We start from the raw sequence: 144,179 nt of genomic DNA, 5'->3' as shown, positions 1-144,179 counted from the left end.
TGGCTTTGGAAATAAGATTTGGATTAATAACACCAGGTTTTATTATCTATAAAGTCAGGTTCTAGTGCCAGTATTCCCTAATAGTTAAATATTTCTTTTTTTTCCTTTTGAGCTTCTTATCTGTCAGAGCTCTTTCTGTTCTAACCATTCCTCCCTTCCCAGGAAGGATTTCTTTTTTAATTACTAAAAAAGTTCCCTATTCCCCTTAAGTTCTTTTTTATTGCATCTTAGAGGATGCAACATCCAGTCCTATTATTCCTCTTTATACTGAACAAATTCCTAAACTGGCAGTGTGAGATCCCCATACAAATTGTATCAGAGGACAGTCAGCCTATTTTGCATTCTATGAATATCTGTAACTCTCAGCACAGTGTTCCTGAAGCAGGACTCTCTTTGCAGACTGGAGACTGATATTTTTCAATCTAAATAAGTGGTCATTTAATGCCCTCTATAAAATTCATTCTTGCTTCACAGAGATTATACTACTTGACCTTCTAGGCAGTGGGAGTATCTGGTTTTGTTTTTGTTTTTCGCCTGACCTCTTTAGTCATGTCATTCTTCTTCCATATCCTATGCTACAATTCTTTACTTCCATATTCATTACTCTTTGTCAATAGACAATGGAAGTTGAAAAGAAAAGGGGAAATAGGGACAAGGATAGGATGGAAGACAGAAAAGAACCAAGACAGGAAGAGAGAGCAAGAGAGGAAATGCAAAGAATGAAAAAGAAAAAGGAAAGAGAAAGCTGGAGACAGAGAGGGGAAGTATAGGAGCTGGAAAGACATAGATAGAAAGGGAAAGAGGAGAGAGACCCCAGAATGTGATTTCTAAGAAGCCCAAGTTTACATTCACAATGCTTTCTATCTCTTGTTTGTTCATAACTCTTCTATCTACAAATCTGTTTGGTAATATATTCCTTGTTCTTCTAATTTGTTTATGATATTTCCTTTCAAGTCTTGACATGCATCAATTTTAATGTAATGAATAAAAAATTAATTTTTTAATTTATTAAAGTTATATAATTAAATATATAAAATATATTTTGTACAATATAAAAGTAAACATAAATAATATAATTAATAAAATACAAATTAATTAAAATATAAATTTAATTTAATTTATTAAGTAAAATTAAACATAAAAAGGGAAAAAAATTTTAATGCACTCATTTCTGTCACTGTGATACTACCCAAAGGCTGGATCAGGTATGAGCCTTCACTGGTGTGGAACACCCTCTAGGTATGCCCAACTCACACTCTACATATATTATATATATATAATCTATATCTTATATATGTATTTTTAAACCCTTGTCTTCTCTCTCTGAGAATTGATACTAAGTATCAGTTCTAAGGCAGAAGAGCAGGAAAGATTGGGTAATTGAGGTTAGGTGACTTGCCCAGGGACACACAGCTAGGACAGAGTTGAGCCCAGTTCCTCCTGACTCCAGGTGTGGAGTTTTATCCATTGAGTCACCTAACTTCTATTTCTACATAAATTTGTAATGTTATCATATGTAAGATGTTATATTTTAGAAATATAAACAAAAAGCAAGCACAGTAACTAATTTATAATATAAACATATCATCTCTTTGGTGTCTCCTTTAAAAAAAAAAAAAAGCTTTATTCTTCCATTAATAGATCCCAAGGTGACCTGGTTTTGAATCTTAGCACCAACATTTATTAGATGTAAGACCTAGGGCAAGTCACACTACTACTTTCTGGATATCATGTTCATAATCTATAAAGTGAAAGGGTTGGAACATGTGAGCCCTAAAGTTTTCCCAATTCTAAATCCTATGAGTTTATGAAACCCATTTGCCATCTGGAAATACTAATTTTTTCCATAGGAATCACAAATGTTTATGTAGTGGCTTTGGTCTTTCAGAACCATTCTAGAGCTTTACCAGTTACAAACCAGAGTATAGCAATTGATCAACTGCTCTCTGAGGGAAACACAGGACAGCTGTTCAACAGCTGCATCATCTCCTCACACAGCAGGTAGAAATAGAACTGGAAAACAAGAAGATAAAGGGGTAAGGCCACCAGTTCTGAATCACAGAACTAGAGAGACAGCAAAAACTTTCTCCTAGCATCAGCATATAAAATTTCTTGCTCTTCCTTTTCTTTTTTCCTTCTAGATTTCAGTGGTAGATCGAGCCACTCAAACACACTCACTATCATTTGACACATAGTCCAGTAACCCAGTCTAACAGTTCATCTCTCTGGAGCAGACACTGTTTACAAACCAGACTCAAAGTCAAATTGAAGGAATAGAGTGAGCTGAATAGTATTTGTGAAATTGAAAAGCACGCTGATTGATTGCTGGGCTTTTCTCCGTTGTAAAAGCCCATCTTTTGAACATCAATATTCTTTTCCCAGTGATGTTCTATGTTATATGATTTTCAGTCATATTACACAATGATCTCAGAAGAATTACAGTTGTATATAACTCGAAAGGTCATGGAAAGATTCATGTTAGGCACATAAGAGCTTCAGCATTTTATCAACAATGACAAATATTACAAATATAAAAAAGATCATTGAGGACATGCACAACTAGAAAATGCCATTGATTAAGAGCAAGGGATAATTGCATAACCCAAGAGCCACACTGGTATCTAAGAAATATGAAAAGGACCTCTGAGCAGAAACTCAGTGGAGTATCTATGGAAGGGCACAGACAAGAAATCTATAATATAAGAAGAATGGATAGGCTATAATTTGCACCAGGGTGCAAAAAGATCTACTCTGAGGACATCACAGATTCCCTTCAGGATCCACTTTATGCTTTTGTAAGCATTTTTTGCTATTCTGTATTAATTTATATACTTTCTCATTGCATCCGCATTTTTTTAAATTATAGAAATACATTAAGATGTATTGTCCACCAAACTAAGCCAAGGTGCCCCAAATATTGCATATCTATCTCCTTTTAATTTAATAAACTTGAAACCTTATTGTTTCACACTTTTTCTTTTATCATATGCTTTGTCTTTCTATCTAACTCTCCTTGTCATTTGTACAATTGAGGCTGGTGCTTTTCTGTGTAACAGAATTTTTATCCCCCTAAAGTGATTTTATATTTTTCCTCTTCTTTTTTCCTTTGAGTATAAACTCGTATTAATTAACTTCATTTTGCCTATTCTTTGGCCTCATTTTTTTAAGTAAAATGGTTCCATCATGGTGTGGTGGAAAGACTAATAAATTTGAAATAAAAAGATTATTTGCTCAAATATAGGGTCTTGTATGAAATATGTACATAACTTTGGCAAGCCATTTTACCTAGCTGGGTTTCAGTTTCCCGTCTTTTTACAATTATTGCAATATCTCTCTAATTCGTGATCAGCTTTTGCAAAAGTTCCATGTAGTACTGAGAAATGATCTCTTTGTAATTCAGTTTTTCTTTTATGAATTTAAATAGTATGATATTTGAAGTATATTAGTTTAATATTGATATTTCTAGTGTAACACAATTTCCTCCTCTTCCTTCACTTCTTCTGTCCCTCTGTTTCTTACATACTTATGTATGGGTGTATATGTGTATGTGTAATGAGTTGTCTAATATTTTGAATTCACCTGATATATAGTAAACTTTCTTTTAGCCCCTCATTTTTAATTCTGTATTTTTCTTTACTATTTAGATGTTTCTTATAAGCAACAGATAATACAGTTTTACTTTCTTATTTAATCTGTCATTCTTTCATTTTACTGAATCCATTCACATTTGAAGCTACAAGAGTTAATTGTATATTTTCCTCCACTAGTTTTGAATATTACCTTTATACTAAATTAGAATTTTTACCCCTTCTCTGTCTTTTAACGTAGCACTTTGTCTTCAGTTATTTTTGTTTAATCAACTTTAAACAGTACTATTCTCACAGGCTTTCTTCCCTCAAGCATTATCCCTTCCATTTGTCACTCTTTCCCCTAGTTTTGGAATTTTACTTATTAGTTCCTTTTTTTATTCCTTCCCTTTTAGTAATCTTATTCTATTTTTCTCTCTCTGTAAAATATTTCATTGAAATCCTCCTTCCTTCTACTCCCTTTGTTTATTAGATTTTTTTAATTTAAAATTTTAAGTTTTAAATTTTTAATTGATTTATCTGTTTGGTTACTGTTAGTTTTTATTTTTAATTATCTGCATCCTTTTATAAAATATTTTTAATTTAATTTTCTTCATTTGTGTCTATTATAAACTTTTATTCTTTGATTTATGATCCTTATTCTTTTTTCTACTTCATGTAATTTAAATTCAGTCTTCTAAACAACTGTGCAATTTTCACTTACCAAGTGTCAGGAACAATTCTAGGTGCTAGGAATGCAAATAAAAGCAGAAAGGTAGTCCTTGCTCTCAAGGAGCTTACATTCTAATGGGGGAAGACAACCCCCAAAAGGTAGCAGAATGGCAGAGGGGCACTGAAGAAGAAAAATCTTGGAGGAAAGTCAGGAGTATAGCCTGGAAAAGGAAAGGAGATAGACAGCCTTCTTAAAATGGGGGTTCTGGGAGGAACCAGCCAATTAGAGGCCCAAGAGGCAGAATGTACTTCCAATGTGTGACATATAAAATTGAAGTGAACTTTGAGTGAAGAAATTCCTGATTTATTGAAGAGGAAGTCCAGGAGAAAAGTTAGGAGTGCATACTGGAAACATGAAGTCATGGGTGGCTTAGGCATCATATTTTTTTAATCCTCTACCTTCTTAGAATCAATATTCTGTGTTGGTTCAGAGGCAGAAGAGTGGTAAGAACTAGGCAATGGGGATTAAGGGACTTGCCCAAGGTCACACAGCTAGTAAGTATCTGAGTTCAGATTTGAACCTAGGATCTCCAGTCTGTGGGTCTGGCTCTCCATCCACTGAGCCACTTAGTTGTCCCCTGCTTAAGCATCTTCTTTAAAACATTTCCATATTTTGCAATTTCCTTGATGAACTTCCTTACCTACTCTTCTCATTTCCCTTTTGCTTCTTTCTTAGAAATATCCATTCCTTTGAGAGAGAAGATAAAATATGGTCTTATTGCAAAAATGTCCCTGCTTCTCTGATCATGGGTTCTGATTCTGTGCCCTGAACTACTCAGAATATTTTCTTTTTCATTTACCTTAGAATCTTCTCCTTGTGTCTATTCCCTCACACCAGTCTAGACCCACCTGTCCCCAGGAACTCTGCCTTTCTATACCTCTCCCTCCTCCATCAGGAAGTAGGAAGACTTGAAGCCAACTGCTTATTGCTACAGAATATCAGGGAAATTGCTGAGTGCACCCCAGAATACCAGAGAGCAGTGGTTTGGGTTATGTATGTTACCAGAGCTTAGGGGTGGGTGGCTCTTAAATTGTGCTGAGTGAGCAAGAGATCAGCCTTCTCAGCTGTTACTTCATTAGGTTGGTACCTCATTAATCTTCTTGGTGTCTTAGCCTTTGGAGACAGCTGCAATTACTTTGCCTATTCACATAATTCCTAAATTGGAGAGTTTGTGAGATTTTGTGAGGACCAGAGGAAAGGTCTACTCAGCTCGATTGTTGCTCATGTGACGAGTACTTTACATATAGACCACAGACAAATCTGGTTTCTATTGGCTTGAATGCTAGGTATGTAACATTTCACTCCACCTCCATGTTTGGGGGGCATCTAGGCTCTCTTTAAATGGCTCCAGTGCCCACACAAGTTGTTCTCCCCAAGTGTAAGGGTAGTCCCTCTTCCATTTAACCTCTAATGGTCAGATTTGGTTTTTTTTTACAAGCAAATATTTACTCAAAGATAACACCAAAGATGTACAAATACCCAGGAGACATAGTCCTTCTCCCCACCTTTGTACTCCTCAGTTTCTGGGGAGGGGCAAGATTAGGTTTGTAATTTAACATAATTCTCATAGAGCATAGTTCCAGTTCCAAGTCTAGAACCCCTCTTTGGGTTTGAGTCCCAGACATACTGATTTCTCAGGGCTTCTATGCCAGGCTAACTGGCTGCACCACCCTACCTGCAATCCTGGTTCCAAGTTTCCTTGGTTTGAACTCCAGGTTCCTGTGGAGATTGACTCCAATACCTGAAACTGAGGATTTCAAACAATACAGACCAGAAACAAACCCCTTCAGGCCCTTTTCTCTGAGCTGGGTTAAAAGAGGGAAATTAAGGGAAGAAAAGTTCCTCCCCTCTCACCAGTTCAATTCTTGGTACCCATGGTGTGAGTAAGCTGGGGTCTTCACTCTAGATAAAACAGGAAAGAATAACAGAGAGCATGTCCAAAAAGAGAGCAAGGGTCTCAGTATTGCCAGTTATATAGGGGCAGTCATTCAAAGGAAGCTACCCCTACTCATATGTTGGGAGATACAAAGCCCTACCATATTAGGCAATCTAGATAACTTCCAAAGGTCCTTCAAGGGCACCCCCATACTAGGCGAATTGGGCATTCTGGGAAAAGTTTTGGTTAAGCCTTGGTTTTCTTTTTTAACCCTCACAAAAATCCTGTGAAATAGATGTTTTTATCCCCACTTTACATATGTGGAAAGTAATACTGAGAGGTCAAATGACTTGTCTTGGATGTCATCACTAGTAAATAAGTGAGGAAGGATTTGAACTCAGATATTTCAGTCTCCATGATCAGGGTGCTATCCACTCCATTCACCCAATTACCCCTGAACAATTTTTATTCTTTGAACTCAAAAGTCTTTCATGTTGATTCATTTAGAGGAGGGGTATGTCTTCAGTCACCCACTAGCTTCCTGCTTCTGATTTTGAGCAAGTCTCATTTTCCATATCTAAACTGGGGATAATAATAGCACCTTCTCACAGAAATCAGTAATGTACAAGGATCACCTGTGAATAGCTTATTATCAGCATTTCAAGAATGCAAGACCATTCCAAGGGACTCATGACAAAAAATGGCTAGCTACCACCATAGAAGGAACTGATAGGATCTGAATGGGTATTGAAGCATAGCATTCTTCATGTTATTTCCTTCATGATTTTTTTCTGTAGTATAAGCAATATGCGTATTCTTTCACATATTGTAGAAATATGTATAAATTTTGCATATGTAGAAATGATATCATATAACTCTACCCTTAGGGAAGGTGATGGGTGGGAGGGAGAGAACATAGATTACAAAATGTCAGAAAACAATTATTAAAATTGTCTCTACATGAAAACCCAGTGGAATTGCTCATCAGCTCCCAGAGGAGGGAGAAAGGAGGGGAGGGAAAGAGCATGAATCATGTAACCATAGAAAATATTCTAAATTAATTAATCAATAAAAAAATACAAAAATTATACCTACATGTAGTCTGGAAAATATATAAAATTTTAATTTAAAAAATTTTAATAGAATCATTGTGAGGATAAAACAAAATAGGTTTAAGCCTCTATGCAAACTTTGTAGTGTCATAAATGTCAGCTATTAATTATTATTATTATTATATAACTGACTTAAATTTATTTGTTTGAATTATATTAAGGAGGAAAAAAGCATTGTCCATAGAGTCAAAGGACCCAAGTTTAAATCCTATATCTGACACTACTTGAGTGACCTAGGGTCAGTCATTTGACCATATTGAGTTAGAGTTTCCCCATGGACACCTTGACTCCCTTCCACATATATTGAAATAAGTGCCCTTATAGTTTCTATCCAGCTCTATCTATGATCTTGTGATTGATATAAGGAATCATCTCCTGAATGAGTTTCTCTCCTGGTATTTCTTTTCCTTTTATATTCTTCATCCTGTCCCAAATTTTCAATTTTTCTCTGACCTCCTTTTCCTTTAAAGTTTCCATTTGTAACTGACATGCACAATGCCCTTAGCTAAGAAATCACCTGGGAAGTTGAGTTGTGCATGTTCAAGCTCCCACAAGTTTTCGGTTATTCCTTTTGATCTTTTTTATTTCCTGCAGATCGCTGGGACTATATCATGGTTTTGATTCCATTTCTGCAACTTATCGACTTGCTTGAATTGAGATGACATTTGCAGTTTATTCTTTTCCCTTTTTTCATTCCCCATTTTTCTGGTGACCATGTTACTTTCTGCTCCTTCTCCCGCCATGAAATACACATAAATGAAGCTCATCTAATCTTCACTATAGTTCTGTGAAGCTATTAAGATGATTATTAATAATTCTCATTATTCCAGGTGAGAAAAGTGACTTCCAGAAAGTGACTTGTTAATAGTCAATGACAAAGCAGGGATGAGAAATCAGGTCTTCTGACTTAGAATTCAGTATTGCTTATTTAGCTACCAGGCAATACAGCTAGCTAATATTTTGATTCTATTTGATAAGAAAGATCTAAAGCTTGGCAGTGCCATGTAGTCCCTGGCAATAATATACATCTGTCCTGCTGAATGCCAAGTGTAAAAAAAATAACAAACTCTCTAATGTTCTTCCCTCTGTCCCCCTTTATGGAGTAGTGTCAACTCTTTATCCAGGACTGTATCATTGTGTTTTCTCAAATAGAAATCAGCTCTGAGCTCCCACCTTCCTTCACTTAGATCTCTTTCAATGAGCCCTAGACATATGATGGAAATGACTGTCCACAGGACTGACAGATGTGCTAAGAAAATTTTATGGATTGTTTACTCAAAGCTTAGGAACAATAAAAGTGATGGACAATATATAATAAAACATCTATTATTTAATAGAGCAACTGCACATCCTCACCCTCTTCTAGCCTACTGGTGGTCCCTAGCCATAGGATTGAAGATAGTCCAAGAGTTCTTGAAAATATAGTTTGAATTTGTCTCCATGGTGTGAGGTAAAAAAGTGGTAACAATACATTTGTTAAAGAGATTTTCTTAATCTCTCCCTCTGCCTCTTTAAGAGCAGAAGGCTTTCTAAGTAGAAGGGAACTGGTAGGTGTCTGTGAGAGAGAACTGAAGATTCTGCTACCTAGGAGATGAGTGAGATATATAAGGAAGGAATCAATTGGCAGTTGGGTATTTTGCCTCTGGATCCCTAGAGAGCAGGAGATTGGTCTTTCTGAGTTTTTACTACTGACAGTTGGGATAGAGAAATTGATTTAAGACGTTTATGGGTCATGAATGCTTAGTTATTAATATAGGTAGTGAATAAATTTCTAGGTAGGCAGTATAGGTAGTTAGGCCTGGTTTGCTCAGGCAGAAGAACTTGTCCTTGAAAACAGAGTAGGTTTTTTTTTTTTTTAGAAATTTAGGTAGGATTAAGAATTTCGGCATAGTTATAAGGTATTAAAGTAATAATCTCTCTTCATTTCTATTTTCTATCTGTACTTCCCAAATTAAACTAAATGTTTTATCAAACTTATCTCCTTACTTTTGTCAAACTCCTACCAAATTAACCCTTACACACTTTGTTTGACTCATAGTTAACAAGATGACTAATCTAGAAACTCTATTTTGCTAAGGCTACAGAATTCAGTCTTTACTTGTACAGGGTATAGAACAATGGATTTGACAGATAACTCATAAAGATCAAGTGGTTTTTGTTTTTGTTTTTTTATTTTTCCTACCAAATTCACCTTTCCTATTGGTGGCTAGACTCTCTGACCTGATTCTTCTAGTCCAATGATGGTGAACCTATAGAATACATGCCAAAGATAGCACATGGGGCATTGTTGGCATGCATGCTTCCACCCTACCCCCAGAGTTCATTACTAGAAAGACAGAGGGACTCAGGCAGAGCTGTTCCTTCTCCCTCTCCACTGTACCTAATGACATTTTTTCCATATCACCTACCCCTTTGCCCATTAGCCCATTGGGAGTGCACAATGGGTAAGGTGAGCAGCTCATAGGTGGCAGAGTTGGAGGGGAAAAGAGCACTCGGGCCACTCCCCTCCCCCTCTCTACACTCACTAAAGGCATTCTTCACTTTACCTACTCCTCTTTCCAGCAGACCAAAGCAAGCATTTTCTCCCTCCCCTGTGTGGGGTAAGGTATGGGTAAGGTGCGCCCAGCACTGGAGGGAGGGGAGTGAGGCATGGCACATGGTCTCTGGGGAGAAGGGCATGGCACATAGTTTCTAAAAGGTTCACTATCACTGTTCTAGTCCATTGTTGAGCATTGTTAAAGGGATTTAGCAAAAGCAAGGTAAAAGCAGGAAGTACTAAGGTAGAGGCAAAGAAAGAATTCTGGAATATTGAGGAAACTGACTTTGAATGGGCAGTTGATGGAATTACTCTCTGGAGTAGGAGACTGAGACCTTTTCTTCAAGCAAGTTTCACCTTCTTGGAAGTGGTTGAGATTGGTTTAAACTCCACAGGTGGACTGTGTGAGTTAAATCATTATTCCCATTCTTAGTGGATCATTATCTGTTCCTGTATGTTCCTGTTGCTGATGTGATTTCCACTAGGACTCCTGCCAGACTGAAGAGGACAACTGTCAGTGAGACTTATTTTGGCCCTTGTTCCTGTAACATTCAAGTCTTCCCAAATTTAAAAACTAACTAAAGGGGGGGGCAAATTTAATTAGTTGTAGTTAGCTAGATTTGTAGGTAGTGAAATTATTAAATAGTGGGGTTTAGCAATTTGGTTTTGGGTTTAAGATAAGATCATTCCAATTCCCTTCCCTTCCTTCCTTCTCCTAAAATAAATTGGTACTTTGTTAATTTTATGGGTTTTACCCATTATTTTAATATACCTATTTCAGCATGATGAGTATTCTAATGAAGCTAGACCTGAGAAGTCTTCCCTACCCACTTCAATCTTCACCACTTTTCTGATCCACAGATCTATCTCCTTTTTTCCTGTTGCCAGTTCTTCTCTCACTCCTGTTTCAGATCAAAAGTCCTACACCTCTGTGCAGTGGGAGGAGAGGTAGACAGAGTGAGATTGGAGCAATATTTCAATAATATTACATTTCTTTGAGGCAAGAAGATAGAACAGTAGATAGAGCGTCAGTCCTGGAGTCAGGAAGATCTGGGTTCAAATGTGGTCTCAGGTACTTTGTAGTTGTATGATCCTGAACAAGTCAGTTAACTTCAACTGCCTAGCCCTTGCCACTATTCTATCTTAGAACTGATAATAAGACAGAAGGAAAGGGTTTACATGAGCATACAATAAACTATATAAAATGGGTGGAGGAGGGAAATCTGCTATTTAATGGGGAAGGCAAATGATGATGGTGAAAGGAGCATTGGAATCTATGGTGGCTTTTGTTTGAAAAGTGATAGAATAAGACCCAAGACTTCACAGGACCTCCAATTTCCTTTAGGATTTAAAGATGGAAGGGGAAAAAATCTTAAGTCTTTGTGAGCTCTTCCAACATGAAATTAGACATGAGATACTCAGTTTAATTAACTGATAGAAAGAAAAAGATCAACAATTCAATTCAATAAACATTTATTAAGTCCCTACTGTTCACAGGACTCTGTTTCAGGTGCCTCCAGGATGGAGCAGTTGCATTTTAGCAAGTAATATTAACTCACATTTCTAGAGTACTTAAAGATTTATGAAGTTCTTTCCTTTCCACAATTCCATGTAGTGCAAAAATTCTTCTCTCCACTTCATTGATGAAGATGCTAAGGAGTCACTAAGGAAGGGATTGCCTTGCCTGCAGTCATACAACTTGATAAGTGTCAGAATTTGAACTTGGGTTTTATTTAATGCAAATCTTAATAATAATTAGAGCTGTCCAAAAGTGCAATATACTTACTTGGGATGTGTTGGAGTCTCCCTCTCTTCAGGTCTTCAAGTAAAAGTTGGATAGCTACAAGCTGGGGAGATTTTATAGAAGTTTCTTGTTCAATCATGAGCTGGACTAGCTGGCCTATGGGGTTCCTTTCAACTCTGAGATTTGAAGATTCTGAAATAATATATGGACACTGCTCTTATGAGCCTTGGAGTCTACTAGGTGAAAAGACAGCACATAGAAATATTACTACAATATGAAATCATAATAAGTGCATGTGAAGTCCTGGGAGTGGGAAATTTAGTGATAGGGGTAAAGGAAGAGGCCAAGAGAATCAGGGAAAGCTTCATGGAGGAGAAAGTATTTAAATAGGGCTTTAAAGTTCAACAGATGGAGCAGGAAGGAGAAATTTCAGGCATAGAAAACATTTTGAATAAAGACACAGAAAGTGGAGTATGGAGTATATTTGCAGATAAAGGAGTGGTCCATTTGGCTGGGACATCAAGTGCATGGAAGAGAATACATGAGATAAAGTTGGAACGAGGAATCAAACTGTTGAGGACTTTGCAATGCATTCCCCAGGAAAGTGCCAAGATTAGAATAGCCATGATCTTTGGGCCAAAGCTGTAAAGGATATAGGTGGCATACTGAATTTCAGATTCCTTCTTGCACCTACTTTTTCCCATCTGTGGAGCTAAAGAAAATGTAATTATTTCCACTGGTATAATGAATAGTAAGACATATGAATTTTAAAGTTCTTTGAGTAGGGAAATGGGAGAGTAGATAGAAGTCGGGAGAGAAGGAAAGGGGATTGGGTAAATGGATAGGAGAGGATGAAAGGAGATAGAACAGGGGGATGAGGGAGAACATAATGTTGAAATGCCAAGGAGATCCTTTTTCTTGGATAGATGGGTGGGGGTCGGGTGCTGAATGTTGTACCCTTTGTTAGACAGAGTTGCTACGTCAGCTTGTCTTTGTTTTAAGGCTGGTAGACCTATAGAGTGGTACAACCAGAAGTGATAGTCATGTAAAAACAAAAAGCTCTAATGACATTAACTAATTTTAAAAAACACAAAGGAGAGAGATGATATGGGATAATGTAAAAATTCCTGGAAGTCAGAAGATAAAGTTCAAAATCTAGTGCTGCCACTCATTATCTCCATGACCTTGGACAATTTATCTTACTTTTCTGAACCTCACCTCCCTCCTATGTAAAAAGGAGCAATTTGGACCAAGATGCTCTGTAAAAATCCCTTCCAGAACTATGACTAACTGAAATCTTGAATTAAGCATTGACATGGTATGGCCTATAAATAGCCATGGGTTCCAGGTCGAATCTCAACTTGAGAGAGTTCTTCACATCCTCAGATTGGGAAAGCAAACTGTCACCCAGTAGCTATGGCAACAACCATTTCCTAGTAAATGCAGCAAGATGTCAGAAGACTAGGCAAGGCCATGGAAGTGCTCCATAGATGGGAGAGTAGAACTGGCAGGATTTGTGTCTACTCACTAAAGCTTTAGATGTGCCTTCCACCATCCCACTTTTCCAAGTTCCTCTGAAGCTCTATTCTAGAGAAGCAGCTTTTAAAGTCGATTGCAGGCAATATTTATGAGGATTGGAGAACTGGGAAGGAGGCAGAAATAATAAGTTGGTGGTTGAATATGGAAACAGTTCAGAAAACAGCCTGAATAGTCACTTGTTTGCATCTTTCTTTTGTCAATATTGCTATATATTTGAATGACCTTGGCAAGTCACTTGACCTCTGTGGACCTAATTTTCCTCTTCAACAAAATGGATGGTTTAGACTCTTTGGTCTCAAAGATTTCATCCTGCTCTAAAAAACGATGATTTTAATAAATGCAATTATGTGATTGTTTATCCTTTCTCCTTCATTAAATTGCAAACTCTTTAAACTCAGATATCACATCTTTTATTCCATGTTGTGTGAGCGGCTAATATAATTAGATACTCCTGATGCCCCTTAGAGCTCACTAGACCTTACTTGAAACTTAGCTTTATTATACATCCTCCCTCAGGGCAGGTGCACAACCTGCCTGTTCCCACAGAAATGGAGGATAGAAATACATTGGCTGAAGAGTAACAATGAGTTAAGCTAGTTCTCTAGAGGTCTTATGGGCAGTCCTAGAGTTAGTGATGTGCTAGTAGGGGTTTAGCAACCTGCTCTCTGGAAAAACAAAACAAAATAAAACATGTATTTAATAAGTAATGTATAAATAATATATGTATATTTTCACATATATTTTAAATACACAAATATGCACATTTATATAGTTTGTATATATATATTTTATATATCATATATGACACTTTATGGTTTAATTAAATTAAATTAATTTAATTCAATTAAAATTTCATTCAAGTTTAAGTTTAATTCAGATCATTAACATTTTCTTCATCTTTTTCTTAAGCCTAGGCAGTCAACAAAAGAATACATAAGCCCTGATTTATAATGTTTGCTGATTTTGGAGGTGTAAATTTATCAACTGACTCTCACAAGTATGTAGTAGCTGACTGAAAATCCCAGGCTTCTCCCAGCAGAAATAAACAGAGGAATTAAGAGAAGAGTCCGATTCTTTTTTCCTTTGGTTGACTATGCTACTCGGTCACAAATATTATGAGATAGTTTTTCAATGGTCAAAATACTGCACCAAAGCCCAGTCATTGTTGCTAAGAGATATGCATAATAAAGGCAAGAATATGGCTAGGCAGTCAGAGAACAATAACCTTATCTTCTTAGCTAACCTTTTGTTTTGGGCTGGAATATATTTGCCCACTTAGTCTGAGAAGTGCTTTGGAAATTCTGAATCTAAATTAGATAATTATCTACATTTGAGGAATGATATCTCCACATAGACACAGGGGTAGATAAGAAAAGACAACCTCCATCCAGGGGCATTCTGCCTAGTTTTTATTAGCTGGGTATGATGACTATGACTAAAGAACTTTATTATTAATTATTATTAATTAATATTTTATATATTAACTAGTTAATATATTATTATAATAAATATTATTAATATACCCTTATCAGTGACAGGTTTGAGTCACTATACCCTCGCAGACTGTAGTTGAGATGGCTTACCAGTGATCCTGAGGGATAAATCTCAGTGGCTGGTAACAGAGAACAATGTCACATATAGAATACCTCTTACCAGTTACCAATGGAATGATATTCTATTAAGGTTATATGTCAAGAAGCCATGAAACCAGCAAGGGCTGTTGAAGCCATGTTACTATGAGAGACACCATAAAAGAGTAGGCCTGCTCAGAGCAGAATGATGGCATCTCCATTGGATATCAGAAGTCCTAAAGCATTTGAGATATGAATTGTTCCCCCAAGTATTTTCCTTGACCACAAATATTTCCTAATTGTGTTGGCCCTTCCTGTGTGATCTCTATGCCCACCCATTCTTCCCAGGGATTATTTTTGGAAAGTCTACTCCCAAATTTATGCTAGGTAGCTAGGTAGTTTGGGTGGATAGAGAGCCTGGCCTGGAGTCAGAAAGACTTGAGTTCAAATTGACCCTGGGCAAATTACTTAATTTCTGTTTGCCTCAGTTTCCTTATCTATAAAATGAGGATAATAATAGCATCTACCTCCCAGCCTTGTCTTGAGGATTAAATGAGAGTAGTGTTTATTTAGCACAATGACTTGTACATAGTCAGCATCATATATTGTGACCCCTGTTTCAAATATTTTTGAAAACACTATTAGTCTCTGTTGTTGTTTGTTGGTAAGGGCCAACTGGCTGTTGGTTGAAGTATGCTCAATGTAACTACTTTGGTCTACACAGAGTGAACTGCTTGGAGACAGATAATGAAACAAAACCTTCTATTTAATAAGTTTGAAAAGGTTTAAAAGAAAGGTAAAAAGTTTAGCAGAAAAGATCCCTAATACTAATGGGGTACTAACCTAAACCATATCCAACTTAAGTTTCCTCACAGCTTCCATCTGGGAAAACCCAGACCTGCTCTCTCTCTACCTTAAACCCAATTTCTAACTATCTAAACCTATTTCTAATTCCCTACTCTAGATATTCTACTATATATATGTAATAATGTCTCCAAGTTTCTTTATAGTTCGCCACTCCAATACTGGCCTAGTCAAGTTTGGGCCTAGTCAGCCAGAAATGGCTTCCCGGCCTAGATAGACCAAAAATCTGGTCTTCACTTCTGCAGGCACACAGCGTTAAAGGCAAAAGATCTTCTTTCTTCTTTCTGTTAGTTTCTCCTATAGTTACTGCCAAACTCACTTTCTCTCTTCCAAATTGTCAATTTGGTATAACCAGTGTTTCAGAGGGAAATTCCCAGAGAGCCAGAAAACCACCAGCCTCCAGAGCCCAGGGCAGCTCACACAGAGACACTGACAGTTGGAAATTCCAACCCTTATCAGTTCCTCAGAATTCCAGCAGGAACTCTGGCTCCAAGTTCCAAACTAGGCCTCAATCCCTGAGACAGTATTCCTTAGGCACTAACCTCTTTTAATTAATCCCAAATCTTATAATAGTCTCAATACCCCTTTGGGGGGTTTCTTGGCAAAGATACTGGAATTATTTATCATTTCCTTTTCCAGCTCATTTTACAAATGAGGAAACTGAGGCAAATAGAGTTAAGTGACTTACTCAGGTTCATATAGCTGGTAAGTATCTGAGGCCAGATTTGAACTCATGAAGATGAATCTTTCTGATTCTATGGCTCGACACTCTGTTCCCTCTACTACCTAATTGTCCAAAATTTTATATAAATGCTAGCGATGATGATGATGATGATGACGACGATGATAATGATGATGATGATGATGATGCCAGGAAGGGAGAGGGAATGTTCTATTGTGACTTTTCTGACTATGTTATTTCATGAAATGTCTTTGCTTTGAACTAATCATGTCCTCTGGCTGATCGGAGTACAAGAATTAAGTAAACTGTAGCGCCTTGTGGAATATGATTTGTTTTTAGTAAATGCAAACGGACAGAATGCTTTGAGCCTGGGTTAACTATTACAGAGTCCCATGTATAAGAATGGGGCACCTCAGGCATTAGACTGAATATACAGCTTGCACAGTCAAAGGTTAATGCTTTCATCAAATAAAGCTCATCATAAATTCTGATAAAGATTTCATAGAATGATGGGATTTTAGAAGAGTGCTTTGATCAGCTCTATAGATAAGGAATATTAGTTCCACATAAAGAAACTAAACTAAATACTGCTTCTGAACATCTCTGAAATGGCTGAAATGCGCAAGATGTGGCCACTGCTTTTCTTTTCCAGACCCACAGAAAATCTTCCAAATAGTTTTCTTTCCCAGTAGGGCTACAGCCAGTAACTGTAGGGAATAGAGAAGAGGGAGCTATTGCATAACAATTTCCTCTTTTCTTTGTCCTCTTGCCCTTCTGTGCCCACAGCAATAAGCAATTGGGTCTCAATGATGTTCTAGGCTCCCAGGTGGCTGCCAATAGTGATGAAGTTTAGCACAGTAGGTGCTCACTAAAAGCTAATGGACTGACTGATGATCCAAGCAGCACAAATAACTTCTTTAATAAAAAGCAGTCAGTCCTACTTCTTTTTTTTTCTATGTTAATAACAGCTTCCACTCTTCTGGCATTTTCCCAACCCCCTGGTCTCACAATAACCCAGTAAATTCCAGAATATGAATATCAGACTCATTTTACAAATGAAGATGGGAGTGCAGAGGTAAAGTGACTTGCATGGACTAGAAACTAGGAAACAGAAACCAGGGGAGACACTTAAATAGGAAAAACAAATAGGTGTATGAGGGAGGCTTGGATTCCAGAGAAGAAAAGTAAAAGTTTTTTGCAGGTCAGAGTCATATAATAACTGTGAGTGTGAAACCACCTATCCCCTTTTATGATTATAATAGTATTAGCCTTTAGGATTATTTTCATAACACAATCATTAGTTTTTAGCTAATATATAGTTTGCTTTGTAAAAATTATAAAGATTAGCTAAGAAAATTACAGTTTAGGGTGGTATCAAATCTTGTTTACAGGCTTTTTAACCTTAAGCCTATAACCCCAAAGATTCCACCAAGTCCACCATACCCCATTGGGTGCAAGCTCTGGATGGTCAGGAAAGAGGTGCAGGCCTGCCTTGGGTGCCAGATCAGGACAGTCAGGAAGAGGGTGGAGGCCTGCTTTGGGTGCAAAAATATCAGTCATTCAACTTTTGACTCCAAGTATTTCATAATTGTCAGCATAAAAACAACGAGCCCCCAACCCCTTATTGCTGAGGCCTTGAAAAGGTCAACCATAAAATTTGATCTACCACCCATAGTGATTTAGTGATTATTTTTGTTCTTTCCAGCTCATTCAGCACTTGCGTCATTGGTTAGGACCTGCCTACATGAAAGATATGTACATCTCTTCTATTTTAATTTTGACTGTATCACCGTCACTATGTCATAAGATTTCTTTCTATAAAAAAAGGCTATCTCCTAAGGCTCCCGGTCTCTGGTCTTGATCTTGACTAGGGTCCGGCTTTCTTGGGAGACTGGCCTCCTCTCAATAAACCTATTTATCTTGGAGTTCTGTCTTGGTATGGCAAATTTTCGCCATAAAACTTATTTTAGAGCCAGGTCTTCTAACTGAATCACAGAATCACAGGGACCCAATGAAGCCTTCATTTTAAGGATGAGGAAACAGGTCTATTGAGTGACTAATCGTGACTTGCCCAAGGACACGTTGCTAATGAGCGAAACAATCAGGTCCTCTGACCCTAAATCTAGCGTTTTTAGTTTTTCTACCATCTCTTCCTCTTTTCTACCACACTGCTCATCTCTCTGAACAGGTGAAAGCTCTGGGCCTCCTTCCCAGCGGCTGGTCATACCCATGCCTTGAGCAATGCGAGGTCAGGAAGCTCTGGCAAAGACAGGCTTCAGGAGGGGTATCCAAGTTCAGAAAACTGGAATGGGGCCTCCAGTTCCCCTTTGGCATCGTTTCTCTATCTTCCTATTTCCTCCAAAACAAGTCATCCCAGCTGGATCGTAAATAAGGGAACAATATAACTACATATTTATAGTCTCTGTGAATCACTGATGGGTGACTAATTTTTTCCCATTTTTGTCACCCTGAACAATTTTTTTTTCTTGAAACTTTCAGTAAAGTGATGACACAAGCCAATCATTTGGATGAAAACACAGTTTAAATTGCTTTTTTTTTTTTTTAATCTGTCTCAATAAAGGACAGAAGGTCTGCAGATCTGGGTATAAATGGAAAGAAGAGCCAAAATTTTTCTTTAAGAATTGTTTCAACTCCACTGAGATCCAAGGAGCACAAAGTACTTTAAACTTTTAAAACATGGAATTTTCCTTCTAGAAGAGATTGTCAGAAGGTACTCACCCTATCTTCCTAAACCCAGGCAAGATTTGCATGCAAAACTGTCCTCTATTTATGGCAATCTAGCCTAGGGTTCTAGGTCCCATTTGCTCCAAAGTCCCCTAAGGCAGGAAAAAGGGTAAATCCACTCATATTTTGAGTGTCTACCAACTTGCCTCTTTAAGACAAGTAAACTTGCTAACTGAGTAAGTGATCTGTTGAGGTCAAATACCCCAGGGCTTTAGTCATATCCTTATTTAAGATTAATTGCTCCCTTTTTAATTAAGCCACTGGTATGGTTTCTGTATTCCTTTCTTATCCTACCAAAAAACTCCATTACTCATGTATTTCTCAGTTTATCTATTATATTTTCCCCAAGGAATTTATTTCCATGGTGTTTAAAAAAACACTCTCATTCCTGCGTTTTTATAATTCACAAGTAGAGTATGAAGAGAGAGGGAAGGGGTAAAAGAGAGGTCAGGGAGTTAGAAGGCATAAAGAGGGGGAAGTAAAAGGGTCTGACAGGAAAGCATGCTCACTGATTTGCAGAGGCAGTGTGCTAGAGTGATCTGGGCACTGGACTTGGAATCAATGAAACTGAGTTTCAAATCTTACCTCAGACATTTACTGAACTGTAGGATCCTGGGCAAGATACTTCTCTGTGCCCCAGTTTCCTTACCTGTAAAACTTTTTAAGAAACCTCTTGTTAGCCTCTTGAGTCCCTTCCAGTTCAAAATCAATGACTCTATGAATAATGAAAAGGATGGTGGGTGGGCTACCTACTGTACTGGCATATATTTGGAGAGGATTGGAAAATATGTCAGTCCCTGGTTTGCCTTAGTTTCTCATCTGCACAGTGAGTTAGAAAAGGAAATGGCAAAATACTCCAGTATCTTTGCCAAGCAAACCTCAAAATGGGGTCATAAAGAGTCAGATGTGACTGAACAACAAAACATGAATGTCTTCTCCTATTAGACTGTAAACTCCTTGAGGGCAGGATATGATTTTTTTTTCTTTTCATTGAATCTCCTTCCTTTAATATGGTAACTGGCACATTGTAGGTGCTTAGTTAATAAATACTTCTTTGAACTGATTTTAGAGAGCAGAACCAGTAGAACTCTTTACACAGTAACAACAATAATGTCTAATGATCAACTGCGAATGACAACTATTATTGGTAATGCAAACATCCAAGACAATTCCAGGGGACTCAAAATGAAAACTGATGGGGTTTGAATGCAGATCGAAGCATACCATTCTTCACTTATTTCATCCATGAATTTTTCCCTAGTATAAATGATATGTGTCTTCTTTCACAACATGATGAACATGGAAATATATATTATATGATAACATGCATACCTCCTATCTTGGGAAGGGGTGTTGGATGGGAGGGAAAGAACATAGTTCACAAAAATGTCAGAAGGTGGTTATTAAAAATTGTATCAACATGTAATCTGGAAAATAATATTTTTTAAATGAATTGACTATACAAATGAGGAACTCAAGATTGAGAGAAGCCAAGTGTAGGTCACCCAGACTGTCTCTGAGGCGGGATTCAAACAGGAGTGTTCTCACTCCTTGGGTCTGGGTGTCTATCTTTGATACCATGCTGCCTCTTGAATGGAATAATACATTACTCTGACCTCTGAATTCATAGAAAAATTCAAATATGTCCACATAATTTCTGGTATCAAGGTAAGATTGTCCTGATCCTGCTTCTCTTTGAATTTAGAGCTAGAAGGGACTTTATAATCTAACCACATCATGTGGCAATTGGGAAAACTGAGACTGAGAAATGTAAGGCAATTTGCTGAAGATCATACAGGTAGAAGTATCAAAAGCAGAATTTGAACCTAGATCTTCAGGATCTAAACCTTGTGCTATCTCCACTATATTGGGCACTATACGGTAAAATCTGTATTAGATTGCCATCTCAAAGAGTGGGGGGAAAGAAAGAGGAAGGGGAGAATTTGGCTCAATTTTTCTAAAAGGTTAAAAATTGTTTTTCTGTGAGACAAAATTAAATATTATTTAAAAATGTAAAAGAAAAGTAAAAACAAAAACAAACAATGCCCCCCCCCCCCAAAAAATCTACTTACCAATGTTTAGGTCCTGGAGTTCTCCGCATTCAGGATTTCATCTAAACCACAAATGAAGATGGAAGACAATATCTTGAACTGACATTTCAGCTTTAGTATCATTATCCAATCATCCTGATTTGAATACCTAATTGTGCATAAAATGGTCAGACAAATTCCCTGACCCTGAAGCTCTCACCATGGGGAACAGACAACACCAATGATAGGATATGAGTCAATGGAGCAACTGAGTATTAGTGGAGAAAGAATAATTTAATTCCAGGGTGTATTTTTATCTCTCTTCACCATTTGGTAGCCACAACTCTCTAGAGCCATTTATGACATTAACCCCTATGAGTCACATCCATTTGCTCTATATAAGCAAGCCAGTTTTGTCATTTATTTCAGTAAACTCAAAAAATGTTTATTAAGTGCCTATTAGGTACAATGCTTCAGGGACACTTTGACAGATCTGTGGTCTCATCAAAGGGGATAGTCCCTGCTAGGGTACAGAAAGCAACACATCCACAGTCTCTTATCCTGTGGGACTTGTCAATGGCCTCCTCTAAATCTTCCCCAAGGGGGTCTACTTGCCCAAAATGCTTAATTCTCACTCTAGATTTCATGACATATAAACACTCATGGGACACTTGAGTGGCCTATAAATGAATCAATATATAAGCATTTATTAAGTACCTACTATGTACTAGCTACTATGCTAAGCAAGGGAAATACCGAAACAATTATGAAAAGGTCCTTGAATTCTATGTGCCAGGTACTAGGGATACAAGGACAAAAATGAATCAGTCCTCTCAAAGATCAGCTACCCCCTTATTCTGGCTATATAACTAGTCCATCTTCTTTTTCCCCATTATATATTTTCCTAATGATATCCTTTATGTTGCTTTTCCTTGGGTAATTCTTTGTGAGTAAAGTTAAAAAAAAAAAACTCTTCTGACAGATGTTAAATCATGGTGAAAGGGTGAGAGGCACTGATGGGCAACTCAAGATTTCATGTAACTTGAGGTTACATAGAACCTTCTCCCCTATGAAACCTTTTCTCCCTTCAGACCCCCTCACTCTTACAAAGATTATCTGACTGTGTTTATTTAACTAAAGATGATTTAATAACAGGTCCGAAAGGGAAGGTATCAGACTAGAGGGAATAGGGATTGCCCTATACCTTAGCACAGATTGGTTTTCAAGTCTCAGATGTTGAGCTGAGCACAGGTCACACAGGCTTTTGGAGGGTTTCTTTTATTCCTATTCTATACTATATCTATGCTAGCTTTCTTAAGTTCAAAGTCCTTAGCAGTAGACAGCAAGAGGAAAAAAAAATTCTGACCTTCCTAGCTGGTTTAGCCTGTCTCTTCGGGTCTAATGCTCCTAAAGACTGGTGTTATAGTTCAAGCAGCCCCCTTAAATCCATTTGTTCGATGGCACAATACACAGGAATCTGGGTAGAGCAAACAGTTGGGAAAATCCCAGGAATAAAAGTAGTTTCTATCCCAAGAGGTGAAGAAATCTTCTTCCAGTCCTGAGGTCCAGGAAAGAGTCCTCACGAGAGCATCTGTCACTCTCCCAAGTCTCTCCCCTTCCCCTTCCAACTGCCTTTGTTGTTAATCAATCTCTCCAACATTCCAAACCCTCTCTGTGCAATTTTCCCCACAGTAATGGTAGAATACCTAGGCCTCGCATGGGCCCCAGTACTGCCCTTTGCATGACCTTAACTTTAATTCTTGAGATGATATCCCTAGAAGACTTCAACTCCAATGTGTCATATAAGGTACAAATTCTCAAGTTAGAGAGGCTTTGAGATGGAGAGGTTCTAGCTACAGATTCCATCTATTGTCCAAGAATAGTAGTAGTAGTCTCTCGGTTTTTGTGCACAAAGACACTTGTGCATGAAGATTTAAATGGAAAAGTCGATGCACAGAGACAGTCCCACTCTCTCGGCATTGGAAGCCTGGGTCCAGTGGCACAAAAAGTCTTTACACCTGGAGACTTCCTCAGCTGCATTGGATGGCCATGTTGTCTTTTGTGCTCCAATACGCCCTAAGCACTCCACAGTGCTTTGCTGCGTCGCCCTCTCAACCGTTGAACCTTCTTATTGGTTTCTTCCGTCTGTTCGGCTGAAGCAGTCTTCACATGCTGGGTGAGCAAAGCCTTAGTTCACCAGGGGTTGACAACCCGATGGCTACCCTCACAAGGTTTAGCCGGCCTGTCGAAGCTGTTGCCCGGGGTATGGCTGCTGCCGCATGCTAACAGCTACTAGGAGCCACAAGTGAGAGCTGGGTGTCAGGTGGGGATCAGAGGCTGGAGAGCTGCCCTAGGAGGGCACGACAAGCCTTCCATACCAAAGATATTATTCCTCCCTGAGCACCCCATGCACCCAACTAAATACAAAGAGGCGTATTACTAGTAGTCTAGACATTTGGTGATGAAATATTTGGTCTTTGTAAGGCATAAAACAAATAAATGAAAAACTCAAAATTGTTTTCCATCTTAAGCAGGTCTTTTCTCCTTCTGAAGTGATAATGACAAAGAATGTAAAGAATATCTATTTTAAAATCATTATCATTTAGCAGTTAGCACTCTGAATGAACAAGAGAGCCTCATCCAGTTACCAATGAATGGACGTGCCATTAGAGGAAATGAATCATACTGATCTTGAAATTCTTGCTGTAAACGAACTTATTTTTCTCTTACTCTACAGCCAGTGTTCTTTCCACTGCCCTGCTTTGACCCTAGAATCAGTCTAAGGTCCCTTCCAGCACTTTATTAGTGACCTGGAGAAAGATGCACAATGAAGTCCCCACATTTTTTGTAAGACACTAAACTTTTCCAGATAGCAAAGAGCCAAGCCTGGGAGGCTAAATTATAGGAAGATTTTGCATATTTGTGTGAGTGGGAAGGAACATAAAAGATTATCTTTAAAATAGGCAAGTATTAGGACAGATTTAAAAAATTCTAGCTATTCATTCTTTTTCAAATGCTTCATTGTGACATGGAATGAGTATAGGTTCTTGAAAGCTATGATCACAGAGTCTAAATCCTGCTGGTATTACTAGACTGGAAAAACTGTAAGGATATAATCTGCATAGATAAGAGTTTCCATTTTCTCTCTTTATTCCTTCCTTCCTTCCTTCCTTCCTTCCTTCCTTCCTTCCTTCCTTCCTTCCTTCCTTCCTTCCTTCCTTCCTTCCTTCCTTCCTTCCTTCCTTCCTTCCTTTCCTCCCTCCCTCCCTCCCTCCTTCCTTCCTTCCTTCCTTCCTTCCTTCCTTCCTTCCTTCCTTCCTTCCTTCCTTCCTTCCTTCCTTCCTTCCTTCCTTCCTTCCTTCCTTCCTTCCTTCCTTCCTCAGATTCTTCATTTGTAAAACAAAAATAACAATAATACCTACCTTCCAAGGTTAAAGGCAAAGGCAATGCAAAGATAAAATGAGATATTTGCAAAATACTTTTTAAGCCTTAAAGCACCCTATATATGCTAGCTATTATAGTGTCTGTGTATATAGAGAAATAGTGATAAGCAAATATAAATATAGATTTGTATGTATATATATGTATATATTTTCTTAATTTCATTCAAAAATCCTTTAACCAGGAAGCATTTGTTAAGAAACTACTGTGTACCAAGTGTTGGGTGACAAATGTAAAGAATGAAAAAATCCCTATTCTCAAGGGATTTGCATTCTAACAGGCAAGCAAAGAGGAACATATGTACATGCAAAACAATAACAAAGTTAATAAATACATTATAAATAGTGCTGCAGAATTTTCAGTTTAGTCATGCAGGAAACCACAACTATCACTCAAAAGGAAGGAAGGATGGAGATTTATTACACACGGACAGGCAGACCCAGCCTGGATCATTCCTCCAAGGTTTGTGCCCTGAAGGAAGGAGGCTCTGGGTACTTTATATATCATGAATTGGGGAGGGTTTCCATGGGTTACATGATACATACACTATCAGTGGTTTCCATGGGTTATGAAAGCAAGCATGATGGGTAAGTATGGGCATCAGAACTGTAAGATTAAAATTAATATCCCATAACTCCAAGTATTATAATTTATAAGATTTATTAATAATCACTTGAAGCAAAAGAAATAAAAGACAAAAAGTAAAAGCCTGAAAAAAGAGTTTTCCCAGCCATGTTTGCATGACAAGAGAGAGGAGTGGGGTTGCACACAAACTTTATCTCCAAATATAAGGACATAACGTGAGAATGAAAGTGGGATGTTGGGAATTTCAGTCCTTTTCTAATTACACAGAACAGAGGCAAGGACAGACATTAAGGGGTCAGGCAGACTTGTATAGTCTGGATTTGTCAGGTTATAGCATGGGAAATAATAGTGCCCTATGAAGTGGAACCACTTTGCTTTGTTCTGGAGTTCCAACAGGTACAGGGGAAGGAGTGGGTAGCAGTAGCAAGCTTCTGGGTGGGTCAGCCTTGCAAAGCCAATCCTTAGGTATAAGGGGTCCCTAAAGTGGGAGATCTTGCTATAATAGAAGGAAATTAAATTTAAGGTTATTTGGATAGAGGGTCAGAGGAAGGGGACTAGCCATTGTTGGAATCAAAAAAAAAGTTGTTGTTTTTTTTCAAGTGGAATCTTTAAGGAAGAAGGGAATTCTAAGAGGTAGAAGTGAGACAACCAGTAAAAAGGCAATATGGAGCTGTGTTTAAGAATACAGGTTTATTGAGTCGGTTCCAGGCACTGTACTAGGTACTAGTAGTACAAATGCAAAACTAGAACAGTTTCTTCCCTCAAGCAACTTACATTCTACTGGGGGAAGACAGCAAGGTTGCAAGAAGTATAGACAAAATATGTTAAGGAAACTGAATTAATTGGAGGCCTGGAAGAGGAATCAAGAAAGGTCTCTTTTAGGAAGTGACATTGAGCTGTGCTTTGATGGAAGCTTGGGATTCTGAGAGGTAGAGAATAGAAGAGAAAGCATTCTAGGCATCAGGAACATCTTGTACAAAGACTTGGAGGCAGGAGATTTAATGTTTTGTACAGGGAACAGAAAGTAGAATGATTTATAATCCAGAGTGCATAAGGAAGAGTAAAAACACCCAGAAGTCTGGAAATATAGATGGAGACAAAGAAGTTTGTATTTTATTTATATAGTGAGCCCCTAAAACTTTTTGAGCAGGAAAGCAATACAGTGAAAAAAAAAGTTGATTCTGATTCTATTTTGCAATTGATTCTGTTCTGTATCTTACAACCAACAGGTTGTAAAATTGCCTGTCATACCTCTTCATCTTTGAGTGAACTTCAGAAGTTTGATTTTTCTCTCAGAGTTAAGTTTAAAAGTCCAGCTGAGGATCAACTAGGTAGCACGATGGATAGAATGTCAGGCCTGGAGTCAGGAGGGCCTGGTTTCAAATCAGACCTCAGACACTTCCTAGGTGTATGACCCTGGGTAAGTCACTTAACCCCAATTGCCTAACTCTTACTATACTTCTGTTTTAGAATACATACTTAGTAGTCTCTATACTAAGTAAAGATGCTTAAGTAAGCAGATTCAGTATAAGACAGAAGGTAAGAGTTAAAATAAAAATGTAAGTGCCCTATAAATCACTTGAATTAAGAAAATATATTCTCTCTACACATCTTACTGTCCACGAACAATTAAGGGAGATTTGTTATCGCACTAAAAAGCTGTGTGGGATGCAGAGGGGCACCAGGAAATTTGTTATCTCTGCAACACTAGAGGCTCCTCAAAAAAAAAAAAAAACCTGATCTGTTATTGCTGTGGCACTTAACTAACCATTGAGGTTTCTTTCCACGACAACAAAATAAAAGGAGGGCTTGTTACTAGTCCTGAATTCCAGACTTCCACTCAATCATATTGTTTTCCATCATCTATAATAGTTCAGATTTTGTAGCCAATCATTATTTTCCAACTGTGATGTGTCCTATTTTTTATTCTCTTATAATTCCCCAAATCATATGTAGGCTAGTAAACCCAACCTCATGGTTTTTTGAGGGGCTGACTAAGAGAGGAACTGAGAGACCCCTTTTGTTGGTAATTGCTAGCCTTATCAATAATTTGTGCCTGTTTAATGTCAGATTTGCACTTAAGTATAGATAGATAGATAGATAGATAGATAGATAGATAGATAGATAGATAGATAGATAGACAGATAGATAGACAGACAGATAGATAGATAGATAGATAGATAGATAGATAGATAGATAGATAGATAGATAGACAAATAGATAGATAGATAGATAGATAGACAGACAGACAGACAGACAGACAGACAGACAGACAGACAGATAGATAGATAGATAGATAGATAGATAGATAGATAGATAGATAGACAGATAGATAGATAGATGATAGATAGATGTATTCATTTCAAGGTTCCGTAATTTTGGAATGTTGAATATTGCCTCCACCCAGAGCATCATCCCTCTTTTACTTAGAAATTGTTCTTCAAGAATTGTTGTCACCTAAAAATCCATCATTAGGCGCCTCCTTGAAGCTTTTCCAGAGTCCATGCTTAGATGAAACAGGCTTGTGAATCACCTAGTCTCCTTGTGGCTGAAGCCGTTCTTGGCTGCCCTAGTTGTCTATATCTAGATTACAAGCATCAGGTGCTTGATCTTGAGGTGATAATCCTCTCCATTTGGACTGTTGTCAACTCACTGTCCTCTTGTTTCCTTGTCGGCTGCCTGCCCTATTTGACCTATGGCATTGATACCATGGTCTGCCATCTGTGTAATGAGCTCCTTGCTATCTGATTATTGAGAAGGACTATCATTGTCTGCTAGTGCCAACTTTAATATCTTGCCTCTGGCTTAGCTTTCTGCTTCTTCCTCCAGAATCTGGAATGCACCCTGACTGTTGAATTTCCTTTGACTTTACACTATTATATTTTATATTCTGCTTCTCCTATCCCTTCTGCCTGATCTACTGACCAGGCTCCCAGGCTCACTTCTCCCTTTGGCCAACCACAACCCAATGCATTCTGTATAATCACATTTAGGTCCCTTGGTCTCTGTCCACTTCCAGGGTCCTATTTGAATTCTTCATTTCAGGCTTTCCAGATCAGTATCATCTGAGTTCTTTGTCTGCCATGTATTCTTTTGTGTCTGAATCAGCCTCTCTATCTTCCCCCTTTCCCCTCTAATTCAACTCTTGCCAGATCCACTATCTTTAAATTCTACGTTGTCCAAAGGTTCTTTTTTAGCCCAATTTCTAGTCACTTCTTATAGCCTGCAAGATAAAGTCTAAAATCTTTATCTTGGATAATCAATACCCTTTTCACCTAATCCAAAGCACCTTTCTAATATTGGAGGAGGAGGCAGGGCAAGATGATGTTCTGGACCTGTGATTGCATTGATATAAGGTATTTCTGGTCTTAAAGAGTTGTCTCGGGGCACTGAGAGGTTAAATGGTATGTTTATGCTACTAATACATGTTTGAAATGGAACTTGAATCTAGGTGTTCTTGATTCCAAGACTATCTTCTACCAATATGTTATGTTGCCTCTCCTTTTCTGTCTTATTTCTCTACAAATTCTTTACTTGAAACTTTACTGTTAGCCAAACTGTCTTCTTGCCATACCTTGGCTATGTTTTGTCATACTTTTCTGCCTCTATGATTGCACTCATCATGAAACAACTTCCCTTCCTCATCTTATATGAATCTTATGTACAATGGAGACCTAGTTTGGGTTTTATTTCCTTTGCAAGTGTTCCTTTGAGTGCTCCTAGTCTGATATGCATCAGCCTAGGAACCAAGTCTCCATTTATTTACATCTCAGAGAGCAAAGATATAATGGTCTTGGCAGGGTTCAGAGTTGATATTAGTCTTTTCTTGCATATCTGTCTATATCTCAGTCTCTTTGTCTCTCAGTCTCTGTCTCTGTTTCTGTCTCTCCTTTTCACTACTACAATACCTTCAAATATCCTCTGATGTCCCCAACCTTAAAAAAAAATTCCTCTGATCTTACCATACCTCCAGCTATCTTTCAGTATTGTTTTTTTTTCTGTGTTCTCCACATCTTTAAAGCATACACTTTGTCCACATCTATGTTCTTCATCTACTAGGGTTACATGGGGTTCAACAAGTACAAATTTAGCTAACCAGTCCTATCCTACAAGAGGCAAGGACATTTTTTTTTAATGCAGGTTATATACTTTTATCTAAGTTCCAGGATCAATATAACAAGAAGTCTAATTCTATAAAAATAGTTAGACCTATTGGAATTGTTAAAGGGATTTTCTTAATCTCTTCCACTGTCTCCTTAAGAGGCAAGAGAGCAGGGTTTCTAAGTAGATCAGAACTTACAGGAGTCAGTGAGCCAGGGCTGAAGATTCCATTACCAGGGAGACCAGGAAAGTGAAAAGGAAGCAGAGCTGACAGTTAGGGACTTTTGGCCTCTGGATCTCAAGAAAGCAGGAGGTCTGTCTCTGAGGCAAGGGCACTGGCACTTGGCTACTGACAGTTGACTTATAGGAAACTGATTGAAGTAGTGAGTGGGTAGTGGCTGTGGATTATTTAGGAAGTTAAGTAGTTAGTGAATCATTTCTAGATAGAGTAGGTTAGATAGGCCTGGTGTTTGCCAAGCAAGAAGAAACTGTCCTCAGAAGACAGTTAAAGGTAGGCTATTAGAAATTTAGATAGTATTAGGAATTTAGGTATAGTTACAGGGTATAAGGATAATAATCTCTCTTTCCTATTTTCTATATGTACTTCTTTCTCAAATTAAACTAAGTATTTTTATTCAACTGCTCTCCTCACTTTTGTTGAACTCCTATTTCTAACCCTTACAGCATCTAGTTAACTGCTTGATATTAACTTATTAATCTGTTAATCATTATACTTTTTGATTTAAAAATTCCTTACTTTCCATCTTAGAATTAATGCTGTGTATCAGTTCTAAGGCAGAAGAATGGTAAGGGCTAGGCAATGGGGATCAAGTGACTTATCCAGGGTCACACAGCTAGGAAGTGTCTGGGGCCATATTTAAACCTAGGACCTCTTGCCTCTAGGCTTGGTTCTCCATCCACTGAGCCACCTAGCTTCCCCCAATCACTGTATTTATAAGATGGCATATAAAATATAAGTATGAAAGATATAAATACTTCCATACAAGTTGATACCTAAGCATTAAGTTTTAATTGTGATTCAAGGGACTGGGCCTGTGATTTCAATGGTATGGAAAACTCTTGAATAAGGAAACTTCTTCCCCCAGGGAAAGTTGGCACTTTAACTACAATTTGAAGTTTTAGAAAGTAAGCAAGGCCATTTTGAAGCCTGGAATTCAGAAGGTTCCTTGAGCTTGAGTTTATATATACCTTCATGATCTCCAATGGCCAGATATTCTACTTCAGAATCTCTGGGTCTTTGTCTCACCTGCCTGACATAGAATCATAGAATCAGAACTGAAGAGATCTTATGAGTCACAGAGTTTAATCCTCTTATTTTAGAAATGAGTAACCCAAGGTCTAGAAAGTGGAAGGAACTTGACCAAGGCCCCATCTCACTCCTTTAAACAAAATAATGGCTTTAGGTTCATGGAAAATTTTTGAGGTGTTGCAATGAAACCAGGAAATAATCCCAGAACTCAAGATTTCTAAACTTTCCCCTGCCATCTCCACTGTGCCAGCCCTCCTCCCTCATCTGATTTCTTTCTGAGGTCAAATGACCTCACTGCACCAGATATTGGTTTTATTTTAACAGATGCTGCCCAACAGCAACAACTCATTAACTCCTCATTAACTAAGGCTAAGTCCTAACTGCTGCCCGATACATGACTAGTCACTAGCAAGAAATCAGCTGCTGCCATCTCCCTGGATGCCTCATTCATATCAGTTCCATTATCAGGGACAGAGACAGCAAAGGACAAGAAATGTCAGGAGAGAGGATACTCTCTAATAGGTGGTGTCCTAAGGCTAATCTTCCTACAAGGTGACCCACAGCCAAGGGAACAAAAGCATTTCTCAAACAGCCCATCACTCATAACATTCAAGGGATGACTTGGAAGATGCCAGAGATTCTTTCCAAACCACAACTGCTTCTGAGCTAGGGCTGTGAAATTTGCCTGCTGGGGACCATAAACTCTTGCCATGGGGATGTAAAAACAAGGAAAAATGTTAAACCTCAGCATCAGCCTGGGGGAAAATATTAACTCCCTGCCCCCACACGATAAGGGTCTCAGAAAAGTAGCCAACCCAATTCACAGATAGCTAATTGGGTCTCTGTTCTGGAAACGTGAATCTGAAGCAAAAGGATGGACCTAAAGGCCAGATATTTAAAGAAAGTAATTCAAAATATTCACTGGAAAGTCAAATACTAAAGTTAAAACTTTAAATACTTTGGCTACATAATGAAAAGACTGGAAAAGACTCTGATGCTGGGAAAGTTTGAAGGCTAAAGCAAAAGGGAATGGCAGACAATAAAGATGGATAGATAGAAACAACAAACATGATCTTGGACAGACTTAGAGAGACAGTGGAGGATAGAGGGACCTCGTGTGTTTTGATCCAGGGGGTCATGAAGAATTGGACACAAGTGAATGACTGAACAACAACAAAGACCATAGAAATAGCTTTTTTAAAATGACTGGAAAAAATTGTATCCTGGAAAAAAAAACATAGCCTTATACAGTGTAGGAATCATGTTTAAAATTCTAAGTTCCCTTTGCTATCCTTCTTCTCTTCCAAATGATCAGATATGAAGGAGGAGTCCAAAGTCTACCCAGGCCATTGCATCTATATTTCCACAAATCAGTGACTGGGGCTCAAGACTCTCAGAATTGTATACTTAAAGTTCCCTAGTTTGTAATCAATGTATTATCTTGGTTCTCCTAGGCTAAAAATTTTGTATAGGCATTTTTGCTAAAAGGAAGTCTATGAAGGATTTACTATTTGTAGAAATTAGGATTGGTTTAGAGTACCAAAGCTCCCTCTAGGTTTTTTTTTTCCTAATTTTTAAACAGATCCGTTCAATGAATAGTTATTAGATATCCATACTATCAAAGACACTGTAGTAGTTGCTGCAATTCAAAAACAAAAGAAAATAGTCTTTGACCTTAAGGAATTTACATTCTAGCAGAGAGGAGGGTTTCAAAATGTACATGCATTTAAATACAAACTAATTTCAAGAGGGAGAGCATTTTTAAAGTGGGGTCTTCAGGAAAGATCTTATGAAGGAATTTAATGTGAATTATATACTTTCTGAAGGAAGCTAAGGATTCATTGAGGTAGAGGTGAAGATGGAATGCATTCCAGATATGGGGGATTATTTATGCAAAGGCAAAGAGGTGGGAGATGGAACAATGTTTATGAGAAACAGCTGGTAGTTTATTTGACTTTAATGGAAAGTATGTGAAGGGAAGTAATAAGTAATATAACTGGAAAGGTAGAAAGGAAACAGATTGTGGAGGGCTTTAAATGCCAGGCCAAGGATTTGGTTTTTTATCCTAGAGACTCTAGGGAACCACAGTCTATTTTTGAGTAGTGAGATGACATAGTCATATCTGTGTTTTAGGAATATTTTATCACTAGCTGGATGGAGAATGGACTAGAGTAGGTGAAAGCTGTAAGTAGGAAGACCAATGAGGAGGTTGCAATTGTCCAGGTCTGAAATGATGAGGGTTAGAGCTAGGGATATAGCTATGAAAGAAGAGAGAATGGGAAGGATGCAAGAGATTTTGTGAAGGTATGTTTGATGAGACTTAACTGATTGGGTGTGGAGGCTGAGAAAGACTTCAAAGTCATGGAAGGCTCCAACTTTGTGAAGCTGGATAACTGAAAAGATAGTAAGTAGTCTTATAAACAGAACTAGAGGAGTCTGGAGGAAGAATGGTTTTAGGGGAAATATAATGAGTTCCTTGGAAATCCTGAGCAGTAACCATCTATGAAATTGTTGCTGTTCAGTTGATTCTTCGTGAACCCATTTGAGGTTTTCTTGGCAGTTTGTCATTTCCTTTTCCAGCTCATTTTCCAGATAAGGAAACTGAGACTAACAAGATTAAGTGAATTTCCCAGGATGAAACAGCTAGTAAGTGTCTGAGGTCAGATTTGAACTCAGGTCTTCCTGATTCCAAGTTCAGCACAGTACTCATTGTGCTGCCTATGGTATTGTCAGGTGTATAGGTATAATAAACAGTTGGTAATGTCAAGCTGGAGATCAGGAGAGAGATTATTTCCCCTATAGAAGGCAAACTTCTTTAAGGGAGGGACTACCTATTTTTTATCTTTATATCTCCAGTGCCTGGAACATGATAGGCACTTTAAAAATTCTTATTGATTGCTTTATTAATTCATAGTACATGATTAAAACTATGAAAACTTAACTTACCTGAATAATATGTAATGAATGCAGGCACATTAATGCTTCCTGGTAGAGCTGTAAATTGATCTAGTCATTTTGGAAAGCAGTTTAGAACTCTGCTTCCATACTAAATTGTGCATAATCTTTGACTCAGAAATACTTCTAATAAACCTATACTCCAAAGAGTGGCAAAGTAATAAAATACTTATGTAGTGCTTTAAGGTCTCTGAAGTGCCTTATGAAAATTATCTCTCTTGATCCTCATAGCAACCCTGGGAGCTTAGTTCTATTATTACCCCATTTCACATAATAGTGAATTTAATAAAATCAGGTGACTTGCCTACGATCACATAGAGTCTGAGGCAAGATTTAGACTTGTCAATACTTCTTGACACCAAGGCCATGAATCCACCCATTCTTCCATCTGGCTGTAAAGTGGTGGCAATGAACTAGAAAATGAGAGGATACCCATCAAATTAGAGATGAATTTAATATGTTATGATATAAAAATGTAATAGAATACTTTTGTGCTATAAGAAATAATAAAGGGTTTCAGAGAAACCTAGAAAGACTTATATCAACTGATACAGAGTGATTTAAGCAGAAACAGGAGATTAGTTTGTATAATAACAATGTTATAATAATCAACAATTTTTTTCTGTAGTTAATCTCTTTATTATTTTTTAATTTTGTTTAATTAGATGATTTAGAATTTTTTCCATGGTTACAAGGCTCATGTTCTTTCCCTCACCTTCCCCTATCCCCTTCCCATATCTGATGTGTAATTCCATTGGGTTTAACATGTGTCATTGATCAAGACCTATTTCCATATTATTAATATTTGCACTAGGGTGATCTTTTAGATTCTACTTTCCAGTCATAGCCCCATCAACCCATGTGATCAAGCATGTGTTTCTTTCCCCACAGTTCTTCCTCTGGATGTGGATAGCATTCTTGCTCATATGTCCCTCCAAATAGTTCTGGATCACTGCATTGCCATTAATGGAGAAGTCCATTACATTTTATTTTACCACAGTGTATCAGTCCCTGGTTCTGCTCCTCTCACTCTGTATAAATTCCTGGAGGTTGTTCCAGTTCACATGGAATTCCTTTTGACCACAATAGCATTCCATCACCAGCATATACCACAATTTGTTCAGCCATTTCCCAATTGAAGGACATCCCCTCATTTTCCAAATATAGTGAACAATTTTGAAAGATGTAAGTGCTCTGATACAAATAATGACCAACCATAATTCCAGAGAATTGGTGATGAGGAATACTACTTCTTTTCCTGAAAGAGAGATGAGGGATGAAATATGCAGAATGAGACACCTATGATTACTACAAATGTGGAATTTTATGTAGTTAGGGCAGCTTTGATAGATGAGAGGTCATGGGTTCTAGCTGTGTGACCCTGGCTAAGTCACTTAACCTCCATTGCCTAGCCCTTACTGATCTTCTGCCTTAGAACCAATACAGAGTGCTGATTCTAGGATGAACGGTAAGAATTAAAATAGGAAAAGAAAAAGACACTTGTTTGGCTATGAATATTTGTTATGAGGGCTTTATTTTTCTTTCATTCTTTTTTTCCTAACCAGAAAGAGCTAGGACAAAGAGAAAATAAATACTTATTAACTGGAAAAAAATTTAATGCTGAATTCAAATGCAGCTTGTTGCACATGTAGCAGATTTTAGAATTGACATCTTTATAAATAACATATATTTGTATCAAGCTATATTCATATACTAAGAGATGACCATAAAAAGCTTAGTCTAACAGTTACTGGATCATTACCTTGTTAATTTTCTAGTTGAGTTTTAAAATGATCAAAAGTTAAGATTTGATATTTTCTTGTAATTTAAAAAATGCAAATCTCTTTCATTAATTATCTATTTCCTCAAAGTTAAGCTCAGTTCTCTCAAAATATCTCTTAGTCTCTTTCAAACATGACAGTCAAGGTGGTATTTTTATGGGTGATGATAAAATTAAGAGTATGACTGTCTTTGTGTATGGCTGAGGTGGGATGGAGTAGTAGTTGATGGGAAGTGAGTGGATTGAGGAACTGAATGGTTCGAGCATTTATAAGAAAATCAACATTATATTGAAATCTCCAAGTATGGGGGCAGGAATTGGGAAGGAGAGAAAAATTGAAAGGATGGTATCAAACTCATTAAGGGAAATGACACAGGGGTCTGTAGATAGCAGCTACCAGAATTTTGATGAACTAGTAGATCTGAATAACATAGACCTTAAAGGAAGAGAGTTTACCGAGTGATGGAGGTAGAGGGAGAACTTGGAAGTGGTGACGAAAAGCAAGAAGTATTTTAACTTCCCCATTTCAACCAGTGAGTTGAAGAGAATGAGTGAAAGAGCAGCCAATACTGGAAAGGTTGACCAGAAAGGTTGTGTCATCAGGAAGAAGTTAGGCTTAGGAAGGGAGAAAATGAAAGATTGGGATAGGAAAATATTTAAAGTTTAAGGGAAATGTGTTGCCTGTGGAACAGGCATTCCAGAGGGCGCAATGGAAGGGCTGGGTGGAGTTAAGTTGAAACTTTGTGGCAGAAGGGTTGAGAGTAATGAGAATGAGGAATTAGGTGGTTGGAATGTGGGTTGGGATTTGGATAATTTTCTATAAGAGTTCAAAATCAATGAAATGTATAAATATATTAAATTACAGTCGAATCTTGGTACCCAACAGTTTCAGAAATCGTCAATTTTGGTATTGCACTCATTTTGAGGAGACACAATTGTCACAGTATTTGACATTTGTTTGGCACTCAATGCACTTGCTAGAACTTGTTGGCATCCCACTCTCAGGAAGCATATGCCCTCTTGAGTCAACAAAATGATCATGTGCTAGTTCAGGAACAGAAAAAAGAGCTCAACACTGAGGAGATACAGGAACTTCAAAGGCAGCAGCAAAATGGAATTCTCTTCATATGAAGAGGTGGCAAAGGAGGATGTCCCCACTTCATTAATCCAGGAAATGTGTGCAAAATGGGTTGAAGTTGCAAAACTTTTTTGAAAAATATCACCCTGATAAAGCTTTAGCAAGCAGAATTGTAAATTTATTCTGATCAGAACATTTCCCATTTTAGAGGAATTTTGAAATACCAACAAAACCAAACATCTTTGGATAGGTTTCTTGTGAAACTCACACCTGGTGAATCTCAAGCAGTACTCAGTGGTGATAAAGGACAGAAAAGAAAGAGAGAAAGAACTCCAGAAGGGTAGCTGCCCTCAGATATTTTAGAAGGGAAACCACTGCCAGACAATAACATTTCTCCTCTCCCCCATTCCCTCAAGCTATGTACTTCTCTCAATACAGTAAAGTTAAAATTATCTTATTTAATCTTATTCTTGTTTTTTTAATTTTCTATGTATTATTAATATTTATTTAGTAAAATACAACTCCATCAATGCATATAATGCCTAAAAATATGAGTTTTCTGAGTGTCTGGAACATATTAATTCAATTTACATTATTCCTAATGCAAAAAAATTCACTTGGTGAACCTTTCTTGTAGTTGACCTACCTCCTGAAATAAACCTCTGTAATATGTTCTAAGCATCATGCTAGGAACTGATATAAAAGGAAAATTTGAAACACAATGCCATGATGACATCTAATGTCTCTCTCCAATCAAAATTCATGTTTCCATGATATTAGCTGTTAAAAATTACATATACTCACTTTTGCAAGTATACTTGCTTTGACTAGAAACCCAGGGGATAGCCAAGTAGAGTCACAGGATGACTTCTAAAATCCCTTCCAGTTCAAATTTCATAATCCAGGTAAACTTTTTGGAGAGGAAGGAGGCTGATTCGGTAGCCCATACATAATAGCAATAAGGATTTGAAAAGATGAAAAGAATTTTGCTAGGCAGTGGTGGGAGAGAGAAAGGGATTGAAAGTAGCTCTGGGGAACAGAGTATGCCAATTCTTTCTGGCTTTTTTTGTGAAGGAGTGGGAGAGAAAGAGCAGCCAGTTCTAGATGAGGTGCCAAGGGTTGTGGTATCTTCAGAAGAATGCAAGGTTTCAAAAGATAAAAGAAATATGAAAGGAAGAAAGCTAATATGAGAGGTGCATAGATTTAGAGTGGATGCTATCATAGTTACCTCATGTTTCTTTCTCATCTTGTATCATAAATATTTGAACAGTGGATACAGCAACTGTGCAGGAGTCAAAAAACATAAGTTCAAATCTGACCTCAAATACTTACTTAAAAGTGTGACTCTGGGCAAGTCACTTAATTCCTCAGTTTGCCTCAGTTTCCTCATCTAGAAAATGATCTGGAGAAGAAAATGGCAAACTACTCCAGTTTCTTTGCCAAGAAAATTTTAATCAGGGTCAGGAAGAGTTGGATACTATTGAACAATGACAACAACAACAATATCAGTATCTAGCAAAATACTGGAACTTGATAGGCCCTTGATTATTGCTTGAAGAGTGATTGATTTCAAAGAGAAAGAAATTCAGTCCCAGAGAGTAAAGTAACTTGCCTTAAGTTATACAACTAATAAATAGAGGAGGCATAATTGAGACTGAGGTCCTTTATATACAGTGGCCTTTTCACAAAAGAGGAGTATCAGTGGAATTGTAGAAACAGGGGCAGAAGGTAATTTTTGAAGTAAGTTTAAAATTTGTCATTGAGGGAAGGGAAGGGAAGTAGCATCCTGTGTGGTCATCATTTCAGAGGGGCTTGAAGACAACTGGACCCTGGGAAAAAGAGTAGGGGGTGAAGAATTGTCAGGCAAAATTGGGGGCCAGAACCCTGGTGGTTCTGACCTAGTTCCCATTGAGGGAAATGCTTGATCTAGCTGGGAAAGTAAGAGACAGTACTTAGAGAACACTCTGTAAGTGCAGAAACAAGTGCATACCAGTCCAGTGAAAACAGAGTTCTTGCTGTGAGGGAAAATTGTGGTACTTGACAGTTATTGCCAAGAGATTTGGAGTTTTATTAAGAATTCCAGGAAGCCAGAGGCTTTGCCTTAAAGTATGAACCAAAGGGAAGAAATCCACCAAAGCAAGCTCTGTTTGACATTTTGACAATGGGACTTGGACTTTCTATTACCTTACCTTAAGCTGGCCCTTTGTGATAAGGTAGCAGGGCTTAATAAAGCCAAATCACTGGAAGTCTGGATTTTGGAGAGGGAGAATGTGCTTCTTCCTCTTGTTTGGAGCTGAAAGTTTCTGGCTCACCTGTGTCTTTCTTCTGCCTGCACATTTGCTTTCCTCCCCACACTTAGGAAAAGAAGGATTGGTCCCAACAAAGGGCAATACTGTGATACCCAGTGTAGTAACATCACTTTATGCATCACTCAGGGCCATCATTATAGTATATCAAATTTGCCTATTAGTCATTCCTTTTCTATATAGCCATGTATATTCTTTTCTACTCTTCATGAATAAGAAGATTCAAGTACAGAACAATGGCACATACTCTCTTTTGTAAGGAGTAACTTTCTTTGTCCAGAAATCCAGGGAATAGCCAAGGAGAAGTCATATGACCTGAAATCTAGTTTCAGATTATAAGCTGAGTGGTCTCAGGTAAATTACTTCCCCTCTCTGGACTTCAGATTTCTTTTATGAAAAGAAGACAAGTACATTAAATGCTCTCTAAAGTCTCTACAGTTCTAAAGATCCATATTTCAATGTTATCTTTGCTCTTGAAAGTTACCTAATAACCATCATCCCAACTTTTGTGATATAGTATGCCATGTAATACTTGAAGAACTCCAATAATGACAAAAGCTCAAATTGACTTATGTGCTGCCTTCTTTAAGTCTGTTGAAAGGTAGAGTGTCAATATGTCAATTATCCATTGAAAGAGTGGAAAAACCTGCATTTTCCATCAAGTATCCAACTGGAACTACCAGCTCAGTAGCTACCTCAGATCTCTGACTCAAGTATAACTTCCTATAGGATGCAATATATACACAGGCCACCAGAGGGCAGAGATCCCGCAAATCCTCGGACAGCTCTTCCACCATTGATTGCTATGTGAGGTTCCTAATTCAGGCACTGAGGCAATTAAACCCATCATGGATGAGTTTCCAATTTAATTGGGGGATGATAGAGAATAATACTCAAAAATAAGAAAATGAACTCTTTTGCTTTGGGACATTCATCTCACTCCTGGAATCTCCTCTTTCAGTCAATACTTCCCGCCTCTACATTTGCAGGCCATTAGTACTCAATATACTGCAGTAAGATAGTTGGATGGATAGATAGATGGATAGATAGATAGATAGATAGATAGATAGATAGATAGATAGATAGATAGATAGATAGATAGATAGATAGATAGATAGATAGATGATAGATAGATGAACAGACAGACAGAGACAGACAGATGGATGGATGGATAGATGGATGGGTGGATAAATAGACAGATAGATAGATAGATAGATAGATAGATAGATAGATAGATAGATAGATAGATAGATAGATAGATACAATAGATAGATAGATAGATAGATAGATAGATAGATAGATAGATAGATAGATAGATAGATAGATGATAGATAGATGAACAGACAGACAGAGACAGACAGACAGATGGATGGATGGATAGATGGATGGATGGATAGATGGATGGGTGGATAAATAGACAGATAGATAGATAGATAGATAGATAGATAGATAGATAGATAGATAGATACAATAGATAGATAGATAGATAGATAGATAGATAGATAGATAGATAGATAGATAGATAGATAGATAGATAGATAGATAGAATGGATGGATAGATAGATATAGATAGATGATAGACAGACAGATGGATGGATGTATGGATGGATGGATGGATGGATAGATAGATAGACAGACAGACAGATGGATAGATGAATAGATAGATAGATAGTAGATAGATAGATAGATAGATTCTATGTGCACATATATATATATATATAAATAATTTGTAAATCTTGTGAAAATGAAAGGAAAAATATTAAGAGCTCCTCCCACATGGAACTATCTACCTCCAACCATTTTCTACCTAAGGAGACAGATGGTTAAATGGTGTAAAGGATAGGGGAGATCTGAGTTCAAATACTGCCTCAGGTATGTAATAGCTATTTGACCCTGGACAACACTTTTAAAAAATCAGTTTGCCTCAGTTTCCTTAAAATGTAAAATGGTGATAATAATAACATATACATCCCATGGTTGTTATGAGGTTCAAATGAGATGATATTTATAAAATGCTTGACACAATGCTTTGCTCATAATAGATTCTTAACAAATGCTTGTTCCTTTCTTCCTCTTCCTCTTCCCAAACTTTCAATTGTTTTGTCCTCTCAATTCTTGTGAATTACTGGGTTAAGTCACTGAAATATATTCCCTTTCTTCTTCAAAAGTCCCTCAACCCTAACTCAAGGAAGATAGGAGAGAGGTGTATGTGTCCAAGCTCCCAACTCTCACTGTTATTGTGTGTATGTGTGTGTGTGTGTGTGTGTGTGTGTGCATTGCACACTCTCATATGTGCTCATGGGTGCCAAAGGAAAAGCAGGCAAAGCACAGTGAGAGAAATGGTCTCCCCCAACCCCCAACCCCAACAGCTCAGAAGGTGTAAGAGCTACCAGTCTCGGTTGCTCAGTTCTCATCTCCACTCCAGGATCTGACTTGCCTCTGTGCTCTGCCAGTCATGATTTCTACTCAGTTAGCTGCTAGCCTCTGCCCATAGCTACAAAGGCAGGAGCTGCAACAGCTGTCCCAGCCACTGACTCACCTCATGGAAACACTTGTCAGTCTCAATCTGATGGCTAAAGCTGCTCTCTTGCATGGTCATAAGCCAGCTTTAATAGAAGCCTCCAGTTCTCCAAGTGGCAATGAGGAGGTCCAAATTTCAAGGCAAGGAAGCAAAAGCAGTCAGTTTCCAGCTTCTATATTCCAGTGTGGCTTTCTACTTAGTAAGAGCTGCTACTTACCAAGATTCTTGTTGAAGGCATAGAGGTTATGGTCCTGAATCATCATTATCCCAGAATCAGAGGTAAATAATAATTTGAAGGAAAGAAGAGAGGACGGTGAGAGAACAGCTTACACTGCATCAGATTAAGCATATTTTGAAGAATTATGGAAAAGGTACTTAGACTTCAGAAGCCAAATGAGAAATCTTTCCAAAAAAAGCACAAACCAGCTGTGTGAAAATTTCTAACTAGTATATCAATAAGCCAATCAATCAATAAACATTTATTAAGTGAAGACTATACAGGTCCTTATATTATGTGGGAAAAAATAAGGAAACAAATAAATGGATCAATCAATCAATCAATAAATGAATAAAGAACAGAAATGCATATATACATACATATATATTTATTGCTTGCAGTTGATATTTATTTTTCTGTTTGTCTTAAACATAGGTATACATATATACTGACACATGTCTTTTAAATATATAAAATATACATATATTTAGAATATTTATAAACTTTCTTATATAAGTATTTTCTCCTATTCTATTTCTTTCTAAATATTTTAGAAGATTCCATAAATATTCTATGTTCATAGAATAGAAACAAGTATTTCTAAAATAAATTTGTAGAATATTTATAAACATTTCTTACATATTTAGAATAAAAATATTCTAAATATTCTTTCTTTCTGAATTCTATTTATTTGTAAATATTTTAGACTAGTTTATAAATATTCTATTTCTAATATAAATACATAGAATATTCATGAACATAAATATTTAGAATGTATATAAAATAAATTCAGAATAATTCAATAAAAGGCACCTTGGGAGGAAGGGCACTAGCAGTTTGAGGTATCAGGGATGTCTATTAAAGGAGTCATCAGCGTGTATCCTTTGTTTCCTTTGAAGAAAATTAAGTATCTTATTGTTATTTTTATAAATCCTTACCTTCATTCTTAGAATCAATATAGCCCATTGGTTCCAAGGCAGAAGTCTGGTAAGGACTAGGCAATGGGGGCTGTCACTTATCCAAGGTCACACAGCTAGGTCACATAGGGGTCAGATTTGAACACAGATCCTCCCAACTCCAGGCTTGGATCTCAATCCACTGAGCCATCTAGCTTCCTCCTTAATTATTTTATTTTAAAAATAATATTGAACATCAACACAACCAAACTTGCTTAAAGACTGTACCTATATAATTTAATTCATCTTAATGCATGAAGGGATAGAGACTTGATTTGTTATTTCATTATTATTAAGAACTCCTAGATGAGGAAATTCCTTTCACCAGTGTAGATGAGCATTTTCTTTACAAGTTGTAGTCTTAGAGAGTTGTCTAGAGTCCCACAGTATGGGTCAGAATACATATCTTCCTGAATTTAGAGTCAGCTCTATCCACTATGCCATGGTGCCTGTCACATAACTGCCATGCCATGTAAAGTATTATAAAATCTTTTGCAGTCACTCACTTTATGCTCCAAGTAGGATTTTTTTTCTGATTAGGAAACAAACACATTTTATTGATTCTCTTTGTCTCTACATTGGAAGAAGATCTTCCTCTCCTACTCCTTTGTAACAAAGAAAAACAAATGAACAAAAGCACCAGCTTTGTCCTCTGAGTCTATTGGTCATGAGTTGGGAATGCCCTTCTGTGTCTACACTTTTTAGGATTTGTAACATAAGTGAATGCTGTATTTGGTTGAAGTTCTTTTCTGTAACCTTTTGAAGTGATAATGTGAATGGGGAGGCAGATTATTCATATGATTATTGTCATTGTTTTCCTAATGTTTTTTTCCATCCAAATATGAATTCAATTTTTTCATAGTAAAATATTTTCTAGGTGGGTAGCTTCAAGCTCCTTTGTAAGGATTTAATTAAAAATTAGTGTTAATTAGTGAAATTGATTTAAATTCTCTTTCTATTATATTTCTGGTTTAGGGTATCAGGATCATATTTGTCTCAAGATCAATTGATTAGAGTGTCTTCTGGTTCTATTTTTGAAGATATTTTTTGCAACAAAATGATTATCTAATTTCTTTGGCAGTTTACTTGTGGGTTCTTTCCTTTATTTTTCTGTGATTGAGTCAAGATTTCTTTTATTGTTTCTTTTGTTAACTTGGATATTTTTAATTTATGCAGACATTCCATCTATTTTTGAATTCTCAATTCTCCTGGCATAAAGCTAATTCATTTCTTCTCATTATAATTATCTTTATTTGCTTTTTTCTTTTAAGAAAACCCTTACCTTCCAATGGAGTTTGGATTGCCCTTGGGCAGTGATGGTAATGGCCCTGCCCCCATCCCACTTCCCAGACCAAGTGCTGTGCTGCCCTCCCAAGAGATCATGTGCCATGTTTCCCCCCCACATGCACCCAGTACCAGCAATGCCCTGCCCCACCTCTCACCCCACAGAGGGGAGGGAGGAAGCAAGCGTTACCAAATGGGCTGCTAGGCTGAGGGGCAGGAAAAGGAAGGAATGTCCTCAGCGAGTGTAGAGAAGAGGAGGGGAGCGGCCCTAGAATCTTGCTTCCCTCCAGCTCTGCCACCTGTGAGCTGCCCACCTTATCCCCTGTGCGTTCCCATTGGGTTGCTAGGCAGAGGGACCTGGGATGTGAAAAAATGTCAGCAGACAGTGGAGAGGGGGAAGGGAGCAGTTCCACTGGAGTCTCTCTGCCTTTCTAGGAAGGAAGGGGGAGTGACTGAGTGCCCACAGAGAGCGCTCTGTGTGCCATCTTTGGTCACAGGCTCCCCATCACTGGCTTAGGGTCACACAGCTGGGAAGTGTCACTTGCTTTCTATTTGTTGTGAATTTTTTTCTCTTTTTTGATTAGGATAGTTGATGGTTAATGAGTTTGAGCTTTTTTTATAAAAATAAGTTATTAGTTTTGTTTATCAGTTCTATAATCCTTTTACTTTCAAAGTATTCTATTTCTTTATGATTCTTTCATTTTCTATTAATTCTCATTCATTTTCCCTTTTCAGTGGTCAAACTTAGTGTACATTTACTCTTGCTTTTCTCTCCCCTATCACCCTCTCTGCTTTATGTTATTTCATAGAAGAATCCTCAAACTTTCTTTTACACAAGTGGGGGATTACCACACCTTACTAAAAGTAAATGTCAAGATATTGCTTTAATTTGGTGAGATCACTTTTCCATTAAATCAATCAATCATAAGCTTTAATCTAAGTTCAAAATAAAGTCTTTGATCAACTGGATTGACTTTGTCCAGGAAGAATGTTCAGAGTGGTTAAGGAAACTTGGTCATGTTCTATGGTTCATCAATAAAATGTCAAGCCAGTGTGAGCTCAAGAGATTTAGAATAAACACTGAGCCAGGAGAGTTTAAGCCAAATCCTAGAGAAGGAACTTTTAAGAATGGGTGTGGGAAGAGGAGAGCACATTTGTCTTGGCCTTGGTCTCCTCCCCATCCCTTTGGTCAAGAGAAGACCTCGTGAGCTTTGAATAATTGTGGATGCCCCATCTTTCCATTAGCAGCTCCTCAATAGCTGCTTTGTAAGCCAAAGACAGATTGCATGAGATAAGCTAGGCATATTCAAAATTCTACAAAGAACCTAACATAACTCTATACTGTACTTAAGAGGAATATCTTGAGGAATCCAGAAAGAAAAAAAAAGAACTTCAGGAAACTGTGAATTAGTCCTTTGCTTCAAGTCCTCTCTAAGCTGGAGCTGACTTTCTCCCATCCTCTGCATGTAGTGGCTCTAGAGCAGGTTAGACATGGGATTTTTGAACTTGAAGTGTGGAACTTGGAGTAAAGAGACCTGAGTTCAAATTCTCTCTCAAACACTTATTAGCTGTGTGACTCCAGAAAAGTTACTTAACCTTTTTAAGCCTCAGTTTCTTACTCTATAAAATGTGGATAATAATAGTATTCATCTCACAGGGTTTTTACAACGTGCTATGTAAATGCTAGCTATAAGTATTAGTGTTGATAATAATAAATACTCCTTTCTGACTGCTTTCTGAATTGCCTAGCTGACTAATTGATACCAACTGATAATCATGGGGAAGGGAAGCATATTAGTGCAGACTCATGAGCTACAATATTTGAAAGATACTCCTTTTAAAAATTTTTTCAATTATATGTAAAAACATTTTTAACACTTGCTTTTTAAAAATTTCAGTTCCAAATTCTGTTCCTCCCTTACTTCTCTCCTCTGTCATTGAGAAGGCAAGCAATTTGATTAGATTATATACACTCAGTGATTAAAAAAAAAACATTTTCATGTTAGTCATGTTGTGAAAGAAAATGTAAAAACAAAATCAAAAATCAAAATCAGAAAAGTTAAGAAACAAAAAAGGATGCTTCAAAAATAAAAAGATACCCCTACATATCCTTAAGATTGCCCCCAGAATCTTAAAGGAGAGATATAGCTAGCCAGCCTTCAGGGGATCTAATTCATCAGGTTGATTCTAAAGCTTTCCCTCAGTTAATTATTTCCTATTTATCCTGCACGTAGCTTGCTCTGTATGTTTGTTTGCATGCTGTCTCCCTTGTTATGTCATAAGCTCCTTGAGAACAGAACATGCTGTCGTTCCCTTTTTTTGTATTCCTACTAGTTAGCATGGCACCTGGCTCATAGAACATGGATAATAAATGTTTATTGATTGATTGATCATTGTTAGTGTAATAAATGAAAAGTAGAATTATTAAATGTAACATTAATAAAAGATTGTGGCTGCCCTTAAAAAATTCACTCTCAAATCAGGAGTCCATTAGTAGCTCTAAACAATGTAATTTTAATAAAAATGGAGATATATGAAAAAGGGAAATGAAGGAAGGGGACAGAAAATCTCACCTATCTAGAGAAATACCTAAGCCAAGATCCCAATCCAGCCACAAAATATGGAGTGTGGGGTAGGACAAATTTAGGGAGTGACTCCTATCATCACAGTTAGGAATGGAAGCATAACTCTAGAGTCTAGATATGAACTATGTAAGTATTATTCATACTTGTCAGATCTTAATTTCATTAGAGTATTCCATTACATTAATGTATTACAATTTATTTACCCATTAGGGGACATTTACATTGCTTCTAGTTGGGGGAAGTTTGCTTTTTCTCTCTCAATTATGCATAATAATATTATGAAAATCTTTGAATAAATAGCTCTTTTTCTGTTTTAGATATGACCTTAATTAGACAAGACTTTAGAAAGGCAAGATTAACTCTCAACTCAGTGAAAATTTTTGAAGGCAAGACTGGCCCTAGTAAAAATTGTGAAGCTGGAAAAGTTTTTCTCTCCTTCCTACCCTCTCTGTGTTGGAGCTCTTGACTCTTTTAAATTGTTCTTTCCAGTTTAACCTTCTGTCACTACTTATTCTCAGATCCTTCATTCATACCCCTCCTACAGGCATTTGAATTTTCAGAAATCAAAGCTTAAACTCAAAGGGGAGGATTTGACAATGGAATTTCAGGTTGTACTCAGCAAGGATGGAAGGAATGGAAAGGATCTGGGGTAAGTCATATCTGGCAATTCTGAAATTAATTTTTAGTAAGACTCCTATCTATAAGGCTTGACCTGCCCAAAGGAAAATCTCTTTCATTCTGGCCTCTGCCAAGAACTATTTGCTAAAGGTTTAAAGCTTCCTGCCAATGACTAAGAGTGTATAAATGTTGGGGGATGGGGTAAGAAGTTCAGGGAAGGGGGATTTGGCGGGGAGTACAGCCTAGCCAAATGTTTGCTCACTAAGGATCTGACTCAGGAAGTACAATGTGTGGTCCATCAGCTCACATCCTGTCATTAAGGATGCTGCTTTAAGTTTCAGGGATTCTTTCTCTAATCCCTAAAAAGACAAAGGGAAATAGTAATAGGGTTTACCTAAAAATCCAATCTTCTTCATTCTGGGAGACTTCTTGGTTTGAGGTAAATCTTCCAGTTTCAGAGTTAGCCATTAAGGAAACATGAGGGTCAATCTGACCTCCATAGATCAAATGAAAGATAACCCAGGCACAAAATAAAAATAGATCTACAAAGACTTTATTTGAAAGTGGCTTTGTCTAAGACAAATTATTTCTTCCTGTTGGAGCTGCCGCCTTCCAGTCCCACATGTCCCAGCTGCTAGTCAGTTTCTCCTTCTTTCTCTCTCTTCTGTAAGTCTCTTTCTCTCTGGGAGAGGACCATCCTCTCCAGCTTCCTGAGAATCTCTGAACCAGAGGATGTGGACATCTAGAGAGCACAAAGCAAGCAGTTGAGTTGGGAATTTGTTATTATTTAGTTGTTTTTTCAGTCGTGTGCAAGTCTTTGTGACCCCATGGGGTAAGGTGGATGGGGGTTTCCTGACAGAGACCTTGGAATAGTTTGGCATTTCCTTCTCCAGCTCCTTTTACAGATGAAGAAACTAAGGCAAATAGGCTTAAGTGACTTTCCCAGAGTCACACAGCTTGTGTCTGAGGACAAATTTGAACTGAGGGAGATGAGTCTATCCACTGCATCATCTGGCTGCCTAGATATAAATAGAATCATAGATTTAGACTAGAAGAACTCAAAGATTCCTTCTAAATCTATGGCACAGAATTAGATTAAGTAGAATTGTCTAATATCTAATATCTAAATCTATGCCATAGATTTAAAAAGAACCTTAGGGGTCTTCTAATCTAACCCTCTCATTTTACAGATGATTTTCCATAAGAAAGACCACACTGAGTGATCCAAGATCTATCCAATCCAAGTTTGAGTCTGTGATATTTCTACCATGAGAGGTGTGGAAAAGACTGATAGTTGTTTCCATGATGCTGTCCATTCTCAAAGAGATATACCCTGAACATCTTTATCTTCCCCATAGTTACCATAATGGATTTATCTCCCATGAAACTCAACCTTTCCTGAGCTGACATATTTTCAGTCTAAACTCCTCTTAGGGATAATGAGTTCCATTTACTACCAACTCTATTTCTTTATATTTATAGCCCCTTCAAACTTGATGTTGCTCCTCTACCCCATCATTTCTCCAGACTACATTTCTCTCTCTTTGTACTGACTGTCCCTTATGACTGGAATGCTTTCCATTCCTTGCCTCTACTCCTTAGAATCTCCAAATTCCTTTAATCCTCTGCCAACTTCTACATGAAGACTTTTCTGATCCCTTCAGCTATTATCTCCCCCCTATGAAACTGCATGTATGTGTGTGTCTGTACTAGTGCCAGAAAGATTAAGATATGCATATATACAAATGTGTGTGCATACATAGGTCTCTATATATGTATGTGCATCCCTATATTGATAGACTGTTAGAGATAGATGGATATTTAGATACAGATAGAGTCTTATCCAATAGAATGTAAAATCTTGTTTAGGGCAGACAGACACTATTTCAGTTTTTTCTTTGATCCTTAACAATGTCTGACATATAGAAAACTCTTACGAATGTTTGTGGATTGATTTGTAGCAAATCCAGCTCTGGGATATCCTCCTAATTTGCACTTAAAGATTGGGTCTCCTAGAAAACAAGCAATCAAGAATTAAAATATTCTATGAGTCCATCTTTGCTCCTAAAATGTAGCTCATGAGCCCCCACTGATGCATTTACCTTCAATAGACAGTCAGAGGACAAAATCTATAATCTAATTAATAAACATTTATTAAGCATCTATTATATGACAGTTACTGTGCTGTGTGCTGGGGATATTAAATACACAAAGCAAAGGCATTTATTGTGATGGCATGGTAGGAGCAATAGCTATAATATGTTCTCCCCTAAAACCTGGAATAAACTCTCCCCCATATATACACTTTAGTGAGAATGGACACACATAGAATAGAAAAAGAATACATGGAATAAATGCTCAAGACCAAGTCAATTCACACTTACAGTTTAGCAAGGTCTCAAGGTTTTTTTCTTTTTTGTGGTATCCTCATCCTGCTTGCCTTGGATGCAGAATGTATACAGGTAAGGTTGTTCTACTGCAAGATGCTATTCCCTGATGAGGGGGTGGGAAAAAGTTCTATATCATATCACACCTTTTTATTTATCAGTTAGTTTTATGGAAAGTTTGGGTTTTTTTCCATTTTTACTATAAAGAATGACTTTCTTGGAAGAGAGAGGCATAGTGTAAGAAGGAGGTGATGATAAAAGCCAAAAAGATTTTTACAAAAAAGTTCTGCTCTTAGCCCTACCTTTGACTCTTCTCACATGTGCTCTAGGGACCAAGCAATACTGGCCCACTTGTTGTTCCTCACATACCACACTCTATCTCATTTTATAGCCTGTCTCCCATGCTTGGAATTCACTACCTCCCTAAATCCAGCTCTGAAAATCTCTGGCTTTCTTCATCCCTCAACTCATTTCCCTTAGCTCCTTTCCAAATGTGGGTGCCTTCCCTTCAAAAGTTACCTCCCATTTATTGTTAATGTATCTTGTATTTGCCTAGGAAATTACCACAGAAGCCATTTAGTCAAATATTTTCAAACCCTTATCCTTTTATAGAAGAGGAAATGCAGAACCCAGAGAGAATAAATTTTTTATCTAAGATCATATAAATAGTGTATGGCAGAGGTGGGTTTTGAACCCAGATCCTTTGACTCTGGAGTTACTGCTTTTTTCCACCATTACAGACTTCCCAATTAGAATGTAAGCTCCATGAGGGGGCATGGACTTTTTTTTTTTTCTTTATATTCTCAGCACTTAGCATTGTACTTGTCACACAGTAAGCACTTGCTGAATGGTTGTTAATTCATCAATTAAGAAATTGAGATCCCTAGAATGCTACACATTTTTTTTTTGCTTTCTATAGTCCAAGAAAAATAATGGCTGAGGGAAGCAAGGCAGAATCAGAAGACTAAAGGAAAGGAAAGAATTAGAAAAGACATTTAAGAACCATTACCTAAAATGAGACAGTGTCTAAGATACTGGAAACATGTATTTTACTTCCTAGTCAGGGACCATATTCTGCCCTAATCAAGGTCAAAATTAAAGCGTCTAAGTCACTGAACCTAAGCCAAGATTTCACCCACTCTAAAATGCAAATCAAAATAACTCTAATGTACCATCTCACACTAAGCAGATTGGCCAATATGACAGTAAAGAAAATAATAAATGATGGAGGGGTTGTGGCAAAATTGGAACATTAATACACTGTTGGTGGAGTTGTGAATTGGTCCAACAATTTTGGAGGCCAATTTGGAGCTATGCCTAAAGTGCTTTAAATGAATGCCTACCCTTTGGCAAAGCCATAAACCACTGTTGTGTTTGTACCCCCAAAGAGATAATAAGGTGAAATACTTGTATAAAAGTATTTATAGTCACACTATGTGGTAGTAAAAAATTGGGGAATGGCTAAACAAATTGTGGTATCTGATGATGATGGAATACTATTGTGCTGAAAGGAACTGAAAGGATTCCATATGAACTGGAACAACCTCCAGGAATCGATGTAGAGCAAAAGGAGAACATTGTACATAGAGACTGATACACTGTGGCACAATCAAATGTTATGGACTTCTCTACTAGCAGCAATGAAATGACCCAGGATAATCCAGAAGAATTTATGAGAAAAGAAAGCTATCCATATCCAGACAAATAACTGTCAGAGTAGAAATGCAGAAGGAAAATATATGATTGATCACATGGTCCAATGGGAATATGATTGGAGATGCTGACTTTAAATGATCACTCTTTTGAAAATATTAATAATATAGAAATAGGTTTTGAACAATAATACATATAAAACCGAGGGTAATTGCTCATCAGCTCTGGGAGGGAGAAGGGAAGAGAAGAAGGAAAGAACAAAAATCATATAACCATGGGAAAATATTCTAAAAAAATTAACTAAAAATTTTCACCTACTCTAGCTAGAGATAGTAGACAATGATGTTCCAAAGAGTTCAATTCATCTCCTTTTCCCAACATGGGTATAAAGGGGGAAAAAAACGTCTGGCAGATTTAATTCTAAAGGAGACACATTCTTTCCTCTTAGCCAATAAATAGTTGAAAAAATTCAAATTTAAGCCAGAAGTTTGGTTTTGACATGTCGATAGGATTTTTAAGATTTTTGGGGCCAGGGTTTGGAAGTTTTACAAAAGAAAACAACTTATCCCACCCATCTCTCCCGTGACCCTTACTGTCCCTTGACTCCCAACTTATTTTTTGCTTTGAGATGAAACTTCACTTCCAGTTGAACTCTGAAGGACTTTTTTTGGGGAAAATGAACACTATTTTCCTCTTAGCCTTTCTCTAGCCCCTTTGCTTTTGAACAACTCAGTACATATTGCAAACATCTCTCTTCTCCTTGAAACATTATCAAAAGAAGCAGAAGGGCAGGGTAGTTTACTCAATTTAGGGATGAAGAAACTGAAGATCAAGAGAGCATTTTTGATTGCTAACTGTAACCCTGAGGTCACGCAGCCTGGTTGCAGAGCAAGTTCACAGTATATACAATGAAATTCAGACCTGTTATAGATAATTTCTTATTTATTCATAGGAAAATAAGCTATGTAGGTTTCCTTCTCTGTAAACTAAGTGGATTAGACTATTATACTAAGGTCCCATCCTGGGCTAATATTCTGTCATTCTGTGGTTACAGAGTTCATTCCTGGGGTACCACAGAGGGAAAAGAATAGATTGAACAATCTCTGGATATCCATTCTAGGTTGATTACTGAATTTATATCTATCTCTCATATAGAAGAGATTTAACTAACATCTTGATTCTCAAATGAGATTATGTATGTTGAAAGATTAACTATCTCCCCTACCCACCCTTCCGGCCATGAATCAGCAAATGGAGAACAAAAGATGAAGTAGATGAGGGCTGGAACCTGTTTCATTTTTGTCCCTGTATCTCCAGAACCTGGTACATTTCCTCCCACATATAAAAGCATAATAAATGCTTGTTGATGGATTGAAAGAAGAGGAGAAAGAATGGTATCAGGGGACATCTTTCTATGGCCATTTTTGAGCATAGATATAACCTGGCTACTTTCTATAACACATAGCAGAGAATCTCTTGCCCAGAAAAATCATAAAGCCTGAGCCTTTCCTTGTGTGTTGAAATGAGCAGCAAGAAAAGCCTATTGTGGAATAATAATGATAACTCGAATTTATCTATTACCATAAATCTTACAAGAGTTTTCCTCAAAGCCATCAAGGGAAGTGGGCTGTGTAAGCATTATAAAATCCTTGTTTTCACAAAATTGAAGTGGTGGAAGGAATCTCAGAGGATAGCCAGTTCAACCTATGTCTGAAAAAGAATCCCCTCTCTATCATACTTGGTAAATATTCATCTATCTGGGAAGAGCTCTGGTGAGGGGCGGGGGGGAGGGGGGGGAGCCAATTTCCTCCTGAGATAGCCCATTCCACTTTTGATTAGATCAAATTCTGAGGAACTCTTTTCTTATAACAGACCTAATAGTCAATTCTGCTAGTGTTGTGCTTTGGGACCAAAAAGAGAAAATGTACTACCTCTCATTAAGATCAACTCATCTTCTTATATAGAATAGAAATAGAAATAGAAAAAAATTCTGTTCCTCATAATTCCTTCTGTGAAGTGTTGTAGCCTATGTGCACCCACCATGATCCTCTTCTTTACCTTTTGGATGATTCTCATTTTCAGTTCTTCAGAAACTTTAGTGTTCCAGGAAGAACATTGGTATTAAAAGGTGTAACTTGTTTCAAGAAAAAGTCAACAAATAACTATGTTGAATTCTATATACTTTACATCTTTTGAAGCAACAAATATGAATCTGTACAGATTTTGAGAGGCAGTGAAGTAGAGAAGGGCATGACATGCTCTGTTCAAAGTGGTCACAAAGAGTTGGACATGATTGAATGACTGAACAACAACAATAAATTTGGTCATTTGTGCAATAGTAATGATGTAATCTACTCTGGATATTTTTATATTCTTATTTTTAACTTAAAATGTTTTGTTGATTCTTTTTGATTCTTTTCTCTTTGATTTTCTTTTTAAAATAATTTTTAGATATCATTTTGGATTTTTTAAAAATATCACTATGATTTCTCCTATAAAGTTCTACTTTCTCCTCTCTGGATCTCAAAGAACCATCTTATAACAAATAATATTGCCCATTTCTTCCAAATAGTCTCATCAAGGATAACTTTGATATGTATATATTTTCTAATGAAAAACTTTGTATACACAGGAAAATAATCATAATAGGCCAATTGTTATTGATGTTTTCTTGTTTGCCCTTTTTGGTGGTGATAAGGTCCAAGAATTTTTCAATGACTTGCTTGTTTATCCTCCTTAGGATATCTTGAGAACTTCAGTATTCTCACAAGTATGTTACTTCTAGTATAGACCTTTTCTGGGGGTAATAAGACCATGTAGTAGATGAGTCTGGAGTTCAAATCTAGCTTTGGGCATTTAAAAGCTGTGTAACCCTAGGATAGTCACTTAACATTTGTCTCAATTTCTTCACCTGTAAAATGAGAATGGTAGTTGCACTTACATCCCAGGGTTGTTGTGAGGTTAAAATGAGATAATAGTTGTAAAGCACTTAGCATAGTGCTTGATTCTTAGCCTGCTCTGTATACATTTGGTGTAGTTCTGCTACTTTTAACATTTTTTTCTCTTTAATTCAATTTTTATCTACACTAAAGCACATATGAATCTTGGATGTTACTGTCTATGTTTGGTGGTTTCATTTATTTTGATGGTGAAAAGAGTTTGTTACAAGACATCTTTGCAGATCTTTTTTCATTTTTTTTTTCTCTCTGTTGTCCCAGTTTCACTCTTCAATACTTTTTTTTAGTTGAGTCTAGAATCATTTAGTTGAGATAGAATCATCAGTTCTATCAGAAGAGGAAAACTGTTCCAGAAATGTTCCAGCCAGAGAAAATGTTAGGAGTCAAGAAGTTGAGTATTGGGAGCAATTAGGTCACACAGTGGATAGAGAGCCAGGCCTAGAGATGAGAGGTCCTCGCTTCAAATCTGGCCACAGATACGTCCTAACTGTATAACACTGGACAAGTCAGGACTAGTCACTTAATCCCCATTGCCTGGTCCTTGCCACTCTTCTGCTCTTCTGCCCTGTGACCAATACGTAGAATTGATTCTAAGATGGATGGTAAAAGTTTGATTCAAGCACTTCAGTCCATTTTGCAGCTTTCTTTTCAACATGTCTCGATTGCCAAAGAATTCCTTACCAAATGGTCTTCCTGTTGGTGATTAGCTTTTCTGTGATAGCTAGGTTTGTTATCAGAAAACATAGTGTGTTGCCAGAATTATGTCTATATTGAAGTCCTTATAGCATGAAATTACTTTCTAAAATTTGTTTGTGTTCTATCAGCCTAGCCTTTGAGAACCCAGGGTTATCTCTCTGTCATAAAGATGCATTGGAGTAAACTGACTGATCAGTTCAGTGTGGCATTTACCAAGGACTTATCTTGCTCAAAGCATAACGTACCAGGTGAAGAAGACTCTACTCAAATCCAATAACTAAAAGGAGAACCTCCTTAGTTTGTTGGTTAGTCAACAGTTCCAAAAACTTTCTTGCATATTCTTTGCTTTTGGCTGTGGCCATAGAAGGTGAAGAGGAAATCCCCTTAACAAATGCAATCAAGACTGGTATGTCCCCAGAGCTCCTCTGATGGCATCTCTTTACATGGAACAGCCTAAGAGTCTGCTCATGGGAGAGTTGTGATGGCATTTTTTTTATTATAAAGATATTTTATTTTACCAATTACATGTAATAAATTTCCACATAAGTTTTCTGAAGTTATATGTTCCAAATTGTCTCCCTTTCCCCCTTTCCTCTTCCTTCTGGAGTTAACAAGCAATTTGTTCTGGGTTATACATGTATCATCATGTAAAACATTTTTCCACATTGTTCATTTTTGTAAGTGAATAATTATATAAAACCAAAATCCCCAATCAAATAATCCAAAGAAACAAGTGAAAAATCACATGCTTTGAACTGCATTCCAAATCCCACAGTTTTTTTCTCTGGAGGTGGATAGCATTCTTTGTTATAAGTCCCTCAGAATTGTCCTGGATTGTTGTTTTGCTGAGAGTAACTAAGTCTGTTATGATGGTATTTGTAATGGAATTGCCTTGAAGACACTTTGGAGTATGCATAGATATTCTCTAATGGGTGACAACGTGACAGATGATAGCCTCTTAAGCTTCATATGCAGAAATGGAACTGGGGCCCCCTTCAGAAGGCCTCCATTAATCTAGAACATTCTCTTTCTCTGTGTTCCCTTTGGTTGTTCTCCCTTGATTTGACTCCTTCACTGACATCATCCTGCAAAAGACTATGCTATAAGAGGGGAGATGTTGGACCAAGTGCCCTCTGAGGGCAACATATGGCCCTGTGGAATGACCTGAAATTTTTGCCTCATTATTTATTCTTTTCTGTTTTAGGTAAAGGGATTAGAGACTCTGACCATGGGAATTTTGAAAGATCAGAAGTATAATACTCTAGGTGTTTCAGCATCCCAGAATCCTAACCAAGTGAGTCAAAATATAAGACATGAAAAACTTTGTTGAAACCATCTCAGAAGGTCCAGCCCTTCATCAAGATCGGCTGTACTCATATGACATCCAGCAAAAGGTTAGAATAGAAGTCACAGCTCATGTTTATCAATAACAAGCATTCTCCCTAGTCAGCTATAGCATTTTTCAGATTTACACCATAATCAACTTTTCAAGAAACACTTCATCCATCTCTGCTTCTGAGAGCTTGAAACCCATCCAGTCTTCATATTTTGGATTCCTACAAACAAAAGGGTTGGATTATATGGTTAGACATGCTTTTATTGCTCTGATCCTTAAAGTTCTGGGACAAATGAGTTATACTTAATTATAGCTCACTTACACATAGTAGTTTACATACTTTATCCCATTTGCTCCTCAAAATAACTCTTTGAAATAAATACTATTATTATTCTTTTCTGGATTCAGGCTTACTCATAGCATTTCTCTGGTAGTTTAGATCTGATATTAAGATGAAATGAAATACTTCTAGTCATTCAAAAACTAACAAGAAGACATTTTATTTAGCTCTCGAAGGTGAAGGATACTCCACAAAGATATGAATTGAGTATACTATGAGTTGGTTTAGCTGAGTGAACTTTCCCTCTCTCTAACCTACCCATGGTGGTCTTTCAGCCAAGAACAGAGAGTGGCTGGAGCTCCCATTGGATATTTGTATTCAAATGACCAGGAAATGATGTCAACAGCCTGAGACTTTAGTAATCTAAACTAATTAAGTCTTGAGGGTGGCTTTAATAGCTTTTAAGGAAAAACTATCCTGAATGGGATGGTGTTAGAATATTGTTCCCACCATATACATCCATTTCACAGATAGTGAAACCAAAGTTAATGAGCAATTAAATGACTTGCCTAGTGTCCCACAGAAAAGGAAGGTTTGGGTCAGGATTCAAACAACATAGGTCTTTCTAATTCTAAGCTGCCTCTCCTTATCTCTAAGTATGTAGGAAGAGTGCCTCGCATCCCAATGCCAGTTGATGTAACTAGAAAGGTGTTTTAAGTCCTGCTTTTTATCAGGTAAGAATGTCTCAATCAATCAAAAGTGTGCACCATGTACATATAAGGAGGGAAACGCTTGAGTCATTGGATGAAATCAGGTGACTAACAAAATTGGGACTTATCGAAATAATTAGGACCCTGGACCTTTGTATATGAAATGTATACTGGAGAAGTAGATTCCAGCAATTGCTTCAAGGGAATTCTTTGAGGTGCCAAATCTATAAATCTATAGGCAGAGTGTAACAAAGTGGGGGTGAGAGTGAGAGGGAATGTCCCTCTTCTCTCCCACTTTCCCACCTTCCCATTGACCCTGTCATAAGGGAAAATGGAATAGTAACAGACAACATATCCTGTGAGGAATGGAGAGAGAACAAACTGGATGTGCTGAGGAGGGGCAGCTTCAAGGAGTCTTATCCCTTTGGGTGAGCTTCTGAACTCTATAGTGATATCAATCCTAGAATCAAACTGAGAGCCATGCCCACATTGGGAGAACTTCAACGGAACTAGACACTGAGAAAGAAAGACTTCCAAAAATCAGAAAGGTCTTCCAGAAACTAAAATCTATGAATTATTCTTTTGTACTCTTTTGAGCTTTCTAAGGATGAATATACTTTCCACTGGACTCTATATACATGTGGCAGAGTGTTGCACAGATTTTTAGGAGAGATGTTTTGTACTTTTCTACTATATTATCTCAGTAAAACCTTTCTAAAATCTAATTAATTCCAGATGCCTAATGGATAGAAGAGAGAACACCTGATTGGGAATCACAAGCACTAGCACTGGAAATCAACTCTACTGGGCCAAGTAGGTGGTATAATGTAGAGGAAGCTAAGTCTAGAGTCAGGAGGATCTGGGTTCAAATTTGATATTAGATACTTTCTAGCTATGTGACTGGGCAAGTCACTTAATCCCAATTGCCTAGCTCCTATCTGCTTTAGAATTGTTACTTAGTACTGACTGTAAAACAGAAAGTAAGGGTTTTAAAAAAGAAATGGGACAATTTTGATTATATAAAATTGAAGTTTTAAAGTAACTAGATAGCTCAGTAGATATAGAGCCAAGTGTAGAGATAATAGGTCTTGACCCTTTCTAGCTATGTGACTCTGGGAAAGTCACTTAATCCCATTTGCCTAGCCCTTGTCTTTCTGTCTGAGGTGTTACTAAGATAGAAAGTAAGGAGTTTTAGTTAAAAAAAAAAAAAAAGAAATCCACCCCAAATTCTAAGAGATATCATTAGAATCCTGAGGGATGGAAAGAATAGTCAGATACCTTCTGGAGACCAGATCTATGAGGAAACAGAGAGTGAGCCCAGTCAGGGGCTTTAGTATATCACTATTAAGCCTTTTAATCATTAAAGGATTACCAGAGAAGAAAGTCAGTCAACCTGCACTTATTAAGCACCTAGTTTTGCCAGAAACTAGCCTTAACACTGGGAATGCAAAGACAAAAAGGGAACTGACCTATCAGTTTCTAGTCCAACCCATTTAAAACTCCATTTGCCAAAGGTTTCCCCCATCTCTCTTCCCTTCAAATATGTCATGATTATTTATAATAAGACCAACCTTTCTACTAGAGTTATTGCCTCCACATTCATGATTCATCTGGTTTCTGCAAACCCTATCAGCTTTTAAGGTTTCCAGACATGACTATCTAGCTCTCAACATTCATGCTTCTATGGTTGATAACCAGTTCTTAGTGTGGGAGCCATTAGGGCTATGAGTAAGAAGCTACTGATTTGGCTTATCATCAGTGAAGAGCTGCATAGGTCCAATCAATGGAATCCCCATTGCTCTGCCCAGCAGACCTGTGTAAATAGTGTTTGGCACAGGGAAAAAAAGATGGTTCTTTCCATTTTCCAGATAGAGAATCCCAGATGGTCTTGAAAGAGTTGGTTAGGGAAAATTTTAATATTATCAAACAAAAGTAACCCATATGGTTCTCTATAACATTTCCAATCACAATTCTTCTTGCCTGGCACCTAATAACCATGGACTACAAAAAGGAGACTTTGTATGATATAGTTTGGACAAGATGGCTATTGAGGTCTTTTCCAACTGTAAAATTCTTATTGACTGACTCCAGTCATGATCATAGATTTAAACTGGTAGAGATCCTAGAGAATACTGAGTCCAAATTCTAGTTTATAGGTGAGTAACTTATCAAGGGTTATACAGAAAGTAAGTGTCCAAGAAATAATTTTAACCTATGTTTCCTTGACTCAGCCTCTATCCACTATACCACCCTGCTTCACGTGGCACCAATCCTCATTAGGTGTTTATTTAAAATTTTTTTCCTAGTACCCAAGATGTTTATTACCACAGATCCTTACTTCCCAAAATCTTTTTTTAAAATGACTCTTCCTTCTCAGTATCTCTTTTTTCCTTCTATTCCTCCTTTCTTACTCTTGGCTACCATGACTAAGTTGCCAAAACAACTGAGTTCAGAATGGGGACAAAGAAAGAAGGAGCATTATTCTCAAGAAATAACATAAATATTGGATTAGTTGGAGTTGGAAAAAATTGTTCTAAACACTTTCTAGGCCCCCATCTTGAGATCTATGAGATCCCACTGAGTACTTTTCTTGTGCCCTTCATAATGCCTCCAATCTTAATGGGGCTTCTTTGTCTGTTTCTTGTGAAGATTTTTAAGCAAGAGTAATAATGTGATTAGAACTACATTAGAAATTGACCAGGCAGCAGTGCATAGGATGGATTGAAGAGGAAGAAACCATGGGTGAAGAAAGAACTCATATCCTGTGCCTAAAAGCCTGGCAGGGAAGGAATTTGTCCTCACATGAACAATTTAGATGACTAAAACATAATTTCTGTCTCCCTTATTGTAATCTCAAACTCTTATCAGTGCAAAGGAATAGAAAGGCCACCAGACTAGTCATCAGAATACATAGACAGACCTAGTTTCAACTAGATCACCCATCTCCATGGTACAAGTTGTTCCTCTAAATAAAATGCATTCCTTCCTCACCTCCACCTCTAAGAATCCTTAGCTTCCATCAAAGTTCAACTCAATTCCTATATCCTATATAGACCCTTTTAGTTTGTAGTGTCTCTTCATCTCTCAAAAAAAATCACATGTTTACTTTGTATATTCTTTGTGCATACTTATGGGTACGTGTTGTTTCCTTTGACAGAATGTAAGCTCCTTCAGGGAAGGTACTTTATTTTTGTCTTCATGACCTTAGTACCAAACAGAATGCCTGGTGCATCATAGGTACTTAATGTTGAAAAACAGAAAAATAGAAATAAATGCTGAAAAGGCTGCAGATTGATACATTTTTGGTGAATCTATGAATTGGTTTAGCTAGTCTGGAAATCAGCTAGGAAACATGCCCCCCCTCCCCAAATTACTAAACTGTTTATACCCCTTCACCCAATGATAATACTACTAATGTATGCATCAAAAAGATCAAAGAAAGTGACTTGCCCAAGGTCACATAGCTAGGAAGTGGCTGAGGCTGTTTCTTTTAAAACCCTTAATTAAGCACTTATTCATGAGTAATGCACTATATTGAGAGGGATATAAACATAAATAAATATTACTGGACCTAAAAAAATGTTAGTGAAAACATCGTGAAAGATCTGAAGCTCTGGGAAAGTGTAAGGTATATCTGATTATTTGTCAATATCCAGGGATCATTAAAACTCAGATCTAAGCTAGGCCTGGCATAGCTCTAAAAAGAGGGGGTGAGTCACAGAAGGACTATAAGTAAAGAACTCCTCACAAAGATAGAAAACAAACAGTGGAAGTTAGTTTCAATGATCATCCCTAAATCCCCCAAAGCTCCCCTACCTTTATAGTGTCAACCATCTCTCATGGTAAAGAATGATTCTAGACTCTCAGAATTGTTCTTAATCTTATTCCTTTAGAAAATGACAACCATTTGCTTCCTCTTTGCCCCTAGTTCTAATGATCCAGAAAATTCTTAGCCAAAATTTTATATTTTGAATCAGATTCTAAAATATTCTTCACTAAAGTTGACGATAGATTAGACACCATGGATCATTTTATTATTATTATAATTGCTATTTTCTTGATATTTACATGCAATTTAAAAATTTTTCATTTTATTATGAACATGACAAACAATTATTAACATTTTAAAGTAAAGAACTACATATGAAACTATGCCTCTCTACTACGTAAATGTTGTTTCATTGTTTTTTAAAGTATATTTCAAATATAATAGGATAGTTTCAGTATTGCCTCTCTTACCTGTCAGTATTAAGCATGATTCTGTTGAGTTAAAACAACACATATGACATAGATATAAAACACATAGGCAGACACAGACAGACAGACACACACACACACACACACACACACACACACACAGAATCATTGCTGTGACACCTCCCGATCACCAGAGGTCAGTGCACAATCAACTCAGAGGACAGTTGCCTCTTAGGCTGTCCAATCAATCGCGTCATTTCTGAGATTCCTTTGTAGTTTCTAGAGTAAGACTTTACAGGCAACACAAAGCATTATTAGAATTGGCATTGGAGCTATGAATTGCTCATGGCACTACATGTAAAAAGTGTAGAATATTTCAGACAGTGTTGAGTGGTGATTAAAAGCTGTTGAATATAGAAAGCATAAAGTTGTGCCCTGGTTGATGATATTTAAAAAAAAAATCCAAATTATCTCTTAAAATATTATATGTAAACATAAGTAATTTTTGCATATTTGCTATTACAGCATTATTTTCATAAATAGTTTATAACCTACATATACCATGTGTTAATATATAATCATTTAAATATATGATGGGAAATGTTGAATATAAAATATGTGCTTTTTAATCTTACCTCTAAATTATGCCTGTTTGGAGAAGAGTTGAATCCTAATCGCCTGGTCTGTGTTCTATAAACAATGGGGGATCAGCATTCATTTGGTATCATTTACCAGTATTATAGAGTGGAAAGACCATGGAAGTTTGAGCTAAGAAGCCTTATGGAAGTCTCAGCTCCATGCCTTCTGGGGAGTTAGTGTGGTGTCATGGAAAATATCCTGGTTCCAGATCTGACTCTGAAATTAGCTGTGTGGATTTGGACAAGTCATTGTCTCTTTTTGAGTTTTAGATTCTTTGTCTAAAAAATGAGGGTGGTGATTTCTAAACTCTTTCAAGTTTTATACTACATGATTCTAATGTGTTCATTGGTAGTCCTCCTTGCTCAACTTCTACTGTTCTCTCCCCAAGGCCAGCACCGAAAATATCCAGTTATCACAGGCATTCAGAAGATATTTCAAAATTTGAAAGTTTTTTATATACATTGTCCCAATTCAGCCCCAAAGAACTTCTGGAAAATAAATTCTACAGAGCTATCATTAGCCCCATTTCACAGATGAGGTAACAAGCTCAAAGAGATAATAGTCAGAGGCAATATTTGAACTCAGATTTACCTGACTGCAAGTCACTTCAGCTATGTTCATGCTGTTTCTAGGGGAAAAAAATATGTGTATATATATACACACACACATAGATAGATAGATAGATCGATAGATAGATAGATAGATAGATAGACAGATAGACAGATAGATGTATGAATATATTATAATAATACCATAGCATATAGCATATACATTATATCCATGGTTTTGTGCTAGTGTAATACATGACATAGGGAAACTAGGTGATGTGGTAAATAGAATGCTGGGTCTGCAGTCAAGAAAACTCATCTTCCTGAGTTCAAATCTAGCCTCAGACATTTGCTAACTATGTGACCTTGAGCAAGTCACTTAACTTTGTTTGCTTCCTGCCTCAAATGTACAATGATCTGGAGAAGGAGACAATAAACCACTCAAGTATCTTTACCAAAAAAAAACCCATATAGGATCACAAAAAGTTGGATATAACTAAAATGACTAAACAAAAACAATAACAAAGTTTAAGAGATAGGGTGTGAATGACAGCTCCTGCTGACTCCCATTCCAGTGGTCTTTCTACTATTATTCTGTCATTATACTATTACACCACTATTATACTATTTCTACCATATTACAGTGCCATTGTTGAAAATAATAAATCATCAAATAAAAAAAGATCCTATTTAGTTAATTTGTTTAGAGTTACTGTGATATATTATATAGAGTGCTGGCTCTGGAGTCAGAAAAAACCTTTAAGTCTCACTTCTGATATCTAAGAACTCTATGACCCTGAGAAAATTATTTCATCTCACAATGTGTCAGGCAAATTTCTCTGAGTATAAATTTCAGAATAGGTATCAATCTTCATTGATAAAAGATTTTTCCTCACTTGGAGTTCCCTATAACACTGAAATTTCAGGTCCAATCCCTACCCTTCCTTCCAATAGATTTAGAGATTTTTTTTAATATATATTTTATTTGATCATTTCCAAGCATTATTCGTTAAAGACATAGATCATTTTCTTTTCCTCCCCCCCACCCCCCATAGCCGACGTATAAGTCCACTGGGCATTAGATGTTTTCTTGATTTGAACCCATTGCTTTGTTGATAGTATTTGCATTAGAGTGTTCATTTAGAGTCTATCCTCTGTCATGTCCCCTCAACCTCTGTATTCAGGCAGTTGCTTTTTCTCGGTGTTTCCACTCCCATAGTTTATCCTTTGCTTATGAATGGTGTTTTTTTCTCCTGGATCCCTGCAAGTTGTTCAGGGACATTACACCACCACTAATGGAGAAGTCCATTACGTTTGATTATACCACAGTGTATTAGTCTCTGTGTACAATGTTCTCCTGGTTCTGCTCCTCTCGCTCTGCATCACTTCCTGGAGGTTGTTCCAGTCTCCATGGAACTTCTCCACTTTATTATTCCTTTTAGCACAATAGTATTCCATCACCAGCATATACCACAGTTTGTTCAGCCATTCCCCAATTGATGGGCATCCCCTCGTTTTCCAGTTTTTGGCCACCACAAAGAGCGCAGCTATGAATATTTTTGTACAAGTCTTTGTGTCCATTATCTCTTTGGGGTACAGACCCAGCAGTGCTATGGCTGGGTCAAAGGGTAGATATTCTTTTGTCACCCTTTGGGCATAGTTCCAAATTGCCCTCCAGAATGGTTGGATCAGTTCACAGCTCCACCAGCAATGAATTAATGTCCCTACTTTGCCACATCCCCTCCAGCATTCATTACTTTCCTTTGCTGTTATGTTAGCCAATCTGCTAGGTGTGAGGTGATACCTCAGAGTTGTTTTGATTTGCATCTCTCTGATTATAAGAGATGTAGAACACTTCTTCATGTGCTTGTTAATAGTTTTGATTTCTTTATTTGAGAACCGCCTATCCATGTCCCTTGCCCATTTATCAATTGGAGAATGGCTTGATTTTTTGTACAATTGATTTAGCTCATTATAAATATGAGTAATTAAACCTTTGTCAGAGGTTTCTATGAAGATTTTTTTTCCCAATTTGTTGTTTCCCTTCTGATTTTAGTTATATTGGTTTTGTTTGTACAAAAGCTTTTTAGTTTGATGTAGTCAAAATTATTTATTTTACATTTTGTGATTCTTTCTATATCTTGCTTGGTTTTAAAGCCTTTCCCCTCCCAAAGGTCTGACATGTATACTATTCTGTGTTTACCCAATTTACTTATGGTTTCCTTCTTTATGTTTAAGTCACTCACCCATTTTGAATTTATCTTGGTGTAGGGTGTGAGGTGTTGATCTATTCCTAGTCTCTCCCACACTGTCTTCCAATTTTCCCAGCAGTTTTTATCGAATAGTGGATTTTTGTCCCAAAAGCTGGGATCTTTGGGTTTATCGTATACTGTCTTGCTGAGGTCGCTTTCCCCCAGTCTATTCCACTGATCTTCCTTTCTGTTTCTTAGCCAATACCAAATTGTTTTGATGACTGCTGCTTTGTAATATAGTTTTAGGTCAGGGACTGCAAGGCCCCCATCATATGTGTTTTTTTTCATTATTTCCCTGGATATCCTTGATCTTTTGTTCTTCCAAATGAACTTTGTTATGGTTTTTTCTAAGATTTAGAGATTTTTACAAAAGCAACTTTGCTTTGTTTAAAACTATGATTTTTGGTGCAAGATAAGTACATCTATCCAGCTCTTTTGGATCATCCCTTTTTTTTTTCTGAAACTATCACAAATAAGAATAGCAAAATGATGATAGTTTCTGTACATATTAAGTGCTTTAAGGTTTGAACCTCACAACAACTATGTGAGGTAGGTATTATTATTATTATCATTCCCATTTTACAGATGAGAAAAAGAGACTGAGAGACCTGCCCAGAGTCACACAACTGGTTAGTTTCTAAGGATCAATGGAATGTAGTCTTTGAAAACAATCCTTTCTCTCTCTTCCTTCCACTAAGATGAATACTAGGAGTAAAACCACAGTTAATCAAAAGTCTAAAATACTCATCTCTCATAAATCATTACACAAAGCACAAAACACAGGGCTTCATCAGCAAAACTGGCATATAATGAGATGCTTAGAGCTGTGTCTACGTAATTGGCAGCAGGAAGCTTGGAGCTTCCAATTTTGGATTCTGGCCTCACTTGCTAACCTTAGGTCAGTCATTTCCTCTCCTGGGTCCCCAGTTTTGCCAACTGCCTAAATGGGAATGGAACGTGACCTACTTCACAAGCTCATGGTGAGAACCCATTTAAACTAGGAAATTGCCTGCATCCTTTTATAGCTGTCGGATAGAATGAGCTGGATCTCATCACGTCCCAAACCAAACTCATCATATTTCCCCAAACCCATTCCATCTTATTTTTCTGTTAGTGTTATCTGCCTTCATTATCCTAGTCAACTTGGTCAGAAATCCTTGGTTCTTCTCTTTCTTTCCTCACCCCCTTGACAAAATTTAGAAAGTTTTGTCAGTTCTGCTCAGTTATAACTTCTCCCTTCTGTTCTTATTGCCATTACCTTTATTTAGCCCCTTCTTACCATTTACATGGACTGTTCTAAATAACCTGTTATTCTGAGTAGACTGTCATCTTCCTTCCAGCAATCTCAATACCTCTTTTCCATTCTCCATGGATGCCAGATCAATTCTTCTAAAGAACTACTCTGATTGATCACTCCTATGCCAAACGTTTTTCAATTAAGACATCATCCTGTGATGTCATTGTTCCTCTTCAAAAACTAAGGACAAATGATGTGTGACTAGTAAGTATCTGAGATAGGATTGGAATTCAGGTATTTCTGAATCTATGTCCAGCTCTTTAACCTGATGAATTAATTATAGCTGTTACAGAACTTTTAACTTGGGATTGAAAGTCTTCCATTTAGACTAGATTTGACCCACCCTTTTCCATGTCTGTTTATAGGTCAAGCTCTTCCCACTACTTTGAATACGTTCCTCTCTTATCTTGACTTGGAATTCTACCTGTCCTTTAAAACCTTGATTAGGGTTGATGAAATGTCACCTCCTCTTTGAAGCCTTTGCTGAACCTCCTGCTTTAAGATCTCTCTCTTTTCTCTCTCCTATTCTTTCCCTTAACTCTCTTCCAACACACTTTAATCATAACTACCTCACTAACTTTATCCCATGGTATATTCCAGTGAGGTTTAAGTTCCTTAAGAACAAAGACAACGTCTACCATTTTAATATCTCTAATAGTGCCTACCACAGTGCTTAGTACATATTAGTAGGTACTGTAAACCTTAAAATTCCTTAGACTTATAAATGTTGGAAATTTCACCATTGGGAAATTTCATACTTGGAAAATTTCTTACTGATAGTCTATTGGAATGTGAACCCCATTGGCATGGGAGGTTCCTCCTCCTCCCTTCTTAAGATTACTTTAGGACAGAAACCTTTTGCTGAACAATGGAAAGGACTTTGACCTATGCTTAAGCATAGAACAGGAATTTCTTTGAGTCATGATTGATTTTAGAATTGATACAATGGAGATACTTGGAATCAATCTCCACCCTACTCAGTCCTAACAGGATTGAGGAAGGGCTGCAGCATAGATCAAAATTTAATTATTCCAATCTCTACCCTACTCAGGTTAACAGGATTTAGGAAGGGCTGTAGCAAAGGATCAAAGATTTAATTATTTGAGAATATGACCTTCAACAGACATGTGCAAAGCCAGAGACCTCTGGGCGGTCCTGGGTTAAGCTAGAGCCTCCATTGGCACAGGGAAATTGATGGACAGTGATTGGTAGATGTGAGAACTGAGGGGAGGGAACTTGGATGGTTTCCTTAAAGATAGAGGGGTCTGAAAACTCAGGGGGGTGGTTAAGGAGTTTGTCTGAGTGGTTGGAGTGTGCTCTGAGAAGCTTGCTCTGAAGGAAGCTGAAGGTGGGGGCCTTTGAGACTGTTTCTCCATTTTGGTCACGTGAGTAATAGGGACTGATCTCATTTCTTTGCCCCAGCTATCTAAGGGCTTGGGCCTTTTTGGCCCAACCTAAACAGAGGGGGTATTTAAGCCCTATTCCCTTCTCTCCCCTTTCTCTCTCTCTCTCTCTAATTCCTTTCTTCCTCCTGTTTGTAATTAAACTCTATAAAAGGCTGACGGCTGACTTGAGTTTTCATTTAGGAATTACATAGCTGAATTCCTTGGCGACCTTAAATTAATATATATCAGTCTTTTAAAGTGATTTCCTTGTCACAGTACTTAGTAAATTTTTGTTGAGTTGCAATTTGAATTTTCTTTTTTTCTTGGATTATTGTTATCTATATTATTTTCTTTATCAGACTAAGTTCCATAAAGGTAGAGGCCAGACTTCATCTGAACTTTGTATCTCACTTAACACCTACCATGGTGCTTTGCACACAGTGGGTGCTTAATGATTGTTAAATCAGCATCAAATAAAGTAAAACTTCAGCCACTCTTAATAAGCTGTTCTAGGGGTCATCAATGGGAAACCATCCTGACCATGGGCACACCCAATCTTAATAATGCACATTATAGGATGTTTGTAGTTTGCAAAGTGCCTCATGTAACACCTAATTGCATAAATACCTGGGTTTTCCCCTTCATTCTCTGTTTAGCACCAAAAAATCATGAATACAGGCAAAATGATGTAGCTCTTATAACCTGACAGGTCACAAGACTCTAGTTGAAATTTTAAAGGCTAGCATTTTTATAATGCTTTAAAGTTTGCAAAGCACTTTACATATAGTTCATTCATTCCATAATGTAATTGTGAGGTAAGTTGTATTAGTTTTTTCTATTTTATATGTAGCCCCCAAAGTCCATTAGTATGGAATTGTCTTCTTATTGGTGGAGATAAAGGCCTGCCTCGTGAGGGTTGGAGTAGAGTTCATGAGAGTCAAGGGCATCTTGGGCAGTCCCCACTTTGGGATTCTCCAAGAAAGAGTCTTCTTTGAGCACAGCTTCCAAAGAGAAGATGAAAGAAGCCAATCCCACTTCAGGTTGCTAAATAAAACGACTTCAGGAAGACATGAGAAGAGCAAACAGTCTCAATCATGTTCTTAAATGTAGTTTGCTATGCTAAAGTCTTCAAGGAATATTCCCCTTGGGACAGACTCAGGACCTTCTTTGGCAGAACTGAGTTACTCTAAATGTGAAAATTCCTTCACTCTGTATAGTCTAGAATATATTTTTCGTGTGTGTGTGTGTGTGTGTGTGTGTGTGTGTGTGTGTGTGTGTGTGTGTGTGTGTTCTCTGATTTAAGTTTTTCTATTACTTGGATAAATGGGTTTCTTTGCTATTCTCTATATGTGTTCTATGTGGAACTGAGGTAGGAAATGAGTAAAGCCTTGGATATAGAGTTTGGCATCTTTTATCCCCCAAATTATAAAGCTATTAAAAGTTAAATGGAATCCAACCTTATTCCCCAGATGCACAATATTTAAAGAAACATATAGATATACTTCTAACCTGATACTCCTTCTCTTTGAGGAGAATGTAGTGGTGACCTCTGGCCTTGTACAAACTCTTCCTTCCCCTTCTGCTGCAAATGAAAGTTTCTCTTGGAGAAGAATGATTGGGAAAAAGTGGGCTAGAGAGTATCTATTTTTGTGTCCCCCTCAGCCCCACAATAACAGGTTTCTCTCTACAATGGGCCTCTCTACATGCGGGGCTTCATCTATCACTACATATAGATGAGACAAGACTGAGAGATGTTAAATGACTTTCCCAGTACCATCCTTTAAAGAAAAGATGTTATAGATGATGTAGCATTTTCTCCCTGTCTGTCCCTAGCTCTTTGTCTATCTATGGGGACTTTGCCTCCTGGAAATCTATAAATTAAAGCAGGTAGTTTAAAAGCTATTGAAGGAGTCTCAGAACCTGAGCTGGCAGGGATACTAAAGAATTGTTGTAGTCCCATAGTGAAAAGATGAAAGATGGCACCAGACTGCATTCTCTGTGACAGCTAGCAGAGTTACCTAGTGGAAGAGTCCCATAACTGGTAAGAGCTGAGAGTTGAAAGGAACCATGTAATAGTGAGATGATTTATTACTTCTCCATAAGACTTTGAAAGTGGAGTGCTGGAAAGTACTGGTTAAGTGACACTGGTCTCTTTTACTGTTCCTGCTATAAGATATTTTATCTCCTAACAATGGACATTTTTGCTAGCTATCCTCCATTTTTAGAATTTTCTCTTTCCTCATCTTTCCCTCATGGATTCCCCGGCTATGGAGAAGACTAGTGCTTTTCTTTGAGATTATCTCCAATATCCTGCCTGGATTTATATCTTTATAAATAGTTAATTCCATATTGTCTCCCCCATTAGACTATGAGCTTCTTGAAGGTAGGGACTGTTTAAAATTTTATTTGTATCCTCAGTGCTTTAATTTAATAAATAAAGGCTTGTTGACCTTATGTGTCTTCTGCAAAAGTGGGTAGGAAGAAATTTAGGCTTCAGATCTAATATATTAGGCACATTGGGGTGTCACCATTCAGGAATCTTAAAACCAACCTTATTAATTTCATTTTTCATTACGATTTTTAATACAATGCCTTTTACTTTTGGTTTCCTAAATTACAATTTGTGTTAGGAATCTTTATATCCCTTAGATTAGACTAAATTGAATCTGGTCTAGGGCACTGGGACATCGCCATGGGTTCTGTCTGCATATGTGTAATAAGAACTGAATCCAAGAGCTTAGAATGAGTTCTATTCTTGAATTGCAATTCAAAGGAGCTGGAGCAGCCCAAGCTCAAAGCATCATCTGGTGGCTTATGCAGGTATTGTTACCTGAGTAACTTTTCCACTGCTCCTTAAAAATCCTATGAATTACTAGTTGCCCTTTTGTGTGTGGGTTCATGAGCTTTGCTTTCCATTTACATAAATATATTTCTTCCTCTTACTACCATTGAAAAGAAGGGGCTCCTGTGGGGAAGAATAATCACTTTCTAGATAAAACTACTCTGTCAAGTAGGTGGTTCAAGTATTATTAACTTCATTCTGCAGATGAAGAAACTGAAGTTTATAGAATTTAAATGATTTGCTCAAGGTCGGTCAGTCCATTAACATTTATGAAACACCCATTATGTGCCAGATGCTGGAGACTCAAAGAAAGGTAAAAGACAATCCTTACTTTCAAGGGTCTCACAGTGAAATTAAGGCAATAACATGAAAGCAGTTATATATAAATAAGATCTATACAAGATAAATTGGATATAATCAATAGAGGAAAGGAAACCAGCATTAAGTGGGAATCAGGAAAGACTTCCCATAGAATGGGGATTTTAGCTGAGACCTAAAAGGTCTCAAAGACTAGTAAAAGAAGACAGGAATCAAAAATGAGAAAGAAGATAATTCCAGATATGAGGGGCAAACAGGGAACATGCCTGGATCCTAGAGATGGAGTATCGTTTTACACCACTAGTAATTGTTAAAAGCACAGTCATATATAGATGTAAAGATGTCCCCTCCAGGCAGTGAATTGTAAAGGAAAAGCCAATGGGAATGTTTGCCCAGAGTGTACTGGAATACCCAGTGCACACTCTTTATATGTCTAATGTTCAGAGACAGCGTTTGAGCCCAGGAAGGTCTCCTGATTTCAAGGTTGAGTATTATTTCTATTTCTATCAGCTCATAATCAAATGGAGATAAATATAGCTCCTTTGTCACACTATTGTTCTGAAGATCCAGTGATACATAGGTAAAGTACTTTGCAAACATTGAAACACTAAATTCTATTATTAATTAATGATCTGTATTCATGTGCAAGACCCTATGTTTCTTTGCTCACTTCATCCTTCCTTCTCTCTGGGTAGTCTACATAAAATAGAACCTCAAAAGGCATTGCCAAAAGCTGGCAATTCAACTAACCCAGAGAGGACAGAGCCTGACTTTTAGAGCTTTTCATCATGCCTCACTCCACTAGACTGGACAACACCAAAGTGTGTCTTTTCTAGGGAAGCAGGGAAGGGAAGGGAAAGATGTGGAACAAACTAGCAATCTGATCAGAATCACAGAATTTCAAACTTAGAAATATCTTAGTGGCCACCTAGAAAAGCCTATACTTAAAAAAAGGATTACCATCACAGCCTACTAGACAAATGGTTATCATTTGGTCTTTGCTAGAACTCTGACCATCAGTTAAGAGAACTTAGATGAAATATATGCCCATTCCCCATTTGCCTTATTTTCCTCATCTGTCAAATGAGCTGGAGAAGGAAATGGAAAACCACTTCAGTATCTTTGCCAAGAAAAACCCAAATGGGATCATGAAACATCAAAGACACCTGACACAACATCCATTCCACTTTGACATGGTTTTAATTGTTGGGGAAAATCTTCACTGTCCTCTACTACACATGGTTTCTCTTATCATCTCATTGTCATCCTATGAGAGTCAACTCTCATATAATATCACAGCTTCTCTGATTCTGGACCCCACTCAGCCTTACTCTTAGACTCCTCCCTCTGCTCATGCAGCAAGTCTTGAATGTACAGTCGAATCCTCTAAGCTCTGCCATCATCTCATGTGAACACACACACATTGACTTGCTTATTCCTCCCAAACATGCAACTCCCTGCTACATACTCTTATTCTGCAGTCTTCACCTACTTAACTAGGCAGGCTTTTTCCTGGACTGTAACTGCTAACTTTCTATACTTCCACATTCCCACCCAAAGTTTGTTCTCCCAAACTGGCAATTTTCCCAATGTAGACAGGCAGTTGGTGGGGTGGGTAAAGCAGAATGTGGATAGGGAGATGAACCATGGGGCACTTGGAGGTTTCTATACTTTTGAATGAGCTGCGGGAGGGGTGGGGTTCAGGGGCTGCTTAAGGAGAAAAGTGTGCCTGGGTCATCATAGGGTTTCTAGGAAGCTAAAAGACTGGGGATTCCTGGATGGGAAGGAAAGAAAGAGGTGCCTGGAGTTTGGAAAGGCACCACTGGAGAGAGGAAGGAGTCACTGCTGGGGCAGGGGGGTGGGGATCTGGGGTGTTTTCTTGAGCTTAAGGGAACTCAGACATTTTAGTTTCCATTCACTGAAGTTTAATGATCTTTCTTGGTTGTTGCCTCTTGGAAGGCTGAGAAGGAAATGCTCAACACAATGGACCCTAGCCAAGACTGCCAGAAAGTAGAGTTAGATTCAAAGCTCATTATGCTTATCTCTCCATCGTGTTGACACTGCTGTTTTGGTTTTTTAAACTAATATTATAATAAGTTCTTTTCCCTTCCTTTGAAGAGCATGTCAGCTCCCTACACACTAGCTGCATGGAGTAAAGATTCTTGGGAAAACACACACACACACACACACACACACACACACACACACACACACACACAGAGTGATCCCAATTTCCTGTTTCATGCCTTGGTTCATCTTCTTGTACAACTGAGAACCTGGAAAAACTCAGTATGTTCCCTTCCTTTCACCATGATAGGAGGTCTCAGGTTAGAATATCAAAGAAAGGATCTCAGAGACTGAGCCAATCTCCTCTTTTTACAGATGAGTAAACTGAGGCACAGAGTGGGTAAGTGTCATGTTTAGTGCAGATTGTAAAGCTGAAGTGAGATTTGAACCTAGACAATCAAAAAGCATTTAATAGAAGCTCATTATATGCTAGGGTGTATGGGGTGCTCAGGGAGAGGTAGTATCTCTGTTATGGAGGGCTTGTTGTGCCCTTCTAGGGCACCTCTCCAGCCTCTGACCCTCATCTGATACCCAGCTCTCACTTGTGGCTCCCAGTAGCTGCTAGCATGTGGCAGCGGCCACACCCCGGGCAATGACTTTGACAGGCCGGCTAAACCTTGTGAGGGTAGCCATCGGGTCGTGGACCCCTGGTGAACTAGGGCTTTGCTCACCCAGCATGTGAAGACTGCTTCACATGCTGAACAGACAGAAGAAACCAATAAGAAGGTTCAACGGCTGAGATGGCGACGCAGCAAAGCACTGTGGAGTGCTTAGGGCGTGTTGGAGCACAAAAGACAACACAGCCATCCAATGCAGCTGAGGAAGTCTCCAGGTGTAATGACTTTTTGTGCCACTGGACCCAGGCTTCCAACGCCGAGAGAGTGCATCTCTGTGCATCGACTTTTCCACTTAAATCTCCTTCACGCACAAGTGTCTTTGTGCACACTCATCTACATCACAGATGAGAGCGCACAAAGACAATCATCATCCTCGGTTACCGAGAGACTACTACTATATGCTAGGGACCATGTTGAGTACCAGGCATACAAAGAAAGTCTAAAAATAGTCCCTAAGGGACAGTTGTATGGCTTGGTGGATTGAGAGTCTGACCCAGAGATGGTAGGTCCTGGGTTAAAATTTATGCCACCATGGGCAAGTCACTTAACCTTACCACTCTTCTGCCAAACAACCAATACACAGTACTGAGTCTAAGATGGAAAGAGAGGGTTTAAAAAAATAGTCCCTTATCTCAAAGACTAAAAATTTTAAAAGGGGAAAAAGTACATAAATGACTAGGTATGCATAAGATATGTCCAGAAGAAATGTAAGGTAATCTGAAAGAGGAAGGTATCATCATCTGCAGGGACACCAGCAAAGTCCACTGCTCTCTATCTACTGTACCACAGTGTTTCTCAACGTGCTTTGTCTAATCGGTGGGAATTTAAAAAGAGGAATGGACAGTCTCTGATGGCCCCAAAGTGGGTCCTCCTCAGGCATGAGGCTATCCTCATCCACTGCTTCATATCCTTTAGGCAGTCAGTCATCCATTGTGACTTCAGGCTAGAAACTAGCACATTTCTAAAATCAAAGAATGATGAGCAATTATAGCATAAAATGGCCCTCTTATGGATGAAGTCCAAAGAGCTTTCATGACTGATCCAAGGTCAAAGAAGTGGGAGATTCAGGAGGATACCCCACACCTTCTAAGGCTGAGTGCAAAGATGTTTACATTATACTATACTAAGTATCTCCTTCACACAGACTAAATGAAAGAAGGGGAAAATTTGGTGGAGGAGGGCAGATAAAGTAGGACCAACATATTCCCCTAATATATACCACTACACTTAGGAACTTTTCATTGCCACTACCCAAGAGTTCATAGATTTAGTGCTAGGAAGGACCTTATAGATCATCTGGGGGGGGGGGGTAAATAGGTGGTTCAGTGGATAAAGAGTCATGCCCAGAAAGAAGAGGTTTGGGGTTCAAATGTGACTCCAGATAATTCCTAGCTATGTGACCTTGGACAAGTTACTTAACCACACTCTCCATTTTTCTGCCTTGGAACCAATTCAAAGTATTGATTCTAAGATGGAAGGTTAAGAGGTTTTTTTTTTTTTTTAAGAGATCATCTAGTCCATTCCTTTTATTTTATAGATAAGGAAACTGAGGTCCATATAATTGCCCAACATCATACAGGTAATAAGTGACAGAGACACCATTTGACCCAAGGGCTCTGAATTAAAATCCAGTGTCTTTTTCCACTTTGCCACACAAAGATTTTCTCCCCTTGAGACCATATTCTAGACACTACAAATTATCCCTTTTGCTTCTCTCTGTTTTCCATTTTTTCAGACTCCCCAATCTAAGACATTGTTGGTCAGACATTTAGGAAAAAAACAACTGTTCTGCTGAGAACCTGAATCATAAGTATGAATTAAGAGTGGTTAATTACATGGACAGTTTCCTTGCTCAGTTCAGCTTGACTCAGATATTCATCAAATCCTCTTTTCACTTCCACATCAACCTACTTCCACACTGATTAAGTACCTCCTGGAAGCAGAGAATTGTGTACATTGAGGAGGAAGTTGCAAATTAGTAGGGGATATAATGTGTACAAAAACAGCATAGCTGAGATACTTTGAAATGGGAATCAGCAGACTTGAGTTCAAATTCTAAATCCACTGGGGTGGAGGGGAGGGACATTGGGATGAATTGTTTCTTTTCTCTGAGTCTCAGTTTCCTTATCTCGAAAATGAAGGCATAAGAGACTAGATTCAAAGATTCCTTTAAATTCTAACAAACTATAGTTGTATTAAATGTCTGTCATACTAAATGATTATAGTTTAGGAGAAAGAACAGTTGACATGGGATCAAAAGAGTTGAATTCCAATTTGACACATTAGCTGTAAGACTATGGGACACTGACCTGAGTTCAAATCTGACCTTAGACACCTACACTTAACTTCTATTTACCTCGGTTTCCTCATTTGTAAAAGGGAATAATAATAGCACCTACCTCCCAGCATTGTCAAAAAATGGCATAATAATTGTAAAATGCTTAGCACAATGCTTGGCACATAGTAAGTACTGTGTAAATGTTAGACTGTGGATAAAATTCTGAACCTGAAGTAAGGAAGACCTGAGTTCAAATCCAACTTCAGACACTTAAAAGCCATGTGACTTTGGGCAAATAATTTAACCTCTATTTGCTTTAATCCACTGGAGAAGGAAATTACAAACCACTCCAGTATCTTTACCAGGAAATCTCTATGGACACTTTGTGTTATGGTCTGCAGGGTCAGGAAGGGTTGGCCACGAATGAACAACAACAATATAAATATTAACTATTAAATATATTAATTTTTTCTAATCTCATTTGTAAAATGGGTATAAAAATAAAACAAATACTTTACAAAAAAAGAAAAAAATGAGACCATGTCAGTGCTCAGGGAGCTTATACTCTATTGGGGAAAATACAGATTTTATACATAGAGGACTGGATGGATGGTGGTTCCACTAATGAGTTTCCTGACTCTTTCTGTAGCAGATTTCTCTTTTGAAGCCTATTCTATTGGCTGCCCCACTGCGATCCACAATTTCAATCAACTCATCCTTTTTTCTATTCTCCCCAAATGGTATATATGAACTAGAATGAAGGACTTAAAAACAGCAGTTCTCAACCTGTGGGTCGCGACCCCAGCAGGGGTCAAATGACCAAAACACAGGGGTCGCCTAAAGCCACTGAGAAATCGCACTACTTTACAGCAAGATCTCAGAAAGAACGGGGACCCTGCTGCCCGCACCTTGTACTAATATTAGTTACCTATCAGCAGCCCTCCCCCTATGAGGGGCGATGGATTTACCCTATTGCCTGGAGACTGGACTCAAACAGAGACCCAGAGAGAGCACCTGGGCGCTGGCTCTGGAGGGGTTAAGAACGGGTCCTGGAGCGGATAACGGAGCAGAGTAACCCCAGCAAAGTGAAGCCTCAGCTTAAACTGGAGGGAGACGACAGGAAGAAGAAGGCAGCATCTGCGGACCCCCTCCCTAGGCAGAACTTACCTCCTGCCCCAGCGCTCAGGCTGCCTCCTGCTGGATTAATATTTCTCAACATATAATTAAATATTGTTTTTGTGATTACTCACTATGTTTAAATTATGTTTGATTTGTAGCAATGAGAATACATAATGCATATCAGGTATTTACATTCTGAATCATAACTGTAGCAAAATTAGAGTTCTGAAGTAGCCACCAAAATAATTTTTTGGTTTGGGGTCCCCGCAACATGAGGAACTGTATGGCGGGGTCATGGCATTAGGAAGGTTGAGAACCACTGACTTAAAAGAAACTTTATGTATCCCATCAAATCCATTTGTGACAGTGTCACCTTGGGTCAGTAACTGTGCTTCTTTAAGATTTGGTTTTCCTTTCTGAAAAATGAGACTGAACAAGATGATTTCTAATTTCTAAATTTTGGTTTTCCTAAAATATAGGCCTGACCAGACCATTACCTTACTCAAAAAAAAATCTAGTAATGCCCAATTACCTCTAGGGTCAAATATGAACTCTTCTGCATGAGCATTTAAAGCCCATTCAATCTTGCCCTATTCTTCCTTTTTAGCCTTGTTATGTATTACTTCCTTTCATATACACTATGATCCAGTCAAAACTGGCCTAAAATTATTTAATTTTATTTTTTAATTAACAATTTTTTTCTATTCCTTCTTTTCATTCTCAATTTACTTTATTTTTAACATTTTTTTTGCTTCAATTACATGTGAAAACAATTTTTAACTTTTCTTTTATTTTTAATTTGAGCCAAATTCTCCCCTTCTTTCTTTTTCTTTCCTCTCCCTTCCCTGAGATGGTAAGCAACCTGATACATATTTTACTTGTCTAGTAATGTAAGACATTTTTCCATATTAGTCATTTGTAGAAGATAATATGAACAGGGGCAGCTAGATGGCTCAGCATTAACAGTCAGTTAGAAACTCAGTCAGAAAGATAGGCCCAGAAGTCCTGGGTTCAAATATGACCTCAGATACTTCCTAGCTATGTAACCATGAGGAAGCCACAACCCCAATTGCCTAGACTTTACCACCCTTCAGTCTTGGAACCAATACTTAGTATTGATTCTAAGGCAGAAGATAAGGGTTAAAAAAAACAAAAACTCAAAATAAAAAAAGAAGAAAGTAAGATAAGGTTTCAATCTGCATTCAAATTCTATCAGTTCTTTCTCCCATGCTCAATTGAAAAGAAAAATAAAAACAAAATTCCTATTAAAAATATGCATAGTTGAGCAAAACAAAATTCTACCTTGTCTGTGTCCAAAATTACACGTCTCACTCTGCATCTTGAATACAGCACCACTGTGTCAGAGGAGCAGCCCAGCTATTCATCAGCCTCTTTTTGCTCATGAATGACACTTTATGTTCTCTCTATGATTTTGGACAGCTTGTCCCCAATGCCTGGAAGGTGCTCCCTCTATAATTCCATTTCTTAGAATTCTGAGCTTCCTTTAAGACTCTTCTCAAAGACAGCCTCCTTCATGAAGTTGAATTTAAATTTATTCCTCCAATTGCTAATGTCCTCTCCCCAAGTAATGTGCACATGTGTAGGCACATGAATGTGTGTGTGTGTATACACACATGTGGTCCATACAAGGTTTTTGGGCATACATATGCACATATGATTCAATACCCATTATAATTGTGCATATATGTGCCTGCGCATACACATACTATAACACATGTGTTGCATATACATATATAAAATTGTGTGTATACTGTATAGGTACGTATATATGTATACATGTGTATGTATATATATATACATATATACTATTTCCCCTAATAGAATGTTAGCTTCTTAAGAGCGGGGATTGTGTCATTTTTGTCTTTGTGTTTCTAGAACCCAGTACAGTGCCTGGCATAATACATAATAATTAAGTACATAATAAAGGCTTATTGATTGACTAATCTAAATCTAAGATCCTTTAGTCCTATAGGAATATTGCTTAATCCCTATATGCATCGTTAATCCTTCTTCCCATCTTGGTGCATAAAAAGCACTTTGTTTGCCTATCCCAAGACCTGGTGGCTCATGTTTTTTATATAGGATTCAAATACTTCTAGTACCTACTTCCCAGAATTCTTGTAAGAATCAAATGAGATACTCTATGTGAAGTTCTTTTCAAACCTTCAAATACTACAGAAATATCAGCGATTGTTGTCATTGTTAGAACTTTAATCAGCTAGTGATTTTTCTTTTTCTTCCCAATTTCTCTAAAATAGATTTTGGTTTTTTTGCATCCCTGGATTTCTGATTTTCCCATTTCTATGAATGCTCCTTTTTCTCTTTTCCTTCTTTCCCTGTCTCCCCAACTCCCACATTCACTCTTCTGGGTTTTGACTGAAAGGCTTATCACATTGGTGATCTGCCAAATAATTTTCACAGTATAAACATTCCCATATATAACCTCTACATTTACATTATAGTTGCTCCTGTTCTGTTTAACCCGAGGCAAACACAAATATTTCAAGGTGGAAATATTTCAGCTATTTCCCACTAAAGGAAAGATGGACAAGCGTCTTTTCCCCCCTAGTGTCTTGGGAAGGGAAGAATCAAAATCAATATTATTCATAAATGCTTTTTTCTTTGGGGACCTCAGTGTTCAGCTATGGATGTCAATGCTTCCATTATCTATGATTTCATCGATGTGAGTTCTTCCTACTCTGCTGCATATCAAAATACTCACCACCACCCCTTCCCAATGAAATTGAGGGAAAATTGGGGGAAAAATCAATAACAGGTAGCCAAGTTTTGGGGGAGGAATTTAGGAAGATAGATCCTTGGGCTGTCCAATCCTTCAAGAGTCTCACTTGGCAGGACTCACTAGGAGTCACAGATATGTGGAAACATAGTCTTGGAGAACTTAAAGACTTTTTCATACCCGGGGTCAGGGTGGAACTTTAATAGAAAGTAATGAATGACAAATACTAGTAGAAATCTCTTATATTACTCAGAGAAACAGACCTCTGGAACCAAACTTGTTGGACTTCTCTAACCTTCATTAGGGTGCATCTTCCTCTAATGTCTCTTTAAAGATCTATGGGGTATATGTCCCAAGTGGGGGAGGGCCTATGAGAAACAGGGGCTTTCCAGGATATGTGTCAAGGGTCTTCTACTTATCATATAGCTAGCAGCAAAGCTTACCTACTTAAGATGCCCCAAAGCCAAAAATATACCAACTCTTACTGTGCTGTTTATAGGCTTTGCCTTGTTTATCTGAGTTCTTTTTTTGAGTTCCCTTACCTTCCATCTTAGAAACCATACTGTGTATTGGTTCCAAGGCAGAAGAGTGGTAAGGGCTAGACAGTGGGGGTTAAGTGACTTGCCCAGGGTCACACAGCTAAGAAGTGTCTGAGATAAGATTTGAATCCAGGACCTCCCATCTCTAAGCATGGTTCTCAATCCACTGAGCCACCCAACTGTCCCCTAAATCTAAATTCTAAAGGTTCAGGGGTATAATCTGTGAACAAGGAGCACTAAAAGTCAGTACAGTTTTGAGTTTAAATAGCTTAAATATACATATGTTACATACATAATATCTGCATGCATATTTTATATATAAGATCATATAAAAGTAAAAGCTTAAAGTCTATATATATGTTTAAAGCATATACATGTATGTACACATGTATAAACAAACAATATGTAGGCACATACATGTGTATATATTCATATGTATATATAACATGTATATATTTATACACTCTGAAAAATTGCTATTGATAGCAAACTCATTCTTTCACACCAGCTCCACTCCCACTTAGCCTGCACTGTAGAGGAAAAAATCTTTTTCTGTTAGATGTTGGTTTCTCCTCTCTCAGTACTGGCCACCCCCATATTTGTAGTAGGATAAACTTGTAAGATAAACATCTGGTTTTTAATAATAGTTTCAAACAGCTTAGAAATGAAAATAAGCAAAAAAAGCAATAAAACTTCTAGATTCCAGCTGCTTTGGCTGCTGTCAAGGGGTTCAGGGAAAGAAGACAGAAAGCTTTTCTTCTCCAATCACCTTTAACTCCAGTAGGTGGGGAAGAAAACAGAGATGGCTTGATGGATAGATGGAGGCTGACTTCCCTGCTTCATAGATGAAGAGGAGAAAAGATTAGGAGGTTCAGTGCTGTGCATCACACCAACCCTATAATCTGTTGGTTTCCCCCATTCTTCCTTGGGTCCCCATCTTGGTCCTTCCCCATAATGGATTATAACTGGTCAATCCATCAATTCTGGTACCCAGATGCTGCCTGGTTTTCACTATTCTCTGTTCCCTTTTCCCTGTGCAGCTAAACAAGTCAGGCGATGCTTGGATAATACGAATACTCTTACCTCTTTATATTTTCTCACTATATCTACCTAGCTTTCCAAACTTCTCTGTGGAAATTCTTTTAGGGTTAAAAGGTATAGGAATTTGAGGAACTCTGGTCATGCTCATGGTCAGACATTTTGGGCCCACCAATTCTCCATGATAACAACTGTAGGGGAAAACAATTCGTGCTAAGACAAAGGTTATGGCCACAAAAAAAGAGAAGTGGTATAGTTTGGAACATTGGTTAGGACTGACTCAAGGGAACTAGAATTTCCCCCTATGTCTAGCAATATCTTATTCTGGGATTATAGAGACATTATGGCTTTTTTCTAGGCTTCAGTTAACGTATTTATAAGATGAAGATAAAAACTTAACTTCTCTGGTACTCCTTGCAGACAAAAGACTAATGAATATGAATGATAACCATGAATGTAAAGATTTGATGAAAATGGAATCCATTTAGATTCTAGGTGCTAGAATTCTCAGTAACAAGTTTGTTTTCAGGTAATAACAGGATCCTCAGGCTGACCAGCATTGGTTTGGCAGAAATAAGGCTATAAAGTTTGTTTTTGCTCTTTTCTTTTTTCACCTCATTGTTTCCATAGGATGCTTGCCTACCCAAAATAGCAACAGGGGCATTCCAGGTAAACCTAACATCCGACCAAAATCCCCTCTCAGCAACAAGTGGGAATAGTTCCAGTTTTCCATTGTTTCCTTCTCTTCCTACAATCACTTGGTCTGGGAAGGTGGGGGTTGGGGTGGGCTAGGAGGGAGGGGATGGAGAGTATTGGCTCATTTCCTTTTCTGCTCTACAAGTGAATGTGACAATTAGTATGGAGTAATGTGAAGAGTTATCAGGGATCTTAGGTCCCTTCTTTTTATTCTAAAACCTATGATTCTACTCTTTGTGGAGTATCAAGCCAAGGGGAGAGCCAGCCAGAACTACCTTTCAGAGTATTCAACTTACTTTGAAACCCTGTAGCTATAGGGAAACCTACTTCTTCTGATCTATTCTATGCTCTCCCATATATTTCTGAATAAAAAGATGTCTTTATTCTAAGACAGATTCATGAAGACTAGAGCAGCTACATGAAAAGTGGAACCATAGAAAACTGAAGCCAACATTAACATTTTTCTTTATTCTTAAAAGTACCATGGAAACACACAACACTAGTTTTCTGGGATACAAAAGAAGAAAATTTTTGTTTTAAAAAAGTTTTGTTTTAAGACCCTTCCTTCATAAAATCTTAGAGATGAAAGGGACTTTAGAGGTCAACTACATTACCTCCCCATCCTGTTACAGGGATCTTTTATGGAAAGCCTCTGATGAGTTGTCACACAACCTCTGTTTGAACATTTCCATTGATGAGAAGGCCACTAATGAACAAAGTAATACATTCCATTTTTGGAGATCTCAGTCAAAGTTCTTCCTTATATTGAGGTGAAATCTACTTCATTCTAATTTTCACCCACTGGTTCCATTCCTGCCTTCAGTAACTATAAAGAATAAATATATTCCCTCTTTCACATGAAAGTGTAAGACAATGGAATGATCAGAATCTTAAGTCTTCCTTCTTGGAGCTAAATATTTTTTATTTCTTCAATAATTTCTCATATAAAATAATTTTTAGACATTATCATCTCAATTTTCCTTCTATAAACATTTATCATACCAGACAAAGGATGATGACTCCAAATAACAATAACCAGCATTTATAGAGCTTCTTAAAATTGTTAAAATTATATATGTACATAAATATGCTATCTCAATTCTCATTACATCTCAATAAAGTAAGTTCTTTTATTATTATCCACATTTTACAGATGAGGAAACTGAGACCGTCAGTCAATAAATACTTATTAAGTGTCTACTATTGGAATAGAGGGGCAAAAAGGGGGAGAGATTTATGATAAGGGAAGAAAGGTAATAAAGGGAATGGAGTCTTCCCCCCTCTAAGGCAGGGACAGAGTGAAGAGGGACAGAGGATGTTGATAAGCCAAGGGAGATGAAGGAGAATGGGTTTGTCTTTCCCCCCTCAGCACTCTCTGACAACTCCCCCCCCCCCAACTATGGCTGCCTTCAACTCTTAACTGCTGGGTTCTCTGAAGGATCTCTTGAAGAGGCTTATGGTGATAAGTCTCTTTTCTTCCTGGGGAGAGAAATATCACTTCTCTCCCCCTCAATCTCAAGTTTCTCTCTAGTAACAGTTTGAGTCAGTTCTTGAGTCTTATTAACTGAATTTATTTGGGGGAAATGGAAAAGGAACAGAGCAGATGGAGGATTAGGAATTGAGGTTCAAGAAGGAAGGAGGGTGAAGGGGTCCCTATCTAACAACTACCCTTCCCCCCAAAGTCAGGTAGAGCCCGTTTTGGTTCATCTGACCCCTTGGGGTTAGTCAAAAGATTCTTGTTCTTGGCTGCACAAAAAGTGTCCCCAAGTTCAAATTCAAGGAGGTTGATGGAAATCTTTCTTAGTAGACAGCTTATGTTTCAAAGTCCTGTCCAATTGGCTTGTCTTCTTGTGAGGATCTGGGGTCAGGAAGCACAGGGAAAGAAATCACTGGATCAGAGAATTGGCTGGAGCCAACCTCTCTGGCGTGTGTTTCCAGACAGAAGTCCGTTTTCAACTGCTGGATCAGCTCACCCTCCCCACTCCAAAGTTCTATCTTCCTTTTTGCCCATCCCCCACTGCTGTAGACCTTCTGCAGCTCTTCCAAGTTCATTTTCCTTCCAAGATCTCAAACCTTCTCTTACACTATATACTATGTTACTAGTTACTAAGCTAAGTGCTAGGGATACAAAGAGAGTCAAAAGACAGTACCTTCCCTCAAAGAGTTCCCAGTCTAATGGAGAAGACAATGAGTAAACACATTTATACAAACAAACTACATACAGGAAAAATTGAAAATAATTAAAAAAGGAGAGGCACTAGAATTAAGTTGGGAAAATCTTTGTAAGATGAGATTTTAGTTGGACCCTTGAAAGAAGCCAGGTAAAACCAGCAGGAGGAGATAAGGAGGGAGAACATTCCAGGCATGGGGGATCAAGAAAATTCCCAGAGCAGAGAGATGGAGTATCTTCTTTGAGGAAGAGCAAGAAGTCCAGGGTCACTGCATTACAGAATATGTGGTAGAGAATAACATAAGACAAGAGAGGTAGCAGAGGGGAAATCGTTTATGAAGAGCTTCAAACATCAAATAAATGATTTTGTATCAAATTCTATAGGTGATAAGAAGCCAGTAGAGTTTATTGATTATGGGAAGGGAGTGTGTGTGTGTGTGTGTGTGTGTGTGTGTGTGTGTGTGTGTGTGACATAGTTGAACCTATACTTTAAGAAAAATCCCTTTGGCAGCTGAATAGAGGATGGATTGAAATAGGAAGAAACTTGAAGCAGGGAGACCCACTAAGAGACTCTTGTAGCAATCAAAGCATGAAATGATGAGGTCCTTCCCTGGAGTGGTATAGATATCAGAAGATAGAAGAATGCTTATTTAAGAGAAGTTGCAACGGTGAAATCAACTAGCCTTGGCAATAGAGGAGGCACAGATAAAGAGGAATCTAGGATGACCCCTAAGTTTTGAGCCTGAGGGACATAGAGGATAGTGTTGTCCTCAACCATAACAGGGAAGTTAGTGGGAGGTGGATTAGGGTTAGGGGAAAAGTTATTGAGTTCAATTTGGACATGTTGAGTTTACCATATCTAGCAGACATCCAGTCCAAGATATTTTAAAGACAGTTGGAGACACAAGATTGGAGGTCAGCAGAGAAGTTAAGGCAAGATAGGCAGGTCTGAGAATCATTAGCCTAAAGATGGTAATTATATTCATGGGAGTTGAGGAGATCACCAAGTGAAGAGGGTCAAAGGGAAGAGGGCTCAGGACAGAATCCTGAGGGATACCTATATTTAGAGGGCATGAAAAGAAGACTGAGAAATGGTCTGAAGGGTAGGAAGAGGACCAGGAGAAAATGTTGTCCTGAAAACAGAGGAAAAAGAGTGTGTCAAAGAGAAAAGGAAGGTCAAGACTGTCATGAGGATTGAGAAAAGATCATTGGGTTTGGCAATTACAAGATCACTGGATAACTTTAGAGAGAAGAGTTACAAAGGAAGAATAATGTCAGGAGCCAGATTATAATGGGTTAAGACAAGAATGAGTGGAGAGAAAGTAGAGAGGACTTTTAGTCAATAGTCAGCCTTTTCAAGGAGTTTAACTACAAAAGACTAAAGAGATATAGGACAAACTCAGATGGCAAGACCAAGGAAGGGATTTTTGAGGATGGAAGAGACATGGTCATGTTTTTAAATAATAGGGAAGTTGCCAGTAAGAATGAAGACAAATGATAGAGATGGGATGACAGAGGGAGCAATCTGTTGACAGAGATGATATGGAATGGGATGTATTATGTAAATGGGGTAGTAGTAAGCAGTTAGGCCACCTTTTCTTGTAAGACATGTGTGAAGGAGGAGATAACAGCAAAAGACATCTGAGTAATATAAGATAAGGAAGAGGGAACTCAGGGTGAATGGCCTGAGTTTTTTTCTCTGAAATATGAGGCATGATGCTCATCTGAGAGACTAGGAAGAAAGGGAAACTAAGGTTTGAGGAGGAATGACGAGATGTGGGATAACTATTATGGAGAGTGGGATGGTGAATTGATAAGAGAAAAATGGCAGTATTGCCTAGCAGCAATGAGGACCCAGTTGAGATCATGTGACATAAATTAGTAGTGAACTAATTCAGAACAGTTAAGTGTTTTGTCTACATTTTTCAGCAGTATCTGAATAGGAGTGAAGGTGGTGGATGGTGAGAGTCATCCAAAGCTTGGCAGGGTACAATTAACAATATGATAAAGGGAACCTCAAAAGAAAAAAAGATGGGGTGGAGCTGTACTAGTTTACCACAGGGTTATGATGGGGAAATGAGGAGAAAGTGGCTAGTTCAGGGGAGATGCCTGGGAGAGAATAAAAGGATGGGAAATCACAGCATGGATGAGTAGAGTTGGAAGCCAACGGATTGTGATCAGATAATAAGACCTTAAAATTCTTAAACATAGGGTTGGTACATTTGTGGTTGATGGTAAGATCAATGACTATCACTATCTTTGTGGATAGCTGCAGAGGGAAGGAATAGATTACAGGAAGTAAGTTCGTTGAAGAATTGATATGGTTAGAGTGTTTCAGGAAACGTCAATATTGAAGTCCCCTAGTTTGAGAGTAGGAGTTGGGAAGGAGAGAAAAATTGACAATCTAGTATTGAACTTTTTGAGGAGAGACGAAGAATGAGCTGGGGACCTGTAGAAAACAGCTACCTGGATTTTGAGTAAATGGTAGATGTGAATAGCATGAACCTCAAAGGAGTAAAGATTACTAGTGATGGAGGTAGGGGAAGAACTTGGAAGTAGTAGCATCACATAGCTAGTAATTGTATGAGGCAGGATTTGAACTCAAGTATTTCTGATTCTAAGATCACCACTCTGTCCACTGTGCCACCTACATTCCTTCTTCAAAAATGAAAATATTACTCCAGATGCAGTACAACTGTAGTACAGTCTAATAACTCTGTCAAAAAGGACATCAGGCAGGGGCAGCTGGGTAGTTCAGTGGATTGAGAGCCAGTCCTAGAGACGGGAGGTCCTGGGTTCAAATCTGGCCTCAAACACTTCCCAGCTGTGTGACCCTGGGCAAGTCACTTGACCCCCATTGCCTAGCCCTTACCACTCTTCTGCCTTTGAGCCAATACAACTCCAAGATGGAAGGTAAGGGTTTAAAAAAAAAAAGGACATCAGGTTAGCATGATTATTTTGTAACAGATTTCATTCTGGCTCCTGATGGTCTTTATTGCCCTTTAAAAGTATTAACAAATCATCACATTGGTAACTTAATCCAGAATTTTTCTATAGCTTGAACTCAAGCTCAATGATCTATGGCTTATGAACTCTACCTATTTCTCCTTTTCTTCCCATCCCCCCCACCTCTTTCTCTCTCCCCTCTCTTCCTCTTTCTTTCTCTTTCTCTTACCCTATGTCTTAGAATTGATACTAATTATACAAATATTGATTCCATTGCAGTATGAGATTTAAATTAATATCAATAGCTCCAAGTTTTATGTTTTATAAGATTTATTAATAAACACTTGAAGCAGAAGAAATTTAAAAATAAAAGTGCAAAGCTTAAGTGTGACCACACTAGTAAACTTTCCTGCCAACCTCTCATCTCCAACATTCACAGCCACAGTCAGGGCAGAGGAGAGAGAGGGGTGGGGTTACATCAGAATATATCCTCCCTACATTAGCACTTAGCATTAGTTGAGTAAACACACGAATGGGATGCTGGGTAAGAGAGTCCTGGGGAGCAAATTCTATACACACAGCAGAAAAGCAGCAAGGGCTAGAAATCTGTGGTAAAGTGACTTGCATAGAGTCACACAGCTAAGAAGTGTCTGAGTCAAATTTGAACTCGGGTCCTCCTATTCCCAGGTCTGGCACTCTATCCACTGTGCTCCTTTTCAAAAGGTAACTTAGGTGGATAGAAAGCTGAACCTAAAGTCCAGGATACCTGAGTTCAAATTTGACCACTACTTTTTAGGTATGCAAGTCACTTGCCCTCTGTTTGCCTCAGTTTCCTTTTCCTCAACTAGAAATTGGGGATAATAATAGCATCTACTTCCCAGGGTTGTAAGGATCAAATGAGATAACATTTGTAAAGTACTTAGCACAGTGCCTGGCAAATATCAGGTGCTATGCAAATTTTTATTACCACCCCAACCTCGAAATAGAGAAAAGCTTTGCCAGCCTTTAGTTTCCAGGTACTTCTCCATCTTTCCTCTCATTTACAAGTACTTAGTGCCCTGGGATTAATTTATCTGAGCCTGGATTCTTAAATTCTTTTAGCCTGGTTGGTGCTATCTTACCATCTTCCAGCCCGATCACCCTTTAGCATGCTTGGTCTTCCGTTTCTAGTCTGAAGCTCATTCTTTAAAAAGAAAAAAGTACAAGAGGAAGTCATTTTGCTTTCTCTTATCTGTCAACACTGTAACATCTATTCTGAGTAGTGTCTTCCTTTTAACATATCCAAAATAGCCCTTTTCTTTGTTGTTAAGCATTTTACCCCACAAACTGAAGATTATTCCGGCTTTTAGCCCACCCTTAGTTAAGATCTGTGCCATTCTTTTGAACTCTTTATTTATGTGCTATGATCTCCCATCTTTTGTATGCTTTCTTTTTAGTTCTTAATTCTTTGAAGAGCTCCTGGTGAAACTCCATCCTTAGCTGTCCTCTCCTTTTCCCCCCCTTCAGTGGAATAATCTGTAATTAGATCACTAGAATTTCACTTTTGAGAACTTGGCCTCTTGATTTCTCTCTCCTTTGAGGTTCTCAGGTCATATGAGCATGTCTATCAAGCCTTTTAATTTATTGTAAACTTAGACTTTAAATCTGGGGTTTAATCCTAGGACTTAGAACTAGAAGGGAATTTAGAGATCACTTAATTGAACCATCTCATTTTCTAAATGAGGAAACTGAGGCCCAAAGAGGGTCATTTTTTAAACTCACCTCAAATATCAATTCTGTTGACAAATCTTGTTTCTAACTTTATGGCATCTCTCCAGATATCTCTCCACACTCACATAACCCCTACCTGATGTAGGTCCTCCTCCCCCCTCTCCTGGATTACTGCAATAGCCAGGGCTTCCTCCTCTCCAGTTCATCCCCCACTCAATCACCAAAGTGATTCTCCCTACAACCCATGCTTAAACATGTCACCTCTTCCCCCACCATTCTCAATAAACTATTTATTGTTGTCCAATCATTCAGTCCAGCCCTACTCTTTCTGACGGTGCAGACCACGGTCATCTATGGGGTTTTCTTGCCAAGGATACTGGAGTGGTTGGCTGTTTCCTTTTCCAGTGGATCCCTTCTTCAGGCAATCAGCAGTTATATTGAACCCAGGGTCTTGCCCAGGGTCATATAAGTAAGTGTCTGAGGTCATATTTGAACTCAAATCTTTCTAACTTCAGCTTACTTTCTGACTTCATCCACTGAACCACCTGGCTGCCTCCTGAGTATATAATGGTTAAATGATTCACCCAAGGCTGCACAGCTAAGAATTGCCTGAGATTGGATTTGAACTTGGATTTTCCTGACTCCAGACCCAATATTCTTATTCACTGAGCCACGTATGTTTCCTGATAAATTCTAGCAGTAATCTATTGCTTCCAGGAATCAATATTATATACTGATTTAATTATTAAGTCCAGGATCAAATAATAAATCAAATATTAAATCCCAATTAGCTTTTTTTAAAACCCTTACCTTTCATCTTGGAATCAATAGTATGTATTGGTTCCAAGGCAGAAGAGTGGTAAGTGGCAAAGGGGGTTAAGTGACTTACCCAGGGTCACACAGCTAGGAAGTATCTGAGGCCAGATTTGAACCCAGGACCTCCCATCTCTGGGCCTGGCTCTCAATCCACTGAGCCACCTAGCTTCCCCCATAATTAGCTTTTAACCCCCTCACAATCCAGCCTTTCCTGAGAATAAACTCTGAAGGCAGAGACTGTTTTTCTTATGGCTTTTCTGCATTCCCAGTACTTTGCCTAGTGCCTGGCACTTAATAACTGCTTCATCTAAGCCTTTCCAGTCTTCCTCCACCTTAGTCCTCTCAGGTCCTCTATCATTCAGCACACTGGCCTTGCTATTCCTTGCTCACCAGCTACTGACTCCATATTTTTTCAGCCTGCTGTTCCTCATTCCTGTAATGCTCTCTCTCTCTCTTTATCTCCAACCTTCTGATTTCCCAGGCTTCCTTCAAGATGCAATTCAAATCCCCCCTTCTTCAAGAGAACTTTCCCAGCCCCATCTCCCCACTATAGTGGAAAAAGCGAGTGCTTTCCCTCTAAGATTACCTCCCATCTACACCACATCTTGTATGTATGTAATTGTCCATTTGTTGCCTCCACCACGAAAATGTGAGTACCTGAGGACAAGAGGTCCAGGTTTTCTGTTTGTTTGTTTATTTGTTTGTTTTCCCTCCCTTTGTATCTTCTGTGCCTGGTCCTCAGTAAGTGCTTGATAAATGGACGACGATGATGATAATGATTCCCAAAGTGATATGGCAGAGAGAGGATTTGAACTAGTTCCTTTGACTGTACCTCTTGTATTCTTTAAATCTGATTACACACATCCTACTATATTCTTGACTATCAGATACTGTCTGAAGACATGACCACTTTCTTCCAAGGTTTCTGTGGTTCTGGTTTTACCAGCCACTTCCTCCTTTTTGGTCAAAATTATACTCGACTAGTTATTCCCCCTTTATCTTGATCCCCTCTCCCTCAAGCCAGATGAAATAGTGACCTAAGAAGTCATCATATGCTCTATATTTTACATGGAAAAAAATTCTAGCATATATCTAAAGAGATGAAAACTCCCATACCCATCTATAACTTAGCCAAGTGTTAATCTTGAGATATGGATCAGGAAAGCATAATCATGGTTGTCCGTGTTGGTCCATTCCCAGCTGCAGCATTCAGTTTAGTTCAGATGAATGAGTGATGGACTTAGTGCCATGAGACCAGAGTTTGAATCCTACTCTGCCACGTATTATTTATGTGACCTTGGGCAAATCCTCAACTTTGAGCCTTAGTTTCTTCCTTAATGTAAAGTAAAATGAAGTGGTGTGATTATATGACCTCTATCAGCTCTAAATCCTCCGATAACACTTCTCTTTTCTCTCTATCCTCACCCAAACATTTCCCACTGTGCTTTACCCAATCACATTCTTGGACCTCCACTAAAGTGTATAATTTCTTAACATACTCTATTGTATGAGGCAACTAAGTAGCACAGTGGATATAGCATAAGGCTTGAAATCTGGAAGAACTGAATTAAAAATCCAGCCTTGGACACTTGCTAGCTATGTGACCTTGGACAAGTCACTTAACCTCTGTTTGCCTCAATTTACTCATCTGTAAATTAAGCTAATAATAGTACTTACCTCCTATAGCTGCTGTGAAGATGGAATGAGATAATAATTGTAAAGCAAAGTGTATGGCATGTAATAAGTGTTATATAAATGTTAGCTATTATTGTTAGGGTACTTAATATTATAATATTTATAGTATATATTATTGAGTTATATTATATTATTGTATTAGATATTATTATAATACAGGCATTACAATATAATTATAATACATTATATATTATTATAATATATATTACAATATGTTATATTGTAATATATAACATTACAATATAATATATTACGCATTATTGTAATATATCGTTATTATATTGAATATATTAGTAGTAGTAGTCTCTCGGTGATCGAGAATGACAATTGTCTTTGTGCGTTTTCATCTACGATGTACCCTCATGTGGCTTTGAAGTCCAAAGGCTGAGGCGCACAGTTTGTGGCACATGGGGCCTGGGACGCCAGTTGTTACGGGAGGTGCAGTTGTGGCCTGGTGTTGGCGTCACGCGCAGCGGCAAGACATCGACGTCGCTCATCTTCAAAGGTGGCGGCAGCATGGTGAATGTGGGTTCACCAGCTGCTTCTGACAGAGGCAGCGAGTTCTAGTTGCTTTGGTGTGATGCCAGCCCACTTCAAGTTGGACTTTAGCTGATCCTTGTGTCTTTTCTTTGGTCGGCCTTGTTTCCTGAGTCCAGCTGACAGTTCACCATAGAATACCTGTCTTAGTATTCTCTGTGGGTCCCTGCGGATGACGTGTCCAGACCATCGTAGCTGGGTTTTGAGGACCAGGACTTCGATGCTGGTGGAGTTGATTCTGTCGAGGACTTCCTGGTTGGTGATTCGGTCCTGCCATCGGATCCTCATGATTGACCGGAGGGAGCGTTGGTGGAATTGCTCCAGCTGCTTCATGTGCTTCCTGTACAGTGTCCATGTCTCGCAACCGTACAGGAGCGAGCTGAGGACCACTGCGTTGTACACATTGAGCTTCGTCGCAGTGCTTACACCGCTGTGTTGGAGGACTTTGGAGCGCAGTCCAGGTCTAGATCCATCACAGCATGTCATAATACTTGGGTGAAGGATAGGTTGAATAGTACCAGAGCAAGGATGCAGCCTTGTTTCACGCCATTGGAGATGTTGAAGCGGTCGGAAGTCTCTCCACCAGATAGGACGTCCCATCATGTCGACATGAAAGAGCTGGATCAGTTTGACGAATTTTGCTGGGCAGCTGAGCTTGCTAAGGATCACCCACAATGTGTCCCTGTTCACTGTGTCGAACGCCTTTGTCAGGTCTATGAAGACAATGTAGAGACTCAGGTTCTGCTCAAGGCATTTTTCCTGCATTTGCCTCACCGTGAAGACCATGTCGATGGTGCTGCGATCTGGTCAGAAGCCACATTGTGATTCAGGCAGGTTCTGCTCTGAGACAGATGACAGGAGTCTGTTGAGTATAACACGGGCGAGGATCTTTCCAGCATGGAGAGTAGTGAGATGCCTCTGTAGTTGTCACAGGCTGCTCGTGAGCCTTTGTCCTTGTATAGGGCTACGATGGAGGCATCTCTGAGTTCTGGGGGCATGTCGTCCTCTTCCCATATGCTGGTCAGCACTATGTGGAATGCCTGGAGCGCCTTTCCATTTAAGGCCTTGTACACCTCGGTTGGGATCCCGTCTTTACCGGGTACCTTGCCTGCACTCATTTGTTTAATGGCTTTTTGGACTTCCTCTATTGAAGGAGGGACGTCAAGTTGTTCAATGGTGCGGTTTTGGGGGATCTGGTCAAGGGCGCTTTGGTCGACTGAAGAGGGTCGGTTGAGAAGCTGACTGAAGTGTTCTTTCCACCTGTTGCTGATGCCTTCTTTATCTTTTATGAGAGTGTCACCGTCAGAGGATAGCAAGGGAGTGGTGGTGGGTTTTAATGGCCCATAGACAGTCTTGAGGGCACTGAAAAATTGTTTGTAGTTTTTCATATCATGAATATATTATATGTTACATAAATACATATTATAATATTATATTAAAAGCCCTATATAAATATTGTTATTCTTCAGTTGTGTCCAACCCTTTAAGACCCTGTGGACCAAAGCAGGCCAACACTGTCCATGAGTTTTCTTGGCAAAGGAACTGGAATAGTTTGTCAATTCCTTCTCAGATGGATTAAGGCAAACAAAGACAAGTGAATCACCCAGGGTCACGTAGCTAATGGGTGTCTGAATTCAGATTTGAACTCAGTTCTTTCTCACTTCAGGCCCAGCACTCTAACCACTGAGCAACCTATCTATAAATATTAGTTTTATTATTACTGTTCTTTTTCAGATGTGCTTCTTATAGCATCAAACACGGTGCTCTGACCATACTAGATACCTTTAAAATTCACTCAATTGAAGACTAAACTGAATTTTGAACAAAATATGTACTCCTACGACCACGTTGTGGTGGTGAGTCCTAACCCACACACTCTTTGTGGTTCTCAAAAGGCGCCATTTCCTCTAGTGTGCCCTCTTCTCATCACGGGCTGCAGGTGCCTTGGCAGAGGCCACAGAGCGCCCTTCCTGGGCTCGGCTGGTGGAGAACAAGCTCTGAAGGTTCGGCGGGGCTGGCTGGGAAGTCCTGGAATGCTTCTGAAGCCCTGGGTCCCTGCATCCTCGAGACAGCCTAATTCAGCTTAGAGAGACTCCTTGCCAAGAGTCAGGCCAGGAGGTGATTATTGTTTACTTTATTGTTTATTTTGTATTTGTATATTATTGTTTATTTTATTGTTTTATTGCTTATTGTTTTGTCTCCAAGGGACAAGAAGTAATGTGCACGCAGGAGGGAGTGCCTACGTGGATGAAGTCACAGTGATTCTAAAGCCTGTTAAAGGGGCAACAAGGTGTCTCAGTGGATGGAGAGCCAGGCCTGGAGAAGGGAGGTCCTGGGTGCAGATGTGGCCTCGGATACTTCCTAGCTGTTTGACCCTGGGCAAGTTGCTTTATTTTGTTTGCCTCGGCATCTCATCCATAAAGTGAGCTGGAGAAGGACAGCAAACTACACCTTGGCTCTTTGCCAAGAAAACCTCAAATGGGGTCATGAAGTTGGACACAAATGTTTATTCTCTCCCTCCCTCCCCAATATGGCACATTGCCTCCATGAAATCTTATGTCATAGTAAATAGATAAGCCTATAACAAACCATCCACAGCTCTCTAGAGATTCACACAGACCAAGTAATCAAGTGGCAGGGAAACGTAGCTCAAGGATGGGAAACAGGGACAACAAACTCACTGGAGATTCCTTTGGGAATGAATGGCTTCCCAGAACTCAGCCTGGAGCCCAGTTTTACATTTGCAGGAAGGGCTGTGTTCTGAAGGAGAAGCAGACCCAGGAAGAAGATCCAACTGCTGCTTTTCATGACAGTTATTTCAAGCATTATTATTCTGGAAGCAAATTTAAAGATATTTGAATTCATGGCAGAGGAAGATTTTTCTAACCAGTGCTATTGAGTTCCAGCACTATTGGTGTTGATAGACCTATCATCTCTTAACAGATCTAATTAAATCAACAGAAATTAATTGAGCACCTAATCTATGAATGGTACTATGGTAGGCTCCAAAAGGGGAATGTAAGAGAAATGAAGCATTCTTTCATGAAGTTTGCAAGGAATCCCATCATCATTTACATTTCTGCTAAAAGAATGTTTCCTACACAGGGATCTGGTCAATTTACCATTCTGCTCAAAAAATTTTCAGTGGCTTTCTGGAATCAAGTTCATACTCCTTGGCATTCAAGGCCCTCCATCTGGAGACAACATACCTGACCAAACTTCTCTCATTGTTTCTTTTCATCTAGAAAGACTATGCTCTGGCTAAACTATTAAAACTTAGCTCCCTTAGTCCAGCCCCCCAAAACAGATGTCTTCCCACCTCTATTCCTTTATTTATATTGTTCCTTTGCCTCATATTTTCCCCCTCTCTTTCAGCCTTTGGAATTACTAACTCCTCATCTCAGGTGAATTTCCACTTCCTCCAGGAAGTCTTCCATGCTCCCTTTGGTTAGTAATGACTCTGCGATCTTACTTAGGACTTTGTTTTCTTGGGGACTAGCATCTCTAGTTTTGGATGTATGAACGTTCAAGGAGGACTAGCATCTTTGTTATGAGAGCTTGCTGAGCCCTTTTCATGACTGCTCACTCACCTTTGGTATCCACCTGGCACTCAACTTTCACCTGTGGCTCCAAGAAACTGTAGCACGCACAATGGCCACACTCTGATAAACCATCTGGACGGATGGACTAAACCAAGATGATGGTAACTGATGGGCTACAAACTTTTCAGTGACTTAGGGGGTGTCTATCCTAAGCTTGTGAAGTCTTCCTCCAATACTATGGGCAGATGAGAACAATTTGTTCCAACATCCATGAAGGTGGATGAAGCAGGCACTGCGGAGTGCCTAAAGCTTAGTCAGACATGGAAGATGCCAAGGTCAACCACTGTATCCCAGGCCATTGCCAATCATCCTGACTTTTCTCTGGCCCCTGGACTTTGATGACTCTGGAAGAGAGACTGAGGCTGATGACTTTGGGTAACTCAGTCTTACTTAAATCCAACTCACATGCAACTCAAGACATCACCCCATGCTGTCATTGGTCCTCTTTGAAAATGAAGGACAAACTACAATCTGTTGCAGATAGTAAGAACCTAAATATCTTTGGAGGTGAATGAAATTGCTAATGTGAGTTCCTATCATCTCCCTATAAGGCTCTATGAAGGTAAGGCTAGTGCTCTGTCTACCCTGTGTACTTAATAAATGTTGTTTTTGTTTTTTATTTTTTTTTTTTAAGAAGAAGAAGAAGAAGAAGAGACAGTGTAAGATACAGACTTTTTTGTTATGCAGACATTTTGGTGACTGGAAAAAGCAGGAAAAGAACACTGTAGAAGACCAGCTAAGAAGAATCATAGCCCTGGGGGCAGCTAGATGGCTCAGGGAATTTAGATGAGAAATCCTTGGTTCAGATCTTGCCTTATATATTTCCTAACTGTGTTTCCCTGTGCAAATCACTTAATCCTTGTTGCCTAGTCTTTACCTCTCTTCTGCCTTGGAACTGATACTTAATATTGATTCTAAGATGGAAGGCAAGAGTTTAAAAAAAAAAAAAAGCTCAGCCCTTCAGATGAAGATGCTAGCAGGAAGGTACAGACTTTTCTAAGGGAGGGAAAACTGCTCTACAGAGAAATGTACTGGGAGGACCTGAGGATTATGAAAAGATGGTGGCATGTTAAGACTTAAGATCCTTTACAATCACCCCTAGGGAAACTCTCAAAATGCACCAGAAGGAACACTGGTAGAGAAAGCCAAAGAGAATCAGCTGTAAACTATGAAAATTCTGCAGAAGAAGGTACAGTTGGAAGCAGCCAGGTCCCACAATAATAGAAAGGTAGGGAGGAAGCCAGGGCTGAAGACAGAACTAGAGAAGTGCCCAGTGAAGGTCAGGAAGACCTCTGCATCTTCTGACACAGTCAGTCATCTCCTTCTCCTTGATAATTTCTTCCCTCTTGATTTTTGTGACATTGCTTTTTCTTGACTGCTTCCTATCTGGCTGGCCTGATCCTCAGTTTCCTTTGTTGGCTCTTCATCCAGTTGCATGCCTTCAAACTACATGATTCCCTAGGGCTCTGTCCTAAGCTGTCTTCTCTTCTCCCTCTGAACTATTTCACTACTAGTATACCTCTCTATGCCCCGTGGATCCTGAAAACATGGAGGGTTAACAATGTGGCTACACACATAGTCCTGCAGGCTCAGAAAGCCCCCAGACTTGCCATCCTGAGATCAGTGAGCCAGCCTAGAAAGAAGCTGGGTTTTGGGGTCCATGATAGATGTGATACACATAAAAAATGTTACCATCTTGAATAGGCTGGCAGCCACACTTAGGCTACAAATGATGAATTATAATACTGTCTCTTGTATCCTTTATCCTGCTGTTGTCTCTAGTGATGTTTTTAAAGAAATGGACTTTTTAAGTCTCAATTTTTTTATGAGCAAAATGATTATATTTACATATACACACATATTCATGGAAATCCTAAAAAGTGTGTGTGTTGAATATCATAATTTCCATCTTAATGGACTTCTGGTGGTTCGCTCAGGTGTCAAGGGTACAGTTAATAATCCCTACATCACAAGGGCAATTCCTCAGTGTGATAGTTAGTTTAACTATGTTCCATGCCCATTGACAACAGCCTCCATCCAAGCCACCGATCTCTCAAATGGGAATTGTTGATGACAAGGAGCTAGGGCAAAATGGATCTCTATGAATTCGTTTTCACTTTGGGGAGGAGGAGCCTCCTCCTTTTGCTAATTGGTTAACCAATTATTTTCAGAGATTTTGGAGCTAGAATATACCTTAGTGGTCATCCAGTTTAACCTCTTCATTTTACAGATGAAGAAAATATGCCCCAGAAAAGTAAACTGATTTACCCAAGTCACATAGCTAATAACTGGCAGAGCTGAAATTCAAACTCAGATCCTTTGACTTCAGAAGTAATTCTCTCCCTTATATCAAATTTTCTTGCCTAGGAAGGTTGGCATTATTGTTGCAATAATAGGACCTAATGAGACTACGCACCTTGTTTATCTATTCGCTGTATTACTCAGTTGTTCCCTACTCTTCATGACCCCATTTGGGGTTTTCTTGGCAGAGATACTAGAGTGGTTTGCCATTTCCTTCTCCAGCTCATTTTATTGATGAGGAAACTGAGGCAAGTGGGGTTCAGTAATTTGACCATGATCACGAGACCAGATGAGAATTTAGGAAGATGAGAGTCTTCCTCATTCCAGGCCCAGCACTTTTTCTTCTGGGACACCTATTTATTCATTAATTCTTGCTATCATTTGGATGGGAGAGTGTAGGATGGGGAGCACAATGGCAGCAAAGCAGCCAATGACAAGGCTGGAGGGTAGGAGCCTAATCTTAGAAAAGAAAGATGAATCTAATTGTTCTCAAAGTCATACTATTGGGAAAATGCTACCATTTCAGACAAATTCATTATTTTCTATTAAGCTCTGTGTTTTTTATGACTGCTACCTAAAATTTAATAATGGAGTTTCTATTTGGGTATAGATACCCCCTCTCTATCTCTGAGTGCTGGAATGATAAAAAAAATGAATACTGGGACTCAGACTCTCTCCACTGAAAACAAACAAGAGGAAAGCACCAGAGTGTGAAGTATGAAGAAAATTACTCAGGAAAGAATGTTTCATGCAAAGATGAAATTGGATATGTCTGTGTATACACACACACACACACACACACACATACAGAGTCATAGCCAAAAGGGCCAGGCCTACCTCCAGCCCTTTTTTAAACCCAGGAGCAGAACAAGTCAGGGACAGGTCATAGTAAATCATAGATTGAGAGCTAGGGGAGACCTTATTTCAGCTCTTTCATTTTAGAGACTAGGAAATGAAGGGCCAGAAGTCTCACCTTCTGTAAGAGAGATTTCCTGGTGTCACACAGCTGTAAGGACCTTTCCTTTCAGATCACTTTCTCTCTCCTCTATGCATATCTTACATATATCTAGTTATTTACACATTTACTACTCCATTAGAATATGAACTCCTTAAGGGCTTAGTTTTTGCCTTTTTTTTTTTTTGGATCTCCTCCGCAGCACCTATCATAGTGCTGAAATATGGTAAATATTTAATAAATGATTATTGACTTCTTGCTCAAGGGTATATAGATAGTAAGCGACAGAGATCGGATTTGAAAAAGATAGGATCTGAAATTTCTTCCTTATTCTTCCTTTCTTCTTTTTATTTCTTCCTTTCTTCTTTTCTTCCTTCCTCCTTTCCTTCATTCCTTCCTTTCTTCCTTTCTTTCTCTTTCTTTTTCCTTTTTTCCTTATTTCTCTTTCTTTCTCTTCTTTCTTTCATTCATTTTCTTTTTATTTCTTTCTCTTTTCTTTCTCTTTTTTTCTCTTTCTCCCTTTCCTCCTCCCTCCCTTCCTCCCTCCCTCCCTCCCTCCCTTCCTTCCCTCCTTCCTTCCTTCCTTCCTTCCTTCCTTCCTTCCTTCCTTCCTTCCTTCCTTCCTTCCTTCCTTCCTTCCTTCCTTCCTTCCTTCCTTCCTTCCTTCCTTCTTTCCTTCCTTCCTTCCTTCCTTCCATATGTTTTATCCCCATTTATCTTTGGGTATAAGAAATGCAACTATCCATCTTTAATTAGTCTCTAAGCAGTAGAATCATGCTTTCTTGTTTTTATTGGTACTTCCTGATAAAGTAATTAATGTATCCCTCCTCCCAGAGGAAAGTTCCATTCAGTGTACAGGCCTGCCCATGGAGAGTTGAGCTCTGAACAAATGTGTTAATTAGTTCCTGTTTGATAATCTAGTTAAGGCAACTAAGCCTGAGCCTCTAAAAATTGGGGCAAAAGTTCTCTCATAGGTCAAGCTCAGATTCTCTTGCTCCTTTATCATTTCTTTTTAGAGAAAGCTCTGTCTCTCTCTCTTCTTACTCCCACCACCCTTTTCTTCCCCATATATTTACCAGGTGACACACACTGAATCTTTAGGTTTTGAGTCTCTGTCCGATCATTAAAATAGCAAGAAGACATGAGAGTCTCTAAGGGGATGTGGGTACTAAAAACAAAAAACAAAAAAAAGTCCTGGACAACTGTAATAGAATACTACCAAATGTCATACTTCCTTCTTGGATAGCAGCATCTAAGGTGTTTGTTCCAGATTTAGCTATGCTGTTTCTTCCTTTAAAGATGACCATAATGGAAGTATTATGATGTTCTAGGGCACTGGGGTCTCCACTCTGGGGGATGTGTCCTGAGATCTTTTGTCTCAAGGTTTAAATTCTCTATCACCATCTTCAATGTCATTCATCCTTCTCTGTCTTTAATAAAATTTTCTTTTTTTTCAATAAAATTAATACACAATAAACACAAACATTTCAATGTAAAAAAGACAGAAAAAAGAATTATACAAATGTCCTCAAAATCTTAATACAATTTTAACCTTTAAAAACTTTAGAAGTATAAATACTAAGGGCATCTAGGTGACTCAGTGGATTGAGAGTCAGGCCCAGAGACAGGAGGTCATGGGTTTGAATTTGGCCTCAGAAACTTTTAGCTGTGTGACCCTGGGCAGGTCACTTAACCCCCATTCCCTTGCCCTTACCACCCTTCTGCCTTGGAACCAATGTACAATATTGATTCTAAGGAGGAATATAGGGTTTTTTTTTAAAAGGAATTATAAATACTAAAAAAAAATGCAAATAATAAAAACATTTGAAAATTAATTTACATTTCTACTTATTAAGTTTTGTGAATTTAAAATAATATACTTCTCATTTTATTTTTCACAAAATATTGGACTCTGTCATTATGCATATGACTGTTTCTGGATGACACTTTTCTCATACTTAATGGATCAGTAGAGGAGAAATCTTTTGGCCCAGTTACCTCAGTTACTTTACCTATCTCCTTTAGAATATTTTCTTGCAAAATATCAAATTGTTGTGTGTGTATAAAAATGTTATTCTTTGGCTTAAATCTAAAAACCTTAAATCTAAGACTACAAATATGATTCTTTTAGTTGCTGAGCAGCACCCAGTGAATATTTTTTACAAATTTTGAAAACCAGCTACAGTGATGATATGATATGATATGGTGGTTATGCCGAATTTTAACATGTAGCACCAATAGTTAAAAATTTAAATAATTAACCATTTAAATATCTTCATAAATTTATGGAATTTATACTTATGACTTATTAAAGCTGAAAATGTCAGTAAGGGTTTTTTGGAAACTTTGTAAATGAAACATATGTTACGTTTGATTTTTTAAATTCAATTTAACACAGAAGACACAAAACTATCCTAATTCTCCATGTCTCCTGAAATTCTTTCGAATCTCTTCTTTGCATTTTTTGATTTCATTCTTTTTCCTTTTTATCTCTATTACTATATGTCAACTTCCCCTAGACCTCCATGAATAGAAACCTAAATAAGTATAGCCAAGAAAAAAATTGTTTCATCAGATTCATCGTGCCTCAGAATGTGTACCTTATTCTATACCTCTAAGTTCATCATTACCTTTTAGCCAAGGGATGAGAGATATACTTTATCGTGAGTCTTCCAAAATCATGGCTCATCACTGAGTCGAACTGAGGTCTTTCATGCTGGTTTTTCTTTATGCTGTAATTAATGTGTAAACTATCCTCTTGGTTCTGTTTATTTCATTCTACAAATCTTTCTGAGTTTTTCTGAATTGATCATATTCCTAACAAAAATATTCAATTAAGCTTATGTACTATAATTTGTCCAACCATTCCCCAATTGATGGGTACTCATTTTTTTTCTAGTTCTTTGCTGTAATTAGTAGTGCTGGTATATATATTTGTATGTATGGTGCTAACTTTAGGGGTTTGCTGAAATAAAGTTGTGTTTGGGTGGTCTGCCTCCTCTTCTGCCAGCCATTTTTGCTGGAAACCCTCCATATACCTGCAGAGGAAACCCCACCTTTCTGGTTGACATCCAGTTGTTCATTCATTTGTACTCTGTTCATTCATATAATAAGTTCAAATTTCCCAAGAGATTGTCTGTGGCGGACTATTTTCAAAACTCTGATAGTCCTTCTCTTACCTTCTTGGTGAAAGTGAGGTTTTTATAACTTGATGATCCAAGAAATATCCCACTGACAGAAGATATATGACAGCATGTAAGAGACAAAAGCTCACAAAAGGGAATTTGGGGCTCCTATTTAGGTACATAAGCAATAATAATTTTCAAGTCTCAGGTCCCTCTTTAAGCCTTGTCACCAAAATGTTCCCAAAGTTACTTCCCCATGAGTAGTGTGATTATTTCTAAATTGCAATTATGGTCTCCTTGATGATGCTTCACTCCATATTGGGCTGGCCTTCAACCATTAATTGCTTATGCAGTCATCTCTCACATCCTTTGGGAATAGTCTTTAGAGAGAATTCTTTTATGGCTGTAGTCAAATGGCTCCTATTCATTGCTTTGATATTTTCCTCAGTCTTATAATATTCTACATACCTATTTGCTATGGTCAGTATTCCCTAGAAGAAATCATGCCATTTCAGGATTGGATTCTATAAGTCCATGTTGGTCTCATAGATGGCCTGTGAGCGATTTAGCACTTGGAAATAGCTTTTATACAAAAATTATTTATAATTCCACTCCTTGTGTAAATCACTGAACTGCCACTGAAGTAGCCCAAATAGAATGTTGACAAATTAACTTATCAGTCATCAAAAGGATTCTACCCTTTCTTATCTTCCAGATCGTGGAGTAGCCCAGAATTCCTAACCAGGGAAAACCAATCTTAGTAGGAACTGTGAAAGGCCATAATTGTGGCCAACCCAGTAAATTACCTGTAAGTCTCATATATAAAGCAAAATTCCTCTGGCTGGGTAATTGTCGACTCCATCTCCTCCTATGGGGAAAAGTCAATCTCTAGGCCTAAGAACTACATCACCACAGCTATTGAAAATGTATTTTAATTGCACAGTGGATAGAGTGCTGTGCCTGGAATCAGGAAGACCGGAGTTTAATTCTGGTCTTATATGTTTACTAGCTATGTGTGATCCCAGGCAAGTGACTTAAACTCTGTTTGCCTCAGTTTTCTCATCTGTAAAATGGAGATTATAATAGTACTTACCTCCCAGGCTCGTTCTGAAAAGCAAATGAAATAATAATTGTAAAGCACTTAACCCAATGCCTTGTATATGATAAACATTATATCATTGTTAACTATTAATAATTGTGCATCCCACAATTATTGTAAGCATACCTCTAGTCAAAGTTCACAGCTTCTCATTATTGATTGTCTCCATCTTCTGTAGTTTTCTTTTTTCTTCTTTAACCTCCAAATGATTTGAATATGTACATAAGGGAGTAGAGTTGGTGAGAGGAACCTTCACTTCCTGGAGTCCTTCCCATAGGAGTAGATGTGGGCTTTGACTTCTTGCTAAGAAAATAAATGCCTTGTTAGGATAACCCAGGAAACTCCTGATTGATCCTTGGTAACTGGGAAGTTTCTCAAAGAATATTGGCCATTGAGAATTGTGGGGAATGTGGATTCTTTTTTAAAATTTTATTTTTATTGTCAATCAAAACATACTTCCATATTGGCTCTATTGTAAGAGCAAATTCCTACATAACCAAAATCCCAAAATAAAACCAGAGCACACTGCTGTGAAAGATGACTCCAACAATTCTTTCTCTGGAGGTGGAGAGCTTTCCCCATCATAAGTCTTTCAGGATTGTCCCAGGTCATTGTATTGCTGAGAGGAGCCAAGTTTTCATAGACATTCATTGTAAGATATTGCTATTATTATATACAATGGAACGTGAATTCTTGTTGAGGAACCTCCCTACTTCAACAGCTCCCAATCTGTAAGAGCTGCTAAGAAACGGTTCCATCTTTCTCCTTTTGGATTCTTTCCTTTTAAAACTTTTTTCTGGTGTTTTCTTTTTCCCTGACTTTCAACAAGAGGGAGGAGGGAATTTCTTTCTCTCCCCAGTGAAAGCAGCAATGGAAGCTTCTAGTAAAAGCAAATGGCTAAAGGAATTGTGTGAGACTTAATCTGGAATCCCTGGCTGTCTTCTACATTTTTTTCCCCTTTCAACAACTAGCAAGGCTAAGGAAAAAATTCTAGTTTTGGAATTTACCTCTTAAATGGAAAGTTCCTGAGATCACAAGTTTAGGCATTGATCATCTAGAAGGAGTAGAATTTCCTTAATGTCATGCTGCTCAGAAGAGAGAGTGGTCACCACCAGGATCATCCTATAGGTAACTGACTAATGAAAAGAATATCCTGGCTGCTTAGGGCATCTAGACCTTGTGAATAGCTCAGACTGTTCAGGTCTGAAGTGAATCAAAAATATCTGTTCAGTAGTCCTACAAAGAGTTATTGCCTTCCAAGAGATGTGCAATGTGTATGTAACAGGCTATTTGTACTCTACAATCATATTGGAGATATCGGATTTATGCTTACAATAGCATGACTCGTACTAAATAACAACTCATGAGTCTACAACATATATTCTCCACTAACATAAATACATTTGTCCTCCTTGGCTTAATTATTGCTGGAACTGGAAAATCAGCACAATTTGGGCTTTACCCATGACTTCCATCAGCAATGGATGGTCCAACTGCTTCATGTATTTTTTGTACTTTTTAATACCCATCTATGAGGCCTTTGCATCTTTAGTAACTATCATAGAAGTAATAAATAGCTCTCCTATAACTGATATTCATATTGAATACTGGCTATTTTTTTTTTTTATAAAAAAGGGTCCCATTGCTCATTTGGGAGAAATTCTAGAAATGAATCATTTTAAAGTCCTGTTTTATAGATTCCTTTGGCATTAATCTAGAATGTAGACAAAGTCAGAGAAACAATATGACTCTTTGGGGTTAGTAGACCACCAAAGTTGAACCTAAGTCTCCCATGAGTCCAGGAGGCCCCAACTTGGGAACTCACATCTCTGCTGCCACCTTGATAACTCCTCTTGAGAAGTAGTGAAGGAGGCTTCTGTAGCTAGAAGAAAAAATAGGACCTTCAATCCAAGGATTAGTCAAGATTCCCTGGCTATTCTCTTTTTCTGGGGTATCAGAAGTTGGGGTCACTGGACTCTGCTCTAGATCAATTAATAATTCTTCCATTAAATCTTTGACTATTTCTGCTTTAAACAGATTTTTCCTGGCATAGCAAATAATGAAGGGTTTGTAATCATCAGCTAACTTTTGAAACTTTCTAGGTCTTCATTAGAGTTATTGTGGTTCTTTCCTGGACCTTCTAAGGATTTTACAAATGGATTACTATAGCCTGACCCACCAAGGACTCTGGAGAGAGTGAGAACCTGGGATTCCTGTTTAGGTTTAGGTTAAATATTAGTTAACCTTTAGTTTAGTTTAGTTTAAATAGGTTAAGCTTAGTATATAAACTATCTTGGGTTAAGTATCTGGGGTTTTAATAGTCAGATGGTCCATTAACCCCTTTCCTTCCCCATCATTCCATTCCTTTATTGATAAACTTATTTATATAATTGTGTGTTTTCCCTTTGCTACACTCTTCTCCTTCCCTAAATTCCCTAAACAGTTGCCCAGTGCCAATCTTATCTCTTTCCTCCTTATTAACTTTTAATTGAGTTGCAAATTTGTGCTATCCCTGCTACAGAATCATGTTTAACCCTGCTGAAATTCTATTTTAGTTTTTGCTTTTTATCCTGACATTCAGTTTTCTGGGTTTTCAATTATTTGCAAATATCCTGTAACTCAATAAGCCTCTGTTTCAAGTTCATGCATTCTTCTCTGTATTAACTTAACAGAGCTGTCTATGGATCACCAGATCGCTTTGGGTAGGGTGTTCCTCCCTGGTATCTATGACCACTTGTCAAAGAGACTGAATCTCTAACCTCTGTTCCCCACAGGAACATAAACAACCACCACCACAGCAACAATCCTAAATCTGGAATTTATGAAAAATCTCAAATCAGAACCAAAGAATCTATTCTAAACCTCATTCATTAAAGATGCTCCCAGGCCACTTCAAAAACTCCAATCAAAGACTGATATGATGTGTGGAAGAAAATTTTGTGCTCTTCATTTTAAGCTCAAGACTGTCAGAATTAATTTTACAAATCAAATGATTCTAAATTGCTCATCCTTGTGCTTCGAGAGAAAAAAGAGAGAAAAGACCAGTCTGGCAGAATATCTTCATACCTTTGGAAATCTCTGTAACACAAGCCATTTTTATTGCCATTATAATTCCTAAACAAAGAAAATTTCATAACATTCAAAAGTTTTTCTGTACCTAATTACAGAGTTTAGGTAAAAGGTTGAGATAATAACATTCATTCATCAGAAAGAATAGTTGTCACTCAAAATGTTGGCATAGCCTAAGAAAAAAACATTTCTTCAACCATTCAGTTTCATTAAAGGTTGAGAAAGAGAAATCTGGAAAAGAATTTAGACCAGTGAAATGTTTATTTCTCAATTGATTCCTTAAGCAGTAAGAGAATTTTTTAAAAAAATTTTATTTAATTTATTAATTTAGAGCATTTTTTCGGGATCACAAAAATCATTTTATTTCCCTTCCTTCCCTCCCATATCCAATGCAGAATTCCACTGGGTTTTACAAGTGTCTTTGGTCAAGAGCTATTTCCATATTATTGATATTTGCACTAGGGTGATCATTTAGGGTTTATATCCCCAATCATATCCCCATTGACACATGTGATCAAGCATTGTTTTTCTTCTGTGTTTCTACTCCCACAGATTTTCCTTTGAATGAGGATAGCTTTCTTTCTCATAAGTACTTCAGAAATGTCTTGGGTCATTGCACTGCTGCTAGTAGAGAAGTCCATTACATTTGATTGTACCACAGTGTATCAGTCTCTGTGTACAATGTTCTCCTGGTTCTGCTTCTTTCACTCTGCATCAATTCCTGGAGGTCCTTCCAGTTCACATGGAATTCCTCCAGTTCATTATTCCTTTGAGCACAATAGTATTCCATCACCAACAGATACCACAATTTGTTCAGCCATTCCCCAATCAGAGGGTATCCCTTCATTTTCCAATTTTTTGCCACCACAAAGAGCACAGCTATGAATATTCTTGTCTGAGGTTTTAATATACTTTTACAGAGAATCTGTTATGTGGAAGATCATTTTTCTTTTCAGGAAACTTAAGTCCAAGGACAAGTTCCATGTCAACCCAAAGAATGATAAAGGAAGCCTGAAGAGATTCTTTTCGTAGTCCCAGGGAAGCAGAACAACTTAGATCCACTGAAGATGACAGGAAGAGGGTATATTTAATCCTCTCTTTGATATTTAAGAGCCAAGGGAGGGTGTCTCAGAAAATCCAAGCACAGTCTTAATGCCCTAAATGGGATGGCTCCCTTAGTGTTGGTTCTTTGAGAGCAGGTTTTTTTCTTGATTTTTTTACTTTTATCCATGGAAGTTCACACAGCCAGAGTGCAAAGAGACTCCACTGTCTGAGTTGCTGCAATGAAGTATGAATCATTTCTCAGAAAGTCAATTGCCTGCATGGCCATATAGCAGCCCTGCCAGCATTAGAGGCCATGAGACATGATGAGAACTGAAAATGAAGGTGAGACCTAATATAGCATGATAGAGTCAGAAAGACTTAGGTTTGAGGGACCTGTGTGACCCTTGGTAAGTCTAACCTCTCTGAGCCCTGGGCAACTCTCAAAGATTTTAAGTTGCAAAGAAGGTGTCCATCTCTTAATGAAAGTGACCTGTGCCAATGACAGGTCCCATCTTCTTACTTCTGTACCCCTCCCCACTCCCCCATAAACTCCCCCAAAAATGTTAGTAACTAGTTCACATGGTGGTTGTCAAGATCCGTGACAGGAAGGATTTTTTGTTTTGTTTTTGTTTTGGCAGCACTTCTGCAAGACTCTTTTTGGGTCAGCTTCAAGGAGGAGAAGACTGGGTTGGAGGCTACAGAGTGGGGCCAGGGATGGAATAGGAAAGGAAGAGAGAAACAGAATCCACAAAGAGAAATGATAAATTCACTAGACACAAGAGTTATCCAATAGTTGCAAGAGAGTAGTTGCAGATAATATTGGAAAAGAAATAAGATTAAAGACAAAAGAGAAATTTTTCTATTGTTCACCCATAGTTCTGACATGAGCTATGGGCATATTTGTGGGTGTGGCTGCATTTACCTGATAATGTTGCTTGCCCTGGTAATTTCATCTTCCCAGGGACATGCAGGGACACTTCAGAATATATCAGAAAAGGACAAATGAAGTCCCACGCTGGTTTTCACTCCTGCATCTTATGTATCATCTGTAGGGAACCAGAAAAAGGAAAGGACCCAAAATCTAGAGGGACTCATGAGCACAAAGGGAGGATTTAAGGACATTTTTTTTTTTGGTTGGGAAAGAGCAAGCCTTCCCAAGAAGTAAATACTGTCTATTAAGTGGTCAAACACACTCTTAGGGAGAAGAGGTCGGAGGCCTTTTTTTATTAATAGCCTGAGTATTTTTAAAAAATTCTACTCCCTCTTACAACTTCCCCCACCAATTTCTTGTTTTGGAGGCATTTTGTTTTCAGTTCTCATGAGTTATTTTCTCTACTCTGATATCCAGTGATAGGTCAGATAGGGAGCTGAGGACCCTAAAGAGGCATGCAATGCTTGAAAAGGAGAAGAGGAACATAACAAGCCTGAAACATGTGCTTTGCAATACAGGCTACCAAGCTAATTTGAAGACTTTTGACTAAATTGAATCAAGTACAGAAAATATCAACAGATAGAGGAGATGTCAGATGTCCCCTCAGAATGAGTTGGGTTGGGGAGGAAAGATCAGTTCATTCTCTAGATTTAAAAAAAAATCAGCTAATAAGAAAGCTCAGTATATGTGGTTTAACCTTCCAAGAGACTTCAGCACCTTGAATTCTTAGAGCAGTACATTGTTCTGACTAGGCCATAGAAGCTCAGGCTCTTGCATCAGCAGTCTCCATCATCTTTTCCACTGTAAAGTTCAGTTATGAATACTAACAATTGGCCACAGAAAGCCAAGGACTTAGGATGTAGTCAACACTCTTATACAGGTAAGACCCCCAGAGAAAAAAAATATGATGGAAACTGAATGTAGGCTGAGCTTACTAATTTTCATCTTATTTTATTGATGTTTTTTAAAAAAAATGTCTTCTTGCACAACATAACCAATATGGAAAAATATGTTTTGCATGATTGCACATGTATAACCCATAGCAAATTGCTTACTGCTTTCAGGTTTTTTCAGGGATGGGGAAGAGGGAGGAAGAAACAGAAAGAGAATTTTAAACTTAAAATTTTAGAAAACACATGTTAAGAATCCTTTTTACATGTAATTGGGAAAAAATAAAATATTGGGAAAAAAGAATTTAGAAAAGATTGAAGTTATTACCTAAAAAAGAAAGGAAAAGAAATAAGGTTTAAAAAGTACTCTATTATTTTCATGGATTCATAAGCACCTTGGCATGATCATGATATGAATAGTAATCACTCAGGTGGAGAAGGAATGGATTTTTTGCAATATGGCAATTTCCTCATCTGCAGAAAGAAGTTAGCAGGGTTAGTTTTAGAGTGCATCCAAAGGGAACAAGAAAAAAATTCATTTTAGGGGACATTTGATCATCTCATCATGTTTTACTTATAATGAAAATAAGCAAAAAGATGAGCACTGAAAAGATTATAGTTTATGCATCAACATCTATAATAGAAAATGAAAAAGTTTTATGAACTTGAAAGATTTCTCCAAATCAAGCTAACATATATTGATAACATGAATACAAAAATAGGAATGATAATAATAATCATAAAAAGTAGCACTTATATAGCACTTCAAGCTTTGCAAAGGTTCTCATTCATCAAAGTAGGTGTTTTATCTCATTTGATCCTCACAGGAAATCTATGACATATATGTTATTATTACTCTGTTTTATAGATAAGAAAATTTAGACTTAAAAAGGCTAAATGATTTTCCCAGACATAGCTAGTAAATATTTCAGGCAGGATTTGAACTCATATCTTCCTCATTCCAAATATGTTGGAAATGTGCTTCTAGATTTAGAAATAGAGTCAACCAAAGTCTTGCAGCCTCCTCATAAGCCTCATTTTATTTGTTATGAATACTTTTTTTAACCCTTTCCTTCTGTTTTAGTATCGATTTTAAGAAAGAAACGCAGAGAGGACTAGGCAATTGTCTTTAAGTGAGTTGACGAGGGTCACAAAACTAGGAAGCATCTGAGGCCAGATTTGTATCAGGTCCTCCTGATGCCACACCTGGCACTCTATCCACTGTGCTACATAACTGTCCCTTTTTTGATGCTTTTTTAAAGAAGAGGGACAATAGTCATTGGGCATGTTGAACACTCAACAGCAGCACCAAAAATTAGATAAGTTTCATCTATTAAGACAGAAAATGACTGGTTATTGTCATGAGAGCCATTTTTAATTAGCTAAGTGTAATCAGATGATTGATGCTTTAGTACAAAGTCTAAAACAGCTTGAAACTAGGAAACAAAGGAAGAAGATAAAAGTAATGCCATTGACCCCCTTGGTTATCATTATTTCTTAAAGAAGGTTAACTCATATGAATTCTCACCACAATGAAAGAGGCCAGAGGCCAGAAACTACCTCAGCCAAAAAACACTTGATATCTTTGCCAAGTAGAAAGACATGGCAGTCAAGGGCAGTGCTGGTTTGAAATAGAAGCTCATTTTTAAAGCATCATGGAGAAGGATGATGGAATATTATGAGGAATATTGCCTCATAGAATAGCAAAAGCCGGTAGAGTGGAAAATGAATAAGCATCAGGCTTGGTGTAAAGTCCAACCAGATCATCCCAAGAGGATTTATAGTAGAAATTGGAAGGAATACAATAAAGAGAAGTGATGAAATGGAACAGATTTGGCAGCATCTCCATGGAGCTCTAGCCTCATCACTGAGGACATTGAAACCATCCTGTTTGGACTCTTAACAAAACAGTACCTGATATGCTTTTTCAAGTAAGTGAAAATGGTTCTTAAGAAGATCAAGTTGAAAAGAGTGGCTGAACAAAACCAAATCTGCATGAAGAAGTTTGTCTTGGAGGAAACATTTTTAAAATTTTATTTTTATTATCGTGTAAAACACACTTCCATATTGGTTATTGTTGTAAGAGCACTCATACAAAACCAAAACCCCCAAATAATGCTGTAAATAAACCAATGTGAAACACAGTGAGCCATGATCTGCATCCATCTGATTCCAACAGTTCTTTCTCTGGAGGTCAACAGAATTCCCTGTCAAAATTCCTTCAGAATTATTGCAGATCATTGTATTACTGAGAGCAGCCAAGTTTTCAGTTGATCATCGTACAACATTGCTGTTACTCTGTACAATGTTCTCTTGGTTCTGCTCATTTCACTCTGCCTCTGTTCATGAAGAACTTTCTAGCTTTTTCTGAAATTATTTTGCTTATCATTTCTTATAGCATAATAGTATTGAAGGAAACATTTTTGCAAGGCACTCAGATCAATTTTTAAAGAATAAAAATGATTGCCGATGGTATTATTATTATCCAGAGAATGTGACTATTCATACTCATACCTACTTTTCCACCTTTATAAAGCCTTCATGAGAATGTTCAATACACATAGCAATAGAACAGTGTGGTGCAGCGTACAAAGAACCAAACTCTTGCTTCTAATGCTTGACAGATGTTTGCAAATCACTTAACTTCCATTGGTCTCAAGTTTCTTTATCTATAAAATGAGGGGTTGGACAATATGATCACTAAAGACCCCTTCTAACTCTGTCTGTAATCTTACAAGTTTATGACATGGCAAAGAAATTGGTTTTACCTGAAGAATTTCTATAGCAGATCACATCTTTGCTATTATATAGTTGACTGAGGGGTTAGGACACAAAAAATCCTCCCATGTTTATTATTTCTTGATGAATTTTTAGAAAGGCATTTTGTAGAGCAAAATGTAGCCTTAAAAGTGCTCTTCTATAATGATGTCTCATGTATATGTCAATCAATTACTTAATAAACATAGATTTATGAAACATCTACTATGGGATGTAAATTGGTTTAGGTTCTAGGGATACAAAAATCAAGTTGAAACAATTTTTCCCTCAGGGAGCTTATATTCCACTGGGTTACGTAGCTATAATCCTATTTTGAGGAGAAAAGAGCAATATGTATACATATAAGTAGATATAAAATTTATAAAAAGTAGATAGGATATTATTTTGGGCTAGAAGGTCACTAGCAGCCAGAATTCAGTAAAGGCTGCAAAAGAAAGTGGCACTTGAGATGAATTTTTTTAAACCCTTAACCTCTATCTTAGAATCAGTACTGTGTATTGTAGAATCAAATTTTTATATTGGTTCCAAAGCCAAAGAGTGGTAAGGTTTAGGTAATGGGGTTTAATTAACTTGCCCAAGGTCACAAAGCTAGGAAGTGCCTGAGTTCAGATTTGAACTCAGCACCTCTTATCTCTAGGCCTGATTCTCAATCCACTGAGCCACCCAGATGCCCCCTTAAGATGAATTTTTAAGGAGTCTAGGGATTCTAAGAGGAGGGAGAACACAGATTAATCTGCTCTATGGGCATTTATTAAGTGCTAGGCATAGTGGCACAGTGGATAGAGTCCTGGACCTGGAACAGGTAGACTCATTTTCCTCGGTTCAAATCTGACTTCAGATACTTAACTAACTGTGTGACCCTGGGCAAATTACTTAACCCTGTTGGCCTCAGTTTCCTCACTTGTAAAATGAGCTGGAGAAAGACATGGAAAATGATTAGTATCTTTGCCAAGAAAATCCCAAATGGAATCACAAAGAGTCAAACACAACTGAAATGACTTGATAAGAACATATTATGTGCCAAGCATTATGCTAAGTACTGAAAATGAGGGAGAGGAAATAGATTTTAGTTAATTTTTTAAAATAGAAAAAGTGAGGTACAGATGTGAAATGTTGCATGTATTTTCAGATGAAGTCATTGTATTATTATTACTTTTACTCTGTTACATAAGACCTTTCACAAAGTGGGAGCAATCTATTAAATATTCATAAAATAAAAATTAAATATATCCATAAGTTTTTTAAAAGACCGAAGTGAAACAATATTTGTCTTCAAAAAGCATATATTCTAGTAGATCTCACAAGATTTCTATTAGATGCAACCAGAGACAACTTTGTTAAGTGATCCTCCAATTCGCTATACAACACAACACAATACATTACAACACAATACAATAAAAGGGATTTTTAAAATAGGGAGATGCATACTTGAAGAAAGCATTCACCGGTGGTATAGAGGATGCACAAATTCCAAATGCAAGAGGGATTTCTTCTAAAATGGTGAAGTTCTTCAGAGGAAAGAATGCTGGGTGAAAATTCAGTTACTATTTCCTCTCCCTTCTACTCCAGGCAATTCATGAAAACTAAAAAATTATGTTCATTTTTCTGGAGAAAAAAAAAAGAAAAGTAAGGCACCACAACAGGCAAGGGGCTTAGGAATAATTAATAAATTGACAGAACCAGATTTTTCCAGTTTGGTGAGAAGTCTTGAGCTTTTAAACCTGAACAGTCACTATACCTAATATGAGTCTTCTAAAAGTCCCATTGAAATGTGGCTGCCTCATATGATAATTTCTTCTCTCTTCAGGACAGTTTGTGTGGGATCACGTATGGCTTAGCCTAAGAACACAGCCCTTCTGAGAAGAGTTAAGTGCTTCTAGGAATACTCTAGAGGGGATGTGAGATAGGGTATGGGGAAGAAATAGAAGGTGATATCCTAATCCTTCTCAGATACAAATCTTTCACTAAAATATAACAAATTTGTCAATGGTAGCTGTGACATTCCATGTGAACAGTAACAATAAAAATAGTTCGTGTCACTATAACACTTTAATATTTACACTGCATTTTATTCACAACAATTTTTTGAGTCTATGGCAACAATTATTACCCCCTTCCTTTTTCACAGATTAGGGAGCAGAAAAAGAATGAATTAATTGCCTGTGATTGAACAGCTAATAAGTGTTGGAGGGGTTATTCAGACCCAAAGTTCTGACTTCAAGTCCAAAACTCCCCCATTCAAGAACTTTCTGACTCTCTAATTCTTCAGTCTGTCATTTAAGGCCCTTCACCAGTAGCTTCAACCAATCTTTTCAACCTTATTTCATATGAATCCTCCCCTTACTCTCTATTCCAACCAAACTGTTCTACTACCTGTTCCTTGAATTTAAGCAACTTTCAATCTCTTTTTCTCTATGTCTTAGCAGAGGCTTTCCTCTACTCCTGGAATATACTCATTCCTCATCTTCATCTCTAAGAATCCCAAGCTAGGGTCACTGAGGAAACTTTATGAGCATAACTGTAAAACAGTCTCTGTAGAAATAAAGAAGTACTTAAACAGTAGAGAAATATTCATTACTAGTGGTCAGGGTGAGTCAATATAATAAAAATGTAAAAAAGTATATTCTGTGTCATACTAATCAAACTACCAAAGGATAACTTTTACCTCTTTCTGGATCTCCAGCACTTAGTCCAATGTCTGGCAAGAGATGGGTTTTTTTAAGTGAGAAAGTAAGAAACTAATCGTTATCAGGTCTTATATTATACTACAAAGATTAATTATCCAAACTATTTGTGTCCCCAAATGTCCTTGTTAATATTGAGGACAAAATTATCTTCTCATTCCCCCAGAGTCATAATCTAGGTATCATCCCCTCCTCAACTCCTCACTGTCTCTTGCCCTCTATAGGCTAAGATCCATCAAAGTTACCTTTGCTACATCTCTCAAATGCACCTCCTTCTCTCCTCTAATAAATGCAACTACTCTGGTTCAAGTCCTCAGTCACCTCAAGCTGGGATCATTATAAAATCCTGCTGGTGGATCTGCCTGCCACAAGTCTCTCTCCACTCCCACCCATCCTCCATTAAATCCCAAAAATTATTTTTCCTAAAGAACAAGTCAGACCATGTTGTTCCCCTATTCAAAAAACTCCAGTGGTTCCCTGACATCTCCAGAATTAAATAGAAAATCTTCTGTTTGGCTCCCAAAGTTCTTCATAATCTATCCCTCCCAGCCTTCCTTCCTAGTCTTCTTACAGCTTACTCCCTACAAGATCTTCTTTGATCCAGTGCCACTGTCTTCCTTTATATTCCATAAATAAAACACTCCATCTCCCATCTGTGGACATTTTCTCTGGCTGTCCCCCATGCCTCACATGCTTTCCTTCCTCATCTCTGCATCTTAACTTCTCTGGCTTTCTACAAGTTCCAATTTTCCCAATCTCTTTTAATTATTTCCTATTTATCCTCTATATAGGTTTTACATATGTGTTTGTTTGTTATCTCTCTCATTAGACTATGAGCTCCTGGAGGGCAGAGACTATCTTCTGCCATATATATATATATATATATATACATATATATATATATAATAATAATTATTATTATTATTACCTGACTGACTGCAATAACCAACCAAGATTCCAGAGGATAGATGATGATGCAGCATACTAACCACAATCCTGACAAGGAGGTGATGGACTCAAGGTACAGAATGAGACATATTTTCAATAAAACCAACATGAGGAGTTGTTTTGCGTGCTTTTACATATTTTTTAAAAAGGATTTGGTTTTTCTTTTTTGATGGAAGGATCTGTAGAGGCAAAGGGCATTAATATTAGAGTCATAAAAAAGTAGAGAGGGTCATATATGCATTTTAAAATGCACAAAGAACAGAAGACCAGAAATAATCGCAGTCAAGCAGTATAACTTTGAAAGTTACATGTTGAATTTATGGCATACTTAAAAGGAAAAACGCAAGCTGTACATAATAGAAATTTATGTCTTTATCTGTTCTATTTTGTACATCAAAATCCTCATTATATTTGGTATTTGTTAAGTTCAGAATAAAAAAGGAAAGAAGACCTGCATGTCCCTCCTAATACCCTCATCAAGAATGCTTTTTGATGGATGCATAGATTATTCTCATAAATATCTTTATATAGTTGGAAAAGCAGGCATATGTTAGTCATTGATGTTCTCTAAGTTGCCTTTTTGGGTAATAATGTTAGAATTTTTTTCCACACTTTTGGTATCTTTCCTTCCTTTAAATACGTCAAGAATTTATTCTGTCATAACCTCAAATTTGTGTTACTTCCAAGCACAGAACTCTTCTGTTTGCATTTGGTCTAGTCCAACAGACTTTTTTGAGTTCTCTCCAGTTTTTCTATTTCTGCCAGTTTTTTCTACTTCCTCTAAAATCATATCTAGGAATGTGATATCCCAGCCAAGTTTAATGACTCCATTTTATATGATAGTGAAATGAGCCTATTGTGAATATAGTTTTTTTTCAATCTTTCATTTGTTTGATGTCTTCTTTCAATTTTATCCTTAAGTCCCCTTAGGGTGACTATGACTAGCTGGGTCTTTCAGTGAGCCTTCATTAGACTGATTTTTCTATTCTCTACCTCATGCTGTTTTTTGAGACAGTACTGGACACAATTTTCTGCTATTCTTTTCCTTAAGATGTTGCAAATGAATACATATTCTAATACCATGTTGCCCTTGATTGCCATATCTCCCTCCTTGGCAAGTTAAGTGTTTCCTGACTAAGGTAGTTTTAAGCTCTTTTGATAGCTCTACTTTGGCCGTTGATTTACAGTGATTAAAGTTCTATATTAAATTGTTTTAAATATCATAAATTTCAATTCTTTCATCTATATTCCATTTTTCAGCAACTTATTTAAATGAGTCAGGACAGAATTTTATTTTAATTTAATACCATATGTATTTCTCACTTTAACATTCTTGCTTCTAGTTTTGTCTTAATTATTATCTTTGTTCTAACAAATTGGTGGTCTAATTGTGCACAGACAGCTGATTCAGGAATGATTCCCACATGAGCAATTAGCTATTTCCTCTCTGTTAAAATATAATTAATTTCATTTTTGTGTGTGACATTCAGAGTTTACTATGAGCAATTCCATCTTATTCTTTTCTCAAAGAATTCATGAGGTGTTTTTGTGAGACTTCTATGAAGTTTACAAGCCCTTGACTTCTTTTGTGTCTTATTTTTTATTAATATTTCCCACCGTTATTTGTCACTTCTCCCCCTTATGCACATATTTTCATTGACTATATTCAGTATCAGAGTATATATTGATTTTGAAAGCTTTGAAACACATAGAATTTTTCACTTTCTGCATTTTTTGCAATAGATGGTTTCAAACCTGAAATCATTTCCCTGGTGGTCCTTTTTGCAAATAGTTAGCATGAATACTGCAAGAAGAAATGACCAACTAACCTGTGCAATGTTCCTTGTGGTGTTTGGATACACCATAAAATAAACTGCCTCAATTCCTTAATTAGCTTCTTCAAGGAAGACCTGGAACCTATTTTGTTTGGATTCAACTTCCTTTTGTCTTCTTAGTGTCCTACCTGCTTGTGCTACTCCACATAAATTACCTTGTATACGTGATGCACACACACATACACACACACACACACACACACACACATATACACAAAGAGTATATACCAGTATGGACACATGTCATCTACCATGATGGAATATAAGCTTCTTGAAGTCAAAGATTGTTTCATTGTTGTATTTGCATCCCCAAGATCTAGCACAATTCTTGGCACATAGTAGATCTTTTAAAATGTTGTTTAGCTGGTTGGTTCTCATTTTATTTACAGCCAGAATGTTAACAATTTGATATGATTACATTCCAATAGTATGCCCATTGTGGATCACTAGGCAAGGATCTCACATTCAGCCAATTCATAATCAGGTTAATGGTTCTAAAAATTCTGCCCTATTTTCTGTTCCTAAAAGAGTGAAGGTACCACCTAGAATCTCATGGGCATTTTGTATTTTTTTTCATTTCATTTTTTCATTTCATTTCATTTCAAAACATTTAATTGTCTCATTGGTAAGAAGATAGAAATATACATAAAATGTGTGTGTGTGTGTGTGTGTGTGTGTGTGTGTGTGTGTGTGTGTGTGTGTGTGTGTGTAGGGATATCATCTACCATGATCCAACAATGAGCATAATATCTACCAAATGATAAGTTGGCCTCTTTTCCATAATAAATTAGATCTAAATTTGTTCAACGGTTGAGCCATTCCCTTGTCAATCAACAATTATTGCTAGAGCACATACTATATGCAAAATATTTTAAGCACTGAAGCCCTGTGGTTGAAAGGGAAATGAGTTATTCATACATGAATAGTTCTCTAATAATATAAAGCAGTAATGAATAAATCCCCAATAAGCTTATAGCTTATAACTATGATGTAGGAATTCTACATAGAGACCATGGAGAGCTCTACTGAGTAGGGAACACTTGATAGAAGAGATAGAAATTGTCCTAGAAGACACTGTGCTATAATGGTGGCTCTAGCACGTTGACTCCTGGGTTCTAATCCAGGAGCTATGGGGCATAGTCAATAAAATGCAAGGCTTGGAATGAAGAAAATCTAAGTTCAAATAAAGCCTTAGACACTTATCAGTGTGTGACTCTAGGCAAGTTTGCCCCAGTTTCCTCAACTGAAATAGCAGCAACATCTTCCCTTATGGTGAAGATCAAATAGGATAAAATTTGTAGAGTGCTATAACTCCAGCATACCTATCCCTGAACAGCCAACCATTGCTAAATGTCACAAAAAAAATATGGCACGTGAGTTCATTACAAATTCACTTTGTGAAACTTGAACTTATTTCTCACTAATGAACAACAATCAAATTCTACATCACAGTCCCCATGCTAACTGTCCCAAACCTCCTTTCTCCTCAAGTGTCAATTCTACTAGGTCCCCATTCAGCTCAAAAGCTGACATTAGGACTTCACTGAGAAGCCTCCTCCCGCAGGAAATATCAACATAACATTTTTTAAAATACACAGAAGAAAACAAAAAGTGTTTAAAAAAAAGAACAATCAACCAACAAGCATTTATTAAGTGCCTACTATGTGCAAGATGCTGGGGAAACACATGCAAAGAAAAAAAACCTTGCCCTCATGACATTTATAGTCTTACAATACAAACAGGGTTGTTACTTCTGGATTAAATTTAGTTTCTTTTAAAAAATAAAACTAACAGGACATAAAACAAACTTATATTTTGTATGTGTCCCTCCTTTTTGTTATTTATTTATTATAATAATTTTTAATGTGTTAGATCCATAATGGAGGAGCAGTGAATAGAGTGTCAGGCTGGGAACCAAGAAGAGTCATCATTCTGAGTTCAAATCTGACCTCAGACGCTTACTAACTGTATGACCCTCAGCAAGTCACTTAACTCTGTTAGCCTCAGTTTCTCGTCTGTAAAATGAGCAGAAGAGGGAAATAGCAGACCACTCTAGTATCTTTGCTAAGAAAAACTTAAATGGGGTCACAAAAAGTCAGACCTAACTGAAACAAGTAAACAATAACAAAGACCATAATGGGGGGGGTGACATTTTGTTAATTAGCATTTATTTTAATTTATTTTTTGATATTTTATTTTTCCCCAATTACATGTAAAAATAATTTTAAATATTTTTAATTGTCTTGAATTCTTTCTTTTTCTCTCTCCTTCTCCTCCCCCCACTGAGATGGTAAGCAGTCTGATAAAGATTTTACATATTCAATCATATAAAATATTTTTTCATATTAATCCTTTTGTGGAAGAAAACTCCAACCAAAAAATTAAAAAAAGTGGAAAAATATTTGTTTTGATCTAGATTCAAACTCCATCAGTTCTTTCTTTGGAAGCAGAAGGCATTTTTATCATGAGTTCTTTGGGGTTATTTTGGATCATTATATTGCTGAGAATAACTGTTATTTACAGTTGTTCATGATACAATATTTCTGGCATTGTGTACAATGTTCTCCTGATCCTGTTTATTTTACTCTGCATCAGTTCATGTAAGTCTTTCCAGGTTTTTCTGAGTCCCTCCTGCTCATCATTTCTTATAGCACAGTAATATTCCATTACAACCATGTACAATAACTTATTCAGTCATCCCCAGTTGATGGGCATACCTTCACTTTCCAGTTTTTGCCACCACAAAAATAATTGCTTTAAAATTTTTTGTATGTATAGGTCCTTTTTGTTTTCTATCTCTTTGTGATACAAATCTAGTTATAGTGTTGCTGGGTCAAAGGGTATGTATTTTATAGCCCTTTGGGTATAGATTCAAATTGCTCACCAGAATGGTTGATTCAGTTCACAATTCCCCCAATAGTGCATTAGTGTCTCAGTTTCTCACATTCCCTCAAGATTGTGTCATTTTTCTTTTCTGTCATAATAGCCCATTTGTTATGTGTGGGGGCTACTTCAGAGTTGTCTTTAACTTGTATTTCCCTAAGTAATAATTATTTAAGGTATTTTTCACATGACTATAAATGACTTTAGTTATTTTATCTGAGAATTGCCTGTTCATATCCTTTAACTATTTATCAATTGGTGAATGACTTGTGTTCTTATACATTTGACTCATTTCTCTATGTATCTGAGAAACAAGGCCTTTATTAGAGATTTGTTATAAACATTTTTTCATCATTATTATTACTCTGAATTATTCTCTATCTTACAGCTCTCTGCCCTCTGTTTATCCTTTTCCCCTCCTTTCAATTTGTTCATCTTCAAAAGTGTTTAGCTTCTAACCACCATATCCCCCATTTAGCCCTGTTTGCTATCAGACCTTTTATCTGTTTACTCTCCTACTTTCCTATAGGGTAAAATGGATTTCTATATCCAATCAATTGTGCATGTACCTCCCTCTTTGAGCCAATTCCAATTAAGTAAGGTTAAAACACTCCCCATCCCTCCTTTCCCCATTTCCCCTCTCTTGTAAAAGTGCTTTCATGCCTTCTTTATGGGGGATAATTTACCCCATTCTGTTTCTTTCTTCCCCAATGTTCTTCTTTCTCACCCTGTAATTTAATTTTTTTTAGTTATCAGGCCATCACATTCAACTGGCACCCTTGTCCTCTGTCTGTCCTTCTAACTGCCCTAATAATGATAAAGTTATTAGGAGTTTCAAGAATCATCTTCCCATGTAGGAATATAAAAATAATTTAACTTTAATAAGTGAATCTTTAATCTCTCTTTCTTGTTTCCCTTTTTATGCTTCTCTTGAGTCTTATATTTGAGAGTCAAAATTTCTATTCAGTTCTGCTCTTTTCATTAGGAATGTTCAAAAATCCTCTATTTCATTGAATACCCATTTCACCCCTAAAAGGTTATGCTCAGGTTTTTTTTTTTTTGGTAGATAATTCTTGATTGATGTCCTAGTTCCTTTGCCTTTTAGAATAGCATACTCTAGTTGCACAGATCCTTTAATGTAGAATCTTCTAAATCTTGTGTTACCTTGACTGTAGATCCATGATATTTGAATTGTTTCTTTTTAATCACTTGCAATATATTCTCCTTGACCTGAGTATACTTGAATTTGACTATAAAATTCCTGGGATTTTTTTTTTGGTATCTCTTCCAGGAGGTAATTAATTCTTTCTCTTCCATTTTATCCTCTGATTCAAGAATATCAGGGCAGTTTTCCTTGATGGTTTCTTGAAAGGTAATATCTAAGCTCTTTTTTTATCATGGCTTTTGGATAGTACAAATGAATCTATTTTCCAAGTCAGTTGTTTTTCCAACGAGATATTTCAAGTTTTCTTCTGTTTTCATTCTTTTGACTTTGTTCAGTTGTTTCTTCATGTCTCATGAAGTCATTATCTTTTCACTTGCCCAATTCTAATTTTTAAAATGTTATTTTTTTCAGTGCATTTCTGTGCCTCCTTTTCCATTTGGTCAATTCTACTTTTTAGAAAGTTATTTTCCTCAGTGAATTTTTGTACCTCTTTTTCTATATGGCTAATTCTGCTTTTTAAATATTTCTTTTCCTTTTTAACAAATGGTCTATTGTTTTTTTTTAACCCTTACCTTCCATCTTGGAGTCAATACTGTGTATTGGCTCCAAGGCAGAAGAGTGGTAAGGGCTAGGCAATGGGGGTCAAGTGACTTGCCCAGGGTCACACAGCTAGGAAGTGGCTGAGGCTGGATTTGAACCTAGGACCTCCCGTCTCTAGGCCTGGTTCTCAATCCACTGAGCTACCCAGCTGCCCCCTTGGTTTTTTTTTAAGATATTATTTTCTTCAGTATTTTTATGCCTCCTTTACCAAGCTGTTGATTTTTTTCATGCTTTTCCTGCTTTGCTCTCATTTCTTTTCCCATTTTTTCTACCTCTCTTCCTTTTTGGAGTTCCTCCATTGATTCATTTTTGGGCTTGAGACCAATCCTTATTTTTCTTTAAGGCTAGATGCAGCAGTATGGACTTTGTTGTCTTTTTCTGGGTTTGTATTTTGGCCTTTCCTATTACCAAAATAACTTTCTATCTTGATTTTCTTTTTTGTTTGTTTATTTTCCAGCCTTTTTCTTGTCTTTTAACTTTAAAAAACGTTTATAGATGGACTCATTTCCTATGGTGAAGGGAGCATATTCCCAAGTTTTCAGTTCTTTGTGTAACTAGTTTCAGAGCTAGCTTTGTGTATGTATAAGTTTCCAGTTCTTCCAAGGAAGTATGCTCTAAGGAGAAGTGTGTTTAATACTCTCTTAGTCTGTGCTCTGGTATATAAATAACAACAAGTACTCTTTTCTACCTTCAAATTCTAAACAGGTCCCTGCTTCCCTATGACTGAAAGCATGTGTGTGAGCTAGTGCTCCTCCTCACCTTAGGACCTCAACCCAGGTATGGAACCTGGACTTACATATAGGCAATGAGACAAGAATCTTGCATCCAGAGCCATCAAAGAGACCCTTGTAATCTTCTGAGCTATTGTCTGACTATCCCTTACCATTTGTGGCTGAGAGCTCCAAAAGCCATTGCTGCTGATTCATCTGTCCCTAAGATCTATGCTGGCTTGCTAAGATGGGACCTTCCTTGGCAGACTGATCTGTTCACCACTTCTACCCCTATATGATAGATCTTACATGTTGGCCATCTAAGCTACTTGGGCTGAAAATTTGTTTCAATCCATCCTTTTTTGAGTTCTGCTGCTTCAGAATTCATTTTGAGGTGTTATAACAGTGTTGTTTGTAGAGTAATATAGTAGAGATCAAACAGGTTCATGCATCTTCTCAGCCACTGAAAATGATTTTAAAGTAGATCAAGGTATCTTTTGTGAGCTCCCTCATCTTCTCTCTACCATTCCTAAATTTTCATTCCTCATCTGTGAAATGAATTTAATAATAGTAACTGCCTTGCAGGATTGTTATGAGCATCAAGTGAGATAACAGATGTAAAGCATTATATAAATCTTATAGAGCTATATAATGTTTGTTATCATCATCATCATCATGACAGTCTTTACTCACCCATCTTTTTCTTTGCTCCTGTCACAGGGTGGCTGTCCTCCAAAATGTGCCAAAGCTAATCTCTCTATTTGTGTCTTTTATCCTAGTCTAGCTTGTTTCCTATTATATTACACATATCAACCAGTTAAACTCTATTCCTCACCCTTGTCCTTCACTTCTCCACTCCTATGCATTCATTCAATCCATTTCCTCATAGTTGGAATATAGATCCTCCAATCTCTGCCTATTAAAATTCATTTCTTCCTTCAGTTTCCAGTTCAGCTGTCATCTCCTCCATGAAACCTTCCTCCATTTTTCCAGTTAAAAGTGATGTTTCTCTCTATGAAACCTTACATACTTCTTCTCAACATCCTCCATTGATGTTATATTACCTCAGCTATTTGTGTGTAATCTAGTTTCCCCAATTAAATGATAAGATCATGGAGAGCAGGAAGCCATGTTATATTTCATCTTTGTATTCCCATGTTTTGCATGTACTAGGTACTTAATAAACGTTTTATTGGAGGAGAAATGCTTAAACAAAAACACTAAGACCAGAAAGTAGAAGGAATATTCAGGGAACAATGAACAGTCCAGTCTGGCTTGAGCAGAGATTTGGCACTAGAGAGAAGTGTGAGATAAAGTCTGAAAAGTCAGATTAAGTACTTGGAATGGGGGCATGTTGAATGTGGTGGCATGCCAAAAGAGGTGTTCTGGAGTGGGTTAACTTCTGTAATTCACAGTCTGATTGCTCACAAGGAGGTATCAAGGGAAAGAATGAGGAAATAAATGATATCAGTTTAGTCAAGTGGAAAGAATAGATGCTGTGGAGTGAGAAGCTGGGGACTGGGAGATGAGTTCTGTCATGGATGGCACTGAGTGGTTCCTGAACCTGGTTCCATCCTATGTACCTCTCTACCCTGCTTTCTTTTTATCCCTTACTTTTTTCTCCCATTACAGCTATCCTTTTTTCCTTCTCCCTTTTCCCCTTCTTTATTCTATTTTTCTCTTTTCCCAGTAGGCTTACCTTTGGGCCCTATAGACATTCCAGTACTAAACCAGTGATAGGCATTGGCATTGGCATTGTTATACCCAGGGCTAAAGGGTTTCCCAATTCCTAACTTAACACTAATGTAAGGTCATTCTCCAGTCCTAGGGGCAATTGTTGGTAACAGGATTAAGATAGGGAGATGCTTGGGTCAGATCAATATGGTAGGCAATAGAAGGAGGAGTTTGAAGAATCCAGGTATCAGTAAGATGAAACATACCTGAGGTCCTTCCTAAAATGGTAATCCCAGGTAAGGAGTCACCAATGAAATGAAAGGTTCCTGGTATTTTTTTAAATTAGAATTTCAAATTTCAAATTAAATTTTAAAAAATGTTAATTTTTCAGTGCATGTACACATTGTTCTGTTATTGTAGGGCTTTTCAGGAATTCTGTCAATTCTAGAAATATATAATTTAAAAGTATTATTTGGGCAAACTCCAGCTACTTGCTAAGCCTGGTGACTTCATTATCCAATTGTCAAAAATGGTTAGGGTTCTGCCTAAACTTGTTAGAGTCAATAGGATCAGAAAAGTTTGAGAATAAGAATGATAGAGATATGAGTGCCCTCAGATGAAGACATACACACACTCATGCACATTTGAGAATTCTGGACTAGACATCAGAGAGTCTGCATATGTAACCCCAGCAGATCCCTTCACCTCCCTGGGCCTCAGTTTTCTAATCTGTAGAGTGAGAGGATTATAGTTAATAACCTCTTAGGTACTTTCCAGCTCCTTTAAAGAAAAGCCTAACTTGCTAATAAAACTGAATATATTATTAGCCTAATGGAAATAGCTGGAGAAATGTATTTGAAGTACAATTCTAATTGCTAGTTGTGTGGAAGCCTCAGCCCATCTGTAAAATGGGGATATTCTTGTTTTCACTATACCTCACTAATTATAAGAGAAGTTGGGTACACAGAGGGAGTTTGGCTGCTGGCCCACCTGGCACCTGCCAAACTCCCTCTGTGTACCCAAATTCCCAGGTGCAGACACCTCAGTTTTACACCTTTCTCCCCGCCAGCCCTCCTCCTCTCAATTTACCCTGTCCTGTTGTTGGCCCCTGATTCAGTGGGACAAACGTGCTCATCTCATTATTAAGAGTTGGACAATATTACTTAACAATCAACACACATTTTGACTATGTGAAGGTTATTGCATTAGGTAAAGAATAAAACAGTAATAGATACTATGTCTAATATGTACATACATATTATGACCCATATCTAGGGCAGGTGGATGAGTTTGAATATGACCACACATTCTCACTGTATGACCCTTAGCAAGTCATTTAATCCCGCTTGCCTCAGTTTCCTCATCTACAAAATGAATTAAAGGAGGAAATTCAAATTACTCCATTATCATTAACAAGAAAACCCCAAATGGGAACATGAAGAACTAGATACAACTGAAATGACTGAACAATGGCAACCACTAAATTTATATTGAATCATTATATAATAAGCATATTATTATATTATGATGATGTATATATTAGATATAAAAATTAATTATAGTGATACATAATTATTCTATGTAAAATATATGTACTATGTTATATATGTGTTATATAATATATGATTATTCTATGGAACAAATGCATATATTATATAATATATAACCATATACTATATTGATATGTAATACATAATCATATAATACATATGCATTAATATACAATGTATTTTAAGATATTATATATAATAAATACATCTATGCTATATATTAGTATAGAATAATTAGCATTTAATAAATATACCTTAATACATAACATGCCATTATTATATTATATATAATATAACATAGGATTATTATATGTACTAAATATATTAATATAGGGTATATAAATATTAAATTATGAATATATCTTGATATATTAGCATAACACAATAAGCATGTCACTAAATTAAACATGGCATGTTTGTACATGTTGGTACAGTGTATATTTATATGTAATAAATATATTTACATATTAATCTAATATGCTAACATACTATAGTAATATATTCTATAAACAAAATTATAAAATAAGTGTTTTGTTGGAAAATGAAACAAAGTCTCATAAAATTCAATTGACTAGATGAATTTTTTAAAATTACTAACAATAGCACGGAAAGTGCTAAGCAAATGGTACAGACCATATGTTTTTTAGAAATTCATAGAATAGTTGTGCTTTTTGCAGGTCAAGGACTCTCCTCAGAAGATCTGGGGTATAAGCTGTATCTTGAACAATGGATGAAATTCAGATAGTCAGAGAGAAAAGGCAAAACTATGACGATGAGAAAGCAGGAATACAAAAAAACTTTCTTGGGGAAGAATGTGTAATTTGTGTAAAATTTGTGCTCACTATGACATATTAGATTGGCAAGATATGTCACGACTCACCCATCAGCTTATGTTTCTTTCCTAGGTACTATGCATATAATCCTGTTAAACTCACATGACGTAGTGGAGCTGACTAGGATCATGAGGTGATTTCCTCTCTAACCAAAGATGATGAAGATGAGTTAAAATAAATTTCTACATTTGAATATCCATCCCTGATAACAAGCGACCTTTTGTTGAAATGATCAAAATAAACATTTATTAAAGTCTGTTTAAATTGGCAGGTTAACATTTAGAGAAAATACAGATTAGAGCAAGATATAAAGAAAAAGCACTTCCTAAGCACAAATGGATATCAGCTACCTTAGCATTTTTTTTAGTTATTGTCCAATGGATCACTTCTAAAGCCATTCCATCCATTTAGAATTGACATTGGAAGCAATTTTTGGAGCTTTAAAAATTTTTTTTACTAAGTTATATAAGGACTGTAGCCTGTGTTGGTGGAGAAAGGAGTATTCACATGAATGAAATTACAAATCCTTAAGGTAATGAAAAGTAGTCTTGGATCATAGCAAGATAAGTCATTTGCCTATTCCATTGGCTCTTTATTTTCCCTATCTTTTTCTGCTTTAGATTCATAAGATTTAGTGATGTAAGGGACCTGAGAGATCATCTCGTCCAATGATTTTTGGTTTAAAATGGAGAAACTGAGTCTTGGGTATGTCTTGTCTAAGGAAAGCTATTAAGAAGCAGAGCTATTGAACTGGAACCCAAACCTCATGAAGGGTGAATGATTGAAGTCTTTAGTAACTCAATTTTTTCAGTTGCTATTAGCTTAGACTTCATTCTTATCTTTTGCATAGGTCTAGCTCAACTCAAGCCATTGATTCATTTTTTCAAAAATTACTGTGTAGCTTGAATTTGTGGGGTTGCTTTTGGTAGAACCAAACTACTTTCATGAGGAATTTGTCATTTTTTAATTTCCTGAATTTAAAAAAACAAAATTTAAATATACAAAATACAATGAGACCACTTGAAAAGTGTCATTATCTGATAGTTAGATAGGCTGTAGAGAAAGTTCCTGCTGAGAAGGCATAAGAGACAAGATGGTATCAAGGTCAAATTGATCAAGGTCAAATTGTGAAAGAAAGTTTTGGGAAAACTAATCTAGTAATCAAGATAGATTTTGAGGGAGGGAAGAATCAAAAATATAAAAATCAATTAGGAAGTTATGGAAACAACTCATTCATATGTAAGCTCCTTAGGGACAGAGATGCTTTCTTTTTCTTATTTGTATACCCAGAAGGTGCTTAATAAATGTTTGTTGATAGACTGACAAAGAGATGAGGAAAGCTATGCATATTTGTTATAAGGATTTTCCTTTGTTTTTTTTTCCTTTAAATTGGGAGGGAGGTAATAAAGAGAGAAATGAAATGCTTCTTCATTGAAAAAGAAAAAAAAATTAGTTAAAGAGATGATGAGTAGGGCCCAAGATATTGGTAGTGAGAAGCCAGAGTAAGAAATGGATGTGAGGGGTATTTTGGAAGAATAATGTATAGACCTCAATTGAATAGAAAGGCAAAAGAGAGGGGAAAGCAAATATAACTGAGGATTTTAGAAATAAAGAAGCCAAGAGAGTAAAAACAGTTGGGAGGAAATAGAGTGATAGGTTTTATATGTGTTTAATTTTAGGTGACTGTGAGTCACACAAGTAGAAATGTCTATTAGGTAGCTGTGAATGTTGAAATGGGATTGGCAGGTCAGAAGATAAGATAAGTATTTGGTTGTTGCTAACATAGAAATTCTAGTTGAAGTTTGAACATGAATGTTTAAGGCCTCTGAGAAAGGCAACGTAGAAAGAAAACATGATCAGAGGATCCACTCCAAAATAAAACCAGAAAAGTACTTCCATATTTTGAATGCAAGAGCAACAAAAGGAATAAGCAAGAGAGACAGAGTGATGAGTCATCTGAGTTGGTAGGAAATAAACTAATAAAAAGTTGTTAAAGAATACAAGTTTTAAGAAGGAAGAGAGTGGTCATCCAGGTCAAATGTTGCAGAGAGCCTGGGGAAGAAGAGGCTGAGAAATGGACTTTTGATTGGCAATTGGGCATTAGTTATTAGATGCTTTTTGTTTTCAGTAGTCTAAGAAGGGGTTATTCAGAAACCAGACTACAGAAGAAACAATGGCATCTAAGAAATCAGGTGGTGAAATAAAAGGTTTAAACCATTCAGAAAGTATCAAGAGTGGAGAGTAGGGTCAAAAAAAAATTTTTTTTTCCAGAATTAAGGAAGATTTGAACATATTTTCATGAAAAAAGAAAGAAGAAAGTAGAAAGATGTTGAGAATATGTGAGAATAGGGAATGGCTGAGTGAGTATGGAAGTTCTGAATTACACTCCAAGGCAGCTCTAGTACAGATTTTAAATAACTCAAAGATTGAAGGCCAATTGGCAGCAAAATATTACTGAATATGAATGTTAACGGTTCTTGAAGAATAATTCCCAGTTCTACTACTAGCAATCTAGGTGAGTTGGGTGCCTAAAAGGTCATCCCCTAGATTTTCCAAAAAATCCCCAGAGAGCACATAAGCCTGACTCTTGTGTCTTTCTTTCTTCACCTTTCCCCCTTTATAGGCAAACACATTTACCATGTTGAGCACTGAAAAGGCTGGAGGGTTTTTGCTCAGAGACCTTTGCCATTTAGATCCCTGGGGATGTTTCCAAGCATGGGAGTCCTGGAACAACTATAAAAAGTGGTCACTATTTCAGTTGAAGATTTGGTACTACATTTTATGATACTAAAAACATACGAATGGAAAAAAAAAGTTTAAAAATATCAATGTGTGTTTTTCTAAAATCCCATTAAGCTGTCAAGTCCTCCTGCTGGGTGTTTCCTTTCCCATCGTTGCTAATCTGCAAGGTATGTGTATGCCCTAAACAGAATTGAAGCCATCACTGGTCTGCTGCTGGACTTGCTAGAGTCATTCATTAGTCCCAGGTGGCCAGGACAGAGACCAGTGGGTCCCTAGCATAATCTGGATTTCGTTCACTGGCATACTGTTGGACTAAAGTAAGAACCTAGATCAATGAGCTCCATCATGGTACCAACTCAGCCAAACAGTCTCACACCAACCCTTTTTCCCTCTCTCGTGTTGTCCTTCATTCCTTTCCTCTGTTCGTTTTAGAGCTGGAAGATACTTTAGAGACCATCTCATCTGCTAAAGGAGGCCTAGAGTGATAAATTAAATGACTCAAGATCCTATATTTGTGTAGTAAATAGAGTGCTGGCCTTAGAGTCAGGAAGACCAGAGTTCCAATGCCAACTCTGACAATCCCTCTTAATGCTATCTCTGTCCCAAGAGCCTGTCTTCAATTCTGTCCAGTGAGAGGGTAAGGGATGTCTGCCTTTCTCTAAACACAATGTTGTACCTGTAAAGCTCTCAATAAAGTCCTACTTCTTATGGAGATAACAATGGAACAGGATGCTTGAGTAACCAACCACAGAGAAATGTGCCCACCATTCATTCTGAAATGTGGTAACCCTAAGATGTCATCGAACCTTCTCTAGGCGATAATTGCTTTTTTTGCAAATATGGGAATTTAAAAAAAAACCATCTAAACACCATTTTAACATGATTTCTATACACTGACAACCAAAACCAAGTGAAAAGGCATTTGATGCTGAAGCCATTTATACCTGTTGTTCTGGGAGGATTCAGGTATGGCTTTCCTAGCAACTTGCATTGCTGGAGGTAGAGCCTTAGTTTCATAACTGCCTAGAATGCAAGGACTGCTAGATCCCACCACATTGTGCCCCCATACCATAATGCCTCTGATCTTCCTCCATCTCTGTCATGAAGCCTCTATTTCCATCCCCAAATTTTCATCAATCCAATGAACATTGACTGATGTCACTTATATGTAAAGAGGTGTTAGATGTTGTGGAAGATCCAAGAAAGTATAAAACAGTCTCTGCTTTTGAGAAGTTTATAGCATAGCTGGAAAGATGGCATAAATAACTACCAAGCAATCAATCAGCAATCATTTATTAAATGTTTATTAAATATGCCAGACATTTTGCCAAGCCCTGGAGATACAAAGAAAAAACAAAGCCAGTTCTTGCTTTCAGAGTGGTCATGTTCAAATGGAATAAATTACATGTGAAAGATTAAATGATGATGAAAGTTCTAAGTCATAATTCAAGGAAGCAATTGTAGAGATCCCCTACGAGCTAGAAAAGTAATTGGAAGTCATTTGATCATGTTACAGATGAAGAGAATTAGGTACAGAAAAGAAGAAGGACTTGTCCAATAAAGAAGCCAAGACTTCAATCCCAGGTTTCTAACTGCTAATCCAGTGTTTGATTATAAACTAATTATAGATGTCCATATTCCAAGGTTTGAAGAATCACCTCCGGCTGGGATGGCAACATAGTGGAGGTTCAATGTAAATATGATAATAAAGAAGGCTTTCTATATTTCTATATTTCTATAAGGCTTCATTGTTACAAAGCATCTTTTGCATATTGTCTCATTTGATCCTCACAAATTTTTACAAAAATCACCTGGATCTTGTGATTTTTTATAAGTAGAACCTACATATGTGGCAAATGACTATGGCAGTTAATAGAGGAGTTGACTGAGAGATGGTTGGGATTTTGAGGTGGCATCCTCAACATAATTAAGAAAGCTTAGAGTGGAGAGTGGGTTTTGGTGGAGAAGACGATGGGTTCTGTTTCAGGGATATTGAATCTGGGCTGAGTGCAGACATTCAAGTAGAGATGTCCAATAGGGAGTTAATGGTTTCATATTAAATATGAGGAGTAGAATCTATAGATCTGGGAGTCATCTACAAAATCCCAAAAATTGAACTCTTGTTCTTGGTGTCCTGCCATACTGCAGTCAAGCTCTTGGGAGTCATGGAGTTCTCTCCTCCAAAAAGAAGGGTTCAACAGAGTAGGTTTACAGACAGCAAAGGCCCCACTGTTGGACATGTAACTTGCTCTCAGCTCTCTCATCTTGGATAGGCAATGCCTAGAATGTTGGACTGAAGAAAAAGATATCTAGCTCCAATTTCCTTAGACTTAAACAGAAGGGTGAAGCCCAGAGTGTTACAGGTAAACATCCTTAGAGTTTGGACCCATAACTTTTACCCATACTTTTCTGGCCATTTTAGTGCAAAACCCATTTGACCCATCCTAGATATAGGTCTGAAAGGAACTCTTATCCCTAAGTCAGAAACTAGGTTCAGAGAAGTTAAGTAATTTGACCAAGGTAGCAAAGCTAATAAGTGGCAGAGCTGAGGTTCAAATAAAACTATTCCCACTCAGTCTCATGCATTGCCTCTATACCACACTATCCAGTATGCACAAGTCATCAGACTAGATTCCTCATAACTACTGGTCAAAGCCACCAATGATGGCCCACTGGACCAACAGTGTGACTAGAGTGGCCTCTATTTTCCTTTTTCTATAGATTAAGCCCCTGTGGAGAGGAGCCACAGAAAAGGGGGTTAGGTACAAATGTGCAGTGGACACAGTCGTGGAATGTTTCTTCAACTGAGCTGAGCACCAGGACGCAGCCCAAACTGTCGTGGTTTGTTTGTGCAAGGCATGGGAACAGGCTAAAAATATAAGCAGCGAAATTATTTTTGGAAAAGTGCTGAAAAAAATAGGGAAAGAAAACCCACCCCCAAACTCATAAACAATGATCATCTTCCCACATTTCTTTGGGTTCTCTGAATTTCCAAACAAATTCCAAAGCTTTCAAACACATTCCAAAGCTTTCCAACATACTATTGGTTTAAGTAAGAGCTTGTATAGCCTTGATACACACTTTGCAGAATGAAGGACGAGTCAGCCCCAAATGTCTAGTCCAAAGAAAGGTTACATTTTTATTTTTAGGGTTTTTTTAGTTTTTAGTTCTGTAGTTTTAGTTTTCCTGACATCTCATTACATTCTTCAATTTGTCAAGCCCCTCCCAGGGCTCCCCTTTCTCCTTTGCACTGGTCTTTGGGTTTTCACCCATTATAGAGAAAGGCAGTGTAGGATAATGGAAATATTGATGAACTTTTAGCCAGGAGCCTCCAAGGATCAAAACATTTAGTAACTCTGGACAAGGCAAGACATCTAATATCTATGAGCCTTAGATCTTTCATCTCTGAAATGGGCTCAATAACATCTGTAATTCTTACCTCAGAGAATTATTTGAGAACCAAATGAGATAAATATAAGAATAGATAAGTACTGGACCTGTTATTTAATTTAAAATTCCCAGATTAGGAAACTTCCTCTAAAATGCGTATCACCACAGTCTCTGCAATTTAGTATTAGTGAATGGACTTAAAGTCCTTTGTAAATCTTAACATGTTATAGAACTGTTAATTATCAATATTCCACATTTAGAATGCCCCAATTCTTATCCCCAAGAAGTCCATATTGATCCTTAAAACCTTGTTCAAAACCAGTGTCTTTAAGGAATTCTTTCCCAAATGTTCCTTCATTCAGTGTCCCCTCAAACCTTGTAAGCATAAACATACTATTTGTCATTTTGTCCTTTTCAGCATATCACAGAATCAAAGAACCACAGGGAGGGGAAAGATCTTAGAAGTCATTTATGCCAACCCATAAAAGAACCAACAAATAGGTAATCCAACCTTTTTGTGAAGACTTCAAGTAAGGGAGAGCCCCAATTCCTCCTGAAGCAGCTCATTCTACTTTTACATAGCTCTTATTGTTAGGAAGCAATTCCTTAAATCAAGCCTAAATCTGCCTTTGACCTCATATTGGACCATAGATAGCTTAGAGGGAAACTTAGAGAACATCTAGCCTAATCTCCTCACTTCATAGATAAGTAAATTAAGGCTCAGAGAAACTGAGTAATTTTTCCAAGTGAATGTGGATAGATGGATAGAAAAATGGTGGAGCTGAAATTTAACCTAGGGGTCCTGAGAGTCTAGGTTCATTTGGAAGGTTCAGCACTCCTTCTAGTTTACCTGTTGCTAAATGTGAGACTCATTACCATCATGGAAACTGATATTCACCACATTATCATTATCCTTTCTAAAATGTAGTGCCCAGACTGAACCCATGAATCTGACTCCAGCTATGGTTTGACTAGGGTAGATAAGTTGCTCTGGTTGTATTCCTTATTCTCTCTCTCTCTCTCTCTCTCTCTCTCTCTCTCTCTCTCTCTCTCTCTCTCTCTCTCTCTCTCTCTCTCTCTCTCTCTCCTTGTCTCTCTGTTTCTCTCTCCATCTCTGTCTCTGTTTCTTTCTGTCTCTATCTGTGTGTGTGTGTCTGTATCTCTGTCTTTCTTTCTCTTTCTCTATCTCTGTCTCTCTTTGTCACTGTCTCTGTCTTTCTGTTTGCCTCTGTGTGTGTGTCTGTCTCTCTGTCTTTTTTTTCTTAGTCTCTGTCTGTCTGTCTGTCTGTCTCTCCTGTAGCCTTCTGCCTAGATCACAAGCTCCTTCAGAAAAGAGATCTTGGGGGTGGAGGGGATATGACTGAGGAGAGACTCTAAATGAACACTCTAATGCAAATACCAACAACATGGAAATGGATTTGAATCAAGAACACATGTGATACCCAGTGGAATTACGCATGGACTATGGGAGAGGTGGTGGGAGGGAGGGGAGGGAAGAAAAGAAAATGATCTTTGTTTCCAATGAATAATGTTTGGAAATGACCAAATAAAAATTAAAAAAAAAGAAAGAGATCTTGTCTTTTGGTTCCTTTACTCATTTGTCAAATGCCTTAGCAGAGTGCTACCGGCAAAATAGGCTTTGTGAATGCTATTAAGCAGTCATCAGAATCCATGATCATAAAATAGTGTCTCTCTCAAAGGTGCCGGAGGGAGCATGATCATTGCAGTCAACAAGCATTTATCCCTGGTTAGTGGACAATTCATCTTAGTAGTTACTAACTGCATTCTTTTCCCATTCCAGAGTCATGGCAGTGTTGACTTTGGCTTCCTATTTCTTGGATTGTTGTTCATTCTCTTCCCATTTGATTTATTCATCTTGTTTCAAATTCTGACTGCTTTCATCAACTCACATCTTAGGCTAGAAGTGCCTACAATCTGTGTCACATGAAGAACAATTGAAGGAATTAAGCATAATTTGTCTGAAAAAAAGAGAAAACTCAGGAAGGTCATGAGTGCTATCTTAGAATATTTGAAAGACTTGGATGTGAAGGAGGATTATGCCTGTTCTTTTTAACCCTAGAGGGTAGAACTGGGAGCAATAAGTAGAAAAGAGGCAAATTTAGGATTGGTGTCAGGGAGTATTTCCTAATAATTATTTATCCAATTATAGTTATCCAAAAATGGAATGGACTGCCTAGGAAAGTTGTGGGTTCTATGCTATTAGAGATCTTCAAACAGTGTCAGATGAATACCTGTTCAATATATTATAATAAAGATTCCTTTAGTATATAGGTCATACTAAATAGCAACTAAATTTTCCCACCCCATCCTCATCTCTTAAATTCTGTGATTCTGTGACTTACCTGAGACCTTAGATTTGGGCCCTCTGCATTCTATACTCAACTAAACTTCCTCCTTTCTCAGTACCACTGCATGACATAGGGGTTCTTTCATTTTCACCTAACTCAGCCCTCTTCCCTGTCATAATTTGAGGATGTTGATGAAAGACCATGTCCATGTGTTCATGGGTGTCCATGGAAATATGCAGATGGATGACACTAACAATTATTTCCCAAATGTATTAAGAAATGTTGGATGTATCCTTGATGCTGATTTTAGGTATGATGAAAGAAAGCAGTCCTTATATATGTAAACAGATCCATAAGTTGTAATTCTTATGCCAGAAACAAATTCAGTTTGGTAGAAAGGTTAGGATAAGGGTCAGTCTTGAGGACACTCAATGCAACAAGTATTTATCACATATACAGTATGTGTTAGACTCTATGCGCAGCTCTTGGGATCAAAGGGGAAAGATGATGTGGTTGCTCTCTTGGAATGGCTTAAGATCTAATGGGGGGAATGATAAATACACAAACACTTAACAATATCATTAATATGTTGTCCAAAGCTGTGATTTCATTAGCATAGAGAATTCTTAGAGTGGATCCCTATAAGCATATCAGTAACTCATTAGGACATAGGACCTTTTGGGGGGTAGATATCCCTTGATATCACACCATGGTAGGAGAGGGCAAGAAAAAGACTACTGTTTGTAAGTAGAATAACATGTTCCTTTGTCCATGAAGGGAAAGTTATGGGTTGCAAAGGTTGGAGTTGTAAGAAAATACTCTTCTACAGATAATAACCACAGGTGAAAGGGGGAAGAGGCACGGGCGGGCACCTCAAGATTTGGGTACTTGAGGTTACAGAGAACATTCTTCCCTAAAAATCCTTACTCCCTTTAGGGTCCCCTCACCCTTAAAAAACATCTGACTGCATCATTTCACTAAAGATGAATTTAATAACATGTTTGGTTTGGGAAGGTATCAGGGTAGAGGGAATAGGGATTTCCCTATACTTTTCCCCCAGATTGGGTTTGAGTTTCTCTCAGCTTTTAATCTGAGACAAGGCCTCACAGGCTGGTGGAGGGTTTCTTTTGTTCCTGCGTATGCTAATCTATGCTAGTTTTCTTAACTTCAAAGTCTTTAGCAGTAGACAGCAAGAGGAAGAAAAGATTCTGACATTCAGAGCGGGTTGGGCCTGTCTCTTTGGGCTAATACCCCTAAAGACTGGTGCTACAGTTCAAACTACTCCCCTTACATCCTTTTCTTCAATGACATGATCCCAGGAATCCAGGTAGAGCACACAATTGGTAAAAATCCAAGAATAGAGCTACTTCTATCCAGAGACAGGGAGAGAGTATTCCTTCCAGTCCAAGGTCTAGGAGAGAGTCACCTCAAGAGCAACTGTCACTCTCCAAGTTGCCCCCCCCCCCACCTCCAACTGCCTTTGCTGTCAATATCTTCACTCCAACATTTCAACTCCTGTCTGCTCCACCTCAGTGGCAGAAATGCCAAAGCTTGATTCAGTTTTCCTTTCCACAGAGTGAGGTACTTAGAATTTATTTTCCTGAGTTCAAATCTGGCCTCAGATATTTACCTCAGGCCCTGGGCAGGTCACTTAACACTGTATGTGTCGGTTTTCTCATCTGTAAAGAAGGAAATGACAAACCACTCTAGTATCTTTGCCAAGAAAATTCTAAATGAGGTCATGAAGAGTTGTATATGACTGAAATGATTGACTATCATTGCCGTGACATGAAAGTCATTATCCTGTCATGTTGGAAGAGGGCTGGTCTGACTGCTAAAGAGTTCAGTCCCATGTGCTATGGAACAGGAGACACCTTGCCTCTTCAACCTCCAAAAGGAGGCAGGAAAGGGTAGAAGTGCACAGCAAGAGGAGGAGACACAACACTGATATGAAGGAAGGTAGATTCCCTTCACAGATAGGATATTGGGGTGGTAATCCAGGATCAGGTAAGGAAGTAGAAACAGGTAACCATCTAATATAGAGACTAGGATGGAAAAGCACCACAAGGAGGAAATATACCCCTAGATATTGGCATCTGGGGCAATGTTTCAGTTTCCCTCATTTAGTTATCCTCTGATATGAAGATTTTTGATAGCAGTCAGGGCTGATGTTCCATGCAGAAGGACAGATTGTGCCTGAAAGAAACAGTGTACTCAAGGAAATCATTGGGGATGAAGGAATAACTGGGGACTTGGAGACCTGGTGGGTTTGGGTGAGTGAGTCAGTGTTTGAGAGATGAATGTCTAATAAAGTTGTCTGTGCTGAGTGTTTGGGAGTCTATGACTTGCTATGGCAAAAGAAGAGTGAAGCTAGCATTAGGATATTTTTATAAAAAAGAGAATCACGGTATGTTAAGGCTGGGCTTGGGCAGCTCTAGGACTCTTGGGAATGAATATATTCAGGGAGATGCATAAAGAGGAAGGAAGAGCATGACTACATGGAGAGAACCATGCATGGCATTCCTTCAGGTATCCACTATCAAATTGCACTCTTGGTCTCTTACTGCTTTGCTGACCCTTCAAAAGACCAAGACTACAGATTTCTGAGTTCCTGTATGGTTCCACTGCTATTCCAATATGATAAATAGATGGAAAAGTCCTGAAACAGGGCTTGCAGTACTAGTTCCTAACTTGCAACCTGATGCTTGATGCTGGGCAAATCACTTGTCCGTAATTTGATTTTCCCAGTTATTAAATGAAAGTGATAATATCAGCTCATACTTTTTCTTGGAAGTGATTATTGGAATAGCACTTTGAATGCCTTGGGATGGAGTTAGACAGAAATTAGTAAGATTGTTTCAGAAGTTATTTACCTCTCTGTATACTCTTATCAATTCTAGGTTCTTTGCTGGAATCAAACCTCCAACACTTTTCCTTCCTTGCAGTCAATATTTATTGAGCAACATGATCCAGTAATGGACTGTGTACATCATGGGATCAATCAAGGCACTGGTCATGGGATCATTGCTCTTGAGCTGGAAGGGACCTCAATATCTAGCCTGAAGTCTTTGTTTGTTTTCAAAGAAATATTATTTTATTTTCATATATTCATAATATTGATATATTCATAATTCTCTTCCTCTAACTTTCCCCCACAAACACTCCCTTCTATGGATGAAGAAAGTGAGGCCAAAGGAGGTTAGGCAATTTACTCAAGGTCATACAAGCAATAAGTATAAGAGCGCATGGTATTGAGTTCAGTGGTAGGAATGCAAAGGTGAAAAAATTACTAAATGAAAAAATGATGAAAATGTAATTGAGATAGGGGTAGACATGATTTAAGAAGAAGACAATATAGAAACATAGATGTAATAGCAGTCATCCAAATATGCCTGGACCTTGTCCATATCCAATGGCCCATGATATAGGTGGGACCTCTACACTCTGGTTCCATTCAGAGACACATGTTCAGGGTCAAAGAACTTGATGCAATTCTATGCTGAAGGATTTGGGAATGCAACAAAACTTGAGAGGTTCCTTGATTATTCGAATACATTGTTAGGAGTAGAGGTGGAGGGAGAAATCTAGGAAAGAGGACTATACCAATACCAAAACAGTTTCACCTTCTGGCTCTCCCCTTCTGTTCAAAATGTGTAGCATCTCTCTCTCTCTCTCTCTCTCTCTCTCTCTCTCTCTCTCTCTCTCTCTCTCTCTCTCTCTCTCTCTCTCTCTCTCTCTCTCTCTCTCTCTCTCTCCCCCCACCTTGATAAGAATGGCTACTATTACATGGATACTTGTTTTATTAATACAGATATGTGATTTAATGGTATAGGGAATTCTCACCGAGGAAAAGACTTCTATAAATTGTTTGGCTAATAATAATAGAAATAGCCAACAAATATAAAATAGTTTATGGTTGCAAAGCCATATATATAAATCTCATTTGATCAGATAGACTTAGAATGTTTCCAGGTCACTAAGAGATTAAATGACTTTCCTAAGCCAAACAGAAAATGTGTGAGAAGCAAGTCCTCATTTTCCTCATGTATAAAATAAGAGGTTAGACTAAATAATTTCCAAGTTCCTTCCAGTCCTAACCTTAGGGACCCACTGAAAGTTTCTAAGAAAAAGAGTGACACCATAATACCAATATAAAATATTGGAAGTTGTGTGAAGAAAGGGAGGAGAGAGACCAGTCAGGAAGATTATTAGATGGCTATTAAAATGATCCATTGGTCCACTTAGCATTCTTTTTCCTGAAGTAGGAATGAATTTGAACTAAGTTAGCAAAGCGATAAAAGGGAGGGAAAGAATCCATATGTATAAACATATATGTAACAGGTCTTTTTGTTGTGGAAAAGAACTAGAACCTAATGACCAAATAAACTATATTATAGGAATGTAACCAAATATTATCATAAAAAAGTAAGGGATGGTTACAGAGAAACCTGGGAAGATGTATATGAACTAATGCAAAGTAAAGTGAGTAGAACCAGGAGAACAATTTATAAAATTACAAAAACATTTGTAAAAGCAAACAACTTTGAAAGACTTAGGAACTCTGAACAACATGACCAACTATGATTTCAGAGATTTGGTGATAAACCATGCTACTCACATTTTGACAGATAGGTGATAGATTTAGGTTACAGAATGAGACATATTTTTTTTTTACATGGGCAATTAAGAATTTGTTTTGCTTGTGTATACTTCTTATCAGGAGGTTGTTTTTCTTTTTTTTCTTTCTAATGAGTGTGGGGAAGAAAGGAGATAATAATTTTATTAAGTAAAAGAAATAAAATTAATTTTTAAAAAGAGAAAATGTTATAAGGAAAGATATTGTGTGCAAACTGACAGGATAGACAAAAGAATCCACACAAAAAAAATATAACTAGCATACTGAGGAAAATTTGGTGAAGAATGGGACATGGACCTAAACAGAGCCTACATAAACAAGGCTGCTGAGTTAATATAGGCTATCAGTCTTAAAGTTGCAAGGTGTCAAAGAAAACTGAGAAATGAACCTGGAACAAATGAACAGCTGGCTAACTCCTGCCAGCTGTTACTGGAATCAGTCAACATCATCAATTGCTCCTGGTTCACTTACTCTGTGGGCCAGCCTCTCATTTCTTGAAGATACTGAATTTTCCATTATACCCTTCAAAGAATCACAAAATCAAAGAATATTAGATCTGGAAGGGACTTCTGTAGATTGTACAGTACAACACATACTGACCAATAGGTCCTTCTACCATTTACCTGATAAATTGTGGTCCATCCTTCTCTGGAAGATCTCCTACAGAGGGGAGCAATATATCTTGAGTTGTGCCATTACCCTTTCAGGAAGTTCAAATTCATTGGTAGTCTTTTCTTTACACCAACATGTCTACTCCCTTGCTACTTCTATCAATCAAGTTTTATTAAGCATCTACCATGCATCTAGCAATTTCTTAGTTCTTCATTCTTTTCTCTAAGGTCAAGAATAACAAATCTACTCCCTTTTACCTTCAAAAACTTGAATATTTATCTATCTTCCCTCCAATCCCAAATCTTCTCTTGTGAATGTTAACAACTCTACTTTCTTCAAATGAGCCTTATCATTTCCATTCCTTTCCAGGCTTCTAACTCTGTTTCCTCACTCTGGTTGGCTAGTTCTTCCTGGAGCCCCCAGGTCATCTATGTCTTCCTTCCCCTCCAGGATGCATTCTTGATTCATCTCTCAGATTTTCTCTACACTCTGGAATTGTAGTGAGTGGTGGGGTGGCTTTCTCAATTTGATATCATGAATCACTGATAAAGATTCTCCCTTTCTTCTTACCTTCTCCTCTGCTGATTCCAATTTGCCACCATGATCTTGTTCTCTAATTTAATATCCCTATAGTATTTAAATCTCTGATTCTTCCAAAACAACTGTCATAGGACACTAATTCAAAGACTTTCCTTTTAGACAAAGATATGAAATATGAGCATCAGATACCCCCAAGTACATATCCTAAATAGTGGTTAAAAACATAAAAAAGCACTAAGGAGTAATATTTCCTTGAATATTCTTTCCACATTTAATAAATACTTAATTAAGCACCTACAAAAGACAGCTTTTATGTTAGAAATTATTTTTTAAGTTCTTCATATCTGAACAAATCCTGTTCTAACAAATGAAAAAATCTGACTGATATTAGAAAAATCTGTCTTAAAAGGTTATGGAATTTATTCAACAACTAATTCATACATTTTGTGCATTCCTTTACTTTTTGATACCATATTGGATGAAACATTGGTGTGTTTGTTTGGTTTTTTTTTTGAATTGGTTTTATGCTATATTCCCCAGCTGGGGAAAGATACAAAGATATATAAGATCCAGTTTCTTCCCTTTAGGAATTTACAGTCTTGTGGGGAAAATGACATATCTGTATAACAGGCAAGTTGAATGGGGAAGGACTGCATTTCCCAGGATGTCTGGATGCAGAATTTTAATACTAATCAGAAGGGGGGAAAATACACCAATTCCTATGATAGCCTCAGAGCATATTGATTTCATCAAAAGGATTGAGGAAAAGAGTGATGATGCATTCAAGAAAATAGATGTTGCTGCCAGGTTTATGACCATATGAAGCAAAGAAAATCTTTGAAAATGAGCAGTAGTGGTAACAATTCTTATACTGTTTTATTGTTCAACATGAAACAAGGAGAGTAATGATCCTAGATGGAAAAAAATGACAAGGGCAGGTAGGTGGCTCAGTGGATAGGAAGCCAACTTGGAGGCATGAGGTCCAGGGTTCAAATCTGGCCTCAAACACTTCCTAGATGTGTTACCCTGGGCAAGCCACTTATCCTCAATTGCCTTGCCCTTACCACTCTTCTGCCTTGAAACAAATCCTTAGTATCAACTGTAAGATAAAAGGTAAGGGTTTAAAAAAAGAATAAAAACTGCTGCTGAGATTGGTAGCTACAAGAAGTTCCTGAGGCAAGACAATATAGGAGCTATAATGGATATAGTGGTGCTTAAGAAGATCATTGAATGACTCCAAGTTTCTTCCTAAAATGTCATGTCCTACATTGAGGTTAATTTTAACTAAGACCCATTCAGGTGTATAATCAGAATACCAGGACTAGGATTTTTGCCAATACTTTCTCTATCATGTTGGATAGAGCTTGAGTTTTAAATTACTCTACAAGAAGAAAGGGGTGATATAGAAAGAAAAGGTAGCAGAAGAAAGAGGAATGTAATAGTTCTTCATGAACATGGCGGAGATTTTTTTCTATTTTCTGCTTTCTGTCCCAAGTTAAATTCAGAAATCCATCATTTTCTCACTGGGCAAGATGAAAGTGAACCAAATATACAAATTACTATTCAAAGTCCCCATTATTTGAATATCAGTCCAAGGGGGTCCAGAGGTAGTTGGAGTTAGGGCTTCACATTAATTAGTAGAAGATAAATGAAAGGCAAAATGCAGTATAAGCAAAATGTGATAAGTATGTGTTTAAGAAGTACAATCAAAGTATTAGAATAATTTAGAGGAAGGAGAGGTTACTTCTAGAGAGGGAAAATTACAGAAATTTACATGATGGAAGGGACATTTGAGTTAAGATAAAGGATGGTTAGGATTTCAATAGGTAGAGATAGGAAAGGAGAGTAATTGAGGTGGAGGGAGTCATGTGAACAAAAACAGGAATGAATGGGATGTATTTTAGGGGACAGCAAGTAATCCATTTCAGTCTTTAGTCCTCTTTGCATTCCAGTGAAGTAGGGAAAGGAAATACCATGCATACCTAAAGATCTTAATTTCAGTTCCGGAATAATGGCCAGAGGAACTGGAGTACATAAAAGTTATTGCTCCCTGCCTGGAATTATCTGCCCCCCTGCCTCTGTTTCCAGATCTTTACTCTTGGTCTCAGTCATTCACATCTACTCTCATCACTCCTCATGGAAAAGCTTCTTTAATTCTGTTTAAAAATTCAAGTTTCCACTGTAACAGAGACCAGCCTTGCCCCCACTGCCTGAAAGCCAGGTATATTATATTTCATCCCTTCCCATGGATCCTTTAGTACCCTTAAGAAGGACTGAGGCTTTAGCCCTGACTAATCTGTGTTCTCATTTTAGGGGACCAAAAGAGTAGCTTTTAGCATATTTACTTCCAGATTATACAAGAATATACCTGCCCCCCACACTTGAGGGATATAATCTCCTTTTAAACCATCCTTACATGTCTCTGGAGATGGGAAGATAAATTAGATTCACATCTTAGCTCCTTTCCTATATAAAATGGTCCCACCAAGTTCCATGTCCAAAGTCCACTTGGGCTTGCATCCCAATACCCCAGTTTCTAAGGACTTCTCTGCTGAATTGGCAGCAACAAGTCCCTTAGAATCCTACCTTTAGGGTCACTATGGCTCAAGCTCCAAAGTCTGGGGACTCCACCAGCAAATCAACCAGACCAGAACCCCAAGCTAAATTTTCAGGACTGTGGGCTCTACGAGGAAATAGAGAAGGTATTTCATGCCACTTCCTCTGAACTCAATGTATGGTCTCCTTGCTGGGAGTGAATAAGGATTTTACAGCACTGGAAGATGGGAGGATGGGGTGGAGTGGGTGAGGCAGAGAAGTAGTGGTCCCAGTCTGATAGTTTTCAAAGATACAAACTATTTTGGATACACCACTGGAAAAGATTATTCCCATCCATGAGTAAGGGAAACAATGTCTTCTCCCACAAGTAGGTCTGTGGTGTCTTCCATATGGTTGCTCCATCTTGGGTGATCTGGACATTTGTCAATGCCCACTTAAAATGTCAACTTTTTGAATAGTTTGTGTCAAAAGAAATATTTACCCTTTTAGAACACACTATATAAACTGAATGTTTGTAAGTTCATGTTCTATGAAAGAGGTAGCTGATGATGCAGAAGATACAGTAGTAGACCTAGGGACAGGAAAGACCTAAGTTCAAATCTGACCTCAGAAATTTACTAGCTCTGTGACCCCATATAAGTCACTTAATCTCTCTCTTACTCCATTTCCTCAACTATAAAATGAGAATCATAATAGCATCTGTCTCTCAGGATTATTGTAAAGATGAAATGTGATAATATTTGTAAAGCACTTGGCAAACAAAAACACCATATAAATTCTAGCTAGCTATTGAGAGAACTGATGCTATTAAAGCTAGTTGCTATAAATTCAAACTAGATCAGAAATGGGGAAGAGAGCTTGGATCAAACTTAATCAAAATATAGTGGATGGACAACCCATGAAGCTTGTCCATCAATGCATCTATATACCTGAGGCAGATACAGCAAATGGATGTGGCAACAAATTCAGATATGTAAGGGAAGAGGAGAGTGGAATGGATTGCCTTTGGAAAATTGAAAAGACCTTTTAATGACTGCAAGCCTCTCTCTGAACAAGAGGCCTATCTTTTTAAAACTAATATTTTCCCCAGGATTCTTTGTAACTATAAATCACAAAGCATTACTGTCTCCAAAGAACTGAAATTAAAAATCCCACAAAAACCAAAAGAGAGGGCTGGCATGAATGAGTATGAAGAGGCTTCAACATGTGAGCAACAACACATAACTCAGAAGAAACTATTTAAAGGATATAATCAAATGTATGATTAAAAAAGATGACTTGGACAAGGTGAATGAAAATTAACTGATCAATAGCCTACATGTTTCATTTGTATCCTTTTGTTATCAAGAGAACATAAATGAAAGGCAGTGGAGGTGTCTCAGTGGATAGAAAGCCAGGACTGGAAATGTGAGGTCCTGGGTTCAAATCTGATCTCAGACACTTCCTAGCTGTGTGACCTTGGGCAAGTCACTTAACCCCTATTGCCTAGCCTTTACCACTCTTCTGCCTTGGAACCAATACACAGTATTGACTCTAAGAT

The sequence above is a fragment of the Monodelphis domestica genome, chromosome 1 (assembly GCF_027887165.1).
Source record: "Monodelphis domestica isolate mMonDom1 chromosome 1, mMonDom1.pri, whole genome shotgun sequence".
Classification (NCBI taxonomy): domain Eukaryota; kingdom Metazoa; phylum Chordata; class Mammalia; order Didelphimorphia; family Didelphidae; genus Monodelphis; species Monodelphis domestica.
Note: the sequence above shows the minus strand (reverse complement) of the source record.